General features: G+C 34.1%; 7 protein-coding genes across 24 annotated transcripts; 3 read left to right on the top strand and 4 right to left on the bottom strand.

Moving 5' to 3' along the window:
* Positions 1-33038: 33038 nt before the first annotated feature.
* LOC105340127 (uncharacterized) lies at positions 33039-33428 on the bottom strand. Its single transcript, XM_011446017.4, has one exon. The coding sequence runs from the start codon at positions 33426-33428 to the stop codon at positions 33039-33041; it is 390 nt and encodes a 129-aa protein (XP_011444319.2).
* Positions 33429-34950: 1522 nt separating this feature from the next.
* Positions 34951-43376, bottom strand: LOC105340130 (serologically defined colon cancer antigen 8 homolog). Its single transcript, XM_066087925.1, has 16 exons — positions 43164-43376; positions 42391-42599; positions 42077-42196; positions 41714-41842; positions 41363-41440; positions 41145-41209; positions 40095-40241; positions 39467-39605; positions 38356-38508; positions 37490-37624; positions 37110-37226; positions 36823-36951; positions 36244-36376; positions 35868-35985; positions 35482-35656; positions 34951-35292 (listed from the first exon to the last, which is right to left on the bottom strand). Exons 1-16 carry the CDS (start codon positions 43219-43221, stop codon positions 35032-35034), a joined length of 2166 nt encoding a protein of 721 aa, XP_065943997.1. The 5' UTR covers positions 43222-43376; the 3' UTR covers positions 34951-35031.
* Positions 43339-86673, top strand: LOC105340128 (centrosomal protein of 170 kDa protein B). 15 transcript variants are annotated; one of them, XM_066087918.1, is made up of 17 exons: positions 43339-43479; positions 52592-52708; positions 65500-65589; positions 66469-66549; positions 66962-67090; positions 67494-67544; positions 68578-69184; positions 71072-71155; positions 72400-72788; positions 73066-73201; positions 73386-74152; positions 79057-79171; positions 79685-81444; positions 81758-81934; positions 84033-84118; positions 84546-84703; positions 84935-86673. In XM_066087918.1, exons 1-17 carry the CDS (start codon positions 43477-43479, stop codon positions 85144-85146), a joined length of 4962 nt encoding a protein of 1653 aa, XP_065943990.1. In that variant the 5' UTR covers positions 43339-43476; the 3' UTR covers positions 85147-86673. The 15 variants fall into 15 exon arrangements, with proteins under 15 accessions (XP_065943990.1, XP_065943986.1, XP_065943989.1 ...); XM_066087914.1 differs by lacking the exon at positions 43339-43479 and adding an exon at positions 45486-45655; XM_066087917.1 differs by lacking the exon at positions 43339-43479 and adding an exon at positions 45762-45895.
* Positions 86674-87772: 1099 nt separating this feature from the next.
* On the bottom strand, positions 87773-93250 carry LOC105340131 (apoptosis regulatory protein Siva). Its single transcript, XM_011446033.4, has 4 exons — positions 93067-93250; positions 90201-90470; positions 89770-89905; positions 87773-89486 (listed from the first exon to the last, which is right to left on the bottom strand). Exons 1-4 carry the CDS (start codon positions 93182-93184, stop codon positions 89438-89440), a joined length of 573 nt encoding a protein of 190 aa, XP_011444335.3. The 5' UTR covers positions 93185-93250; the 3' UTR covers positions 87773-89437.
* Positions 93251-114543: 21293 nt separating this feature from the next.
* Positions 114544-119808, bottom strand: LOC105340132 (RNA-binding protein PNO1). The gene is made up of 7 exons (XM_011446034.4): positions 119591-119808; positions 118330-118479; positions 117543-117626; positions 117250-117310; positions 116140-116257; positions 115078-115148; positions 114544-114665 (listed from the first exon to the last, which is right to left on the bottom strand). Exons 1-7 carry the CDS (start codon positions 119765-119767, stop codon positions 114598-114600), a joined length of 729 nt encoding a protein of 242 aa, XP_011444336.1. The 5' UTR covers positions 119768-119808; the 3' UTR covers positions 114544-114597.
* Positions 119809-119823: 15 nt separating this feature from the next.
* On the top strand, positions 119824-125963 carry LOC105340133 (KICSTOR complex protein kaptin). Its single transcript, XM_066087690.1, has 12 exons — positions 119824-120165; positions 121300-121394; positions 121574-121673; positions 122112-122166; positions 122388-122463; positions 122678-122748; positions 123057-123166; positions 123312-123413; positions 123527-123611; positions 124329-124464; positions 124819-125229; positions 125630-125963. The coding sequence occupies exons 1-12, from the start codon at positions 119919-119921 to the stop codon at positions 125723-125725; spliced, it is 1584 nt and encodes a 527-aa protein (XP_065943762.1). The 5' UTR covers positions 119824-119918; the 3' UTR covers positions 125726-125963.
* A 4825-nt stretch (positions 125964-130788) lies between these two features.
* On the top strand, positions 130789-138787 carry LOC117689471 (uncharacterized). 4 transcript variants are annotated; one of them, XM_066087760.1, is made up of 2 exons: positions 130789-130909; positions 133963-138786. In XM_066087760.1, the coding sequence occupies exon 2, from the start codon at positions 133964-133966 to the stop codon at positions 137513-137515; it is 3552 nt and encodes a 1183-aa protein (XP_065943832.1). In that variant the 5' UTR covers positions 130789-130909; position 133963; the 3' UTR covers positions 137516-138786. The 4 variants fall into 4 exon arrangements, with proteins under 4 accessions (XP_065943832.1, XP_065943834.1, XP_034326740.2 ...); XM_066087762.1 differs by lacking the exon at positions 130789-130909 and adding an exon at positions 133384-133483; XM_034470849.2 differs by lacking the exon at positions 130789-130909 and adding an exon at positions 133395-133456 and having other exon boundaries at positions 133963-138787.
* Positions 138788-144179: the final 5392 nt, after the last annotated feature.

Raw genomic sequence — 144179 nt, 5'->3', positions numbered from 1 at the left:
CCATGTTTGCTAATTTGTCATCAACATTCTTTCCTTTTTTTATCTGACGAGAACCATTCTGGAATATCCCAATCATTATTTACTTCTTTTTCTTGTTCAAATGATTCTTTATCATTCATGAAAAAGTCAAAATCATTTTCATCATTTACACTTGAGCCTTCATTCTCATTATTATTGACATCAAGGTCAACACTCTCTTGTTCTAACTGATCTAATTTTTCTTTCTGCAGATTATAAATACACCCAAATATGTCATTAATTGCCATCATTTCTTGATTTTGTCAATATTTTCAGTGTCCATATTCAATATGGCATTGGTAATATCATTACCAGAAATGTCAGCCTTCTTATTTTTCTTTGCTTTCGTGGCATTTTTGCTGGAACTTTTACGTTTGCCACCTTTTTTACATGCTGAAGACGGCTTCGCCGTCGAAGTTGAAGGCCCATGTTCATTATCATTGTGTACTGCAGAACCTGCAGTTGACCTTATCTCATTCATGTTAGAAGCGAGTCTTTTCTCTGCCTCTCTAATGTCCTCACTATCAAAACCCTCAAAAGACTCACCAGCCCAGTCTGCCATTATTGATAAAACGTCAGAATTTTCTGTCGAGGACATGCATGTAAGTTTCAACAACAAACTCGTCTCACGTGAAAACACCCAGACCACGTCTGAGAAACAATAACACACTTTGAAAATAAAACGTGTACTAAACACCCAAAGTTTAGACATTGTCTTAACTCAAATTTTAATCAAAAAATTCTCAGATAATACCTTATAGCCCGCACAACGTGCGCCAAGAAAAATATGAGCGACTATGACTGTTATTTAAGAGGGTTTTAAATTCTTTGAATAGCGAGCCCGCATGTAATTGGTCAAGAAATATGCTATTGGTATTGAAAAGAATGTTATTTTGCATGGCAAGTGGTTTCTTCTATTTATTTGATTTACGAATATTTTTTATAACATGAATACTCGGACTTTTCCGAAAAGAATTTCGAGAAAGCCCCATATGAATCTTGTCGTGTAATATTTAAAGATACTATTAATTTTATCAACGCACGTGTCAGTAATCGAAATATTTCTAACAAATTGTATGGATCCAAGCAATATTGAACTCTAGTTTCGTTCAACCAGACGCTCAGCTGTCTCCCTTAATCTCCGACGAGCAAGAGAAATTCTCTGCTTGTCGAAGATTTGCGGAAACCACCGATCGTCTGGTTGAACGATATAAACTCTAGCGTAGGACTACATACCACTACAAAAAATGTCTATATTGTTTCCTAACATTTAAAATCTGACTATTTTCAAGGTATCAATAAATAAGTTTCCTTGAAAAACAATGCTTCAGAATCCATTACAGCGAATTTATCGATTATTTCTGAGAACTAAGTCTTGTCAGCGGTGATGATTTGTGCTTAGGTCCAAACACTGTTTCACTTTCGGTTTACCAGAGTAACTGCATAGGAGATCTAGAGCTGATTAAAATCAACTCCCAAAAAAACAGAAATATAATTCTTGATCAAAATCGTGAGCATCCCCGTTTAACATCTAGACAAACATTACGACCAGGCTTGTGGCGAATTACATTGTAAAGTAATGCATTACATTACAATTACTTCATGAATTTGGGCATTAAATTACCATTACCATTACTTGATTCTCTTGAAGTAATGCATTACATTACCATTACATTAGTAAAGTAATGCATTACCATTACCATTACTTTGTTTTAAAAAAGTAAAGATAATAAAGAGTTTTTGCAAATGTTTCAAATAAATAAACATATATATAAATAAACACTCTTTAACATATCTACAGGTTCATGCTCAGTATCAGGTTCAAATTCAATGACTATACAAGAGTCTTTCTTTATTTGCTCAATATATAATCATCTTGTGGCATTATGAACAACATATTACATAAGTAAAATGATATTTATAGACATTTGGCATGATACAGTGTAGGATACGAAATAGAGACACAGAATTACATGCATAACAAAAAACAATTTATGGCCATGGAATAATGTTGCGGTTATCAAAAGCTAAATAGAGATATTTCCCCAGATTACACAAATCTTTATAATTTTGGACACTTAATTGTATTAATTCATAAACAGATGGTTTTCCCCCAGTTATATTTCTTAAGATACTGTATTTGAATCGTATTTCTTTCTACTGAGGACACTTTAAGACAAAAGATTGCTGCTGCACTTTATGATCGAAGTTTCAAAGGGTTCATCTTTTAACTGCATCCTGTTAGTTTGAAAATCTTCCCAGCTATACTAAATAAATGTTTTACAGGAGCAGTCAAAGTTTGGACTGAAAAGTACTGTTTGACGATCTTTATCTCAGGATATATTAAGTGCAATAATAGAAAAAATACATGAATCTTGTATTTTCTATCAGTCCAAACTAATGAACAGTGTACTTAATATACAAGAGAGAGAGAAAGAGAGAGAGAGAGAATAAGTAAGTAAAATTATTTTCAAATGGGTTATAATATTGGAAGTGATATTGATTTTCATCATGGATGGACAGTGCATTCATTTTGCTTTTAAAGGTGCATGTCTGTCTCCTATTCTATTGGGATATAGCGAAGGGAAGGGGATTGGGGTGTTCAGCACTTCTTATAACAATAGATTGTTTTGATACTTAGAATCCTTGGGGCATAGTGTGTTGTTGACACATTTCTTATTGAAGTGCAAACAAATTGGAGTAAATTGTTTAAATGATTAAAAACTCTTAATATTAACACTCTTAAAAATGTTATGAAATTGTGCTGTTATATATTTAGTAATATTAACAATTCAAAAATGAATTTAAAAAAATCTTTTTTAATAATACAATTAAAACATTTTTATCTCAAGAATTATTGTTTTCTTCTTAAAAAATAAATTTAGTCAAATTCAATTTCAATTTATTCATCACATTTTTAAAAGTAAACATGCATAAATAAGCATAGTAATGCAAAGTAATGCCATATAATGCCAGCATTACACTAGATTTTGGAAAGTAATGAATTACATTACCATTACTTGTAATGCTAATTTTGTGGCATTACACATTACTAGCATTACTTTGAAAACATGTAATGCATTGCAATGCATTACCATTACATTTAGCATTACCCCAAGCCTGATTACGACTAAACACAACTCAATAGAGATAGCATAAGATCAAGTTGTACTACATCAGTCAATCTTTAGTTTATTCCAATAATTAACGTTTCATTAATGTACCAAAAAAGACAATTTTCTTCCCTGATTAGTTTATGTTAAATTTCTACGTGCTTTTTTATATTAAAGAATGTGGATTTGCATCTTTAATAACTTAGCTGAAAGTCAAGCTTTAAAATAGAGTAGAGGATGTGTGTACCTTTTACTTTGTCAAAATGTATTTGATGCTTATAAAAATATTTCTGTTTTGGGTTATGTTTTTGGATCATATCTAAATTTTTTGATTATTTTTTTCTCTGAATTAATTGTAGATATGTATTTAAATGCATGGAGAAAATCATACAAAAACAATCAACATTTTCAGTTTCTATATGGAATTTTGTGAGCTAAACAAAGAACAACGTGAATCTTTTGCATTATTCGTAAAACCAAGAACATTTTTCTATTCATCTATTAAAGTTCTCATTAAAATTTTTCTTTCTGTTAATAAATGCACTCTAGAAATATTTTTAAAGATGTTTTGTGAATTTTAAAAGGAAAATGAGAAAATAATTATCTATTTAAAATGCTTCTTCACACAATAAATAATATGCATACGCAAGGTTTTTAGAATATTCTATCTTTATCAGATGATAATTTTAAATTTTATAAAAATGCTGTTTTATATTTTACAAATATTTAGTGTTAGTGCAAAGCATTGTTTAAAATACAGAAATATAATTGTAGAATATTTCAAAAGAATTGTGTATTCACTGTACATTTTTCTCTGGTGACCTGAATTATTCAATAAAGCAATTTAAAGAGTAAGACTTCTTTCTTTAGTTTCTTTATTTCAACTCTCTTAGTCTGCTTCCAATACACAAACACACGTTTCACAGAAAGCAGCATGCTGTATTGGATCCATGCAAGTATGTACATTGTAAAAAAATATTCTGTAAGAAGCACATAAAAAGCACAAGTAGAATAAGCTCTTAATCGTTTACATAAACACAATTTACATAATAATTCACCTTTTTGTCGAAAGTGGCATTAGTCACGGGAGCTTGGAATACATTTTACACCAATGTACCAAATATAATATTCAATGACAATGAACATTGGTGTAGAGATCAAATAAAAAATCGCAGAAAACATCAACTTTATAACTCGTAAAGGAAAATGTCAAGATGAATTTAGACTTTGAACAATACTTTTACTGTGACAAAATAGAATCTCTATTTTGGAAAACAATTAACAAATGAACAAATGATCTAACATAAGAGATTTAAATGTCAATGATTTTTATGAATGAGAAAGTTGTTTAGTGGTTTTACTTTACTACCTATCTTCCTGGAAATGGACGAGTAAACGTTTTTTTGAAGCATCATATAAGAACAATGAATCTCTCAAAAAAGAAGACAATAGTTTTAGTTTAGTATGGTAGATGTGCGTAGTTCGTTCTGGATATCTGTGTTAACTGGACGTAGTCAATAATAGGTAAGAACATCTTTAACATCAGCTCAATTCAGTGGGGTTTATTTTAGATATTATGATCATAGAAGTCTACAAACAGCGGAAAGTTAGTGTGTCAGAACTAATGATAATTGGCTAGGGCAATGATATACACAATACAAATCATTAAGCTATACAGTGAACTGTCAAAACCAGGTGTTCATCACATAAACATGAAGCCGTTTATGAGTGTATTAAGGTTTGCTGTGAATTGGGAGGACAGGTAGAAACGCTATTCATTACAGCTCATTGCACGCCGTGTCAATGTTTGCTTGACTCGATTCTCAGGGATCTTGTCATTCGAAACATGATCCTTTCAAATCAAGATTCTGTGTAAGATCCACCAAACCTGTACTTTAAACAAACCAGTTGGTTTTTGCATTAAAAGTACAGATAAGTTTTAATGAAAGACATTGCACTCTGGGCATGTTTATTGCCTGGATTGATGTCATTCTAGCGCTGAACACTGCTGAATTTGTTCGTGGAATTTCATGAAACAAGCTAATTCACATTTGAATTTATCCAACACAGCAGCTCTGGAATCACAGCTTTTCCTGCAGTTATCTAGGGCGGTTAATGGATTGTTGATGCAACTTTTTAATTGTTCGATAGTTGTTGGTATCGGCTGCTGTGGCGCACTAAGTATGCCTCTTGTGGTCATCAGCATGAAAACCATGGAAACAACGTAAAACATCTGCATCTGTTAAAAAAACAGTGGTGTTAAAAAAAACCCAATCCCTAAAATCTTAATGCAGCACTATCAAAACAAAAGAAATTACTATAAATGTTGGTGTTTTATTTAAAAAACAAATAATGTTTAAAACAAGGGCTTAGACTTGAACCTTAAAATTGTTTTTTATTTTTTTTAACAAGATGAATCGAATAAAAAAAATAAAAAGATGATATTTAAATGGGTTCTATACTACTTCAAAAATAAATGTAGATGTGTCCTACCGTAGTAACTTCAGAACAGTCTTAATTGTCTATGATAAATTATTTAAATTTTAAAATTTCTCTTCAACCACTTTGCAAGATGATAGTACATTTTCTTCTTCCAAATTTCGAATTGTGTTTATTCTGCTATCATATAATGCACATTTTATTTTATTTTGATGTGAAATAATGTCAGCCTTAAATGCTTATGTTAATATTTATTACAATTCTGCTTTCACTATTAATAAATGACGTGCAAAAAACTATATTTTACAAATTGCACCAATTTTACCTGAAATTCCTAGGTATGATAATTACTGCTTTGATCTTTTCTGAATTGAATGAATATGGCAATTGATATATGGAATGTCAAATATGTTTATTTATCTGATGTCTTGCAGCAGTTTAGATTCATTTATATCTAATTAGAATACAAAAAGCATTAATGATATTTGTAGGATTAATCAATATACAAAATCTACCACTAATGATATTTAAGCTTGCAGTTTTTTCCTGTAGTTTAGTATTTATTCATAACCATCGATTACACTGCAGCGTGCACTGAAAATTAAAAGTAAACTTAAAGCAGCATAATTTAAAGCCGATCAATGAGAAATTAGCACAATTGCACCATCTTTAAAATTAACTTTACAATACATACCTTGAATTTAAACGTAACACAAAAACAGGACTTTCCTGTTCCAGTTCTTGCTATATATTAAATCACTGCTTCGCAAACTTACAACTAAGTGAAGTTTTGGAGGACTCGACAGCAATTTCATATATTAAGATCTAGAACCGGAAGTGACCTCTAGGGTCATGATCATCTGTTCCAAAAGCCAAGCAAATTCATTTATTTAAAAGACACAAAAACAGTATAAATGAAGATTATATGTTGGTTCGATGACGTTTTCTTGTAAAAGAGTCGCCCCATAAGAACGGAAACTTTGCTGAATCTACATCTATTTTGCATAATTTTGACAATATTGACAGGGAGAAAATAACCACACAACACATTTTAAGTTGTGAAGGGTATTGCAGAAAACGAAGTAGGACGTGAAAACACTTGAGGGGGTTGTACTGACGCCCTCTGTAGTATTGCATTCTTGTTTTGCGTATTCATTTGGTGTTTCGACCCAAAACCTCAACAAATTAAACAAAGAAAGGATTTTAAAACCACACATTTATATTTTTTTATCTTTTTTATATAAGCAATATTTCATTATGTAAAAATATTACATAATAAGGATTGGACAGCAGACGATTATATCTTTTTATACTATTTACTGGTGGATAAAACATGTGTGTAAGTGTTTTAGGAAACACGACACTCTTAAAAAAATTTATTAAAGAAATAAGCTTACTTTTTAAGCCGAAGGATATTAAATAATATTCGTCCTTTTTGATGTGCAGTGCATTTGTTTGTACGATATCGACCTTTCTGTCTTTTTAAAATATTTTTAAGATGCGCATTTGGTTAATTTGAAGATATGAAGAGGGTATTATTAATCTAATTTTAACTATTTAATTTAAACATGTTTTAATGATAAACCAAAGGATCGACAAAGAGGCAAGAGTTTATATTAACCCATTTCCATGGTAAAACAAAAGAATCCGTATTTTTCTATTTGTTGATAAATGAAATCAATATTTTTCAAATTTGTTTGGTTTTTTATGGTTTAAATCATCGATTGTTTTTTATTAATTTTTAAGCAATTTACAATTTTAACTTATGTTAAGATAAACATTGACGAAAAAATGCTCTTCTTTGAAAGAGCAAAACAAACAATGTAGAATATATCAAACCAGTAGGAGCCACAAAACGAATATTATTTCGTTACAGAAACGCAATATCATTATAATTCTGCATTAACATTTCTTCAGATAAATAACACTAAACCTAAGCAACCTATAGTAAGAGTTATGTATCAAGAAATGAGTAGCTCTATATCAAAAATTATTTTTTAAAGTGTTTACAACGTTATTTTGCTTCAATTAGAGTCCCAAAATAAAAATTTAGGTCTATAGAATATTGATTTGCCTACTGATTTATGTTTTTGAAAATAGTAATCAATAGGCATATATGAAAAAAAAGACAATAACAAACCGTCTCAAAATCCATAAAACGAAATACAAATTCAAAGCAGGGCAACGCGGACCTCTAAACAGATAGAGGTAGAATCAAGTGCCTAGATATATATATGAATATGTATTTCTTTTTAATAGAATATATTTGTTTGAAATGATTACTTTCAAAACTATGATTTTCGGTCTACGAGATAAGTAAATTACAATTCGACTATCAAATTGTCTGAGATGATTTCACAGTACATTTCCCTTAAAATACGCAAAAAATTAAACTTATATTATGATTATCAGAACACTTTTTTAAACGCTATCATTAAAACTTATCTGTTAAAATGTTTTTGGTTTTTTTCTACTTAATTTACCATTTAAAAATATCAAATACATTAAACTATACAGTCCTGAAATAAAATCAAGACGGCCACATCGTTCAAATGTTATCCCAGAAAATTAAATAGAACTAAAATTATGATTTGAAAACTAATTAATGTTTTGTTTTTGACATCATTTACTATTCAAAAGTGTATTTTGATAAATATTAGTTAATATTTTCCATTTAATTTCTTATACTGATGAGAAATGGATTTTGCAATGTCCTATAGATAACAATTCAATTCAAAATTGTATTTTTACATATTTTTAAATTGCCATCTTGAATAATAATATAATGATTAACATTAGTTTGATTATCACGAATTGCTTATGATAAAGCGAATCATACGAGTTTAAACTTCTCATCACAGTTTTGAAAATTTTACATAGAATATGTACTTTTCACAGTTTGATAATTTAAATTTAGAGGTTTCTCTGAAGTCATATGTAATGGTATAATGCTGAAAGAGTAGAGAGGAACAATAAATATACATAAAAAATGTTAATGATGGCTTTGAAATGATGAATTTACAAAGCATATTTTAAAACTCCTTTATGTATTTTGTATAAAGAAACAATATTTACATTATGTATCCATCAATACAATTTCTTTTTAATTATACCGGTATTTCTATTTAGGAAAAAACTATAAAAACAAGAAGAGAGTGGAATATGTGTATTATTATTTTCATTTACCACGAACATGAGTGAAATTTAAAATGTAATTGACAAAGTGAATATTAGTGAATAATTCCCTCTAATTATAACATTAGAATTAAAATCACATTGTTTATGGTCTAAAAAAACAACAATAAATTTGTCTGACATTGTCCTAGAAACTATTTTATTTGACGAGAAGTCTTTATAGATAAGATAATAATAACATGTGGTAACTATTATGAACAAAACAATTAGTGATTCGGTTGAAAAACCGCCCAATGAAACACCTTGTTGAATGTTAGCGAAAAATTGCCGGTTGCTACTTGATCCATATAAATCACTCGCCTTGCCCAAGTCAAATTCTAATACAGTGTTTGCGGGGTCTTTGGCGACCAGAGGTTGATTCGCATTTGTTTTATGATTAATCATCACATTACAATGAAATGTGTAACGTCTTATCGAAGATGGTTTGATAATATACATAACATTGACCGATTTCTCTAGTTGTCGAAAAAATATTCAGAAAACTGAACTCTTACATTGACAAAATGTTCTGTCGGACGCCCGATTTATGTTATTAGTACTACATAGAGTCATTTTAATTTTTTTAACTTTTTCTAATTATTTATTCCATGCCATTATGTTTGTATGTAATTCTAACATATTTTAAATTTATTCGTTAAAACTTATAAATCTGTATCATCTTAAGTCTCATGATACGAAGTCCCTATTTTGACCCTTTTGATCATACATCGGTGGGATTCGAAGAGTATCAAATCAATCTAATATGGCTTAGTCACATAATGGCTTTCTTTTAATTATTATTTATCTAAAGACAAAATGATAAAATTCAAAATGTTTAATTATGTTAAGTCAGCAGACTAGATATATTATAGAAAGAAGAGGCTGAGTAGAAATGATAAATGCTAGTTACAAGTGTACTGCTAAACAATTGGTTTTACGGTATGCAAATTTAAAGTTAGGGTCCATTATGAAGGTAACTGGTTTCTTCTTAACTTGGTCAAAATAATATAACGTAGTTGCCAGCATTTCTAGGTTAAAAGGTAAAGATTGTATAAATAAGAACAATTAGCCGATGGAAGTAAAACTATGACAAAGAGATGTAAAATGACAAGACTTTGATTTGATTGACACAGTATTAGGTTGTTGAAAACAAATAAATCTGAATATTCAATAAGTCCTGATGTATGATAAAGGGACCAATGTATTCAGTTCTCTACGTGTTAAACGGACAGGCCTGACCTTGTCTGCTAAGTGATTTTCTATTGTTGAAACCCAACCAATGTGGATCTCCTAATATTCAGACTTTTGTTTTGTCTGTTCCAACACTTGTATTTTAAACCTTTATTGGCTTTTGGCAACACAATATACGACTATATTACTCCCAAAGTGTAAATAGTTTTCATTCGCTGCATAAATTGGCAATTAAAATGTAGTTAACCCCATCATATTTTCTAATAATTTATTGTTTAATGATTATGAATCATATCGTGTCTTGCTTAATTTTACTTTACCAAATCTTTATCTGTAATTGTATTTGACTTTTGTGGGTTTTTTTAACATATACATTTTTGTAAAAAAGAAATTTTGTGAATGAGATTACGTGCCAAGACTTTGAATGGAAAGGCGTTTTATTCTTATTTCATTTTTTTAAATGAATTTCTTTTTTACCTACATTGTACAAAAAAATGAAGAAAAAAAACCATGCAGGTGCTTTGTCTGGAACATTTTAAAAATATCTTGTTTTGTTAATTAGCTTATAAATGAAAACAAAAAAATGTGAATTTTTGTCTCACTGTCAAGCTTCTTAGATGCTTTGTTCATTTTCACACAAAAACGTAAATTAAATTTACTTCAATTAACGGGGGCTGGTGATTTACAATTCTCTATGCAATTATATTTATAGATTTCCTTTTTATTTAAAGTTCGCATCATAAAAAAGCATTTGTATTGTGTTATGTTATTGATATTACTTTATGAAATATATAAATTAAAAGAATTATCATATTCTTATTTATAGAAAAATACTAAATTATGTGTTATAACTTTTCATGATGGTTGGAGACAAATGTTACTTTTAAACTTTTGAATTAGAGTCGTAAGTCGTATAAGTTACATTTTATTACTGAATAAGAGTATTTTTGTTAAAAAATGACAATACAATTACAGAATTCTGGATGGTTTTTTTCAAAGATTTTATTGCATAAATTAGCTAGAACATTTCGCCTACAATTATCACTATTTTAAGAAAAACAACATTTTCGTTTGTTTTGATTAAAAAAACAACGTGTTAAACATCATTTCTATTTACTAATGATGTTTCAATAAATATTACAGGTAACTTATGTCTAATGAATGTATGTATAAGGTTACAAACATTTGTTAGTTTTACGTATCGATATCTCGAAAGTCCTATTTGAACCAACGAAATATTATTTTACACAAAAAAATCAACAACCTTAACACAAATATCTTCTCTATCAGTCTGTGCTTGACGTCTAAAAACGATGATGCGATATTTTTCGTTTTCAGACTCCTACTTTATAACACTGTCACTGACCTATGATATGGAACGTATATTTATTCTTCGCGACCGAATTTTACGGTGAAAACTAAGCCATACTGATGAACTTAAGTGAATGCCTAAGAAAAGTATAGATTTACATGTTGACGGTTTTCTTTTACGATACCTGGACACAGTTGATGTCGAAGGGATAAATATGCTCGCTTTTTAATATGAACAGCTTTGAATCAATGTATTTTGTAATGAAATGCAAAATTAATTATCAAAAAGATTTACTACAATTACGTACTGTAAATACAATCAGTGTTAAGGAAGAAAAAAGCATGTTATAACTATTTCGTTATCTCTAATGTATTTTAGAGTCCTAATTTAGGTAATGACGAAATTGAATTACTAAATTAGCATTGATGTTATATGTTCTATTTGGAAAGGATTGTTTATAAAGATCCCTAAAAATGGTCAAAATATTTCATTTATATTACAATCAATGTTGGTTTTTTAGAGACAATACTGTGTTTGTGGTTTTTATGTAAAATCCCAAAATCCTTGACGCTTGGGTATTTAAAGGTCACAAAAATCTAGAACAAGTCATAAAAAGCACATCAAAATATGTGATGCCTTAACTTGCGTCATTGTGCGTTTCTTCAAAGGTTTTGCGCATTTTGACCGTAAAGAATTACTACTCATTTCATAAATTCCTATGCAAATCGAACGGTTGTGTTTTGTTTCAAATTAAACTATCCTAAAACCATAGTTTACAATCGCACATTTAATTTCATCTTTAACTTGACTTTTTTGTAAACCTTATATATAATGTTTTCTTAAAACTTTCATTCTCAATTAGATTTTAACCTTAATTATTTTTTGTCATTCAAAGTAATTTAACATTTCAATCATAACGTTTATCACAATATGTTAGTGTGAGAATGCTTTTAAAAATGAAAATTGTACTTGTAATCAAAGAGTTCAAACTGTAGGTAAAGGCTTTCCAAATAGATTCGTATATCGAAAATCTTAAATTGACGGAGATCTCTTACTGTTGTTTTGCAAAAATAGTTCAAGTATGAGAGTCTAAAACATATAATAATGATACAAAACTTTAAACATTTTTTTTTATTTGCGCGAAAAATTTCGTACCAGCTTTTGAGTCCTGTGAACAAAATACATGTAGGATACATCGTGAAAAATACTTCAAAAGCAATTTTCTCGTTTTCTTGTAGCGATCTATACAAGCGGATCAAATAATCAGGTATTGGTTCGATTGATCATGTCTACCAAAGAAATACTGGGTCTTCAGGAGAATTGCAATGTTCAACATAGGAATTTATTTAAATCATAGAACTGGATGTTTATCCAAACTCTGACTTCAGATTTAATGGTTGAGAAGCGAATCACCATTTTATTTTTATTTTTGTGTTTAGTCCTGTTGCATTTATGAATAAACAAATAAAAAGAAAAATTGTTAGTATTGATGCCAATTATACCCATTCAAGGTTATTGTGTAACTAAATAATCGACCAACAAGACTGGGATTTTGATTTTTTTTAAGGAAGCAGCCACCCTCAAAAGAGTTGGAGTGTTCTTGGTTAGAATTAACCTGAATAATCGAACATTTGTTTTGCCTAGTTTTCATAAGATTATTCTTATTTTTTCAGAAGGTGACATACATCAAACATAGTTTATTTATCATTTAGCTAAAATATCGTATAAATATAGTATAATAAAACAGGATTAATTCTGTATTCTTCGATTTAAAATACATGAGGAATTGCTAAAATTCTGTCAAAGTTAAATACATGAGATTTCCAAGCAGCTAAGTTTTATTACTAATGCCATAATCAGTGTTGGTTCTTTTTTATTTACTCATTCTTAGGAAAAATGAATGGATAGGAAGTATTTATAGCTTAACTTGAACAAGATACCTCTTTGTTAAGAATCTTGTTAAACGTGTGATACTAAACCTCAATGGCTAATGCGCATCTTTGTGCAAGCAATCCATGTTTTCGCATATATGTTTACAGTAAATGTTGAAAGTTCTGCAAACCACTTTCTGTTGTATGTCAGATGTTTTGCCCGTTTCGTCGCCATTACTATTCAGAATTTATGTAATGCTTCTATTTTAACAAAGACGACACTATGAGAATGAATTTCTTGCATGGTCGGTTCAAAACATTGCCCGTCAAAATACTGACGAAATGCAGAAGAAAGATTCACAAAACCCATTTCCCACGTTCAAATTTGCAACACAAATACAGAAGAAAAAAATATCTAATTGTTTTACTTTTTTGTCGCGTTTGTTAAAAAACAATATTGAAATAGTTGCAGGACAATCTCTTTTTCTTTTTAAATATTCCTTCTAGTATGAACTTAAATGCAAGTTAAGTTTTTACAGTTATAATGACCCTTAAGTTCATCTTGTTAACATGTTTTCTGTGTAACCTTTTTGCATTTAACAAATTAAGACAAAATTCATTAATTCCTGGTCGTGCTAGTAGAGTCTGAATAAGACAGGATGTGTAATAGACAAACGTCCTTCAGATACATGTAATTTTTATAGTTGCCAACCGAAAGATAAAGAACGAGAGGACATTAAGCAGCCAGTTTTTGCACTTCTGATTTGTAATCTTTAAAACTGTCACAAGTAAGCGATAAATCAATTTGTCACACATTCTGATGAGTTAATTACACACATACCATGCGTGTTCCCCATAATAAACTGTCGCGCGCTTAATTCATTCAAGTCGTTAGAGTCCACAGCAAGCAGTCAAATGAACAGGTGAAGATGCATGATTGCTTTCTCCGTCCCTATTAACTTTGATCAATTGCTAATTAAAAGCAATATATTCAAGAATTAAGGCCAAAACGACACGAGAACATGTTTTAAGAAAATAAAGATTAACAGAAACGTGGATGATTGGTGATTTAGGTTGAAAATTAAATTCAAACGCTAAGATTGTTTGACAGAAGGAAACAGACTAGCGGAAATGTAACGTGTTTCCTTTCTTCAACGGAAGGAAAGATGATGTCATCAAAAATGAAATAGATTGACGTCATGATATTTATAAATGATCACATAAATAGTAGTATACCAGGTATATTGAACAATAGTTTTATAATCTGTATTAATTAACGCTTGGTTTTGGTGAATATGCCAAACAAAAACTAAGGAACAAATGAGTTTCTAATACTGACATGAAAGAAATCGAACAGAATAACGTTTTATTTAACATAGAGCACAGAAAAGAATTTTTTTATTAACATCATTATACATGTAAATAACGTTCATGCTCATAGAATTAAAAATATGCTTGATATTATTATTAGTCCCGATCAAACAGGCTTCATATCAGAAAAATATATCAGTGAGAATGCTAGACTGATATTATGATTATTTGCAATATACAGAGGAAATGACATCCCTGGTGTATTATAAATGATTGATTTTTTGATACTGTTTCATGGAAATCTATTCACAAATATTAAGATTTTTGAAAATTTGGCGCATCCATTCAATCTTTGATATCTACTTGCATTGTAATAAAGAAACATTGGTCACACAAGCTTTTCAAAATTTTCAAACTTAGCAGAGGACGATTCAATCTTCCCCTATTTATTCCTACTGTTTGCAGAATTTGTGACATATAAGATAAACAGCAATAGGAACAAACAAGGAATTGTAATAGATGATACTAATTACCTGATATCTCAACGAGACTGTACTGAATTACTAGATGGCTCAGAAAATCTCTCAGAACCTCTATTGATGAGATGAGTAATTTAATACAATCTATGGACTCAATATCGATTTATCAAAAACCCAATAAGTTTGGATAGGCAGCTAGCTGAAAAATTATCTTGTGAAATGAACTTCCTTTTGACAACGCATTAATTTAAATTATCAGGCATACAAATTGACGAGATCTAGTAAATATTTCGAAACTCAATTATCATAAAAAGTTAGTTAAAATTAAAGAAGCCATCAATTAGTTCAACACAAGACGTACAATCTGTATTGGTAGGATTATTTTGATCAAATATCTTATTATATCACAAATGAATCATTTGTTTATTTCACTTCCAACACCATTACGGAAATATATTAAAGACTTAAATGAAATAATATTAAATTTCCTTTGCAAATCTAAGGTGGACAAAATAAAAAGAAAACAAATTACACAATAATACTCAAATGGTGGTCTTAAAATGATTGCAATAAAGAATTACGTATACATTCAAGGTTTAAAATCATCTTGGATTAAAAGATTGATGAATAGCCCAAATTCAAAATTGAATATTTTATAAAATAAATCAATTGAAACAATGCTTAAGACTGGGTCAGAATTCATACTCTGTATACCTAATTTAGTAAAACAAACTCCTTATGGAAGGACAAATCTATTACTTTTAAAAATATACAAGATAGAACGAAATTACTTATATGGCAAGAATTTATTACACAACCCATATGGTACAATAAAAACAGTATAATGAGGAAAAAATCACTTTTCTTTATTGAATGGTATAATAAGATTTAAACAAATGATCTGCTTGATGATAATGAGTCCTTTAAAGTTTATAGGACCTTCAGAGTAAGTTTGATTTTCAAATCAAACTTTCTTTCATATCTTGGTCTACAGAAATCTGTTTTAACTAGTTAAGATTATCACCGAATCCCCAAAAAGATGATAACCCAAAGCCTTTTATATCTTCTCACATTAAACTATTTGCTCTCCCCGAAAGGGATCCAAGATTATGTTTAACATTATAACATTCTAAACATGGAAAATGTTACATCTTTCAATAAATCAAAATGGGAATTGTTTCTATGTTGTCAAATTTACAGTGGAGAACTGAATACCATTTACCTTTTGTCAACACTAAAAGTTCCAAGTTACAATGGCTGCAACTTCCAATTAACCATCTTATCTTAACCACTGATATCTATTTTAAGTTCGAAAGGGATATAGTAAGTTATGTTAACTTTTGTAAACTACACGATGAAACAATTTTTCACGTACTATAGGAGTGTCCTAATGTTCAAGAACTCATTCAGCAATTTTTTAAACTTTGTCACACAAAGACAATCGATTTTTAAGAGATCATTTGATTTTCATATTCGGGCTACACCCTGATGTTATTTCTACAGACACTTATTCTATCTTCTTGGTTATGAAATCCTATATTTATAGAAAAAAAAAATATGTCTTAACGAAACACTAAAAAATCATGAATTACTTTTAGACATTAAAACACATATATCAAATATTAAATATATAGCAACCTGAAAATGCAGACTGGATGATTTCTATAATAGATCGGAAACTTGGCTTTTTCTTCTTAAAAGACTTGACTGAACAATTATAGCAGACTCTGAATGTATAGAGATTATTATCGTATATATCATTTATAACCAATATCCAACTCATGTTCAGCAATCTCTCTCTCTCTCCCTCTCTCTCTCTCTCTCTCTCTCTCTCTCTCTCTTTCTCTCTCTCCCGAAGGACTGGTTTTGTTTTGAAGACATTAAGCTGTAAAAAAATAATTTAAAAAATGAATGTAATTAACTGAAGAATATTACTTGATTTTGCATCGTTTCAATTAGTTTATTGTTACAATATGAATTGTTTCATCTTAAGAAGTTGTTTCTACATAACAGATACTTAAAACTTGTCTTTAATTAATGACGTTTTCGATGTGATAATCGCATTTACATGAACATGAATATATTAACGAAAGATCGAGGTTTTAAGAAAAAAATACAGGTTCCTGTACTTTGAAATACAAGTACATGACAACCTTGTTATACAGTTTTATTCATTAATGTCACATAGTTTTTACAAGAAATTTTAGAAAAGCCACTTTTTTGCTTAAAACAAACAGAGGATTAATAGAGTTGTTTAGACCCCAAAAGCAAAACTTGAATGAGTGTTAAGAAAGATGTACCACAAATGGTTAATAAATTACATTGAAAGAGTATCTAGGTTTATTGTAAAGTGCATGTATGTGAAAAAAAGTCGGATTAGGATAACTATTCAGGTCTTTAATTAAAGTCTATTCCAAGAAAGAAATAACAAATATTTTAATTACAATTACAAAAGAAATAATTTTCAGTTCCTATTTCATTCAGGTTTCAAAAATGGCAGATTCAGTCTTGCATAGCTTCAGAAGCCAATTATATTTCAAAACATGTCTGAAAACAAACTTACATAAGGACGACTGACCTGATTTCATCATCACAAAAGCTCGCCTTTCTCCGCTTATAGTGATATCGGATTGTGCAAACTTTTATATTTTTACCAAATAATGCAAATTGTGTTTTTGATCACCATGATTGATTTTCCTTCATAACTTATTAGTAACTATAAAATAAGAGTCTTGCCTTTGATAACAATGTACTCGTAATGGGCTGAAAATTGACATAGTTGGATTCTGCAATGACAGGTTTGAACATCAAGTTCTGATGATTTTCTAGAATCCTGTGCTTATAGGAACCTAGACACTATTTGAGATCAAAATTTTATTTTATATTTTTATATAGAAAATAATTTACTTTTGTATTTCGAATGATTTGCCAAAATATGAACGCTAAAAGACAAGTTATAAGCGAGAAACAGAGGTAAGACACCATTGTTATGTAAACAAAACTTGAGTCTTTTAGTTTAAGTAAAGAAATTACCATTTGTTTTTACAAAATTACTTGCGTCATACAAAATAAACTGATTTCAAGGTTTTCATTAATATCATTTTAACAAAAGAAAGCAACATTTGATTGAAATGCATATCAATACAACGCATATGTAGACAATAACAAGACTCGAGCTTTGTTTACGAGAGAATTTCAAACGTTGTATCTTGCTTATACCTTGATATTTGACTTTCAAATTTTGACATAACATGACAACTACCTATTTAAACATTATCGTCTCTTGGTCCCTTTAAAAGGAAAATCATATAAAACTTTTCCATTGTTGATAAAACTAGGTATGGCTTTAAACAATACAATGTAACGGTTTTAGAGTCACTTTATTGTTCGAATTTATATTTGTCATTGACAGTTTATATTAAGTGGATAAAAGGCATCCGAATTGCACTTGTTTTATTTATTTGTCTAGTAAAAACCCTAATCATTCAATAAGACAGCTTGATTCTTAAATGAACTGCAATTGGTTTTCAATTAGAATTAAACTTTTATGTTCCCTATTGCATTCTAGATAAACTTATAAAGCGTCCTTTATAATGCTTGAAAGATACATGAATGAACGATGGACGCCAATGTATCTCTCATCCAAATGAAACACGGGTATTGTGGATTACTTTACTAGTCACTTTAATAATGTTCATGTATGGCATTACTTCCTATCTATCAAATGATCCTGCAGTTATTTTAAAGCTGAACTTCTGACCTAATTCTTTTTTTGTCACAATTAAGACGGTGGGTGCAATGGACAAGGAGTCCCATGTCTTTAGAGCTTTTTTTTTATATGTTGCATTCTTTAAAAGGTCGAACTTTTTACTACCATTAAGTGAATAGATGTAATATGTCAATCAATTTAAGATTGGACATATTTCAAAACGGAAAGGAACTACGATTCTTGTTTTAAAATGACATTATGAATTGTTTTAGGAGTGACGTTAACTCAGGGTTGAATTTACAAAAACTTTTTTTAAGTAAAATTGTTTATTATGTAAATACAAATTGTTCTGAAAACAAAGAGATCAAAAAATTCAATTAATTTAAGTGCAATTGATTTTGGTGTTTAATTTTGTTTAATTTTAAGAGGAAAAGAATATGAAAAGACAAATGTACTTCTAAACTGATGTAGATGAATTGTGAACTAAATGATTCTTCTTCCATTTTATATTTTAATTTGGCAGCAACATAACCATAAATGTTTGAATTTTTTTCTTCTTTACATTATCATTTAACAACTTATATTAGACACAGACAGCAATTTTATTTTACTATACGTATTTCTTTAAATGACGTTTAAGATTAATGTCACTCTGTTTATAATTATTTCAAATGAACAATTATTAAAGAACTGTCTAGCTTACAATCTTAACCTGAACCATAGGAAAATACTATGAGAAAAATCGTTCTGAAAAATATATTTATAAGAGTATGTGTTGTTTTTTTTTTTTTTTTTTTTTATAATTTTGCACATTATTTCTTGCGTAAGTTGGATGTTCCGAACAGCATTTTGATTAATAATGAACTAATATGTTAACAAAAATAAATTCATACAAAAAGCATCTTTGACAAGGATTCAAGAAATAAAAAACATGAACTTCCAATTCATCAATATCAGTAATCTTGTTTTGTATGTGAGGTTCGATATATTACGATACTGTGTTTAAAAGGCGTTATACTTCTAGTCACACGGTTAACATTTTTTGAACAAAATGATATTTTCTATATCTCTTGACCAAAACAAAACTTTATTGAGTGTCACTAGGTACGGAATGTCAATTTTACTGGGGAAATTGCAATGAAAAGTGCCAAAATTTGCTGAAATGACTTCTTCTGTCTTGCATATTATTCGTTGACCAAATTTTGTAAAATTCAGTCAATACCACATAAAAATGCCTGACTCCCTCAGACGGTGCAATATGTTAATAGTGGCGACATGTTAAATATTTTTGATGGTTTTTTCCAAAGATTCTCTGCTCTTCAAATAAAAAAGAAGCTAGTTAGGCTTGTCCTAATTGAAGTATTATAATTCTAACATTTATGTAAAACCATAATCATATCACAATAGTTCTGTGCTTTGATCTCAATTTGACATTACGAAAAAATGTTCACATGTACTATTTATAGAAACAATGCACTAAAAACATATTTTTTGTCTACAATTTTAATAGTTTTCGCATATATCGGTATGCATTCAAATTTTTGTTTCATAATAAATTAGAAAAAGTATAAATTCATTGACTTAAAATTGTTCACTCCTTAAAAATGTAGCGTGCGCATCAGTTTATGTTTGAAGGATGCAATGCAATCAAGTGCATTATTTTTCAATGTTAGTTTTTCCTAATTATCAATGTTTCGTTTGATAAAAAAGGATATAAAGTATTTATTAGAGTACGCCTCTATCAAATTATTAAAGAAGTTCCTGATCAGTTTAACGGACAGTTCCTGATTGTCTCAGCATGCCTCTCACAGGTGTTCGAACAAAACTTCGGGAAGAGTTGTCGCTTCAGGTACAAAAAATGCTGATAGGAAATATTTGATGTGTTCATTAATTTAGTTTTATGGGAGGTCATTTTAGACATGCATACTTGATAGTTAAAATTTTGATGCATTCAAAATTTAACGAAATTTAATACATTGATGTCCTTTCTAACATCTAACAGTCAACCAAACTGTTTACATTTTGAATTTTGAAAAAAAAAAATCCAGGTTCAGACCTAAAAAGAATGTTGCAAACGCTAGGAATCAAACGAAATGGCAGATAGAAAATGATCTTGAAAAGAATTTTTATCGGTATCTTGTTCCAATAAAAACAAAAACATGACACGAGCTTGTTTACATAACAAAGAATTTCACGTGAGCACTCTATCTTGCTGATAACTCTAAGACTGACACTCAAACTTTGGTTGATCATTAATGAAGCATTCTTAATAAAAGTAAGTGAAAACAAATTTTGATCAAAATCGTGACCATGCTCATTTAATTTAATTTATCTAATGGCTTATGAATACTTCATATTATACAATGCCATAATACATCTACATGTATCATGCAACATGTCTCCAATACAGATTTGATGTTCGGTTTATTTAAGTATGCCCGATATATGGTTGTTTTTTTGTTACGCACCCACTCTTTCTGCAGTTGTGCAATGTCTCCATTTTGGTTGAGTGGATTAATTCATATTGCAAAAAAAACCCTGAAAAAAACAAAAAACCATAAATGCATGTTATTAAATCTGAATTTCTTTTTAAAACAATTTAACGAATCTATATACATGCACTGTATAACAAGGTTTTGGCTTAAAAAAGCACAAGAATGAAAATTCAATTTAAGAGTTATCTGGTATTGTCAAAGATTGGCCTGCTATATCATGATTGTTACAGAAATGTCAATATGTTCCATCATTAGATGGCTCTGGTGCTTAGCAGGTGTCTTCTTGTGTGGTTTTATTTCTGCAGTGTAGTTTTATTCATTACAAAACTTTCAACTTTTACAATAAGCCAATTTCTTCCAGAAAGGGTAAATTCTTAACCGATATTGACATGAAGAGTCACGGTTTGAATAAATTAGTATGCATCCCGCCTGGTTGTAATATCAAATGATTTACTTACAACTATTGGATAAAGGCCATTAAGTACTGCATTATTTGGCAAAAAGTTTGATATAGAACGTTCTATGAAACAAAATAATTTGATATTCTTCAAATTCTTAGCCAGTAAAACTCTACTGTCATCATTCATTTTCTCCTGAAGAAAATTATATCCGTTCTTGAATTTTCATTAAATCGTTACATTGAAGCAGAATTCAAACCTATGTTTGGTTTTTTCCAGTCTCAGAGTTTGGAAAGTACGCCAGGGGAAGAGCAAGTCGTCGGAGCTTGCACGAGCATATCCTGCTTTAACAACTATCAAAACTGCGACTGGTACATTTCGTACTATATGGTTATAGAATATGAAAATAGGGCTTTTAAAGTATATAAAGTTTATTTATTTCAGTAACACTGACATTTGTAGATTATTATTCTACCACAAATGTGACCAGGGATAATAAATGATTAGCGTAAGACGTAAAAAAAAAAATTAAGATTATTTTATGTCTTTTTCTAGATCGCGTAAATAGAGATTCCCCGCTGCCATGACTTAACAAATTAAGTTGCTGTGGTACAAAGCCGATAATGTGTTTCAAAGTGGTTCTCAGTTTTCAAGTAATGGGAAGGACCTTTTCAAATATTTTGAAAAATAACCCCAAAATTAATATTCATGTGTTTCCCAGAACAATAAGTTTGCTATTAATCGGATTAAAGTTTGTCTGAATTTTAAGGATTATAAGTCACTATTACAATAAAAGTCGGCAATTTTGTCTCACTTCGTACAAATTTAGACTCTCTGTGTCTAAATATCTTCATGCACATCACGCATGTTTCAATACATTGGTTTATTTTCAGTATTCAAAGCCTTTTCTTTACTAAATAAAGTTTTTTTAAGAGAAAGGGGGCGTCAGGATACAACCGTACACATCCACATAAATTACGACCGAATTATCTTGACTCATTAATTATCGTTTTAATTAAAAGTTTGCGTAAAAGTTTAATGGTTATTTACAACGTGTGATTAAAATTAAAGATCTATTATTAGAACAAATTAGTTTAAGAAATATATTATGGGACTTTATGAGCCCGTGTTAATTTTAACAATCAATAGATATTTTAATGTACATCCAAACAGTTTTTAGAGATATTAAATAACAATCTAAACTATTTTAGTAAAATATCTCCTGATAAGGCGACAAGGATGGGCCAGATGAAAAATTATTAATCTTTAGTTATTTTATCGAACTAAAAAGCTATTTGTTTGGACAAATTAGGATTTGTTCGGACAAGGTAGTTATTTGTTCGGTCGAATTAGGATTTGTTCGGACAAATACGTTATTTCTTCGGACGAATTGGCTATTAGTTCGGACGAATAAATAATATAAGTCTCATTCTTTACCGATAATTGATTGTCTAAATTGTCAACAATATTGTTTTTCAAACAGATAACTTCGTCCGAGCAAATAGCTAATTCGTACGAACAAATAACTTATCAGTCCCAACAAACAACTTATCCGTTCCAACAAATAACATACTAGTCCGAACCACTTATCCGTCCGAACAAAAATCTAATTTGTCCAATCAAATAGCTTTTTCATCCGGCCCTTCAACGCCGCCGTATTCTGGCTTTTCATTCCCAAAGTACAACTAAGAAAGAATTAACCAACTAACTATATTCTTGCATTTTCCAATATAATTTTAATTTTTCAATTATATTCTTTTAGAATTAAACCATCGCCTTACGATGAATGCATTAAAATAGGTTACAATGTCTTTCATTTTTATGAATATTACCAAAAAAATTATTCTTCGGTTAAATACTCATCCACTGATAAAAATATTTGAACACGTAAATATATTAAATAGGTCAATCTTTTTATTACACCTTATCTCTTTCTATGAAAGCTTAATATCAGTTTGGCTCATATTCAAACTATAAACTGGTTTTCCCCTTTTTTTCTTATTTTTTCATTAATTCATAAATTCTTAATTTCAATATAAAACTTCCTAAAAACTATCAAGCTAAGAGATACGATATCTAAAAGAAGTATTACATTATCATTTTCATTTTCTATGGCCACTTGTTAGGTATTTGTAAAACAAGAAAAATAATCAACGTAAAAAAAAAGTAATTGCATCATACCGGTATAATTGTTATATTTGTTTTCAAAATGTCATGACCTTTCAATGGCTACAAAAACTGAGCAACTGTATTCTGAGACTCACTCACTCTTAACTATAAAACTGTACTTTGACGAAAAGTTTGCAGCATATGCAAGAGTCTCTAAAAAAGAAGGTAATTTAAGACTTGTTAAAAAGATAGGTTACCATTCATGCAGTGAAACTAAGGAATCGAAAATCAATAACTCAGAAGTCTGCTCCGTGCATCTTAAAACAGCTGCACAAGTTACAATGCACAATTCTAAAAGAAAATCGTCAACAAGCAACGAGTCTGCTAATATGATAATGGGAAAAAAACCTGTTATGAAATCATTAATTTGGCTATAAGACATAATTCTTTAATACTTCAAATTTAATGTGTTGCATGTCTTCATGGTTACAGATATCAAGAGATGTTATATAAATAGAAAGATTTGATTTGTCATTACAATAGCCGCAGAATCCCCATATAATTTGTAAGTGGAATTGCGATTATCGTTTTTTTTTCTTATAGAGTCAAAAGTTATAATTTAAATTTCAAAATGTCAGTCGTTAATAAAATACATTAAAGAAAAAGAAGAAAAATGACTTCCCCCATTGTTTTTAAGATTGTTTCATAACAGAGAACCCAGTAATTTAAATGAAGGTGCCGGTTTGTATCAACCTGTCCGCAATAATTCACAGGTCATCACCGAAATTTGCGTATTTTGTTTTGGATTTTCCAAAAACTTCAACGGTACTTTTAAACCACAAGTAGAATAAAAGAAAGTAGTTTTTGTTTCATTCAATCAATTAACCCTTATTATAAACATTCATTTAAAAGTGAATATTTCAGCAGGGTTTTTAAGTATTAATTGAGTACATTATGTTCAAGGATAAATTGGTATTGTCCTTTACAAAAAAGATAATTGGTAATCAAAATTTGTACATTACATATACCAATGTTGATTCCCAATGATTTTTTGAATGACAGTTAGTGTACCCATTGGAATAGAACTGCCTAGCAACCAACTAATGGCGTTTTAATATTTATATGAAGTTTAAAAAGATAAAATCACGAGTGTGTTTTCCGAATCCTGTATTCCAGTGTTTTAATGCTTACAGAGAATAGATTGCTTTTTTTTTTAGAATTATCTTTATCGCTTGATGTTAATATGTAGGGTTAACTATGAGAACATTCACAAGCGCTACAAACTGAAACGTTTGCAAAATTCGGGCTTAAACATTAATTTTGATGCCAAATATTAGTTGCATGATTGTGATAATGGAAACATTATTGCTATTAAATACATCTCACGCAGATATCTCCAAATCCAATTACATGTAACAAAATTTCCAAATGAGTTAAAATCGTGCGACTTTTGGAATGCATGAAAACGTTTTCAATAAGTTCCTTAGGATACTTCTCTATTTCATGTATCACGAAACACAGTCATAGTGTTAACCACTCTACTACCCCCTCCCCCTGGTATTCGGCGACCGCAGCTCTGACCTTTCACAAAATTTCACAAATGGTAAATGTAAGCATGACTAAGAAAGGTCTATACCAATAGAGGACCTACAACATTACCACTTGTTTGTGTATTTGTTGATGTTGTTGTCAGAGACAGCTGTTTACCTGACAGGTGTTGGCGGGCGGTTATACATTACATTGTTAATTACAAGAGCCGTAACTGTACATATTTCATGATAATCAGCACCTGACTCACAAGAGCAGTTGACAGGATTGGAACATTTGTGGAAATTAGCTTCCGAATAATGCGTATTTTTGGGGAAGTTTTTTTTATTTGGCAAAAACAATCATTTTCATTGGATTAATTATTTCGCCTCTTGCTGACAATTTGTCAGATCATGGTTCCCTGTCCGTTTTATGTTTTAGGCCTAGAGTTTTTGTGATAGGTTTCACGAAGCAGTGGTACTGAACGATTCGGCACACGCCTACTTAATATGTACATGCACGATTTGATAAGAAAGAAACAACAACAACGGAAGCGGGTCGTGTAGTGGCCCAGTATAGAATGTTTCTTCTCTCTGTCAGTAATTTAATGCTATTCACGTCCTCTTATTCCTAGAATTGTCAACCATCATAGGGTTATACAATATATAAAACTATCAAACAGGTTAAAAAAGATCTGGTAGAAAATAAATTTGATTGGTACATGAAACAACGTTATTAGGCTACGCGGAATTCGATTAGGTGGCCAACTTCGTTCATATTCTGATTGCCTTTCTTGACAAATGTTTTAGCTTCTTGTATTATTTGTTTATAAGTTTAGTTTATATTCATGGTCAATACATTTAAATTAACGTTCACATTCTGTATACACGTATATTTACAGAATGAACAATTTCCAACTGGGAATTAACTTTTGTATATGTAATGTCCTATTTAAAATTCTAAGAAATAAAATTGCTTATTTGAAACAAGATTTTTTAATATTTATGACCAACCATCAAATTCTATATAAAATTAATATCAAGAACATTCAATGTTTACATTCTCCAATAATCTGAATAACGTAAACTTGGAAATCTGGAAATCATCTAACCATTTTTATGAGCGTACTTTAGTCTGTATGGTGTGAGGTTTTTCTGTAGTTCACAATTTGTGTGTGGGCTTTGAGGTATCTTGTAGAGCTTGTAAGACGTAAAATAACATTAGCAATTTTTACCAAGATATTAATAAAAATCCGGAATAAAGACATTTAATTAGCTCTCACCTGCATTGCCACCTCTTGTCTTTTTGAAAACGTATTTCGACAGCTGTACTCTGCTACATTTTTGTTAATTGCTTGACAGAATCATCTATTTCTTTTATTGCGTTAATAAATGAAAATTAAAGTACTTTTCAAAAGTGCTTGAATACGATTATTGCTACTATGAGCAGTTCAGTGGATTTTAACTAGGTGTTCGAAACATTGAACGTGTATCTCATGTCGCCCTTTATTAAATGATAGGCATATATATGTGTAGCAAGAATTGCATATATAGAATCATACTATATTGGAAATAAAATTAAAAAGTTTTATGTCACCTGTATTTATCTTATTGCATTGCAATCCATATCTTGAGAATGATTTCACAGCTACACGTTAGAATCACAACTCAAAAATACCCGTTAGAATCACACAATTTTAAATTTATATCAAGTTTTTGCAAAAAAGACAACGAAGATTTACTGGAGCGGTGCTTTACTCCAGCGTGATGCAGTTGACGAGTCGTCCATATGCCTTCTGTAGACAGTCTATTTCACACTGCAGCAGGGCAGCCCCCACCCTGGAGCAGCCAGCCTTACACACGTTGAGTTGGCCATCAACGTTCTGGAGACAGCCATACTGGATGTCGAAGTCGTTACATACGGCGCTGACTGCGACCAAGACGGCTGCCGCGACGAGGAACCATCGAAACTGAAATATGAATAAAGTATTGTTATAAACCATTTGTAATAATTATTGTTATGTAAAAAAAAAACACTACTAGTATGTATTTTGAATGCGGTATATACCAGATGAATACAATGAAAGAGGATCAATTGAAAAGCCAATGTCACACCATTCTTGATATATAGTGTAAGGACCTGTCAAACCAGATTGTGCCCTCACAGAGGTACATGTATAACGGTGTAGTTAAATTTCTGGAATAATCGTAGGATCGAAGGAAAATACAGAAAATTGTGCATTTCCATAAGATAAAGTCGCGGCGTCCTGACGGCGACCGCAGCGTTTTATTGAGCCTTTCATGGCCTGTTATTGCTTTCCCTCTTAGTTCTACACGTAACCTCCTATTGACTGCGCTGGCTGCCGCTGAGTGTTCATCACGTGTAAAACACTTCGCGACTACGGCGTGCACAGTATTGCAAAAGCGTGATAGAGAAGAATTTAAATCCGAAAGGACTTTGATAATTCACTCTACAAACGCAGTCGACCACCAATGCGTTCATGTGCGTCGATTGAATGGGCCATCGGAGCTCTTTTGACGCTGTTGGAAACTTTACCGCGCAGCTTCGGAGACTTTACATCGTGTATACTCCGTATATAGAACGTAGAGTCAGGATGCGTACTAAGTGCATGCTCAAAATGTTCGCCTTCATAGCTTTCTGTGCGGCCTGTATGTTGATGCCGCTGTAGGGTTGCGGCGCTGTTAGATGCCGCGGCGTTCTGTATTTTCCAAGGATCGCCTTGAGTACGCGGCCTTGGTGTGACAAGGGTTTGTAAAATGTGAAATGTTCAAGGATCCTCCAATCTAAGATTTAGTCAAAGTGGTTGTTTCTTTGGGAAAAAAAACAAAGAATTGAAATGAAATATCTTAATCCTATTGAATTATAACGCATCTATTAGTTAATCCCTTTAGACTCCAAGGTAAGATAAGTATCCAAAGAGACTGCGTTGTACCCTAAATATGTATGTTATTTAATATGACAATATCATTTAGTACTTTTCATTTCAAACTTACCATTCTGATTGCAGTAACCTACTCCCTCAACAGATACGTTAAAAATGGATTTAAACGGATAAATACTAAATGAAGAATTAGTCCAGTATTAGTGGCACGTGTTACGTACTCACAGATAACGATAACGACCTTATGGGCGAAATTGTGTGAAAACGCAGTTTGCAATTAATTGTAAAATCTGTAGCATATGTTGCACACAGAATATGTTCCAGTTTAGATAAAACTGGATAACTGAATGGCTATCTCAAGGCTGATTTTTTGTTAATTAATTGATTTCATTTTACGATCAGACATGATTATTACATGTATGATATTCATATTATCATTTTGATAAGAATGTTCTCGGTATAATCAGCATGACATTATAACAACTTTTTAAATCTAACATTTATTCGATTATTTTAATGTTCTCTCAGTTTTTCAAATATTACACTATCTGATTGATTCATTATCTTTCAGTAGATACCCGTGACATTTACTTAGACGCAGTGGTATTTACATGCATTGTTGGAGTAAAATAATCATGTTAATAAATTCAAAATTAAGAAGAAAAAGTAAAATAATTTTTATTCCAAAATGAAATATTTACATTTTCCAGTGTCTTTGTAATAGTACTACGAAATCGATTTTGTAATTTATACAGTAAAACACGGTTATAGCAAATATACGCTTATAATGAATTGACGCTTACAGCGAGTGGTTTTCATTCCCCGAGACTTTATTACATTTTGTAAACTTGACGGATATAACGAATTACGCTTATAACGAAGTAAAATCATCCGTCCCTGACACTGCGTTATAAGCGTGTTTCACTGTAGTCCAATACATTTCACAGATTAAAATTTTCATATTAAATCGTACAATTGTTGAAATCATGTGAATATAAGTAATAAGGAATAATTCTTTGAATATTATGAGGTGATCAATTACGGTAGGGCGTGATCAAATCTATCATGGATTTTATCACTTATCGACCTTGTTCGATCACCTTATTATCTAATTATATACAAAGAATGATTCCTTATTTAAATATATTCTATGAATGCCAAGGTGCAACTGCTGATACGGATTCTCTATTCTGGACACTGGTCAGTTTATTTGGACTGTGACAGTTGGTGAAGGATGTTGAGGAAGACAACAGCTGCTGTAACCTTTGACCCTAAACTGTCAGCTATCACATTTCAGCAACATCACAATGGTCATACGATACATGTACAAGAAACATCAATTACGACATTACACTTATTTTTCTATCGATATTTTGATCTGGAATGTATAAAATAATTATATATGCAGGTTAAATGTTTGTCTGAAAACAGTTCTACAAACTCGCTCACTGAACCAATAGTCTACATATTGACAGGTGTTACTGATCACGTGGTCATTGTTTTGGCAAACATTTTTAACTTTATGACAATAACAGGAAATAAACAGAAATGGTTGTCAAATTATGTCCAGTGGTTGTTGTATCAAAGAGTGGCATAGTTAAGAAAATGCAGACATTTTAGAATTTTTACCACCAAATAAGATCAAAACAAACTCCAGAGAAAAAGAGTAAAGAGCAAATATTAATTTTATTTCTTGAATGCAAAATATTAGTTTCAGATGGGCCTAGAAAAATCTATCCTCAAACCCCTATATTTCTGGAGGCAAACGCAAATAGATTGCATGTATTTGTGCCATTGTTTTATGCCGAGGTCATTGAAAAATGTTTCAATGCACCCTTGACACTGAACAAGTTAACCAAAATTCGGTTAATTTTTTCCAAGGTTTTTACTAAGAAATGACAGGCCTGACAGGTGAAAGGTCATTAACAATTGTCTTCCTTTGCAACCAAGCTGTGATAAAGACTGTTGTCCTCAACAAATATCTTGAATTTTTGTTATTTCAACTACGTTTTTTGCAGTGATATTTTGTCAATGTCCCGACACTAGACCTATTTTTATTGTGCAAGAACATTCTTACAGCATATGCACTGCGTGGGGTGCACTTTTTGGTCATGGATATGGCATAACTTTATGTTAGCGCGTTATATGTGAATATTGAAAACATGATGCATGGTCAGAATCATGACTATAGGAATTCTAGAAAACCGACCAAATCGATTCATCGAATGTCGATCAACCTGTACAATACATATCAAATTCACATTTCCCCCGAATAATGTTAGTCTCCTGGATGATCTGAAAACAATCTTTTTATTTTATATTTTTGCGATACTTTGATTCTTCATAAATAATTTGATTAAAAGTGTGGATATTAATCAATGATAATAATACCGGGTAATAACTTAAAAATGGGAAAATGATTTTTATATATATTTCCGTGTTAGACCTTTCATTTATTTCAATACAAGTTTATATATTGAACCTTTTGTCAAAAACTATACCTCTTGGTATTAATTCAGTAAATATCTGTGATTAACAGATATTGTCCTTTGTAGAACTTATTTGGTGTAAGTACTGTTAGGACAAAGGTAGCTCTCAAAAACATTATAAAAACATCGTACTTGGCTATCATTATCAGTTGCTCTGCGATACCTCATTTTGCATATACACATAAACCATCACATTTAATTTGCGTATTTATAAAATACTTAATTTAGATTCTATAGTATCTCCATACTGTTACATCATGCTTTCGACAACAATGACAGTCTAAGAATCACAATGATCATACATTTAAGGTTAATTATTCATATACGTTTGTTGGCCACACGGAGTAATGTTGACGAAATCAAAAATCGTTTCAAATACCTAAAATTATTATGTTCGTCCTCCTAATTTGGCATATATCAATCGGTGACCGAGTTTCGAGATTACACATGTACACGTACATATGGGTCATTCAACAAATATAGAGCTCTACTAGAAATTACCATACACTGAATAAATTTATATTTCACCAGTATAAACGAGTGCTTTTTCGTTCATTTTGCGTTTCATGTTTATAGCTCAAAACTCGTTTGTCTGCAATTCCTGAATATTTTGCAACTGATCAATCAGATCAAACGAATACATGATTTCGTACAAAAAAAAAAAAATAAAATAAATTGTGAAGCGACTACATGTACACGAAATGACAATTAAGGTCGCATCAGCTTTAGAAGTCATCACAGCGGCTTGCCTGCTCTAGATCGGTTCGAGTCCAAATCAAAATTTGATTTTAATAACAATATGCAGTAAACAAGTATTAAAGAAAGTCTTCAATAATATTCAAATTACTGTACTTCATTTCTGCGTCAGAACGGAGCTATAAACGGTCACAGCAATTTCCAACAAAAATCATGGTAGTTATTGGAAGGTTTGAAGATAATTCTCCTGCGATCTCTTCATTTCAATACTTGAAGAAAACAAATGATCTATCGAATACAGATAAACAATGAACTGATATACATCTACAACGCTTTCTGCCAAATTAACATCTATTGATTATTTTCCCACTATGTTATAAGAAAATCGAATCAAATCCGAATCACCATCTATGGTTTTTGATTTTACGCACTTCTTGCACTTTTTTTTAAAACTGCATACCTTCACAGGCATTACTTAGCATAAAATAATACTTTGAGGGAAAATGGATAGGATAGAGCAGGTCCAGTCCACAAGTACCTGTATACATTATCTCTGTTCACAAGTACCTGTATTATCTCTGTTCACGATTTCTGCATCCAATCAAAACGAACATGCGAGAATACGTACCAAGTTGCGAGAGGAAAGCGCGAAGAAACGAAATTCCGACTTTTGCTTTCGCAATTTCGCACTTTTGACTTCGTTAAGATGCAAGTGGCCCAAACGGAACACCAAAAAAATTCTATTTCTTTGAAAAAACCCATAGGAACTCGTAAATCGTTCACAGCAACTTGTACAGTAGTACATACAGTTACGTGAGCGACAAGTACGAATGTTTGTGACAACTGCAGAGTACAAGGGTCTAGAACGATAGACTGCCACACAGCACGCATGCAGCAAAAAGGGAGGTGGGTTGTGTCGTATTGTTCTCAAACATTTTTGATAAAATTACATATAGAAAGATTATCACGTATCATGGAGTTCCGCCCCCCCCCCCTTTAAAAAAATTAAATTGAAAATATAAAAATTAACATTGAAATTTCAGTATAGGTATAGACCAATCCACACTTTACAAAATTTATGTCCCTTGGCCGCCATCTTTGGGGAAAACCCATATTAGAGGGTTGTAACTTTGTCATTTGACATTAAAAAAACGTTTCCCTGTGAATTTTAATTGCCCCAAGTTGGGGCAACCCACACATCGAAGGAATAAATCAAATTCCAAAAGATCTCTTTAGAGGACGCCCAAATATTTGGTTGCTTAAAGAAGGGAAAAGTTGCTTTTTCCCTTTGAGTTGACCCCGCAAAGGGGAACAACTTTTGCAAAGTGTGGATTGGACTTATGGCACCCCAGCAATTTAAGTAAACATACATATAGAATATTCAATTATCACGTTGCCCTCTTTTAGTTTCGCTCTTGTTTTGGCCCATCAAGCTTTTGCCCCCTCCCCCCCAACACTTTCGAAACGATGCTACTTGCCTGGTTTGTATTCATCTCACGAGAAACATAATAGGCCCATACTTCCTTGGTGCAAGTTGTAACCATTCAACAATAAACAATTACTATCGTTGATAAATGTTTAATCTACGTTTTTTCTATTATCTACAAAATGGGCTATGATGATCAATCACCAAAAAATAAAAACAAAACAATTTAAAATATAGTTAAATGACAATACAAAAGTGGTCAACTCTTACAAGCTGCAAAATGATGCACTTGCTAAGCATTAAATTGCACAATAAAGGATCAGAAATATAATGTTAAGCAATTCTGTACACATCAAAGGGCACAACTGTGCCTCGGTTCCTAAATCCCGCTGGTGTACTTGGCGACAGCTTTCGTTCCCTCGGACACCGCGTGCTTGGACAGCTCCCCGGGAAGAATCAGGCGCACCGCGGTCTGTATGTCACGGCTGCTCATCGTAGCTCTGCGACCGAGTTTTGCCAGCTTGGACGCTTCAGATGCAAGTCTTTCAAATATGTCAATGACAAAAGAGTTGATTATTCCCATGGCTCGGGTAGAAACTGTAAGTTCGGGATGGACTTGCTTCATGACCCTGAAGATGAAAATTTTGAACGATTCTTTTCTTTTCTTACTTCTTGGCTTCTTCTTAGTAGCTGATTTTGCAGTAGTTTTTAGTTTTAGTGGGCCAGTGGGCAACGGGCCTTTTCTAGATTTCTTGACTTTCGCCGGCATGTTCACTTTTCGGAAGGATGTGAATAGACTGATGCGTAGCTGAGATTTGACGACTTTTCATTGGCTGATCAAAGTTACATCACTGCCAAAATTATATCAGCGCGGGAAAATGAGAGAGAGAGAGAGAGAGAGAGAGAGAGAGAGAGAGAATAACTGCTCGGATCGTAGCATTTAACGATATAACAACATTTGTTCCAAACTGAAAGGGAGGTTTTTTTTTTTAATTTCGTACATAGCCTATTAGGGGTTTTCTAAACAGGAGGGAGAGGCTAAGCTAGTGATGAAACAGAGAAAAATTTAAGTGGTACGTGGTCCTCCTTCCGTTTGAATCCGAAATAGATCTTGCTTAGAGATTACAATTCAAGATGAAAATGCAATCTTAGAGGTTGCAAAACCCCACTTTTGAACAGCCTAATTAGACTGTGTTTTATTTTAAATTAACATATAGAAAGTTGAATCTTAAAGCAATCTCCCTTTTGCGAACAAATATTTTAGAAAAATCAACAAAATTAAAATAAAAACATATTAAGTTTTAGTAAATAGTTTGAATGAGCCCCCCCCCCCCCCCACTTTCAAATTGATTTCTTGAAATGCTTTGCAAGACTAATCATGAGTGATTTCCTGCAATCATAGGCGTCGGAACCGGGGGTGGTGGGGGGTAAGAATTGAATTTTTTTTGGAACTATAGGTATAACCCCCCCCCCCCCCCCCTCTGGATTAGGATTTTCGTGATTTTGGGAATTACGTTTCTATTTTTTCTTGTCAAGATTTCTTAGGATTAGTCTAGCCCCCCCCCCCCCTTTCAATTTGCTTCCGACACAACTGTGCAATGATGATCAATAACAATTTGCAGGGCACACACGTTTCTTGAAAATGCAGCAGTGATTGTACAGTGTACTTAACAAGAAATTTAATCACAAAATTTCTTTCCTTATATCATAACAGAAAAAGCAAAGTCAGCATTTTTTCCCGCATGGACACAACAAATATCAACTAGATCCAAGATACTTCTTTTGTTGTTTCACATGGGTCTGCAACAACAAAAGAAGCAATTTTGTTTTTTATATATATATATATATATATATATATATATATATATATATATATATATATATATATATCAAAAAGGTGAAACTTGTATAGGCCAAGTTTAATTCATGAATATTTCACATGAACGGAAGAGCACACATTTGACCTCAGTGATTTAGCTTAAAGTGGGTTTCCAAAGTTGATTACACTTCCTTCATCTCTCTATCATGATGGAGAGAGAACATAAGCTTAATCAACCATCAATCTAATTTTACACAAACGCTGTAAGGAGAACGCAAGTGGATCCAACATTTAATTAGATTGATTTGAACATTGATATTTTCTTTATTTGGCCTGGTCATGTAATTGATTTTAACCTGCTTCAGCTGATCTATCCAATAAGACAAGGCATTGGTCTTGTTACAGACACATGAAAGCAATTGGATATGTGAAAATACAAGGCGCTGTAAATAAGACATGTACTTTTCTGAGGTATGATAAATATTTTTAATGAATATAAAATGTACAAAAATATCACAGTTTATAGATGTATAAACAACATTAACAACAAGCACTATGTGTCTACCAAATCCTCTCTGTCCTCATCTGTCTTGTTGTCTGAAAATATCACTGACTTCTGTTTGTACTTATTTTCCATTTCCTCAGTATTCACACTCTTAATAATATCATCTACAAGAGTTTTATTGGAAGAAAAGAATTTCTCCAAGTCTGCCTCCGTGAACTTTGTGATTTCCTTCCTGAGGAATTCTACCTCTCGAGACAGGAGTAGTCTGTCCCTTAGCAACGCACTCTGCTGGGACAGCAAATCCAAGATCTGTGGAAATAAAAGAATTTAGCATTAAGAATGATAAACCCCATTTCCATCGCATTACAGATTCAGATAAAGCAATGCAAAGTCATTTCATAGAGATTTTTACATGCCATGAGAGGTAACTCAACTGTAAACATCAGAATTGGTCTGCAAATTTCTGAAATATTTTCGAATTCAATAAACAATCATAACCTGTTGTCCCTGCTCCTGAGCATAGTCGTCCATCTTTTTTAGCCTCTCTTTCATTTTTTCGTGGACCCTGCCATGTTGATCTGACTGGTTGTCTAAGTCCTCCAGTCGAATCAAAGCTCGCTGCAGTCGAAGTCTCAGCTCCTCATTTTCTCTGCGTAGTTGACCACTTTCATTTCTTAGAAAAGGTAAAAAAATAGTGTCATGTGAAATAAAAAGGTAAAAAAACAAATATTACTATACCTTTGTTGCTTATGATATCATAAATTTTGCCAAACATTTAAAAACTAAAGAATTAACACAGGATGCATCAACTACTTTACATCAGTTATTTTGATTGCTCTTTTCTAAGAGTCAAAAACTCATATCCCTGTCTTGCTCAAACTGACCTATTTTTCTTTGTGACTTTTTCTATTTGGCCTGCCTGTCTCTTGCATTCATCACGAAGTTTTATCATCAGACGATTTTGCTTCTTTAGCATCACATCCATTTCCTGAGTTGATCTTTCTATGAATAATTCAGAAAGTATTTTTTCATTTACAATTTATTTCATTCATGTACAAGATACATGATCCTTGTACATACATAGGAAGACTCTTTTGAGACTCCTTCAAGGAAAAACTAATAAACTACACTGTTTGTTTACAAAGTAAGCATGCTGTCTTTAAAGAAAATCAGTTTTGACTGCTTTTTGGAATGAGAAAATTCATCACAATTCATAAACAATTTCCTCTGATGCTAAGGAAGTTTTTATTAGTACACTACCATGCTTGTCTCCTATGTCCTCTATGTAGCTGTTGAGTTCTTCCTCTCTCATCTGCGCTCGTTTGGTCATAGCTTTCAAATCCTCATTTCTGCTCCTCTCTATGCTCTCTTTGGCCAGTTTTGCTAGATGAAGCTGCAAGCAAACATCAGATTTCATACATACATGCATACCGGTACTTTATAAAAAATTTCTTTTGCCTCTGATCTCTGTTTGTGCTGAATTTATAAGGAATATAGAAGAGGGTTATCTTGGCAATGCAAGGATTAGAATCATTAATTGTCACCTTAGGGAGATAAAAATAAACAAATCTGACTACTGGCTATTGGTGATGGGAAGAAGGGTCCATATTACATGTAATACCTTAAGGCTTATCATTGGAAATCCAAAGGAATGACTCACCAAATGGAACACTGAACTTATTTAAACATTAAAATATTGCGGAATTACAAACCTCTCTCTCTCTCTCTGCTTGGGTATTCGTTGTTAAATGAATTAAAATTAAATGGAATTACAAACCTCTCTTTCTAATGCTTAAGTATTCGTTGTTAAACAAATTAAAATTAAATGGAATTACAAACCTCTCTCTCTAATGCTTGGGCATTCGTTGTTAAATGGATACATTCTTCTTTACTGTTGACAAGTTCTCTCTCTGCCTTGTTTAATCGACGCTTCAGACCTTCAAGCTCTATCTCCATTTTACTTTTTTCCTGTAAAATTTTCATTAAAGAACCATGATAATGATGAATTAATACTAAACTTATCAAAAGCACCACTGGAAGGAAATGTTCAAAAGAAATAATCTTTTATTCAATTTTCTTTCTTTCAGTAGATTTTGTTGATTGAATCTACCGGTACATTGACAAACCTGGTCCCTTTCTCTTTTTGTGATTTCCAAATCTTTCCTCAATCTGTTCACCTCTTGGGAAGCATGGCTTTTCTGAATGGAAGCATGAGTAGACTCTGTTCTGTATGTTTCTGCAGCCTGCATTATACAGATAATAAATTTACAAGTCTTTTATCTTATTTTTACATCCATTTATGTTAACCCCAATTGTGCTTGAACCAATACTTACGATGTAAGATTCATTCAAACTTTCAACTTTCAAAAGCATTATTAAGAAATATATTCTAATGATTTCCATGTATGTTTTTCATGGTAGTTTAACTATTATTTTAAAATCTAGATCAATAATCAGAATTAACTATCAAATGTTGTATTCCTTATGACAAAAAATGTTCTCTTACCATGGAAGCCTCTTTATCGAATCTGCGAAGCTGGATCTTCATTTCATCAATTTCGTTGATGTAGGCCACCTTTTCCCGAGATAGTTTGTCCACTTGAGCAGAAGCTGCAGCATACTTGTCTGTCATTTCCTTCAACTGTTGAAAATAAATCTTACTACTGTAGAAACATATATTTTCGTTGGGTCAAAATTTCGTTGTTTTTAAACCAAACAAGATTTCGTTGGCATTTAATTTCGTCATATCGTAATCTTTTTGTATTCATTAATACCAGGGTTAAAAATTCGTCATGGATTTAATTTCGTTGATTTATATTGCCAACGAAAATAACGAAATTAAATCCTCAACGAATATTTCTGCTTCTACAGTATATATCTAGTCTATATTGGTGTTGTTTTTTTTTAACTTCGCAGAGCTTTTTAAATTTTTTATTTTTTGCAAAATCATGGATATATATCCCACATCATCCTATGTAGTTCGGTACAAACTTTACAAAGGACAATATGAAAAATTATAAAACTGTAAAATAAAAGTAAGAGAGCATAAGAAGTACATGTAATCCGAATACCATATTGATGTTAATCCCATGGGTTTATGTTTGATGTGTGATCTGGATCTTATAGTAATTATATAAATATTGAACAATGACAGACTGACAAATACATGGTCTACAGGTAAAGATACTTGGAAAGGCAGTTACAGTTAAACATAGATACCAAATTTCATGACTTTACCTACCACAGTTACAAAAAATAAAGTTTGGATAAAACAAAAACATAAAGCTTTTAAATATTGCGTGCAACATAAATATCTTGGTCTGTGTTTAAAGGCAAATACCGGTACTGTGACCTTTGACCTCAATGACAAACCTTTTGATTGATGGTGTCAATCATCATCTGACTTTCCCTGCGTACACTCTCTCTCTCCTCTAGGAGGCGGGCCTGAGTGTCCAGGATGTACGTGTCAAACCTCTTCTTCATGTTGCTGAGCTCCTCTGCAAGCTGCTCTTTTTGCACCATTGCCTGTGAAATATCATAAAATCAAGTAATGTCTCATTATAGCCTGTGTTCCATAGAAATATCTAATGTCACTCAAGCTATGCCTCATCAGTGCTATGTATCATAAATTATTTGTACAAGAGTACATGTATATGTAAATCTATTAAAATACCTATACCATTCAGAGATGGCTAGTGGTAAGCAATTAATATACTACCGGTACTTACTTAATCAAATATACATGTTACAATTATAATTAAAATCTTGCTGCAATAAAACTTATTTGTATCCTACTTTATCAAATATTCATGAAATTCCACACATATTTGGTTACATAGTGGATTTAACATAATGTTTATACATGTATATTTACATCTACCAAGCATTATTTCCTCTATTTCTTAGGGAAACCTATAGTTAATTCATAGCTCTATAGAAACAGCCAGACTGAAATCTACAAGCCCTATTTATCGATTGGTCGAAATCTACAGCTGCTGAAAGTGACAGGACTGAAATTGACACGACCTGTTTATCGATTGGTCTGAACCTACAGCGACCTTAATAAAATCCTGGACTGCACGAAATAATCATGACGATGCCAGACTCAAAGTCTCACAGGATACAATTTAGCTGTTTCTTTTAGCTAACGTACTTTTGTACATTAACAGTAATTTAGTGAATTTTACTAACTTTTCATAATCAGTTTATTAATTAGTTAAAGAAAGATGTTAATATAAACAATAAAATGCTTTCTTTGATGATTCATGCGGGTTGTGAAGGTAGCGATCATTGCAGGAAAAATTTACATAACCCGCATTAGCGGGTTATGTATTTTTCCTGCAATGTTGCTACCTTCATATCCCGAATGAATCACCAAAGAAAGCATTTTATTGTTTAAATATAGTTGTTGGCAAAGTTGATTTAACAAGATTTATCAGAGAGAAAAAAATGAAATCAAAAACTTGGCCACAGTGAATTTTACCTGAGTTTGTTCGAGCTGAGCTTGTTCCACCATCTCAATGCCCATCTTGGTTTGCTGGTATGCTTCCTCTTCTCTTTGTGCTAGTTTCTGGACATTTGATTTTAAGCTTGTCACATGTTCCATCAGTTCATCTCTTTCTCTAACCGAAAATAAGAGACAAATTGTCCAATTTGGTTAATCCAGCAAATTAATGCAACAGATGGCATAAGTTATTATAAAGGACTGATGTTCAATACTAATTAGTATCATAGCCCCTAAGGCTGCTCATTGCTGTGAGAGTAACAGTGATTCAATATAAATGAATATTCAAATCAGGCTGATAATACATTGATTCTTTGATTTCATTTATATTCTGGAAAATGAGTCTTGTATTGATTTTATAAAATATGATTCCTATAATTTCAAATGCATGGTTAAATGTTATCAAATTATTAAACTATATCTTTTGACTTTAACATATCAATCAGAATAAAGTTATGAGGAAATGATTAAATGTACATTTCATATAAATACTACTGTACATATTTAGTGTATACGTATTTAAGAATTTTTTTTTTAATATATTAGTCAATTTATGATTAAAAACATATGTACATGTAATCATATTCAGATATAATTAAACACGAACCTTGTTAATTTATCGATTGTGATTTGGAGGTAGTTTCGTTGTTTTTCGGAGACAAACTCTCCATTTTCTCTGGTTGGTATGCTGTCGTGCATTTGCAGTTGAGATCTTAGATCCTCCACCATTTGCTCATATTTCTGAATCTCTGACCTAGAACAGCATCATGAAGTTAATATGAAAGCTCAACTCAACTAAAACCTGTACCTGTTAAAACTGTATGACTTATAACAATTGCTCTAATTCAATTTTATGAAATGCTTCTTATCACGTCATAGTATTTGACTACTGAGATGTCAAAATTCTAAAACATCATGCAGTCTCTGGTAGCAGAAACTTAGGAGGGATTCATATCATGAATCTCCACAACAAAGCTGAAAAATCCTTAATTTTTTTTTTTTGAAATCTTTAATAATTAAAACACACTACATAGTATAAAAGATTGATTCAATCACAATAAATAATCTTACAGATTCATTAACTTTAAGTTAACAGTATAATCTTTCCAGTTTTATTCCTTTCTTGTTTTATATCAAACTTGAACTCAACATTCACTCAAGCACATTATTTGAGACCAATACTGGTAGAATCATTGGCCCAAAATAAAATGATTGTTTGTTTGGAATTGCATCCTGTCTCATTGAAATACCCTCCGCTGATAAAATTTTACTAGTAAAAAATAAATATTTTTTCTCTGAAATTCGTGGTACAATCTTCACATGTGAGTTTGTTTATCAAAACATTTTCCTCAAAACTGCGTTTGATCAAAGAAACGAAATAAAGATTTTCTCTGCTTTTTGAGATCTTTTAATTTGAAAAAACCTCCTGGGTCTGAAACCCAAAAGTGGCAATTCCAAACAAACAATTCTTTAAGGATGGCCTTGAGTACCACATACATGTATATGAAGTTAATCAAGTGGATATAAACTTAAGTAAATTAAAGCATATTTACTGAAATGTAATACATGTATACAAAGTATATCAGGCGGATATAAACTTTAGTAAATTTAAGCATATATACTGAAATGTACATGTATCTGTACATTAATAAAATACCTGGAATGCTCCAGTTGAGTCTCTAGTCTACTGACTCTGGCAGAATGAAGGGAACTCAGTCTTTCCTGTAAAACAACATGACATGTTCATACACAAAGAACAACATCTTCTCTCTAGATTCAGTTAGTCATGTATCAGGATTTAATGCCACCAGTCAGACTCAACAAATTCAAATAAAATTATAACTTTACATTGAATCTGTAAAATCAAAGAATTACCAGTTCCACTTGGAGATGTTTAAGTTCTCTTGTGTGAAAAATGTGATCAGACTTATCTGCTAGGAAGAAGTTTTCAACCTGTAATGTAGAAATATAAGAATTATGACATGTAGCATACACTTTTAAGAAATATGATTCCCCCTGAGAGAAATGTGAAGTAGCCATATCCGTTAACAGTGACTCTAAAATTGTTCTTTTTCTTAGAGTTAATGGTTAGAACAAATACATATACATGTATACTGAAATACGTCCATGTAATATGATACCTAATGATTCTTTTAGTAAGAGGCCATGATTTTATCAAACAAATGCATATTCTAATCATTCATATAATAGGTGACATCTTGATACCTCAGATTTTTCTAGATCAATGTTCTCTCCAACTATTTCTTGAAGTATACTGGTTTTTAACTCCTCATGTAGTCTTTTGTTTTCCTCTATAATTTCAGAAAGTTTTGCTCTTAGATTTGCAAGCTCATCCTGAAAGAAGGAAAAAATACTTAATGTATAATATGCTATCATTCATCAAATGCATGTATCAAAGAAATAATTGCCCTGTATTTTTTCCTTGAATCTAATTAAATGTACCGGTACAAAAAATGGAACTTTTCTGAAACTGCATTCATTGCTCGATAAATATTTACTCTAGCAGCTTTTATCTGCATCTCAATCTTCAATTCAATTGAAAATAAATGGACTTAAATTTGAACCTACCTTAATGTAGCGGTTCTCTGCCTCCAGCTGCTGGCAATAACCTGTCTGGGCCTGCACTACTGCTGCCGCCTCCTCCAGGGAGGGAACACTGCTATCTGCCTGCCTCAGGGACTGGGGAATCTGCATTATAGAATTCATGAAATCTGCTATGATATTATCAGTACCTTATACATTGTAGAGCAGCATATAACATATTATGTTATTTACAAGTATGTTTCTGATGTAGGCAAAGTGAAAACATTCATGTTAAATATTTCCTTTAATACCTTTAATAATAATATCTTTATCTTTAATATCTTGATCCTTTAACTTACATGTGAGTCTTGGCCAAGCATAGCACTGAGCTTTGAGACTGCATGCTTATATTTCTGTGGACGAGCATTGTCCTCATACCACTTCAGTGTACGAGGATTAACTGTGGCCTGAAGTTGGACTTTCGCCCTTGATGTTTCCACCCTCCCTCTGCCTGATGATGTCCCCAATAAAACATCCTCCAGTTCATGTAAACTGGCATTTGCTCTCTCTGAATATGATATTAAGATTAAACACTCTGGGTTCATAAATACACTTTTAAAATAGGTCAATAATCATTGCCATTTAGCATTTGTTTAGTGTATTAATCAAAAGTGGATTACAAAATATGTCATTGTGATTTAAATGACAATTTTTTTTACAACAGAGTTTCAGATGTTTACTTTAATTGTCAAAATCATTTATTTTCAAGGGATACGCTATATGATTTATAATAGAAAGTAGTGTATCCGTATGCTAATTATAGGCTATACAATATCAATTAGCACTACAATGTATATAATGCATGTTCAGACTTGCTTAAATGCTCCTATATGGATGAATATTCAAGTTTAAGTACACTTATATGCTATTGTCAACTAAAGCACGCATAAATATTCAATTAACTGTCAATAAAAATATGGAAAATATCTTTTTGAAATTAAAATAAAGATAATTTTTAGTTTATACAGATCCATTGAAACCCCTACCCCTTTTGCATGTTTTAAAATTATCTCAAACCAACACCGGTTCAGCATTAACACGATCATAAAAAACAGTAAATGCACATTGTTACCTCTCACTGATCGTTGATATTTATCTACTGGATCCACATTTTCTTCGTACGAATACATGTTGGTCTACACAGAATACACATTTGAAACGAAAAACCTCATCACCGGAAGTTTACATTCTCCAGGAACACACGCAAACTCAAAGGCAATCAATGAACTTCCGGTAAATGATGAGCTCATCCATGCAGAGAGATAATGTTATGAATTAATAATAATAAATACTGTAAAGGAAGTTTTCTACTAAAAATGAGTTTGGATGGACTTGCAGCATCATGAGCTACAGCTAACACCACACCAGACGGCGGACAGAAGGTCATGGTAAGGAATAGCATGGTCATCTTGGGAAAAACTCGTGATATTCTGGACAATGTCCCCAAAATTCGTCTGCTCTCCAAGCATGTAATGATGATGAGAATGATACCATCAGAGTGTTGTGCTTTAATATCACTTAATGAAAGTATTTTTTTCTAAAATACAACATTTTAAGGTCAGTTTACCTTTCAAACGCATTTTGTACAATTTATTGATTAATCAATAAAATATATCATATTTTAGGGAAAGGGGCATTTGCAATTTATTATCTATTTTACAGTGAAATACCCTTAAAGTGTCAAATTCGATGTTCACTGATCAACTGATGCCAACCTTTTTTTCTAAGAAGAAAAAGTTGATCAAAGTCATAAAGATTGCATTAATCAAATGTGCCTAATTACATGTACTATATAAACAATGTTAACAAACTATGAAGAATTAATAAAAATTAACAGCTTATCAACGTACAGAGAAGACAAATTAAAGATATCAGAGATATCCGTCATACACCTAGCGCTTGAGTATTATGTTGATTTGAATGATTACTGTGGCATACTGGTGGTCAGTAATTATAATAGCTTGGAGATCTGTATGTCTACAAGAAAAGAGTTGACAAGCCATAGTGCTTCACATTTAAAACACTTTCCTTTTACAGCTCACAAAAACTTGCACTAGATTTGGACTGATTTGGTCATTTCAATACATATAAATACAAATGTTGTATTTAGATATAAGGCAATATTTGATGATCTTGATAATTGCTAACACTATTTAGACATCTTATGAACATCTTTGAGAAAGGCCTTGATGATGATGTCAGTACCTTGATTAAAAAGATTTTGACTAAAATTGTAAAAGGAATATAAAGTTGTTTTAGAGACAAACACACTGACATAACAATTTCTAATCATATTTCATTTTTGGAGGGTATATGAAATAGTACTCTTGTACTGAAAGAATAAAAAAATCACAAAGCCTTGAGATCTACATCTATATGAATTCATTTTTTGACAGAAATGTGTTGAAATTTTTGTACATTATGTATAATAACACCCTTTGGACAGCGTACATGTATACTTCATGCAATTTAACTTTTAATTTCCTATGATTTTATTTATCAGTAATGTATGGTACTTACAAGTTTCACTTTCAATGCTGAACTTGTCTTACTTCCTACAAAAGTGTTTGTTTAAAGTTAGGTTTAAGGTGTGTCATAGGTGAGACTTTAACTAGAACAAGTCTTCCTACTAACTGCTTTGACATTGTACAGACTTTGTATTAGTGATAGTCAGATACACGAATCAAGTGATTTTTAAAATAAAAACTTCAAGACATAAACTTGGATATTTATTGATGAGATTTTTTAAGACCAAGGTTTTCTATAAAAGAGGGTGTTGCCTTAATAATGATCCTTAATAGTCACCCATTATAGGAAAGTTGTGGCTTTTTTACATTCATAGAAGGTGAAATCTTAATGTAAGTGAGTGAATCTAGGATGGATGCATGTCCATTATATAAATCTGTTTTTAGGTTTTATAAAGAGGACCTCCCTCATTCATTGCTATACCTTGTTTACTTCTCTTTGGTTGTCACAAATTGTGTATCAACCCCTGTAAATGTTATAATACCAGACCTAAGAGCATAATTTATCTACAGGTAATGTTTTTACCACTACAAAAGCTCCTAAACTAAACATATTCTAATACCGGTATCCAAGATTTATATTTTTGAACAAGATAAAATCAAAGTTTACACACCTTGTACTTTAACACTGATGGTACTGTTGAGGACTGAAAGTACAAATTCTTAAAAATTAACTTTAGATCATAAGTTGATAAGACCTTGTCAAGATATATCAGTATGTTTTCAAAGGGGCTTTGGATGTCCGTTTCAAATGTTTAAAGGAATTGTATGCTTTGTTGAATGTTTGCATTGTATTTGTTTAAATACAATTTGAACAAGGTTTTTCAATGTAAACTTGGACGGTTTAAATCAAATTCAATAGGTGTAGACATAGAACCAAGAGCTGCTTTTTTTCGAGGACTCTAGCTTGTTTTAAAATGATGAGGATGTGTGCATTGGGTGGAATTCTGCACAGATCATGGACTATCGGCCTCAACAGGGGAAATTCTTTTGGCAGAATGAGGTAGACCTCCATAAGTTTCTGCTTGGCCTTGAAATGGTAAGATTGAAGGATTAGGCTAGATTGTTCTTGACGCAAGTTTGGGAAATAGTCAACATAGGTTTTTTATGTCATTCAGTCTGTAGACAGTAGATTGGGAGAGCCTTTCCTAACGACAGGACTATTTCATTTTTGTTGGTACAGCGTTCTTCTGAAACTCTTTTGTTTCAGAAAGCATGAGTAATTTGGATCTTATCTTGTACTGACAGTTCAACAGTTATGAAAGGAGTATACTTGTGTGTAAGTGGAATTTTTTTGAATTAATATATGCACCTGTGTAATTGGATCAGGTAAAAATTGTGATTGAAAATTCAATTGAAAGTTGAAAGATGGTTGGGTCAGATGTTTAAAGTGGTGGTGGGGGGGGGGGGGGGGGGGGGGTTCATGAGAGCAATATGTTGTTCTTTTTTTCATGTACTGGTATATGACTTTTAAGGCCTATTGATCATGTTGATTACAAAAACAAAGCAAGTGTTTATCATTACACATGTATCTGTATTATTATGAAATAAAACCTCTTCATTCTTGCATTCTAAAGACTATTGAGACTTTACTTGTCATAGTAAAAAAGGATAAGTTTAATGTCTTTAAGGGGTGTATGTACTACATGTGCTAATAAAACTGTGAATGTATGCTATGCAAACATACTAGTATTCAACAAATGATCACATGCTTTGAACACATATTACACAAAGAGTGGTCTTAGAACATACATGTTCACTGTAGTGTAACACTAAACTGTCTGGTATCTGAGACTTTGAGCCATTTGAAATCATTCCAAAAGGTGCACCTTGCAGGTCCTTCTGCTCCAGACTGGCTGCTTATTGAGACCCCTGTATTATCTATGTACTATTGTTGTCTTACCTGTGTACCTCTTTTGCCTTACCTGTGTATCTCTGATGTCTTTCCTGTGTACATTTGTTGTCTTTCCTGTGTAGCTTTGTTGTCTTTCCTGTGTACCTTTGTTGTCTTTCCTGTGTACCTTTGTTGTCTTAACCATGTACCTCTCTTGTCTTACCTGTGTATCTCTCTTGTCTTACATATTATGTACCTTTGTATCTTTTGTTATTTTGTCTTTCCTATGTTACCTCTTTTGTCTTACCTCTGTTGTCTTATCTCTGTTACCTATGTTGTCTTACCTGTGTATCTTTGTTGTCTTACCTGTGTATCTTTGATGCTTTCCTTGTGTTACCTCTTATGTCTTACCTTTGTACCTGTATTGTCCTACCTGTGTACCTATGCTGACTTAATTGCATACATTTGTTGCCTTACCTGTGGACAGGGATCTAGGAGTATGACCAGGGGCTTGGATCGATCCCCTCTCATCCTCCCCTATCTAATAGTTGACACATTACAGAACTAATATTCCAGGTCTATGTTGACACTGGAATTACTTGATCTAGCGAAAAATATTTCTTTAATAGAATTATGTGTTTTTGACAAGAACGGTTTAGATATGGGGTTAAGAGGGGGTTTAGGGTTTAGGTATTTCACTGCAATGGTGTAAAGCAAACAGTTTTTAATGCATTTATGATAATTCCAATTATTTCAGGTGAATGATCAAAAGCCTTGTTTTATCATAACAGTTTTGTTCCAAAGATTTAAATGAATATTTATGATGGTTGTACAGAACTTTAATTAAGGATATGTCAAGTGACTTAATTTTGTACGCAAAGATCTCTAGATGTGGCTCGTGGATTTACAGTTCTTATTCTTTGTATCTTGATAAATCTGACAGTGTTTCGTAATATGGAACCAGTGATTGGATACAAGAGTGAAAGTGACCAATATTTACCTACAATTAATATTGAACTATAGGTAAACAGTAAATAAGGCAGTGCTATCATCTCAAGAAGCCATGTCTGAGCCATTAGTTGTGCTTGATATGTCATCCAGCCAATATGTAAAGAGCTCTAAATGGACAGAGAGATAAGACTAATCCATGCACATAATTCCTTTCAATTGATAATTAGATATGGTTTAAACTTATCATATCTTGTTTTTGAGTTATTACCTGGAGTGGCAGAGAGGGTAGGAATTCTTGTATAAATCTGTGCAAACTGATTGAATGCTGCCCCAAGGAGACAGCTGAGGAGAATGAATCCAGTGTCCTGCCCCACCCCTAGGCCTGTGTGTGTCTGAGGGGTCAGTGTGCATGGAGTGTTTGGGTCATCAATTATCAGATTTGTTAGTACTTGCTTGATTGCCATAAAGCTGGCAGCCTGTGTGATCCAGTAATTAGAGGAGAGTAGCCAGTGTAACAATATTAGCTCGGTCAACATGACTCTTGAGGACTCCAGTTATTATTCCTAGTTATTTGGAAAGTATGGCTTTCCGTTCCCTTTCCTTGGTATTTACTTTTCACTGGATTGTGGATGCCAGAACCCTTTGGACATAAAAACACTGCTGTTTGCCATTGTGAGTGAGTGAATGGTGGACAAATAATTGCTTTTACATCACACTCTGAATCTGCAGTGGGATATGTATACAATATACCCCTGCCTGTAATATACATAGATAACTTCTCTATGTGTACCTTAATTCAGGTTTGATTAAAATTCTGGGAGAAGAATGTGACAATACGGTTATATGCCTGTATGGGGTAAATACATGTCTCGTATGTCTGAAAAGATCTTCATCAAATGGAAGGGAATCGTCAATGTGTTTGATTGAAATATGAGGTATGTGCTGTGGGTTTAATTATTGTGAAAGAATGAAAACACTACCATGGACAGACCTGTTTCCAAGGCTTACATACTGATAACAAAGTTACAGAAAAAGTATGGATTCAAGACCAAAGGATTCATCGTACCCTGGGAGAGGAACAACAACAGGGCAAGTAGTAGATACCAGGTGTGAGTGTTTCACCTGTCAGGGCGGAGAGCACTCACCTCATTTCTATATAAACTTGTTTATTTTTTAATTGGACTGTAAATTAGTTTAATTTTGACAGCAAGGATTATATTGATAGTACCTGTTTCTTTTGGTACTGAATTCTGTGTTTGCAATGTACATGTTTTATCTACCTGTTTTCTTTGAAGCTTTTAGGGTGGGTGGGTGGGTAGGTAGGTGTAGCTGTAATATTAGCTCATCTAATGCTAATTAGTGAAAAGGAATCAACATGAGTTAAATGTACTAAACACTGCATATTAAGAGTTAGTTTTTACAAAAGCTAAATGTAAACAAGGAAATAGGAAGCTTTATATACTAGTATATAAATATACAGCAAGGAGTAAGATGACATGGTGCATAGACAGGTCATATATTTGTTGTACTGGTATGTTGAATTTATTCTTTGAAAATGAATAAGAGAATTTTGATAAATAGCTCTGAATGAGACTTGACTGCATGAGTAGTGAGAATATAGGTTTCTGTATGCTGGCACTGTGGAGGGTGCCTCAGATTAGCATGCAGTCACCCAGCAGATGTGAAGGCTGAGTGACAACAGTCGTGATGGTAACGGGCGATGGTAACGAGGGAGAAGGCTTCCTTGTGACGAGTGTTAATAAATGTTACCTCAGCATTTATTGTTTACAGTACATCGATGCACTAAGAGCCTCAAGAGATTCCAGGGAAAACATGAGGATTAGTAGGTTTATACCTTTGTGAATGACATCTGTGACCCAGTTACCTATACGATATACCGTATATTATCAATAATGAGAGTAAGGATGATAGTAATGGTTGAATGCTATCACTCTACATGTATTTGGTTTTGCAAATCATGGGTTGTCAAAGTTTTTATTCGACAGGGAGAAAACTCTTGTAATTAGAAAGAATTTAAGACTTCTCTTGGAGCAAATACATCACACAAAATCCTGTTTTCTCTGAAGAAAACATTATGAAGAAATTTCTGTCTGTGTTCGTTGTTTCTCGGGATAATGGCCTATGTCAAAGAACTTAACAAGACTGCATGTTTTTTTATTGATGTAAAAGAAATAAAACTAAACGAAGGTAATTAGGTATTGATATAATTGAGAATACGATCTACATGGATAAAAAAGAGTCCCATATACCGTGTATAATTTGATTTTTCATTAGATGATAAGTAGATGGAGCGATAAATTTATTTTTTAGATAGCTTAGTCTGAGTCAGCTTCCAGTGTGTTAGAAAGTACATTGATCGGAGCGCATTCACTGTCTCCATTTCAGTGGGCTGCCGAGAAGTAAGCACACCTGTGTCAAATCCAGCTGTTGAGTGGCTATAGGAAGGATTAGAGTATATTTCATTCTAAGCCCAAAGTTTTCTGGAATTAAAATGGATGTGATAAAGGACTAACCCCTAAAACAATTTGACAGGATGTGTTACAATTGTCTTACACACAGAATCTATCGCATCTGTCGGTATAAGTGATCGGTATTTAAAAGTTACTGTTGGCTGCAAGTTTTGTTGTTTGGATCTGGTTGTTTATGTAGTAACATCTTGATCAATGGCCATTGTTATTTCTTATACAAGTTGTAAGCATATTTGACATTCATATATATATTGTGGAAATGTTATATGAAAGCTTTGGTCAGATTCTGAAATATCTGATTTCACTATCAGTACCTGGTTACATGTTACTGCACCTTTCCTTCTTAATGAGTAAAAACACTGTACATGTATCTTGTTAGATTGAATTAATGTTGAAAACAAAATACTTTATTTATGGGTAGGCAATTGAAATTGTACAAAGAAATTTTGCAGGGAGCAAGGGATAAAGATTTGATATTATATTTCATTAATTTATCTTTATTACATTTTATAGTGAAAATCTTTGCCAGGAGATTGATATGCATTTTGACAGTTTTTATTCTGATAATTTAGGTATGCCAAATGGATTGGCATTAGCTTCATAGTTTTTCCCTAGACTAATAAAAAATTGTATGCCGGTAGAGTGAAAGTTCAAGCAATCTGCAGGTTATGTGTATTGATCAAATTGGGTATTAGTCATAAAAAGTATGGGGCAACATGTGCAACCTATAGTATGGAATTTTTTTTTCAACCCTGCCTTATGTTCGTGTGATTGTCAGGTTTAATACACCCAAATTAAATGGTGGTGGCTTTTTCACTGCTGTCTGCAGCCTTTGTAGATATACAATATCTTATAATTATCCCACTATGAGGAAAAAACAGAGACTTGATAAATGGAGCAGTTTAAAATACTGTTATGCAATGTAATATGCCTCCTATATGAGGGAAAAAAAGGCGTGAAAACAAGCGTGAAATATGAATACCCCGAGTTCAACGGAGGACCAGAGCTTTCAAGACTTTGAGTCCACTATTATGGAAATTCAGGGACGGCTTCAGTTTAAGCTTATCACCAGAATATATTTTGGATGTGATTCCGAACAACTGGAGGTAAGGAATCTTGCAGTGTTGACCGGTTAACCACAGGTCAAAAAGCCGTCCCTTGTTGAAATTATGTGATAGTCATTTTAACGAGTAATTTAAAGGAAAGAATAGAGTATTATCATTATGTCATTGTCTATTTAAATTTTACAACGTTTGACATGTCAGTGATCATTATGTCAGAATTCTTTGTGCATGTTCTGAAGATTTGGAAATTTATACATTTGTTGTCTGAAATGACTTCAATGATTTGGCTTTTTTCATGAGTTATGCAGAGATTCGTGCAGTTCTAGCAATTCTCCCACCTTGAATTGTAAAAGTGCATACATGTGCAGATATGTTTACTGTTTAGTGTCTGGGTTGTTTACAGTGTCTCTTGTGAATTGAATCTTTTAATGGCACAATGATGCAAGAAAAGATGAATAAATCCCACCATATGTTTTAATGAGGAAAAGTATGGAGGGTTAAGAAATGGTGCTATAAGTTGTAGTTGTTTCAGGAGAAACTGGTCTTATCTATGGCTGTGTTCGCTTTCTCAGAGAAATCATTCTTTTTCTCTCTCCATGGGTGTTTATCACTCTCCTGCAAAACTGTGCATCTTAGGAGTCATAACTCAAGATTAAAAACCGGCTCCAACCATTTTGTGGCACCTAATGAACTCCTGTGTAAACGCTCCCTTATTATTTTTTTATCGGTCTTCATGCCCATTATGTTTGTGTTTGTAAACAATAAGGTTTTACCTGATATGCATATTAAATGTCTAGCCGAGTGACAAGTGCGTAACTTCGTTGTGCAGGTATTGTTGGCTTTGACATTAGTAATAAGTGATAATCCACTGATATGCAAATGAGAGCTGTGGCTGTATGGAGAAATTATTTACATATGGGATACCCAAACATTTATCATTAATAGAGGATTAAAAGCCCATTGATAAACCTCTGTCAGGTTTTTTTTCTGTGCTTTTGGTCACCATGCAAATCAGTGTTCTGAGTCATCTTGACATGATAACATGGTAGCTGTAGAAAACAAAACTTAAGGTGAATGACAGATAACGTGGGAGTTTAATTTCATTTGCAACAAACTCCATATCCTAGTGTACGCTGACTTCCGATCAGCTTATATTTTTTGTACATTGATCCTGTGTAAAAACATTTACTGATCTCAGAATATGACCCAGGGGAGAACTTGTAAGGTAAAAGGAAAATGTTTACTTCATTCCAAAGTACCTGGTTGCGTATCATTATTTGTTTGATTATGTCATAGAAATGCAGATAAAAGAGTATTTTGAAATATAAATCTTAGAGGAAAGGTAGAATGTGGAAATCTGTTTGCAGGGATAATGTAAATTCATGGCTAAAAAGTACCACACAAATAAAGATGAGATCACATGTGAGATATATTCATGGAATGGTTTTATCTTACTGCATGGAGTTCCAGTGTGAATAATTTCATGGTTAATTTTTTTCACAGAAATATCTATGTAATGTATATGTTTGTAAATGTTTACAACTTCGATCAGTATTGGAGAGAAAGAAGAGATTTGAGACTTAAAATGATAATACTCAGTTTGGTTTATGTTGAGTGTGATTACTTTTTTTTGGTAGGATCCGACCCCCTCCCACAGTGATGACTGGAGCCTGGTGGACAAGAGTGGCCATCACCACCGTCTTCCCAAGACCATGCTGTTCATGGGCCGTGAGGAGTGTGACATTGTAGTCAAGGTAAGGTCAGGCAAAGTTCAAGGTCAAACCAATATGGTTATAAGCTGTTGTTAGGGTAAATTCTAAAGTGCAAAAGACAGCAATATAATTTGTCCACTTTTTGAACTGTCCCTGTTCCACTTTTTTGCAAATAAAAGGATTTTTGGACTGAGATTGCTGTGGTTGGAAAGTGGGGGGGGGGGGGGGGGGGGGAGAGAGAGAGATTTTGATTTTTTCTGTCCTTTAACAGCAAGTTGTTCTAGACCGAAAAAATCTACCTTCATCATTAGTAGATTAAGAGAGGATAGATAATGTGATATGAGTACTGCATGAACACAGAAAACTGTTTCTTTAGTGTGTTCTGCACTTGCAAAGCATATATATGTGAAAATGTTAAAAAATGCAGTTACATACATTAGGTGTTGAATACTTTCCAAACTTATGCACTTCACAAGCCATAAGCTTGGGCATTATGCTTTGATCTGCTATCATCAAATATTTTTGAAAGTTTTATTTGACAACATATTAACAAGGTCTTTGATTGCAGTTTTATTTTCTACAACTGATTTTATTATTAAAGGTGGAGTTTATTCTGACACACAGCAGATCTCAGTCATTCTCAATCTGTTGCACACTGATTCATTGTGGAGTTACATCAGTATAACCCCGAGCCATCCATGTACAAATCTACACTACATTACAATACACAGAACTTGTATTCACATTGTATTTAAAAGTCATTATCATAAATAAATAGAACATTTATAGCTATTTGTCATGCAGTCAAATCCTTCTGTGAGAGTTATCTCTCTTGGTAGATGGTCTTGTTTTGCTTGGCTCCATTGAACTATGACTGTTTATGGTAGATACATACATAGTCCGGTGTCACCACATGGTGTGTGTAAGCTGTTTTAGCTGGGAATAACTTCACTTTGGACAATATATTCTACTGAAAAGGCTTTTTAGGGGTAAAAAGAATCAGTTTAAGGTACTGTATCCTATCATTCTGATTTGAGATATTTACGTTTGTAGATTTTGCTGTGTAAATTGGATAAGCTCATTGATGTTTGCTTAGTTCTGATCTTGTAGTATGAAGTATTATGCTTCATTTGGTAACTGCATTATTGATTCCTGAAAGGTTAGACGTGTGTGAGTATATGATATACCAGTGTGTAGATACACCACATAGTTATAGCTAATTACTCAACAGTGATGAAGGCGTATACTAGCCTAGGCTGGTGTCATTTGTAATAAATCTTGGTTGGTATTGATGTTTATATAACTTATCGGCAGGTTGTGTCAGCCGATGAACTGTCTATAGAATATCTATACTGTACATAGTACAAGTAACCATTCATTCTTTTAATGCCCTAGATAATAGTCAGAGAACAATTGCAACTATAATGTATATTGAATGACATTCATTATTTTATGTTTGTGGAAAACTAAACAAGAACAGATGGATATCTCATTGAAGTCTTTTTTGAATGGATCTAATCAGATATAAATGCATTGAAGCTTTGTCTGCAGGGGGGATGTTAACCATAGGATGATGGTAGCCATTCAATCACTGCTTTGATAATCAGCCACAGTGTACAAATGAACATGCAGAATTCATAGTGGATTAGGATTGAATGAATCTGAGGAATTCTGATATCGATTTATATTTACAAATAAGTGTCAACATTTAGCCATCATTGATTTACAAGTAAGCAATGGTCCAAATGGGTCATTTATCTTATTATCTGGTTTTCAGTAAGGATTATAAGTATCAAGTCTGAAACTCATAACTTAGTTACCTTGGTCAGGTTAAGGCAAGGTGTTTATTTCTGTCTTTAATTGAGTTCATATATGATATTTACGTTAGTGTTTTCAAATGAATTTCAGACTTGTCAATCAGAGAAACCAAGAAAAGACCAAAAGTCTCCCCCCCGTCAGTCTGTCCTTGTTTATTCCTTTGTTGTGGTTTGGGGAGAGAGCATGTGTCATTGATAGGGACCGTTTTTATTCTGTTTAATCATTTCAATACACAATTGAAGTTACTTGTGTATTTAATCTTATATGGTAAATTGTCATTTAATGATTCTCATTTGGTTATAAACCACGAATATCACTGCTACCTACTAAAATGCTAGAATTTGCTCCAGTTATAAACCTGTGCCCAGAAGCATAGTGGGAGAAATAATTGATAGGGATGATGTGTATTGGACATTAAGTTCAATGGCTAAGAAAATGTCTACCTTTTACTTGTATCCTGTGTATTCAACTATCCATTACTTAACACCCTACACCTTTATTTGGTCACACCTCAGGTAGTGAAGTTTCATTTTATTTACATGTGGTAACTTGCTTCTCTGAAAGAACTCCAATGTTTGCTGAGTTTTTAAAGGAATCAATATACACTGGGACATTCATTCATCTTTCTTTGAATGATAGATAAGGCAAGGGGCTGTGGCCATCCAATGGGGGCCTGATTTAAATCTATTTTTTTTTTTTTTTTTTTTTTTTTTTTTTTTTTTTTTTTTTTTTTTTTTTGCGCATGCTCGAGATGTAGACGGACGTTTTTTTCGGAGAGCTTAAGAATTATACCAAAAAACTGTGTTTCTAGCTATTTAAGAGAATTATGTGATACGCAGCTACAGTGATAGTGAGCAGTTAAAAGTGTTTTTGTGGACTGAATAGTTATTTCTGGTAAAAACAGTGAAGAAAACATTCCGTGTCTTAAAGTTGTGGGGGCCGGTGAACGATACTCAGAACCTGTTTTTGCACAATGGCATCCAAAAAGCGAAACACAAGACTAACAGAAGTAGATAAAGAAACGGAGAACTTCGATACCTCTGACAAAGGTGAAATCTCCCAGAGCAGGGATATCATGCAAGGTATTGCAAGTATACAAAATACTTTAGCTAACTTTTTATTACGTTTAGACGGTCAAGGTAAACATTTAGACGATCTCACACAGGAGATAAGAGCGAGAGATGGAATCACTGAAAGGCTTGAGAAGGTCCAAGACCAGACAGTTGAGACCGAGAACCTAATTTCAGAACTGCAGGAGAAAAACAAAAAGATGGAGAGAGAGATGAGCCGCTTACGCGACTATGTAATACGCTTAGAGTATTGTGTTAATGTTCAAAGAGATCAAATAATAGATCTGAAGATAAAGTATATGGAAAACAATGTAATTGTTAATGGCATAGAAGAGAAAGGCACAGCAAATGAACCTGAAAACCTTGCTGCCATTATCAGGAACATTCTTATAACAGAGATGGAAATGAAACCAGAAACGGCGGATCGCTTGCAGATCTCGAAAATGTTTCGTATGGGTGAATTTGACAAACGTAGGAAATACCCGAGACCAGTCTGCATACAATTCGCCTACCGAAACCACAAGGATCTGGTAATGAGTGGGGTCAAGGTGCTCAAAGCAAAGAAATCACCATTCCGTTTTGCACAGCAGCAACCAGAAGAAGTAAGAGAGAAAAGGAAACAACTTTTTGAAGTTCAGAAAAAATATACTGAAAAAGGCATAGAAACTAAGATGAATGGAACGAAACTCATATTCACTCAGAGCAACTCTGTCTATAGAGATAAACTCGGTTCACGACCTACTGCTGATGAGATCATTACCGACGACGAGGTCAACATAACGGTAAACCCTGGGAAGTCTGTCGAGGACAATGGAAACCGGTTTATTGGCCATGCAGTATCTGTCGAGTCTTTCAAGCAGGTCAGGAAATCTATCGTGGAAGTGATGCGCATCAATACCATTTCAAGTGCGAGTCATAACATATATGCGTACCGATTTACCAGCCCAGACGGTTCCACTCATGAGGGTTCTGATGATGATGGCGAATTTGGAGCGGGACGAGCGCTACTGAAAACCCTGATTGACAACGAAGTGACTAACGCGCTGGTTGTGGTCTCGCGCTGGTATGGTAGTAAGATCGGTCCTCGAAGATTCACCCACATTAACGATGCAGGTATGAGTGCCGTAAAGAACATGCAGGTACCTGTTATTTCGTGAACTTACCAGTCGAGTATTGTGCGTTCGTGACTATTGTCTATGCAAGTTCAAACTTTAGTATTAGAACTTCCCACTGAGTTCCCCACAATTATGCCTTATCTTTTAAAGGTAATCATGGTATAAATTACCATTTGTTTTTCATAAAAAAAAAAAAAAACCTTGTATATATGTAACGTATTATCACTACTATATATATTCTCTTTCCCCCTCTTTTTGTAAACTTGCATGTCTATCATTATACAATGGTTTTTGTTAAAAAAAAAAACCCAAAAACATGTAATTGACTATGGTTGAAAACTCGTTCGGTTAATGGATACCCGTTAGTCAAGATTTTTAACTTAAAATTTCAGCCATTTTTCTGTAAAAGTTTATCCAACCGGAACGCATGTATACGGATCCGGTTCTACCTTTTAGTTTACCATGTTACCTTCCGACTATGAGTTGGAATGTTTTTTTCCCACATGTATGTAAGTTTAACGGTTACTTTTTTTTTCTTTTGTTGTTTATCTTTTTTTTTTTTTTACTAAACAACGGAAAGATTATTTATCCATATAACACAGGGTGAAGCAGATTTTATAGTCTATTATGTCACATTTTTTTCTCTTTAAGTGACTCATTATCCCTTTCTGTTTTGTTGCAGTTTAAGACACATGTATTTTGATTTTTTAGTCGTCGATATCTATGAGTCAACTGCTCCGAAAACGCATCTCAATATCTTTTATACAATGGTTAAGACTATGGATGACCCCTTCATCACGATCGGAAAATATTAAACTTGTAATGATAAACTATTTTTTTTCCATTTAGAGCAACATATTATTTTTTGGTATATTCTGCTCTCGCAAATTCAGAACCTTATTTTTCCATGCTTCTTTTTTGGCATGCATCAATACCCTCATTTTTTTCTACATCTTTTATAAGAATAGTTTGGCTTTCTGCTCTCTTTTTTTTTGGGGTACACTGTTTATCTGCATCACTTTTTACTTATCATGGATGAAAAAACAAAGGAAAACCTTCTTAAAGTTCTTACATTAAATTGTCAAGGCCTGGGGGATAAAAATAAGCGAAAGGATGTTTTTAACAATCTTAAATCAAAGAACTGTAATATTTACATGTTACAAGATACCCATTTTACAAAAGAAGATGAAAATATAATTAAAACACAATGGGGGTATGAAGTATTTTTTAGTTCCTTTAAATCAAATGCTAGAGGAGTTGCTACTCTGGTGAATAATAATTGTGAATTTAAGTCCTTAAATGTAATTCAAGATGATTCGGGAAACTACTTGATACTAGATGTAGAAATTGAAGATATTCCATTCATACTTATAAATATATACGGTCCCAACAATGACAGACCACAATTCTATTCAGAATTGAAAAGCAAAATTGAAGACATCTATACCTCACAGCACATTATTTTAGGAGGGGATTTCAATCTTATATTAGATAAAGATCTTGATTCTATGAATTATAAAAATCTTAATAACCCTAAAGCCAGAACTGAAGTGTTAAAGCTAATTGACACATTCAACCTTAAAGATGTCTTCCGAGAACAATGTCCTTTTTTGAAAAGATACACTTGGAGGAAAAAAAACCCTATTAAGCAGGCTAGGCTTGACTTCTTCCTAATTTCGGAATCATTACAAACTATGTCACCATGTATTAAACATGAAAACAGTTATCGTTCTGATCATTCCCCAGTCTTATTCCAATGCAAATTAAATGAATTTATAAAAGGGAAAGGTTTTTGGAAATTTAATAATTCACTCCTAACCGATAAAGACTACATCAATATTATTAAAAAATTACTAAATAACATAATATGTCAATACTCATGCCATGTATATAATAAAGAAAGTATCAGTACAATTAGAAATGAAGATCTCTGCCTTACAATTAATGATCAATTATTTCTTGACACATTACTTATGGAAATTAGGGGCAAAACAATTTCTTATGCTAGTTACAAAAAGAAAAAACAAAATCAAAGAAAATTAAAACTGGAAAAAGAAATAACTGAAATTGAGCAAAACTTAACCCAAAACACAATTGACGAACTTAATGAGAAACAGAATGAATTAGAGCAAATTAGGAGTAATATATTAAAAGGACAATGTATAAGATCCAAAGCTAAATGGATTGAAGAAGGAGAAAAACCCACTAAGTATTTTTTGAGTCTAGAGTCGAGAAACTATATTAGCAAACAAATTCCAAGAATACAAAAAGATGACGGGTCAATTATTACCGACCAATTCAAAATTCTAAATGAAATTAAAATGTTTTATGAAAATCTTTATAGAAAAAGAGAGACTATTTATACAGAGGATTTTCGATTAAAATTAAACAAATTTAATGTAACAAAGTTAACAAAAGAAGAATCTGATAGTTTAGAGGGACCAATAAATAATACTGAAGTCTATAATTTTCTGAAAAAAATGAAGAATGACAAAAGTCCCGGCCCAGATGGTTTCACCTGTGAATTCTTTAAGTTTTTTTGGAAAGACATTGGTGTTTTTGTGACTAGAGCTATTAATAATTCTTATGAAATAGGTCAATTCTCAGACCATAATAAACTTGGTATAATTACTTGTATACCAAAAGCAGGAAAACCTAAACAGTATTTGAAAAATTGGCGCCCTATTACCCTTTTAAATGTTGTCTATAAAATAGCATCAGGATGTATAGCAGAACGTATTAAAGTACACTTAGATAAACTAATAAATACAGACCAAACTGGGTTCATTAAAGGAAGATTTATTGGAGAAAATATAAGACTAATCTATGACATTATACAATATACAGATTATAAACAAATTCCTGGACTGCTTATGCTAATAGATTTTGAAAAGGCTTTTGACACAATTTCCTGGGAATTTATCAATCAAACATTAGATTTTTTCAACTTTGGTAATAAGCTCAAAAAATGGATTAACTCTTTTCCCCCTGATGCCACCATATGACGCATTTGTCATTTCCCTATATGGTTTTCTTAGCTTCCCCCTGAAGCTTTTTTCACTGTTTGAGTGGTATTGTTTTACCATAGTTATTGACAAGAATTATTGTCTGACCATGCCATATGATATACCATTGTGATCGGGAAAGATTGAACTTTAACATTATAACTTTAGAGTACACAAATAAATTAACAGAAATTAATTAGGTGAGTTTATTCAGGTAATTTTACCTGTACGTTAAAAGAAATTACTGTAAACATGAAAATTAGTGAATGAAATTTTAACATATGATCAAATATTGTTCAAAAATATTTTTTCATGTTTTGAATAATTTGTTTCTTGTTTTATCTTGCGAATTGAGACCAATACACAACAAGCAAGATTTAATCAAAAGTATAGAAATTCATCCCTAGAGTAATATTTTTTCAAACTATCATGGTTCATGTATCACTGCAATCAGAATTTTTCTAAGTTTTGCATTTATAATTATTTTTTATATGAATTATATCAGATACCTGTAGTAAAGGTACAGAAATTCAGGTAAAAATACCTGTACACTTTTGTATCTATTGTCTGCACAGTTACATGTATAAAGCAATATTTATTTCAAAATAGTTATTGTAATTCAGTCAAAACATTATACTATTCAAAGGGGGATTTCAAAACATTTAGTTCAGACCCAGGTATGAGCTAATAATTTACCGACTTCGACAAGTTTCGTATTTTGGCACCCCCCCCCCCCCCCCGGCCCATGTATAGCATATACAACATTGTATATTAGTTTCTATTGGGTTTTATTTCTTAAATAATTTTATGGAACAGTATAACTACAAAATACTGGGAAAGATCCACAGTTAATGTGTTGAATTTATAAGTTAGATTATGCCCAGGCTGACGCAATGCACATGTGCCGATGTTCGGAGGCCGCCATTGTTGTTGTCATGCAGGTGTCGTGAATTAGCCCTAATTCACTGCTTATCAACCAAATTCTTGTCATAAACTTCAAAGGAAGTGGATTGGTCATGTTTATTTCCACTTGGGAGTAATTTTAAACACACAGAATCATCTAGAATATCTAAACCAATCTCTGTCATGATCGTCCGATGCCGCCATTTTTTTAAACTTCACAGGTGTGTGTATCACGTGATATCTGTCAAACCATTGCATAACCTGACTGTGTATAATCGTCTGTGTAAGGTAGACACCATTAGGTGTTATTTGCCACTCAATTTTGCTTCAGACAAGTAAAATAAACAAAGAAAATTGGGGTTCTATACGGACGCGTCATAAGTCGTCATTAGGGAAATGACCAATGCGTCATATCGTGGCATTAGGGGGTAAAGGGTAAAATGCTTCAGGGGGAATAGAGTTAATACATTTTATAAAGGAATAAAGTCATGTGTTTTACAGAATGGGCTCAGCTCAGATTACATATACCCTCAAAGAGGTTGCAGACAAGGAGACCCTATATCGCCCTATCTCTTTCTCCTATGTGCAGAAATTCTTGGAATAATAATTCGAAATAATAAAGACATAACAGGTATTAAAATTGGAAATGTAGAATATAAGCTGTCCCAATATGCAGACGATACATCCCTTATTTCTGATGGCTCTCCCCTAACACTTGATGGCATTCTAAGAGAATTAGACTTCTTTGAAAATATATCTGGTCTTAAAATTAATTTCCAAAAAACAAAAATGGTATGGATAGGTAGCAAAAAATTTTCTAAAGATGTTTTTCACCATTCTCGATGGAAGCTAGACTGGAACAACACAGCATTTGACCTTCTCGGAATTAAATTTTCAATTAACCTTGAAGAAATGTCCGAGCTAAATTATTCTCCTAAATTATCAGAAATCAATAAAATAATGAATCAATGGAAACATAGAAAGCTAACACCGATAGGGAGACTTAGAATAATAAAATCATTAATTATACCAAAATTAAATCACTTAATATTAAGTATACCCAATCCAGATACAAACTTGATAAAAAAATTGGAAAACGATTTGTACCACTTTTTATGGGGATGCAACATGCATAAAATAAAGAAAAACACTGTAATACAAGATTATAAATATGGAGGGCTAAAAATGATTGATTACCCAGCATTTATCATTGCCCTTAAATCCAGCTGGATAAAAAGATTAATTAATTCTAATGCAAAATGGGTAAAACTTTTAGAAACAACCTTAGAAATTGAAATATCAGATTTATGGAAAAGAGGATTAGATTTTACTTTTAAAATGATTAGAAAAATACCAAATCTATTTTGGAAAGAAGTGTTACTTAGCTGGGCAAAAGTAATAAAATCAACAAGTAAACAAACTGAAAAACAATTTAATAATGAACTTTTATGGGACAACCCAAACATTCTGATAGGAAATTCCTCAGTATTTTTAAAAAAATATTTTAGAGTAGGGTTTACACTAACTAGTGATCTATTTGACTGTAATGGGAATTTTCTTAGCTTAGAAATACTAAATAACATGAAAGTGAATACAAATTTTATTGAATATGCAGGTCTAAAAAAAGCTGTAAAAAAACACATAGATAATACAGATATGAGCAAAGAACATGGACCTAAAATTCCAAACTCTATTTATCTTTTTTATAGGAATACAAAAGGATGTAAGGAAATGTATAACATTTTAATTGAAAATAAAAAAGAACCGATAACATCATCAATTAGATGGAGAGATCTTGGAGAAAATTTCACCGATTTAGAATGGAATAGAATCTACTGTCTCTGTTTTAAAGCGGTCCAAGAAAGTAAACTCAACTGGCTTCAATATCAAATTTTACATAGAATTATACCTACAAATTATTATCTGCACAAGTTGAAATTAATTGATTCTCCCTTATGTAGCTTCTGTAAAACAAATATTGAAACAATTGATCATCTGTTTTATGAATGTTTCTATGTAAAAGAACTATGGTGTAATATTGAAGAATGGTTTTTAAATCAATTTGATATTTCCATAGTTTTTGATAGGAAATCTGTTTTATTTGGTAAATTTCTAAAACAAAGCATCTATAAAATGTATAATTTAATATTGATGGTTATTAAATGGTATATTTTTGCTACCAAATATAACAAAAAACCTCATCTAAGTTTTGAATTAGTAAAACAAATAATAAAAAACAGGATTCTGCTTGAAAAATATATGCTATTGAAAAACTGTAGATACTCAGATTATGAAAACCACTGGCAAACAATTTGTGAGAAATTATAACAAGTTTTATGACATCTGTGATTGCTTAAACTATTCTTTCTTTTTTTAAAATTATATTGACTTGAACAAATATATTGATAATGTACCCCCCCCCCCCCCTTTTTTTTCTTTTGTATTTTTGTATCTTCTTCTGTATCTCTCCCTTTTTCTCTTTTCATTTACTGCTATCATCTATTTATTTATTTTTTTCTTCAAAAAAACACGTTTTTACACTACACAGCTAATATGTTTTCTTTAGATTAATAAGTTATTACAATATGTAGAATCTTGAAATGTATGAAATATGTCTGAAATATGTGTGTATGTGGATTTATGTGTAAACAAAAATAAAAAAATTAAAAAAAAAAAAAAAAAAAATAAATCTATTTTTAAAATTCAAGACTTTAAAGAGGAAAAGAGGGATTCTTGACAAGAAAAAAAATTAATATGGAGAACCCCTTGAGATGTAAAGAGCTTAGTGAAAAAGGGGACAGGAAAATTTTTAGAGGTTTCAAGACTATAGAATGACAATGGGGGATCAGATTAAAGAACAGACAATTGGCTTTATTCATTTCTGTTATCCAATCTTCCCTTCCTATTCCTCGACTGACTAGTACCGGTATTAAAACTGTTTGGAAATTTTGTTGGAACACAAGGTCTATCTAGACCCTTCTCGTACCAAAGCCTAGTGTTGAACTTTCAATGCGAATACAAGGTAGACCAACAATGGGTTCCAGCAATGAATTTAGAAAAAAGGTGGCAACCCCACAGCTTGTGTAAATTTACTGGAAACATACTTGTGAACCCGGTAGATTGACTACCTGTGTGTATTGGCACATGTCATTTCCATGTATTGTACATTTGATAACACTGATATGATTATAGATAGACCAGATATATGTTTAGTATATGAATTTAGTACATGAATTTTAAGTGTCTGAGTTTACGAAATTTTTTAACATTATATTACACAATTTGATAGAGATAACTTTCAAAGCAGCATGGTCATACTGCCTAGTTGACCCATATTTATGCACCATTTAAGTATAATGCAGTATATAACTAAGAATCCAGACTTTGTTGGTAGTGTGAGAAGTACAGTGCTTGACCTGATATATGTGTCAATTTAACTGCATATACATTTTGTTCTGCAGTCGTTTTGTCAGATTCATTATTGTTTATGTGACAAAACCTTCACTATAAGATGTAGGTATAGGGATATACATGTACACTGATTTATATGTACAACTTGTCACTTGTCAGTGTGAAAAGTAAAGGTCATTTTTCAGCAGTCTTTATTTGGTGCATCTTCTCTTGATGCATCTGCTGACGTCAAGGCAAAAATTTCTTTGAAGTGTCCAGAATTTCATTCATATCATCTCAGCTGAGGCTGTTCTTTACAGCAAAGTCCCATGGTAAGGCCTTCAAATGTTCTTTGTAGCCAAGTCCCAATGGTAAGGTCTTAAAATGTTTGTACACAAATGTTTATGTAGAGCTCAGGAATCTATGCGAGCATTTTGAATAAGACATATATGTATCTTGATTAAATGGATGTATGTAAATTTGCCTCCTTGTCAAAATTTAAATAGACCAGGTTTGATAAAAGAAAATAGCTCTGAGACCTGATTGATATTCAGACTATGGGTCGTGTGGTGATCAGACTTTAGCTTCTGCTCATGGTCAATACACACCTGATAATGTCCAGGGAACTTGTAATAATGAACAGCTGAAAATGATGGTAATTGGAGAAACTTTATGTTAAGAATCTTCAAGTGTTCCCAGGTAACAAGTTTGAATCGGTTCCAATGGTTATTCTTTGTATTGAAGGGCTGTAATGTATAATTTGATGTCATAAACATTTAACAGGTGATTTTTTTGTACCTGATGGTTGCGTTCAAATTGAAAAGATATGTGGTGATTAAGAGTACTTCATATAGACCAGGAAAGATTTTTACAGATTTATTTTGTAACATGACTTTAATATTTTCACGGACCAAGTGATCTAGAAATTTTGCACAAAGAGAGAGACATCATATCAAGATGGATTAATCATTCCACATTATGGATAAGAAAGTATGTGTGCTGACTTTTAAATCCCCTAAATAATCAGGGTTTTAAGGGAGATTAATGCATTTTATGTCCGATTTCAAGGCTTCCTGAAAATGTTATTGGGGCCACAAGAATCTAGGCAGCATAGCCGGTCCTTCATTGATCCTGGATCTGTCATGTCCCTGGTATAGAACTGACATAACCAGTGAATTCAATTAGACTCTAGCAAGCCAGATCAGTAGGATATTCACAAGTTACAGGCAAAGGGAAGGTCTTTTTCAGTTTTTCTGACTTGTCAGAATCAAATGGCCAGGGAATTCACTAGGTTTGGACATCGATCCAGACAGACAGATTAGAGACACTTCAAGGTTCTTATTTTTCCCAAACAAACGTTGACTTCACATAGCTGTTGGGGATTTATAAGTTCGGAGACTCTTTTACTATTTTTCATTTTGCTGACATAAAACAAACTGCCTTTGAATTTATTTAGACTCGACGAACTGGTATGTCCATGGGATATTTTGCTAGCTGAAGTAATCTTCACAGCTTTCTATTTGTGATTGTAGACATCGACTGTTGACAAAAGGCATGCTGTGATCACCTTTGACCATTACCTGGACAAATTCAAAATCAAGGACCTCAGCACCAGTCATGGGGTAAGTCTGTTCCCTTTTTTTTCTATCTTTCTTCAATCCTTCTTCTTACCACTCCTTCCAACTTTGATAATTCTCATAAGATTACTACCCCATTATGAAGGAGAACGTGCGATGCAAGTCTAAGGTTTTCTTGGCAAGGAGGAAGTTAATCATTACAAGTATTTGTGTATGTGATACAATATGGAGTAATAATGCAAGATGACATGCTTGTTAAATCAAGTGGGTCATTTTAGCTACTGTGTATCAGCAGAAAAAATAGGGCTCTTAGGGAGAAAAAAAAATGATAATTGTATTTTTAAAATGTTTTGCATGGGAAATTTCATTGTTAAGCTGTGCAATCTTCCATGCAGCATGGTAAATAAACATTAAATGGAACTAAGGGAATTGTTTCCATAGTATAGGCAATAAGCATTAATGCTTTTTGGGAGTACAGGTAACATCACTTTTATAGCATTGATTTGTTTAGTATATAAATTTGGAATTGGCAACTGTGCTCTTGAAATTTTTACATTGCGTTGAATAGAAATTTTTTAAAGGATAAGAATCTCATCTTGTCCAGCAACCAGAATGCCAAGCATTGTGCAAACCTCCACATTTTCTGCCACTTCACCTCTTCAATACCTTCTGTTAAATTTGTAGTTTAGGCATCTGTCATTCACTGATCTTTAACGACTATAAATAATTCACACTGAAAAAGACTTGGGCACCCTGCATCATTGGCCCAATGCACTGTGACTTAGCTACCTGTTCCTCATTTGATTTCTGTGGTTTCCTTCTGATGCTTATCGCATCATTAGCCATATGGATACATGTATTGAACAGTGTCCAACTTCAATAAGACTTGTATATATAAGCTAATTGTTGTTCCTGTTGTTTCAGACGTATGTGAACGACAAGAAGATCCACGACCAGGAATACGTCACGCTGGATCACATGGACACCGTCAGGCTCGGCAATGATATCCTTCTGTAGATTACATGTACTGGCAGTCTGTTACTGTGTGGGGGATTATGTATTGATCAAACCTTCATTAACAGACTTGATCACATTATAGTTGACTCGAACTTTGTGGGATACTGTTAGTGTCTTAGGGTTTACTAGCTGGGGTGAATAGTGCAATCTTTTTTCCTTGGAAAAGATGTAATATGTCTTAAACTTGCTAAAAAGAAGAGCAATGTACCAGTAAATTATATATAAGTTTGATTATTTCCAAAGAAATTTTGGGATGGAATTTGTAATTTTGGTATATTTTCTATTGAAAAATAAAAATGGGAACATTGGAAGAATATATGCCAGGTATATGATTGATTTGTAACTTTAAAAGAAGAAAAACCAAGAAATGGATTGTGATTTTCCTTGACTAAGAGCAAATTCCACAGTATACCATGTGGAGAGGGTACCAGACTCGGGCGTGTTGTCAGGGGACATACAGATAGAGAAGGCGCCCCATTCAATGCCCAACTGGGCGTCCCGGGAACTCCCCCACATGATGGAATGCCAGGTAAGCTTGTTTGAGACAGTTGAAGACAGGTGTAGATGTGTTGGTTTCTCTTTTCAGTATATGCTACAAATTTCTAAACTCTCTCTCCCGTTCTGTATGGGTCAGCAATAAGATTTCTGATTTTATTACTTTTAGACAAGACTGTTTGTAGTTTGTCTAATCTTGACTATATTGTCGATAGAGGTCCATGAAATACTGAATTGATGGTTTTCTGTAATTTCAAAGTCTCAGCATAATAAGACTTCTTTTTTAAAAAAAAAATGATGCATACAGAGCTTACAAAAAGATGAATTAGATATTGTATAGTAGTTTTTGACTAGTGCACATGCAGGGTACATATTAGTATATACCCTGCAGGATCTTTACCAAAGTCTCTGACAAATAGCTACCTTTATTTTGCCAGCCAGTTCCATATCGAGGACTTGTATTTACTTACCCAATCATGTCCTGTTTGGTACGTTAGATCAATGTTGTCATCAGTTATCTTAGTCAAATTTAATTTTTCTTTTATTACTCTCTTTATATCCTTAATTATATTGTGTATTCTCATTTCTCATTGTTGTGAATGTTGATAAAAATAAAAACATATTTTATAAAAACCTCATTTCATAAATTGATTCACAGAACAATGGAAAAAGTTAATGTACTCTGTAAATATTCATTTAAAAATATATTAATATGCAGTTTTCAATATATTAATGCATGGGTTATAAGAAATTGGAAAGATTATGAAGGAGTTGTCTTCCTTGGATTAAGTGTAGATTCTTTGTATAATGAAGAACACTTGTTAACTCAGACACTGCATATAGAACAAAACATTGCCCAATCATTGCCAATTACTGAGCTACATAATCTCAATCAGGGCCGGTGACTGTCTGCATCAATACATGCACTAAGACCTGCCTTTACTACTGGGACTAAAATAAGTCAAGTGATGGTGTCTATGATATAAATTGCCTGATTGTTGTATTATATCTGTGTTATACTGTGCTTCTACTTATATTTGTTGGTAAGTTTATTCCTGTATTACTATTTTTAGCCAAATATTTCAAATTGTTATTATAGTAAAATTGCCAAATATTTAGGGTGGGGCTTTTGAAATAATTCAATTTATATGTTTAGGTTTATATTTGTTTGATTATAATTGGTTTAATAATACAATGAACTAAATATAGATAATGAAAGGAGGAACTATTTTCTGCATTTTTTTCATGCTATCCAACAGGTTTTTCCCTATATATGTATGCTTATTATTATAAATGATATAGGTAAAAAAGAAATCATGCAATATTTCATAATCATGTATTTTTAAACCAATAATTGGAGAATTTATTAAATGTGAACATATTGTCATCTTTGTAAGAAATGAGTACCAGTATTTGTTTACACAGCAAGAAGAAACCTGTTTGCAATAAAAAAAAAATGTAGTATTTACACAGCACTAAAAAGCCATAGGAGTTAAATTGTAAAGAATTTTGTTATTGTAGGGCTGTATAGCAGAGCAGAGAATCGCGCACACTTGTGGAAATCATACATTAGACAATGTCATTAGTCAAAGAGAACAGATGCATATGGCTGCAGATATGCAGCAGCAGCACGTGCACCACTCGCACAACGTGCCTCACAGACCTCATGTGCACTCGCATCCACATCCGCAGGAATACTCAGGGCACCAGATTAAACATTTAGGTGATTATCCTCCTCAGGAGGGGGAGTATCCGAGAGGAAGTGACTATCCTCATACTAGTGAATATCCACAAACTAGTGACCATCCACACACAAGTGAATATCCACCAGTTAATGAGTATGTGAGGAGTAGTGAATATCAGGATAGTGGACAGGATACACGAGAGAGAAGAGGACTGATGATGACCACCCATCAGGAGGATCAGAGTAAGAGCAATCAATCGGGGCTGGGTTCTAACACCTGGCCACGCAAACGAATTCGAGTCCGCAACACCGCCAATATCAGCACGTTTTTCCATGTTTTTGATGAGGACACTAGTGGTTCTAGAATGAGTATTGATGACAATAGCTATGCATGCAGTAGAGTCCTGAGGGGCGAAGGCGGTCACCCCGACAACCTCCCCCCAGGTACGTTGTCTTAACATGTATCAAAGGTCAAGCACATCAGGGTATGGTGCCCAGTATCAATTGTAAAAAAAACTGTTAATGTGATACACTTTGAAGTAAGCTCTACTAGCTTTGCCTTACGAGGATAATGAATACGCGTAAATATATTACATTAATGTTTCATTAATTGTGAAACTTTCAAGGAACTTTATTTCGTCCCTCACTAAATGCTGACATGATGAAAAGTTTGTTTTGCAGCATGACCTCTTTTTGTAAGTAATTAAAGTGAAAGATTCTCATTATACACAGGGCTGACCTTTGATACATATTTTATGTTGTTTTCTCCTACGTTTCGTATATTTGCATGAATATGTTGTGGTTCACTGAGTATGGTGGAGTGTTAGTCATATATTATGATGCAAGTTGTGATGATAGCTTTTTATTCCTTCGTTTGATGATGTCCTTGCATTTTGTGTTTGTTCACTGCGTGCAACATTAAGCACTGTTAGAAGAGACACCTACGGCAGGGCATTTGCATGATCCCAAAGCTATTATTTTCCCCTTATATAGAGAATATTGTTTACTTTGATATCCAGTGATTTTTATTCATTATCTGTAGATGATTTCAAAACCTTCCTTTAGATAGTATTGAAGATATTTCTTTGAACCCTTGAACTCTTTAAAATTCAAATTTTGCAAAATCTTTAAAGTATTCCATGTAGAATGACTAGACCTTGTGTCTGATAAAAATATGAAGGGAGGTTCATTATTGGTATCTTGATAGCAATTTAGGAATGGGATTTTTTTTAAAACTTTTGATAAACGCCCAATTTATTGCCTCTGAAGTTTACATGAATATAAATGAAAAAAGCAATTTTTCCAAAATTAAGATATATTCATAAATGTGTAGTGACAGTATATTTGAATTTTGGGGCTGGTAACTTTTAATGAAAGATACAGTGAAGTGACTACAATATTGTTATCAAAATTGTGCTGAATTTGATATATCCATATTTACTTTACAAGATAAGTAATCATTCAGAATTGATATTTTCCTCAATTACCAATGAAATACCTTGATATGCAGATCGGTACTTAAAATTTAAAACACAATTTTTTTAAGTTTGCATTTTATAACATTTAGTTTTAATCACTTTTTAGCTTTGGAGTATGTCATTGAGATGATTACTTTTCACACATTGCCTATTATATGCACATGCCCACATTTTTGGTTGCATTGATTAATTATATGTTTTGCATGAGCAATTAGCAGATTATTATAATGGTATAAGAATAGTATAAGTACTTAACTTTGCGTATGTGTCTAAATGTTATGGAAGGAAATATATTCTTGAAATTACTTCAGTTAAAAAAAAAAAAACTATAGAGGAAACAGAAGAATGTCTGAGTTCTTACTGTTAGAAATGTACAGAACAATTAGCAGTACAATGAGATATTAAGTGTTCTGTGTGAGAGTAGTACAACGACTCGAGATTCCCTCGTATAATTACGTCAGGAGTACGATGAAAGGGACATTCTCCTTCCTCCCCATGTTTTCTTTCTTCATTGTTTATAATCTCCAGACGTGTGTCTTCTCCTGTACTGAAGCTAATGTAGGTGGCTCATTTCGGAGATTATAAAGATTAACCCCTAAATCTCAGAGTTTAACAGAACACTAGACTGCCTCTCTGTACAGTGATCAATATAATCTCTGGTCATACAGTTGTAGCGTTTTAATTGTTCCTGACCAGGAGCATTTAGACTGGAGGATTAAAACTACTAAAGGTTTAAATTGACTAGTTGTGATAGTGGAGTGTGATAGGAACAGAAGGGAACCCATTGTGTGTCTGTGTGTGTGTGTATCTCCTACCTGTTGTAACGAAATGTTGTCTTGGACTTTTTGAACAGAGTTGGAAACGGTGAAGAAAGGCACCCCCCTGTACGGTCAGCCTGATTGGTGGGGCGAGGAAGAGGTCAATGGAAATGTTACAGGTAAGCTATTGTGTTCATATATATACCTGGTGTCAAAATCTGATCACATTTGTTACAAAGTCAGATTCACTTCATCTCAATACCTGGTGAATCTGATAACTAACGTTATCTATTACAAATTCAGATGCACTTGATATCTGCTGAACAGGCAAACTTCATAAAATCTCAAAAACTGTGTACATAATTATTTCGTATGTTCCTGTATATTTGTAAAATATGAGTGAACTAGTTCCGAGCATTAAAAGTGTAACCATATGTAACCACCTGTGTGCTCTTGTAATCTGTAGGGCGGCAAAGGGAGGAAAATGGGTTGTGAAAGCTTGCCTTATGGCACGGTGCCATTGGTGATCTAATTTTTTTCCTCTCGTTTCACTTTCAACATAATATTCAAGAGGCAAATGAATGGCGAAGCCTGTCAAAATCACTGATATTGTAATTAATCTTCCTTGGAAAAATCAGGTGTTCTGGATAAGTTTATCTGCTGGGAAATGGTTTAAAGAACAAAACTTATATTTCATGTATGTTGAGAAGTGAAAATCTGATGCTGCAAACAAAAAATAAAATGATTCTGGTTCAAGGTTTTTAACATTTGTAGTACCGGTACATGTAGTTGGCACCTGATTATCTGTAGTAAATCAAACAAGTTGTGTAAACTTATTGTAGTTTGTAATAAAGTATTGAGTAACTGTGAGGGCTATGTTAGAATCTCTTTGTGAAGTTGGACATTGTATCTTGTAAATCAATCAACAATGCAGGGCTCTTGAAATTCCTGAGCATTATCAGCTGGATAATGACCTACCTTGTGTTAGAAGATACCGTGGATTAACCCCCTCTATCTACCCTTGGAATAGAGTTGTTAAGAAGTGTATCTAATATGTACAAATACATATGTGGGTATTTATTTATTGGAAATGTTGACTGATTATAAGTGGTTTGGAAATGTTCAGGTGCTGGAATAGTCTTAATTGCATGTGACACAGTTATGCTGTGTGAAGTTTAAATCAACATTGGCTGGTGAAATAAATTCAAACCAATAATGCTATTCAGATTGCTAGTGAGAATAATGCAGACTTACCGGTGCTTTAAATTTCAGTCATTGATTTTTGTCAAGTAAATCTAATATATTTAGTCAATACACTTTTTCTCAGCCTTGTGTTGATCTGCAGCAAGTGAAATTCTATTAGAATATTTCAAAATTTGGTTCAAGGTCAAATCATTAACTATGAATAATTTATTTATTACAGAAACCCCCAAACCACCAAAGGATTTGCCGTTGAGCAACACCTACCCCCCTCCCACTGATAATACAACCACACCCTCTGCAGACTTGTATAGCATGTCTTCTAACTCCTCTGTCTCCAAAGACAGTCTCCTGAATCCATCCTCCCCAGAGAAATCCACGTCAGAGGGGGTCCAACCCCCACCCTCCAAGATGCCTGAAGGAGGTGCATGCACAGCATTCACTGTGGACTTTGGTGAAGAATCCCCAAAGAAACCCATGGCTGGGAAATCCCTTAGTGAGTTCATGCCCTCCAAGATCCGGAAGAGCTTCAAGGACCGGAAAGAAAAGGTTCTTGGTACCAAGACTGGTAAAGAAGCAACTGGGAAAGACTCCTCACCGGGGAGTGAAAAGGTGAGAATACTTGTCACTTATTTGCATTCTTCAAAGTATGTATATGTAATGTTTTACATACATTAATTCAAAGAGTTTTTGTCTCTTCTCGATTTAACACTTAGTATGCAGGAGCTCTGAATAGTTGATGGATGAACTCTGCCAATTGTTTACGTGTAAGATTCGTGTGAGAAAGAAAATGAAGCACAGGTTCTCAAGGAAAGAAACTTGTGCCTCCTGTGCAGAGAATCTGAAAATGCAGGCTGGTGTTAAGAAAGTGAATAAATGTGTGTTGCAGGGCTCTGATATAATGTCCCCTGTACAGCAGAAGAAGATTGAGGACATCTGGTCCTCACCCACAAGGAAGGCCAGGGATTTAAAGAGGCCAGCCAAATCCACAGAGCAGGAACCAAAACCTGACACCACTCCAAAGAGTAAGTCATCCGTGTTGATGATAGGACATATAGTATATACATGTAATACTGTATGGTGTCAATTAAAATATTAAAGTGCCCCGTAACTTGGATTTTCTTCTGTATTTTTATACTGTTTGATGATATCAATTATGATTATTAGTGGCCTGTACCTTTGATTTTCCTCTTGATTTTATGTCAATAGAATCTGTTGTAGAGCCAGCACAGAAGACAGGCTTGCATAGAAGAAGTTTATCAACAGGCAGACCTATACCAGCCAAACTGTCCAGACCTAAAGAGAATGGAGAGGTAGCTACTCCTAAGTCCCCAAAACAACCCAAAGGAAAGGAACTCACTACTAGTGACAGTGCCTTCTTTCTGATTGACAAAATGTTTGCCAGTGATACCAAGTCTCCTGCTAAAGGCAGACGTACCCCTAGATCTCTAAAAGCTGACAAACCTACAGCAAGTGAGCATTCCACTCACCCAGAGGCAAAAATGCACGAGTCTTCAGTGTCAAAGACACAAAGTGCAAAGGTTGGTAGAAAGCCAATCATTATGAGGAAGGATTCCAATAAGGCTGTTCCACAATCCAAGAAGTCTCCATCGGAGAAAAAGGGGAAAGTCATACCTTCCTCTGCTGCTCCTGTTGATAATACAGACAATGTGAGTGAGACAGGAACTTATACTATAGATGGTGAGTTACCGTCCAAGGAGGAAGAATCTGCTCGTAAGGACATAGAAACTGTGTTTGGAATTAAGGATACTCAATCCACTGTCTCAGATTCTGTGGAGGGGCTCTCTACAGATAGAAAACCGTCCTCCGAGGACTTGATCCTTGAGAACTTGGAGGATGAGGAGGACTTGAGGAGCTTGGAGAGAAAGAGAAGTCGAGGACCAGAGGGCAGTAGTCTGGAGATGGAGGTCGGGAGTTCAGAGGTCACTGACCTCAGGATTACAGAGGATGAACAGGTAAGGGCTTGGTAGAGTTTGTAAATACATAGCTGTATTGAATGCTTCTGTAGTAATGACTGCCAGAAATAACTCATAGCTTCTTGGATGTTTCCAACTTTCTTTCTGCATGTTATACAGTTTATATTGTGCTTTATTTTGGGGTTAGAAAGAATTTCAAGGAAGAAAGTTAATGATTGAAGTAAATGGAAATGAATTGTCATAAAAAGTGATAAGACAGATAGCTATGAAATTGTCATTGGAAAATATGAGTTGCAATTTTAGAATGTATTTAATTTGCATATTGTTTTATTCCAAAATGATTGTTGCTAGGGTTTCAGTAGCAGGATTAGGAAATTTATTCAAAGCTTTGAGATTTCTATTATAAATACAGTCCATAATGAAAACAAGAATAGGTCTTGTCCTGTGGATGATTTATTTTTTATTTGATTGTTCAATAAATTTTGCATGCATTACATAAATGGACAAACAGTGTATGCAAGTGTGTCAGATGGCTTGGCCATGAATGATTTATGTTGGCTAGATATGGCTCATTTCCCAGCACTGTGTATTGCATTGGATTATATGTGAACATTGAACACACAAAACAGCCATGCTGGACAATAATGTTTTGTTGGTGACATCTTTATTGTGGACTGAAGAAATGTACATGGGGTGTAATTGGGCATTGATTATGCCCCCTGTCTAGGTAGCAGAGCCTCTTAATCAGCTTATAAAGGTGTGTCCCAACACGTTTTTTTCCTTCACAAGGCCGGTGACTATTGACACAGTCCGATTAAAAGTACTGTAATTGCCCAAGGTTTTGTGGTATTCTATGAATGTATGTACACATTTTCCCCTCTCTATGTTTAGCAGTCTGGTGTTACATTGATCAGGTAGAGAGCTTCTCTTTTCCCCCTGTGGCCCTGCATGCACTTCTGAGGCCCTCTAAGGGTATTTTAGGACACTGCCATATGTAATATCATTAATGGATGGGTCACTCATTTACATAGCAGATGTATGTGTAAAACTTGTGACAAGGAAATTAACACCTCAGAGAAAGGACCTAATGTTATGTGGATAGGAACACTAATTAATTTGGTTCAGGCAGATTACCTTAGTGGGATTCTTGTATAAATTTTAGATAATTATGAAATTTGGAGAGGATCTTAATTTCCTAAAGGTAAGTGAAGGGTTATGTAAATGAGACTTAAGAAATAATGTTGACAGAGGAAATATCATGAGCGCTGTAATTAACTTGTTTAAAACTTTTTAGGTTACTTAATTGATTCATGAAGTTCATATTAAATGTGTTATAGAAAATTTACCTATTGTGATAGGAGGCTTTGGATTAATGCTTATAATCTTTGTAATTGTTGTGAATTTAAATCTTAAATTTTAATCATGAACAAAATTCATTCAGGTTATAGGTCAAAAGATTACAGTATATTAAAACAATAGAAAGAAATTGAACTATAATTATGGAATTTTTAAGCAGTTGTTTTTGATGTTGCAGTTTTTAATTGAAGGCATAGTTTGGAACTGACCTGTATTGAAAGATATATGAGGCTGTAATGAGCTGTAAAGATTTGATACAGTGATTTAACACCTTGAGGCAGTACACACTGATAGTTACCACAGTTTGAATAACACTGAGTAATGCCCTGCCATGCTGTCATTAAACTGCAGGTTTATTATACCTGTAATACATACACATTTACAGGTACATGAAATACAAAACCTACCTGAACACCTCTTGAAGTTGATGCAACAACATTTTTTTTATTAAATTTGTAGAATATCAGAGTAGAATTTGAAATGCAAGTAAGAATGTTACTGTAATCCCTGCATCAACTATAACTATAGAGTTTCTCCACAGGTTTGTGTACTTTTCAAAATTTAAATCAGAGGATCTGAATTTGTGACTTCTTTTTCTATGTGGTCAGCTAAAAACTCAATGTTTATTCTAGCTATTAATTGTAGAAGATTACATAGTTTTTAAAAGTCTTGAGTGTTTGATTTTCTCTTGTCTAAACAAATAGTGGATCTTTGCCTAGTAACACAAAACAGTGCATTGTAAACAATGACACATGGCTCAGGTAAATGGGTTTTTTTCCTTGTTTAACAGTAAAAAGATTGATTTAATGAATAGTCCAGTCTATTTAAATTTCACCCCCACATTGCACATATTTTAGGGTAATTTAAGTCGACATCTTTAAAAAAAATTGGCGAGTCACGCTTGGCTGAATACAGGAAATTGTCGTAGAAATCTGGTAATGTTCATGTTTGTTGAAGGAAGGTGTTAGTGAACAAGCGCTTCTCCCTCGGAGGCTCTCAAAGCTTTGTGAGCTTGGCGTTCGTACTCTGATAACTGTAACTGTTAGCTGATCCTCTCTGACTGGTACTCTCAGGTTGGGAATGTGGAGACAGGTCGGTGATAGGGATCTAGCTCGATTTTAGTCAGACACGGGCCCAGTGACAGAGGGTATTTGTTTACTGTCAGAGTCTTTGACTACAAGGCATAACGCTCTCTCTGCCTCACTCTCTCGGTCAGTACTAAAGTGCTCTGAAAATGGCGAGTGATCTATGGATGAATTATCCCATTCACCCTATTCAGGTCAGTGTATATTGCTCTTAATTTTGGTCATCTCTCTTTTAAAACTCTATATTTATTCACAAAATCATTTAATATTAATATGCTTTATGCTTAGTATAGATCTTTACAGTGGAATTCACATTCATGGACTCATATTTCCTGTTGTGTTTGATATGTCATTTAATTTTTGATGTGGACATAAAATGCCTGGCATGTATGAAATGGAACATGATTGTATTAGGAACGTGTCATGTCATTTTGAGAATTGAGTTTTACCTGTCAGAGAGTTTTTCTAATCAAATCTGCAGTCCACTGGACAGGTATTTGGCACACTTAATAGGCCACTAAAACCCCCATAGGCCAGATTTTTTTTTTCAAACATTTCTCTCTATTTTGGGTCTATAATCTCGTACACACTGATACGTGAGAGGATAAGTCTCTGATTGTACCTACATTCCTGGGCTGTATGTTCACCGGTCGGTTTGGGATATTTGATTCTGTGTGTGTCAGATGTTGCACCCTGTGCTCGATTTCATCAGCTTGGAGATAAATACTGAAAGGTATTTGTAGCAACTTCATCTCGTCAGGTTTTTGTGGTGGGACATTAACATGTACTAGTGTGTACCTGGTATGTATGAATAGCATGAAAGTGTGATTTACCTTGTTCCTTATTGATATTAAGAAATTGATAAGAAGTGATAGATTATACTTGTAGTAAATCATGGATTTTTTTGTAAGAAAGGAAAGTGATAGTGAGTTATTGACAGGGACTAAAATTTATGTCTCCAGGAAAAAATACGGCGACATGTCTGGGAATATACATATACTGTAGGGCTATGTTTGCATGATTACTGCATTGAACAGCATTGATAATTATAGTTTTGCTAAACGGGCAGGGAATTTGCATATTGTCAAAACATGGCAGATTAACTGCACTATCTAAGCCTTTGAGGCCTAATGGAACAAGTTGAAATGTATTGGGGAAACATTTTGTAGTGTAGTATGCGACTTGTTTGATCCTTGTGGTCAATTTGAGCTAGTCGATAGGGTTGTTTACCTGTATAATGGAATGTCCACAGGCTAATGAGGGGGGCTGCTCCCAGATATTACACGAAACATGTCGTCTTCTTCCTGAAAATGTGAATTAATGCTTAAAATGAGGCAGAGTTTGGACCATTTACATTTGTCACCCCCAGAAATTTACACTGGGAGGAACTCTTGACTTTATTAAGTCAAAAGACAAGAACCTGGCCTGTTGTGTATTGTTATTAGTGTACATACTTTTATTCTATAGCTCAAAGAACTCTTCCAAAACTTTGACAAAAGAAAAATTCAGGTCTTTAAAACTGGAACATTTGGAAATTGTTTTTTAAATGGAGGGCTTTTATAGAAGTTTCATTCTAGCTCTAATTTGAAATGTACACAAAGGTAGGTGCTGATCAGAAAATTGCCAGAACCTGTATTCAGATTAGATCGCCAGCCCTGATAAGCAGTGAATGGGGTTTTGGTTGATTTTGATATGTTTTATGCTGTAATGACCATACATTTTATGCTATAAATGCTACTTGCCAAAGTCCTGTTTTGTTGTGTTCTGACAAATGATCAGGAATTGACCGTAATGTGCAGATTTGCGGGTCATCACCAATACAGGTGACCCCTCTGGAGGACATATGATGACAGGTTTATAGGGGGGTCTGTCCACTAGTAATTTATTGTGTCTCTATGTAACAAAGCTTTTGTTACATATCCTTGGCCCCTGAAGTAAATATTTTGGTGATTGAAGGGCCTAGAATGGTAGAAACATATCTCTTATTGACTGTGGAAGCTGTTCACGCATGTCAAAACTTTAAAGACTTGGTTATATATTTATGGAATAATGAAATTTAAAAAAAAATGTGTGGGTTTTTCTTTATTGAATTTAACCATTGTATACCTGTTCTGAAGTGTTTGAATGTTTGTTGAGAAAGCAATCATAGATTCAACATGTGTGTTATTCAGCCAGCATTTGCAATTGATAGAAAAGCTGCTTTGAAAAGTCTGTAAGGTGTTCTCAGCTGGGAGGTTGTTGTCATGTACCTGTAAATGTCGGTCAACTGAAGGGTATAATCTCAAAAATATAATGATGAAGTATGACCTGTGCTCCTAAATAGCGACAGCATTCTTTATTCTTTTTTTATTCTCAGGTAACAGGTAAAATCTAACATAGGTGCTGTCTCTACCTCAATATTAACGCCTGATGAGGATATACCTGAATGATGAGTGTATAGGTTTACTTAGTTACGATTAGAGGTGAAAGACGTCGTTTCATGTGCCTATTTTAACATTACAGGAGAACCCCTCAGATGCAAACACTGCTCCCACTTGGGTGACCCAATGGGCGGCCTTGACCAATAAAAGCAAGACTTCCGAACCTAGCAGTCCCAGTAGTAGCGTCTCTGATAAAGGTTAGTATATACTGGTATAGTATCTCTCTCTCTCTCTCTCTCTCTCTCTCTCTCTCTCTCTCTCTCTCTTTCATGATTTGGGTTCTCAGGAAGGTTATATCACCTGTATCGTTAACCTTAAAAGTTGGTGCACAGTTAATCAAGAGATCCACCTCAGTGCACCCACAGGTGAGGTGCTGAGTGGATGACTCAGGCTTTTATGTCATAAAATTATTTTGTCTATTATTGTACAGGTAGTATTATTAGGGTTTGAAGAGATTACGCATAAAAGATTCACATTGAATAATGTTGTGAAATTAGAGAATTCATCTGCACTGTCAAAATTGTCTTACTAGATTAATTAAAGTTTAATATTCATTTATGTACATGAGACATTTGTAATATAATGCTAGTGTGGGATATACTGAGAAGGTTTATAAGGTTGTTGATAAAGGGGGAAAATTATTCTCTTTAACGCTTGAGTTGTCATATAATTGACAAGTTAGTGAAATATTATTTATTTGTTGATTACAGATACCATGCTGTCACCTGACTCAAAAAAGCCTTCAAAAGGCTTGAGTCGGAAACGTCCTGGAACAGGTAGAAAATTACCCACAATCCCTGGTAAAAGCCCAGACGGGAGCAACTGCAGTTCACGACTGAGTCAGAGTACAGACAGCCAGAGTCCTAGGTGTCCCTCCACGCCGAGATACGGCGAGAACAACAACATCGCAGACAAGCAGAAGTCTGTCACAATATCTAGTCATGTAGTCAAACGTTATGAAGGCACAGACACTGAATCTATTTCCCAAACAAAATTTGAAAGTGAATCAGAAGTGACATCTGTGTCAAAGGAAGAGGACTTATCATCCCCAAAAGGTTCAGCACGAAGTTCAGCCAGTGTTGAGACTGAGGTCCTGCTAAAGGACACAGAAACTGTCATGGCAGCCATGGAGGCACGCATGGATTCCAAGTCCAGTGGATTACAAAATGGACACATGCTGGATGATGTGGATAACTTATCTGACAATGAGAGCACAGCAGCCCTTGTGAATGGACATGAAGGATTCTTAAAATCCAGTTCCTATACTAGTCCTCGTGAATCTCTAGCAAAGTCTAGGGGTTTACAGCAACACAAGTCTGTGACAAGAGGGGGCTCTGCTAGTGAAAGACTTCAAGCATTCCGTGAAAGAAACTACAAAAATGCAACACCCCCTGAAAACTCAGTGGTATCTGATGTGTTAAGTGAAAATTGTGATCTCAATCAATCAACAGACAGGACCAGTGAATGCAGTGATTCAAGTGCTAGTTTTAATAGATCTGGCTCAAAGGGAAAAGGTACAATAAGCATGACCCGACCCAACAGGGCTTTCCAGTTGAGGAGGGCTCTGGCAGACGGAGATGCACCAGACACTCCTAGTTCAGGAGTCTCGGAGGCTGTGTCGCTGACCAATGTGTCCGCCGTCAGTTCTACACGGTCTTTCAAAAGTTCCACTCCCACCCGATCCATGAAGGCCAGTAACAGACTCAGCTATCCATACACCAAGCAGGACTCCGCCAGAAGCAAGGAGAGCCTAGGAGCTGCCATCGTTCAGAAGAGCAGGGAGGGGGGTGGTTCCTCGTCCAGGAGTAACGCTAGTCTAGGTGCTCAAATAGCTAACAAAGCATCTCGCAATAATCAATCCTCAGGAAATTTGGCCAACTCCTTCAACAGAAGCGATGGCGGTCGGTTCAGTCTGAAACTGAACAGGTCTCTAAGTTCTCAAGACTCTATTCATATGGACAGTAGCAATTCCTCTACACGCAAACCTGACTTGAAAAATGTGAAATCAAAGTTAAAGTGTACCCCCACTTATGGTCTTTCAGTGACTGGAATTCACAGTAGTAGGAGTAGTGTAACTTCTGCTTCCAGTCGATCCAATTCCCCAAAATCTGCTGAAAAAGCAGCATGGAAGAGAAGAAAGGAGTATGACCCAAGAAGAGCTGTGGCAGAGGCCAAGGCTAAAGCGAAAGATGTCAAGGTCAAATTGGACAACCAGGGTAAACCAAAAATGATTAGGTCAGCATCTTTCACCAACTCGGCTGAGCTTCAAAAATACAGGAGACAGGCTCTCCAGCAGAAAGACTCGGTATCAAGTCCGGACGATTTGAGCTGTGCCAGTGAGGGAGCGGACACTGTGTGTAGCAGTGTGTATCAGCGGAGCTTCATTCCATACTCCGGCCGGTCCCAGTCAAGTCGAATCTTTCCGAGTTCTGAGGATGAAGAAAGTAGCCTAATTGTCAAGTCAACTCAGGTAAATGCTTGTTTTACATGTGTTTCTGTGTATGTGTGATTGTGTAACTTGTATTCATTAAGTTAGAAAGAATCAAATATGGAAAATTAGGTCGATCACTTTTGTTTAATGTTGTGGATACAAGTGTATCAGTGTTCTGTATATCCTATAAACATACGCTGGTATGGTGTAATTTATTTATTAACAATTCATGATATTGCTTATATTGATTGTGGGGGCCATTATTCAATGTTGGGTAGAGGTTTTAGCTTGATTAAGAGGACTGTTCTCTAATTACATTAGCAGTCTAATAACTCAATATGTTATGTTTTAGGATCTAACCAGTGGCCTTTGCGGACGCTTTAAATCAGCATTCACCCCACCTCCCCAGAATGCTGCCCCCTCTCCCCCTCTTATGCCCCTGTCAGTATTTAAAAAGCGAAACTCGTTTGAGAGTCACGAGACTCGTCACGGAGTGGCCAGACACAGAGCTTCACTCGAGCCTCAGCAGGTTTGTCCCCCACGACTCACACCCCCTGAGTGTATATACTCAGTACATTGTACTACCAGCTTGTTTGAACTTGTCTATGTATATATAGACTTCTTCTTCTACATGTAGCTTTACTTTCTTTGATTTTTGAATTTGCATTGGTGTCAGGGAGTTTGAGCATGATTTTCGGGGAATGTTTTTATTTTTATTTTATGAATTTTTTTTTGGCATCTCAAAATTTAAAAAAAGAAATGAGTCAGAAATGTGGAGCTCATTAACCTGGCATCAGAAGTACGCCAAAACTAGTGTAGAATGGCATATACCTCCAGGATCCACATCATTAATTACTTCTGTAACCATTAATCTGTAGTGTTCATTGCCATTGGCGGCTAACCTCAGCTTTTACATATAGTGGCCGACGACCTCAGTTTTGTGAATCTCGCTCTTCCCTGTGCTTCATAATTTCATTCCTGCTGAACTAATGAAAGGTGCAATATTAGAAGCATACATTTGACAATACACTGTATATTGATTTTTAATCCTTATTAGTACACATTCACCTATAACAAAATATAATAGCAGTTTGGTATGTTTAATATATTGAGACTTCTTTCGGGGGAGGGTAATATATCACCAATGATCAAACAAATTTATTTCATATTCAATATACAGGTACTTAATATTCAAATTTAGAGATCTCATCTCTCATGCAGATTTCATTTTTTTATATGAAATATTAAAATTTTAATGCTTGAATGAATTATATTTTAAAAAACCAAATGGTTTGGTGTTGAATGGCAGTATTCACAAGGAAAACACAGTATGTTTTAGCTAAAAATCATTCAAGTTCTATCAATAACAATATACTTGTTTTATCATTGATGGGCACTGAAAATGTATTTGAGTAATTTTATTAAGAAATTTTAAAACATGTTCGACAAAATCACATATAATATACCGGTACTCATCCCATTCTTCCACACTGTATACTTAATTGATAGTGAAGAAGAGTCAAGCAATGAAATATCTTGCAAGCTGAAGAAGCATCCTGTAAGTCATAGTACATAGTGATTTAATTTTATTGAATAAGTTTTTTTTTTTTTAAAGTGTCTTAAGAATTCAAAGGAGGGAGGGGGGAGGTGTTACAACAGATGTATGAATGGTCCCAACGTTGGTCATAGGTTATATAGACATGCCAGCAAGCTACTGCATTAATTGGTAGCATTTTACAACAAATTTTAGGATGGAGGGCCAGGGAATTACACAGGATGACTACACTATTAATAATTACATGTATTTATTTGTAGACTTTCACATAGAAGACAGTAACCTGTTTATATGTAGATCATTAGATACATGTATATTGTGTATCGAACACCATGATATATTTTGTTTGTTATCACATATATATACACATATATATTTACAAACTGTATGTGTGTAGTGTAAACATGTATAAGCCTGTTGAACTTGTATGTTGTTTTTAATATAGCAACTTTTGTTGTACAAGATGCTCATTTCAAACATTTATATATAGATGCAAGGAATCAGAAAACTGATTCTAAAGATCTGATTAAATCTATTTACCGGTACTAATGATAGAATCTGGTTGGGATAATAAAGAAACATTTGGTGGTGGTGGCCAATTTTTGGTTTCTTGTTAAACAGTACTTTGGTGCTGGTATCAAGTATCGTGCCATAACAAAATTTATGACTATCTTTTCAAAAGATGTATTTAAATTTCTGTAAAAAAAATATCAGTTTGTATTTGATTAACCACTCTGAATATATATACCTGCTCTTTGGTATGTTGTCTGTTCTTCTATATATAGCCAGTATTACCAAAAGCAATTTAATCAACATAAATTATCTTTTTAATGCCACTTTGCTTTTTTGTGTGGAAATATATTTTTGGCATTTTAAAAGAGAACATGTATTTACAATTTTGAAAGGAATGTATTAAATAATAAACCAAAGGTATTCTCAAACACAAAGATATGTTGTAGGATTAAGTAAAGACAAAGCACAAAAACAGCTGGATGCTGTCAATAACAACGCTCAGATTCGGTTGTAATTGTTGTATGATGTCTCTTACAGTTGTTTTGTTGTTTGTTTACAGTCCTATGACAACATCTTGGTGTCCTCCATTTATCAGCTGTCACTCAAACTCAAAACCAACACGGAGAAAACCCTCACAAAGCTCAAGTAAGAGGCTCCTATGTTATTGAAAAATTTGTACCATTTATAATGTTCTTGTAATGAATACATTTAGTTAATTAATAAATTTAAAAGCTTGATAAAGTTAATTTTTATACTGAGATATTTTCTACTGTTTACACTATTTAGTTATGTTATTAGAATTAGTATGAGAAAAGTACATGACAAGAACTCATTTTCAAAGTAGATATATACAAAAGTTGTAAAATACATGTATAATTTTGTAAACTATTGAGTATTGTTAGAAACCCAGGATTGATCTCACTTCTCTTAATAGAGATACAAAAGAGAGTCCAGCCCTGAGTTTCTGATGAGAACAATTGATATGTTCACAATTAAGTTTTTTGGTGCTATTGTGACGAGTGTGTATTCTCTAGATGAGTTGCCAGTAATTGACAGTACATTGTTGTTGTAGAGAGGACCAGAGAATTGAGGACATGTCCTCCCCCTCGCCTATTGATGACATTCTGAACCAATCGTCTTCCAATAGCGATATTCCTGGATGGAAGACAGCCAATCAGGAGCTAGCTGCCATCCTATCAAATCTGAGGAAAACGGAACACAGGATACACAGTACGGGTTAACTGATAAAATTATAAGAAATGCAAGGTTTTTTTTAGCTTAATGATGGAAAATTAGATTTATGATAGAAACATCAATTTGATTATATAAAACTTCCCTGAACATTAAAGAAATGGTGAAACAATTAAGGGAAAAGTTTAATTGGATAAATTAAGATGGTTTTGTCAATTACATTGTAAAACTGGAATGTTGAATATATTAAAAGTCTCTTTTTTTTCGTAGTGATGCAGAAAGCACTGTATCCAGATGATGACAGCTGCTCAGACTCCCCGGGATTGTCTGGTCGAGAGAAGAGGGAATACCTCCAGGAAATTGAGAGAATCCGCAGCGAACTTGCAGGATTCCAGCCAATTGCAAAACCCCAAATCAAGGACGACCAAGCTTCCATTGAATCGGACTGTGAAGAATTGGGGACTGCTGATGAGTTCTTTTGATAATGTCTTCAGACATTTCAAATTGTTTTTCGAATTTTCTCCAGCCAATTGTATTCTAGTCTCAACATGGATGGGAGCACAGAGGAGATTTGCTTCAGTTTGGAAGCACATTTCTTTGAAACATTTAGAATTCCATTGGTTTTTTATGTAAATGGCAAAATATCATAGATGCATATTAAAGTAGAAAATATGCTTGTAGCGAAAATGATTACAGGATGTTGTTGATGGGTGTTCATAAGCTTAAGCAAGGCAGTGCATCTTCTGCTTCCAAAAAACTGACATTCTGCTCTTCATTTTGGAAGACTGACTTGTGTGTTATGAGTTGTACTGCTGATTGGTAGAATGTGGAGGGTTTGAATGTCTTTTGGTGGATGTGTGGAGATGTGGTGGATGAACGGCCCCCTGGATAAGACTGTTACAATGTGGACTCTGTGATAAATGTGGTAGTGCTTTTTCTGGCTGTGATCCTGCATTAGTGGCATTTTACAGTGTTTAATGGATATTAACCAAGATATTATGCAACATCTTACTGGGGACCAGTTCAATGGTGAAACTGCTTTGAGTGTTGCGAATTTTCCTAGATATATTAATGTATGATTGTCAATAGAGTGACTTACTTTTTATCGATAAGATTTATGATGAATTATCTGAATTTTTAAAAATTTTATAGTTTTACTAGGTGGCTACCTTGGTAGCCTTGAGAAAAAATATACTCATTTTTGCCAGAAATTCTTTATGTTTATTGAACAATATTTGTTCTTCTGTGTTAAAATTGTGTGTCAGATCAGTAAATGTTTCTTTTTTTAGTTTTGACTTTTTAATTAATACCTGGTATTTTTTTATCAGTCGAATTCACTGTTATCACAATACATGCAGGTGCATGTTTGTTTGTTTTCTGTTTTGTTTGTTTTGGAATTTTGAAGAAACAAGGGAGATAACTTTATTTATATAAGAAAAGTTAAATTGATAAAGTTTCAATGTGTTGTTAAGTTATGTGAACTTTACCACACGTACAATATATATAAAACAGCGTTTATAAACTAAGTATACACAGCTCGTGTTTATTATTCAATTGTTGTAATTTGTGACTGAGTCACATTTTTTGGTTGATAAAATTGTCTGGGATATCAAATGGTTGTTCAAAGTTGCTCTTTTTTGACATATGAAGTTTTGATATCTTTTTTTTAATTTTTTGTTTATAACAACAGAAAAATGTGTTGTTGAGTTTAGAGATTTCAATATTTCATACTGCTTTTGAGTGTTGCTAGAATTCAGATTTATTGAATGCATTCCATTGAGATGAAATGGATCTTTACGTGCCTGTAATTGTTTATGTTGTCATGGTTTCCTCTTTTACTTTTAGTTATGCTTCAAGCATATTGTGGTTGTCGGACAGACTTCAAGCAAAAATTGCAGTCTGGTTGCAATATATTTTGTATAAATTCCCATTTATTTACAATGCCTTAGTTGCCATGAACAAATTGTTTTATATACTAGATAATTTAATAAATTGATGCCGTAACGTGATGGTTTTTTGTTTTTACTTTCATTTGCATGTGTTTATTTCCTGCAGTACACTTCTGCCTTTGTGAGAAATCATTATATCGTACTATTATCAAATGATAATTTTATAAATCATATTAATTATCAAACCATTTGATTTCTATAGTTACTGGAGAGAGTAATAGCAAGAACCACAACTCTTTATCACCAAACACTAGAAATAATTCAAGGTGTCAGAACCAAGCATTGTAATCATTGAATACACCAGCAAGATGTTTCCCTTGGATTAAGCAATAATAAAGTTTAAAGCTTTAAATTATATGAAGGATGTGTGTTTGACTGACTGTTGAACTATGTATATTGGGCAGGGGGTACTTAGGTGTACACAAACATGCATGTAGTTTCACTTCATTTCCAAAACTATCAAGCTGATTTTTGCAATATCAAAGGAAAAGTGAGAAGGCTCACATACCCCATAACTTTACAATGCTACACACATAATGAATGGCAGCTAGGGTACGCATTAAATATACAAAATAAATTATATGCAAATCTATACTTTTGTGTTTAGCAGCAACAAAATTCTGAATTCAAAAGTGCCATATTTCCTGTAATAATCATGGAGCTGAAATTTCCTGGTAATATGCACATCAACACATTGTGTGCTAATTCCCTACAATTTAGGAAGATTCTGTGCAGCAGTTCAAGAGGAGTTGCCCTTAACAACTGTTTATTACTACATGTACATGTACACTCAATAAATGGCCAAAGGTCCGAGTGAAATTTCCTTCAAAAAATGGATCAGGACTATATCCTGGTATTAGGCACAAATACATGTATATACATTTTTTCCCCAATTCCCTAAGGCATTTCAGGAAACTCTGTGCAGGGGTTTAAAAGGAGTTGTGCTTACAAAAAGAATGACAGACCAGAGACCTACATGTACCATGTACAAAAAGTGTGTGGTAAAATTACTTTAACATTAAATTTTAAAAAGCCAGCAAATGAAAACATGGGATTCAGATAAGAGGTCAGGGATGGAGAAAAGATTGACTGATATTACCGGTAATTAAGCAAACCACTGTCTTTTAGTGATACATTGGGAGTTAGTTCAATAAACACATTGTAAAACTTCTATCATGTTTATTAATATATTTAAGATAACATGGTACAAAATGGCATTCACAATGTAAACAACTTGCTAGTACCCTTCACTGTAACAAGATATTACAATATAATGGTACAAATTAGACTTGACTTTGCTGTGATTTTCATACATAAATCTTTTATATTGTTGATTATCATCATAATTTAAGTTTTCAGTAATTCATTTATGAAACAAATCATGGAAACGCATCTTAAATCAACTGCATGATTACCGCTTTAATTTGTAAACATAGCACTTTGTAATGTATACCCTATAATTACCATACTTATTGTTCATTTTCCTTATTTCTATAAACTCTTTCTCCCTACAGTTCAACTAAACAAATTCAATATACAAAAAACACAAGTACATCTCTGGGCAAACAAACAACTTCTAGTACATGTACAATTTAGAGGTAAAGAAATGCACATTACCAGGTACTAAATGTCTGCTATGACCAAATGTTGTGGACAATATGGCGTTACTTGTGACCTGGTTTAGTCAAACCTCACATCTCACTTATATCAACCATAGCAAGGTTTATAGGATAAATGCAGGAAAACTTTGAACAATCTGAACATAGCCTTCAACACAAATCAAAAGGTTGCATCAATACAAATCAAAGGTTTCATCAATAAAGTTTGTGTTTCAAATTAATCTACATTTTTCATAATGTGACTAATTACGTTTTCACATTTATTTAATTGTAAAATTTGTAACTTTACAATTATCACAATACAAGTGTGTCTGCTATTCTATAAACGCAGTTTATTAATTTTTTTTTCTTATAAAAAAATCAAATGAAAGAAAAACAGAATGAACCTCATGGTTCCAATTTTGCCCTTTTTCAATGCAGGTCTACATACATGATTTTTATTTGTTTTAAGCTATTTGTGGGTTACTACTGGTACATATACATGTACACCCATAATTTCCAAGTTTCTATCAAATTAAATTGTATGTCAGGTATACAGTATATTATACTAAACAAATATCCAAGGAACAATATACTAACATTAAGAGCAGTGATAAATACACTTTGTTTTTTGCTGTTCTGTTTCATATCAAAACCATTCTATTTTATTTACACATCAAGTGTTACCAGACCTTAATAGATGTGGCTACAACAAATTTTATATTAAAAAATCTATGTTGTATGTGTGCCAAAATAAGGTAACTGCTGGATACTTTACTTTACAATATTTTGATTTATCATCATGACTTAGTACTAGCATTTCCAAGTACAATGTATTCAAAATACCACACAAAATATTATACACTGTCACGTAGTTTGACTACCGCTAAACGGATTCCAACTCAATAACAATGTCAATGCATCAATCATTTTATAAACAATGTATATAAACAATTTACAAACAAAATATATATGTATGAACAGGTATATAAAAATTTCATGTCAATAAATTCCATTTTATCACAAAATATGCTTCATGATACATAACTACATTACAGCACTTCACAAATCTCATACAAATTTTTCTTCATATTGTGTAATAGGAATCTAATCAACTCCAGGATTTCAGAAGTACAGTCACAAATGAAAATGTTTGCATACATCCATGCTAAACGTGGAAGAACTATGAGGTACAGAGATCTAATGGAATTCTGGTCAAGTTTGTCTTAAGCTGAGCAACCCAGGCAGAAAACCCTCTCAGAACTTTCATCATAACTGAAAAACAGAATATTGTTTACGTTGTAGTATATCAAAGACCCACTTTTAAGCCACCTCCCCTAAAGTTTACCTTGAATGAGATCAAAAACATATCGAATGTCAATCACACAAGAAGCAATTATGAATAGCCTGAGCCGCAATTAAATTTCATTTCAGCCTTGACATATTGAAAATGGATCTCACTCTATATATATACTTCATGTTGTTGAATACACTGATAGTGGTATTTTTAGAATCTTGGCAAAATTGTTTACGATATTTAAGATAACTAGCTACTCACTTAATAACGGAACAAAACTGACAGTAATTTCGCTGACAGTTGCAGCACTGAAGTGTTCGGTCTCTCTCCAAGGCCTTCTCACAGAAATTACAGCGTTCATTTGATGGCAATCGTCTTCTATCGACAGATTTCTTACCTGTTTAATTATATGTAAAATGAACTGATATTTCATCAATATTCCTATAATAATAATTTTTGTGATTTCACTAATGAATTGATCCACAAATTTTAATGTTCACAATGTGCAACATTATTGAATTGATAGAATTTAAGAATCCTATGACTGTCACAAAATGGAAGAGAATTGGTGCCAAAAGAAATAACACTTCATCAGTGTACAGTCATTACAATTTTTTTTTTATTTCTTGAACATTACTTAAAATAACAAGTGTTTTGGTGAGTAAAAACATTGGACCACTTTTTCCTCTTACCCTTAGAAAAATCAAATGAACTGGAATTACTGCTCAACCCAAAAGGGGTGGGGTTGCCTGTCTCCATTTCCTCGCTGTTGGCTTTGTTTAAAGCTGAGGGAACTGTCAGCTGACCCTCATAATCGATGACCAGTTGACCGGGGACCTGTGATGCATTATCGACGGTGTTGTAGTTTGCGATGAATGGCAGGTTACAATTGGCATCAGCAGTGACTGTCTCGGAACTATACAAGGATTGCACACCATTAAACAGCATATTCTTTGTCCTCTCTACAAAACCAAACACGTCATGCAGGGGTTAAAAATAAGCAGAAATACTCACTAAATGCAAGTTAACAATTTAAATTGCAAGAATAAAAGAGACCTGTGGTCACTAACTTTAACAAGTAACAAAATAACCGGGTTTTTTTTGGATTTTGCAGCTTAAACTGGTACTCTAAAAATACTGTAAATGTAAAAACATAGGTTCGGGTGTTTTTAATTTTACTTTGTTTGCAATCAGATAATTTCCCTGTAACCATCAAGCCACTATGAATAATGAATTTTGAGCTGTGTATTCAACATCTCTGTGTAGGTTGCCTTTACAGTACTAGTCTAGATGTTATCAATAAATGTGTGCATGATCTGGCCCTTGGTTTCCACTAGCTTATCATAATCATAATGTTCTTATCAAATGATAAGCATGAATATTATGTTATATGATTTAATACATTTAATGTTAATTAAACAACTAATTATAACAGAATTTGTTTCCCCTTTATCTTTAAACATATCCCTCTCCAGCCCTACCAAAGCCATTGAACATGTGAACACATGCGCTAATTGTCACTCCTTTAGGTAAAATACATTTTGAAACGTCTTTTATACTAATGTTGTCTGTGACTAGAATTCAGATTGAGCAGTTTACTTTAAAGATTAATTGATAAATAAAGTTGTGAGAGTTTTAAAGGGGCATGGTCACGATCTTGGTCAAATTCTATTTTTATGTTTTTATTATTTACAATGCTTTAGAAATGCATTTCTAATGATCAAATAGAATTTGTGAGCAATTCGTAGAGTTATAAGCAAGATACAGGGCTCACAATTCTTTGTCATGTAAACAAGGCTTGTGCCCTGTTTTTGTTTACATAGGTTCAATATACCAGTAAAGAATCTTTTTCCAGCTTAATTGTCTATTGTTTTTTATTCATTCTAAGCATAAATAACAGTTCCTAACATTTAAAAAATTCGTTTTAGGTTTAAAACTGAAATTTTTACTTCAACGTTCAAATGTAAACAAACGCTTTGTTTACACAGCGAAGAATTTCAAGCCCTGTAACTCGCTTATAACTCAACAAATGACACTCAAATTTCTGTTACCCATTAAAAATGCCTTTCTGCAGCATTGCAAATATTAAAATCGGAAAAATAATTTTTGACCTAAATCGTGACCATGCCCCTATAAAACAAAATAAAGGGTTTTAACACAGACACTAGCAAGACATGTGGAATTATTGATTTTTATGTAAAGAGTATTTACAACACAAAGTTATTTTTTCATGCAAATTATAATTATGACAAGATAAAATGGAAGAGAAAGTTTAATTTTGCGAGTAAAACAAAATTCCTTTGGCTAAAATTTGTGAGTTGTCAAAAAAGTTACTTTCAATCCCTGACTGTAATGATTAACAACTATCAGATGAAAAATCAAATGATACATATTCAATCAACTTTGGTATAAGTATCTAAAACTGGAATTGAACATTTATAGAAAGTGAAGTTAAACTTTAAGGTATTTATAACCAATTACAGATTAAAGATTTACAAAGATTTATGCAGCTGTCAAAAAGCTAGCAAGGAGACATCAAAACTCAGAGTAATAGATTTTCCTCTTTTGACACAGTGACTGTGCTAATGCAGAATACACAGTTTTATATATATATTTTTTAGCATTTGGAAATAAATTTCAACTTTGAAAAACAGACGAAAATATTGAAGAACTCATTGCACAGAAGATAAAGACATCAACAAAAAACTGAAATCCTGGACAGCCGGGACTTCAGATTACTAGATTTACCACTTGCCTTTAGATTGAAACGCCGAAAGATTTCCTCAATAACAAAGATATAGAAAAGGTTATCACGTCAAGAATTTCGTCAGAAGTATATTGTATCGGGATGGGAGAAATAATGACGGACCAGACCGGGTTTCGAACCCGCGCCCCCTGAATCTCTAGTCAGGTGCTCTACCAACTGAGCCATCTGGCGCCGGAATTCGAACCGGTCTGACCGTCACATTCCTCCCCCCTTAAATGATCTTCGTCCCTGAAGATCGCCCCAGGCTCTACCCCTGGAAGGAGTTCACCCGTCAGTTCCAGGGGTTGGTCACGGCACCAAATGTAACGGGATGGGAGAAATAATGATGGACCAGACCGGGTTTCGAACCTGCGCCCCCTGAATCTCTAGTCAGGTGCTCTACCAACTGAGCCATCTGGCGCCGGTATGCGAACCGGTCTGACCGTCACAATATCATTAAAACCACACGAAAACGAATGAACAATGAAACTGTTAGTGAAATGGGAAATTCAAAAAATGCCCCTCCCCCTTTGGTTTACTGGTAATAGACCCACAATTAAATTCTCACACTGAAAAGTGAGTCCCAACAAAGTCAACAAAGCCCTAACAGCATCCGAATACTGTTAATAATCCTGCTTTTTTCGTATGGTTATGCATCAAATGTAATGCAACGGCACAGGACGGTAGGAACAAAACGTAAAATCGTAGTGGAAGTGAAATGAGCTTAATCATTAAACTGTTATCATGATTATATGTCAGAGCGACCATCATGTACACTGTATAAACAAACGAATACATAAACAAATGATTACCATAAACAGCTTTAAGATTCTGTTCTCCACTGACACCAGTGTTTAATTCTTTGGTGCCAATGTGCGTTTTTAGCTGGAGAGGTGACCCGTCACCAAAAGGATTCCTTCTTTTGGGCATTTTAACGTTTTTTGTTTACCTTCTGGAGAGTTTCGCGGGGTACTATTTAACTTCCGGTTACTATAATTTTAAAATCTACAACGTTAACTAGGTCCGGATTACCTTGCACAAAATGTTCAGATATAAAAAGAATTTTAACGATGATTATGTCTTTAAAGAATATTGATTTGTTTTAACTTTTATAACTTTCAACTTTGAGCATGGGCCAACTTTTACACAGTCATGAATAAAGCATAAAACTAACAAGTAATAGCTTTCCAAAAAGCTTGCCTGACTAAACAAAATTATTCAATGGAAGCATGCATGTATCAATTAGGCTATTTTATTAGATGCTGATCATAAATTCATAAATGGAACGTGCAAATTTAAGGCGAAATGTCAGTCTTTTTTGAACATGCACATATATATCACTTGAAATTCATTTATTTTATTGATTCAATTTTTTTAGGAATGTACACATATATCATATTTATAAGTGCATGTAAGCTTAAAAGCTGGAGAGTAAATAGTCTTTTTTTTTTAAATTGCATTTGTTATATTAAGACCCAAAATCAACTGAAAGGCATTTTTAAAAATTTCCAACCATATGAAATATGAAAGAGTATACAAACACGCATTGTTTTTGAATGTGTATGGGCAGCTTCATCAAAATCATCTTGATAAGCGATTGAAAAAGGATGAATTCTCAAATTCATGGAAAAAACCCTAACTGTAAATTCAATTCAATTAGAATTCCTTATTTGCAGTTTCGTTTATTGCATGCTGCTACAATTAAAAGTGGAGGGGGGGGGGGCATTCCATGATATTTCCATTTATCATATAAAGTTAGGAAAGTCCCAGCTGCTAAAAAAGTGGGGAGGGGGAAGCAGCCCCCCCCCCCCCCCTTCACCCCAACCCCCGATGCTACGTGTCTGTGATGTAAACACATTGTGTGCTCTGGGGTATTCGCATGATCGACTCGTCAACTAATCGGTGTGCTAAAAGTATGAATGAGACATTATGGCGAGGTATAGAATAGGGTACTTTTTTGCGTGGACCCTGAGGTCCACGCAGAAAATATATAAGCGAGGTTAAACCGGATGCTATGGGGAAAATTCAGCCTGCGCATGAGCTAGCCTGGTTCCTGTGCGTAATGGGTAGCTCAGGGAACCAGGCTAACACACGTTTATCTGAATCGGGATCGGGACACATATGCACACATAAGTTCAAAGGCGCTGTAAAGTTGTCGGTAAACAGTACAGAAACAAAGTATTCCTTTTAAAGAAATGATTGGCATGTGATATGAACTATCAGAATTACGAAATAAGCCGAAACTACAACATGCATCAAATAGCATAATTAGCAATGTTTTGTTGTTTTTCCGAATACACATGCAACTTTTATAGAAGGCGAAGCTAGGGTACTTCCCAATTAAATTTTTTTAAGCATTAAAGTATGATTGAATAATTATGTCCCTGTATAAAAGTTAAAATCTCAAGAAAAATGCATCAAAATATGAAATTTTTAATTTACAAAAAGCTGTCTCTGCATAGTTAACAAAGTAGTGCGAATCATAATGTGTGCGCAAATACTAAAATTCACCGAATGCCTGATACTATACATGCAAACTTCATTCATAGATAGATCATAATTATTTTTAGTAGTATGAACACTTAAAATTCTGAGATAAAAAGTCAGGGCTATAAATATATGTATACGTAATACAACGTACAAATTTAGTGATTAAAAGCAGAGGGCTAGAGTCGGTGGAATCTCTGATAGTCTTAAGGCTTTCACGTTTTCGTTGGAAACACATGCAAATGGTCCACGTATTGTAGTCCTTTTTTAAAGGACAACAACTTGTATATCCTATAACCAGGCACTATAACCAGGATGTGCGCATGCGTGAACCAACTTTCAATCGGGATCGGTAAACGATTGGGAGGAAATTCGAAAGCTATTTGGAGGAACTTCGAACTGATATATGTGCAATTTAAAAATGCGATTTTTATATGAAAAATATGATCAGAAGTGATAAAAATGTTATGTACATTAGATTTTACACCAAAAAATTAAATAAATAATTGAGAGAACAATCAAAATCAATGTTACAGGAAAACAACACGCACTTACCATCGGAGGGGGGGGGGGGGGGTGTGTTGGAATGGGGGCAGGGACACGGGACTGCCCCCCTCCAGCACACGTTTTCTCGCAGCAAATATTTTTCTTGAATTTACTTATAAAAAAGTAAATTAACATACAGTTGCTATCCCCCCCCACAATGTTTTTGGGACCATGTAAAATTTGAAATGAAAGAGAGGAAATAAACTGTGAAATTGAAGTTAAAGGTACACTAAGCCCCCTACCCCCACGGATTAGGATTTTCAATTATTTAAAAAGTATTTTTGAGTTGGTTTTTTTTTTCAAGGCAAGATTGGATGAGTCTGCCCTCAACCCACTTTGCTACGATGCTAGGTGCCTGAACAAAATATCATGGTTTCATTACATACATGTATGCTAGTATAAAGACTTTATGTAAACTAATATTATCTCGTGCATTGTTCCATTCACCAGGTTCTACAAACACCTTAGTCCAAAATAAATAAAAAATGTAAGACTAGGAGGGGAAGAAAGAAGAAATCTATTTTCCTTCTTTTTTTACTCAGGAGCTATTTTGTTGGGGGGGGGGGGTATTAGGGGTGAACATGTCACTGACCCCTTGTAGATCTACCCATGACCTATCACCAGGGTCTGTATACACAAAACCAGGGTCAGTATACCCATCATCATGGTCTCCAGGGTCAGAGTACGTATCACCAGAGTCTGTGTGCCCATCACCAGAGTCTGTAACCCATAACCAGGGCTAGTATACCCATCACCAGGGTCTCCATACCTATCACCAGGGTCAGAGTACGTATCACCAGAGTTTGTGTGTCCATCACCAGGGTCTGTACACCCATAACCAGGGCCAGTATACCCATCACAGGGTCTCCATACCTATAACCAGGGTCAGAGTACGTATCACCAGAGTCTGTGTGCCCTTCACCAGAGTCTGTACACCCATAACCAGGGCCAGTATACCCATCACCGGGGTCTTCATACCTATCACCAGGGTCAGAGTACGTATCACCAGAATCTGTGTGCCCTTCACCAGAGTCTGTACACCCATAACCAGGGCCAGTATACCCATCACCAGGGTCTCCATACCTATCACCAGGGTCAGAGTACGTGTCACCAGAGTTTGTGTGCCCATCACCAGGGTCTGTACGCCAATAACCAGGGCCAGTATACCCATCTCCAGGGTCTCCATACCTATCACCAGGGTCAGAGTACGTATCACCAGAGTCTGTGTGCCCATCACCAGGGTCTGTATACCCATAACCAGGGCCAGTATACCCATCACCAGGGTCTCCATACCTATCACCAGGGTCAGAGTACGTGTCACCAGAGTCTGTGTGCCCTTCACCAGAGTCTGTACACCCATAACCAGGGCCAGTATACCCATCACCAGGGTCTCCATACCTATCACCAGGGTCAGAGTACGTGTCACCAGAGTTTGTGTGCCCATCACCAGGGTCTGTATACCCATAACCAGGGTCAGTATACCCATCACCAGGGTCTTCATACTATCACCAGGGTCAGAGTACGTATCACCAGAGTCTGTGAGCCCTTCACCAGAGTCTGTACACCCATGACCAAGGCCAGTATACCCATCACCAGGGTCTTCATACCTATCACCAGGGTCAGAGTACGTATCACCAGAGTCTGTGTGCCCATCACCAGGGTCTGTACACCCATAACAGGGCCAGTATACCCATCACCAGGGTCTCCATACCTATCACCAGGGTCAGAGTACGTATCACCAGAGTCTGTGTGCCCATCACCAGAGTCTGTACACCCATAACCAGGGCCAGTATACCAATCACCAGGGTCTCCATACCTATCACCAGGGTCAGAGTACGTGTCACCAGAGTTTGTGTGCCCATCACCAGGGTCTGGATACCCATAACCAGGGTCAGTATAGCCATCACCAGGGTCTCCATACCTATCACCAGGGTCAGAGTACGTATCACCAGAGTCTGTGTGCCCATCACCAGGGTCTGTATACCCATAACCAGGGCAAGTATACCCATCACCAGGGTCTCCATACCTTTCACCAGGGTCAGAGTACGTATCACCAGAGTCTGTGTGCCCTTCACCAGAGTCTGTACACCCATTACCAGGGCCAGTATACCAATCACCAGGGTCTCCATACCTATCACCAGGGTCAGAGTACGTGTCATCAGAGTTTGTGTGCCCATCACCAGGGTCTGTATACCCATAACCAGGGCCAGTATACCCATCACCAGGGTCATCATACCAATCACCAGGGTCAGAGTACGTATCACCAGAGTCTGTGTGCCCATCACCAGAGTCTGTACACCCATAACCAGGGCCAGTATGCCCATCACCAGGGTCTAAATACTTATCACCAGGAATAGTTTACGAATCAATAGGGTCTGTGTGCCCATCATTAGGGTCAGTATATCTATCACAACAGTCAGTGCACTTATCATCAGGGTTTGTACATCCATTACTTTGATCAGTAGATTTTCACCAGGATAACTGTACCTATTACCTATCACCAGAGTTAGTTTACCTAACGGCCGTGTCAGTGTACGCATCCGTGGGTCTGAGGGCCCATCTCCAAGGTCAGTATACCTATCACAAGAGTCAGTACATTTATCACCAGTATATCTATCACATTCTCTATCACCAGGGTCAGTATACCTAGCGACAGAGTCAGTGTACGTATCACAAGGGTCTGTAGCCAATCACAGGGGTCAGTATGTATCCATCACCAGAGTCGGTATACACAAAAGTGTAGATATTATAAGGTCAGCATACGTAACACCAGAATCTCGAAATCTATAACCAGGGTAAGTATAACCATCACCTGAGTCAGTATACCTATCACAAGGGTCATAAGTGTACGTATCACCAAGGTATGTGTAATCTTCACCAGGATCAGTATACCTATCACCAGGGTCACTCTACTTATCAACAGGGTCAGTATTACCTGACTCAGGTAATGGATATACAAACCCTAATGATAAGTGCACTGACTGTTGTGTTAGGTATACTGACCCTGGTGATGGGCACACAGACCCTTTTGATGCGTACACTATCCTGGTGAAAAGTATTAAGACCCTGGTGAAGGGTAAACTGACATTTGTTATGAATATACAGACCATGATGATGGGCACACAGACCCTAGTACTACGAACACTGACCCTACTAAAAGATATAATGACCCAGGTGATATGTTTACAGTTCTGGTGATACGTACTCTGACTCTGGTGATAAGCATTATGACCCTGGTGATAGGTATTGAGACCCTGGTGATGGGTATACTGGCCCTGGTTATGGGTGTACAGACTCTGGTGATGAGCACGCTGATTCTGGTGATACGTACTCTGACCCTGGTGATAGGTATGGCGACCCTGGTGATGGGTATACTGACCCTGGTTATGGGTGTACAGACTCTGGTGATGGGCACTGTTGCGGGCTGGCCGACAGGCTTCAAAACACCCCCAGAATTTATAAAATAAAACACCAAAAGTAACGTTTTCACAATTTATATTACACGAAATTTCAAACAAATTCATGGACTGATAGTCGTCGTCAGGACACTGGTACACTGAACTTCACAGGTCACTCCATTCCTGTACACAACACTACTCAGTGTTCGATATTCGGGACCTGCGTACACAGAACATACACATTAAGTTACACATACACATAAAGTTCCATACAAGTAATGACCCACATGACCCACCGTACATAACAGTGAGACAACGTGGTACACGTGGCAGCGCTGCATTACATTTACTTGCATTTCACGATACATAATACTAAACCAAATTACTTTACACGTAACTTAAAATACTGTAACGACATTTACTTGCCAATTACACTGTTAGAGTCACTAAACACGACATACACATTACTACTCAAATTACGGCAGCCCTATGAATATACTCTACTCACGACAATAGATAACTAAAGAAATACTAGTAATGAACTATATAACGAACATAACAAACGAATAACTTACGAAAGGGACATTCAAACAATACAAATTACAAATAAAACACATTGAAACAACAAAGTTATCCCAGGACCATTTAATAAACAAATAGAAAGAGAATTGAATAAGTAAAATGGTTTACTCGCCTCAGAAGCCGTGTCTGTATAATAAAATTAGACTATTGAACTAACGAAACTGATAATATCAGGAAGAACGTGCAGGTGATTTTACCCGGTCCAAAGAGAGCCAAAAACCTAAACTCAGGTGGGTATATACAGGTATCGAGGGGTACCAGAAAGGGTTATAGAATAAGAGGTCCAGTACAGGATAACTAAAAATAGAAAACAAATTAAAACAGCATCGTAAATGTAACAATACCTCCCCCTTTACAAGAAGTATACTTATACTTCCGAACATACATTTACGAACACTTAAAACCAACAGTTTATATGTACACAAGATAACACACATTCATTGTCTACTGAGATAATCTGCACCCTGATTATCCTTGCCTCTAATTGCAATGACTCGGTATCTATATGATTGAAGACCAAGTGCCCATCTCATGATTCTGGCGTTGATCACCTTAGCCCTATTCAAATACATCAACGACTGATGATCGGTTTCAATTAGAAATTCACGACCATAGAGATACAGTTGAAATTTGTTGACCGCCCAAACAATTGCTAAGCATTCCTTCTCGATCGTGGAATACCTGCATTCACTATCCTTCAGTTTCCTGCTGGCATATGCTACCGGAAGTTTCAATCCGCTTTCATCGTCAAACTGCATCAGGACTGCACCAATTCCTCTCTCAGAAGCATCCGTCTGAAGAATGAACTGCTTTGATAAATCTGGAAGTTTGAGAATAGGTGATTGTAAAAGCATGGATTTCAATGATTGAAAAGATTTCTCCTGAGGCTGATTCCAAACCAGCTTGTTTGGCGATCCTTTCTTTGTTAAATCTGTAAGGGGTAACGCAATTGATGAAAAGTTTGGAATAAACTTCCTGTAAAAACTGAGAAGTCCAAGAAAAGATCTTAATTGACGTTTTGTGCTTGGTGCCACCGCTTCTTGGATTGCCGTTACCTTGTCTGGGTGTGGTTGCAATTTGTTCTCACCTACGATGTGGCCTAGACATTCTATGCTCTTGTACCCTATTGCACATTTTCCTGGTTTTGCTGTCAGGTTTGCGTTTCTCAATCGTGTGAGGAGCTCACGAAGTACTGCTATATGCTGATCCACGTCTGTTGTAAAAATAATGATGTCATCAATGAAATTGTCAATATTTGTCATTCCATACAACAACTTACGCATCAATCTGGAAAACGTCGCTGGAGCTGTCACCAATCCAAACGGCATGACCCGGAATTGGAAGAGTCCTCTGGAAGTCTGAAATGCCGTTTTGGGTTTAGACGATGTTGTCAGTGGAACCTGCCAATATCCCTTGGATAGGTCTATTCTAGAGAATACCTTATAATTAGCAAATTTTATGAAAATGTCATCTGCATTAGGCATTGGTTCTGCATCAAATTGAGAACATGAATTTAAAGCTCTAAAGTCCACACAAAATCGGTAAGAATCATCTTTTTTCTTCACGAGCACTACTGGCGAGCTGTAGGGACTATCTGACGGTTCGATCACGTTCAGATCTAGCATTTTCTCAACTTCCCTATCTACTGTGGCTCTCATTGAAAATGGAACTGCATATGCTTTTACTCTGATAGGTTGATTTGAGTTTGTTTTAATATCATGTTCAATCAAATGCGTGTATCCTGGATCGTCAGATAACACATCATCAAACTGGTTCAAAAGAGAAGTTACCTTCTGCCTATCTTGAGGGCTCAGCTCTTGGTTGATGTCCACACTTGATAACTCCTCCTTGTCCCCGACACTCGGTAATCCATATTCTTCGACGTCTTCATCTTCAGGGCAGTCAATCACAGCAGAGCTGACTATAGCTTCATCGTCTTGACTCCTTTTTTCTGAATCAGCATTCCTGTCAATATACTTTTTCAACATATTTACATGAAACGTTTTCAATTTACCTTTCATGTCGATCTGGTAATCTACTTTGTTGATCTTCTTCGTTACACTGAACGGACCTTTCCACTGCATCAACAACTTATTGGAGTCTGTGGGCAGCAAAACTAAAACTTTGTCTCCTACCTTCATATTCCTTACTCTCGTTGATTTGTTGAAGAACTTTGCCTGTCTTTGAGACGCCTTTTCTAAGTTTTCTCTCGCCAACTCTGCAGTTGTTTCAAGCCTCTCTCTTAAATCCAAGACGTACTGGTAAGTAGACTTCACCTGGGGGTCTTCTATTTCCTTGGTCCATAGTTCTTTCAATATCCCCATCGGTCCTCTTACATGTCTACCGTAAACAAGATCTAAAGGTGAAAAACGTAAAGATTCTTGTGGAACTTCTCTGTAAGCAAACAATACTGGATTGATATACTTATCCCAATCACGTGGACGATCAGCACACATACGTTTTAACATTTGCTTGAGGGTGCCGTTGAACCTTTCGACCATTCCGTTAGTCATAGGGTGGTAAGGAGTGGTAGTTAGTTGATTCAATGAAAGCATAATGGATGATGTAAACTGTGAACCCATGTCACTCAACATTTCCACTGGAACTCCAACCCTTGAGAAAATGTCTATGAGCGCCTCTGCAACCCTTTCTGTTTCAATAGAAGGCATTGGTATGGCTTCTGGGTATCTAGTTGCAAAATCGACCAAAGTTAATATATACCTGTTTCCTTTATCAGTGACGGGATGAATAGGCCCCACGATGTCCACAGCAACTCTCTTGAATGGAACATCAATAAGTGGCATTTTCTGAAGCGGGTACTTTGAAACCTTACCCTTTTGAATGGTTCTTTGGCATATGTCACAAGAACGGCAAAATCTTTTGACGTCAGATTGTATTCCCGGCCAATAGAATTCTGAAAGTATTCTTGATGTTGTGCGAGATGTAGCTAGATGTCCAGACATAATAGACTCATGAGCCAACTTCGTAACAATTTCTCTGAATTTCTTTGGAACAACTAGTTGAGTAAAAGTCTTACTTGTTTCGGTTTTGGCCTGGTATTCGCGGTATAAAAATCCATTCTGTACAAACCATCGTATTTTCGCTGTTCGCTGGTCTACTACTTGACTTGAATCCGCCCATTGACGAATTCTCTGCAAAGAGTCATCAGTTTGCTGTTCCGTTTTGATATCCTCTGGAGTGATGTTCTCTTTTAAAATTTCCGGAACTCTGAGCTGATGATAAGGTTTGAGTTTTGCTTTGGCTTGTCTTCGGGTTTCAACAGCATGAGCCTCTGACCATTTCGGATCTGGATTTCCAGGTGGTCTCACTTTCTCCACATTACCAATGATGAGGTCGTAAACTGGCTTCTCCATACACCATGCTTCAAATGTACCTGTAATATAGGGCGTGTCAATGAAAATAGAAGCAACAGGTACTCTAAAAGATGAACCGTCTGCCAAAATGCATGTTTGAAACTTGTTTTTAATCACATTTTGCTTGTCAATCTTACTTGTCCGTACAACTATGCCACTGCATCCTGTGTCTCGCAGTACTGTAACGGGCTTACCCTCAACATATCCTGCTGACAATGGCATATTGTGCTGCTGCTGAAGATAGCATGATGGAGACACTGTTGTCGGAGAATCGAGTACAAATGTATTAGTACCAGTGTCTGTAGGTATTGTATTTACAAAAGATACCTGCGCTGGAAATTCAGCCTCTACTGGTGAAGTTTCCTGTGTGTCCGGTGATTCCTGGGTAGTAACCATGCCAACCTTTGGTTTTGGTCTGCACTCCGAAGCAATATGACCCACTCGGTTGCATTTGTAACAACGTCTGTCTGATTTTGGAACAAAAGGTTTGTTTGTGTTTTGATGTCTATTCTCACCTGGATTGTCTTTAGAGTTTCCAGGAACGCTTAATGTTGAAGATTGAAATCCCTGGCCTTGAATCTTGATTAAGTTTGCCGCATTGGTCATTCTTGCTTCCCGATACTGATCTGCCAACTGTGCCATGTCATGAATACTCTTTGGCGTTCTCTCTTTCAAAAACAGAATTAGATCTCTATTACAAACATTAAGAAACTGATCACGTAAAACTAAATCAAACAATGCTTCATAAGTTTCTGCTATGTGTGCCATTTTCAACCATCTCTGCAAATAACTACTCATTCTGACAGAATACTGAACAAAAGTTTCGCCAACGTCAGGCTTAGCTGATCTAAACTTTCGTTTAAAGCCATCTTCTGTAAGTTCATAACGCTGTAGGAGAGCTAACTTCAACTTATCATAATCTAAAGCATCCTCTTTGGTTAACAATGCATAAACATCTAATGCCCTACCTTTCAAAAGTGCACTTAGACTCATAGCCCACGACGTTTTTGGCCACTGCTGTAATTCTGCATATCTCTCAAATCTACGTAAGTAACTATCCATTTCATCTTTGCCATCTTCAAAAGCCGGGATCTTTGGTCCCTTAAACTTGACACTCACCTCATCAACACCTGCAGCTTTTAACTTTTCTTTCTCGTGCATCATCTCCATTTGCTGCTGATGAGTGATTTGCTGTATCTGTAGTTCTTTGTCATGTTTTTCCATCAATCTCTTAAAATCTAGCTCCTCCTTTACTCGTTCTCTTTCCGCCTTCCGCTCTTCACGTTCTATTTCTTGTTGGAGCTTAACAAAGTCTCTAAGAGTTTCCTCCTTGTAACCCAATGACGCTCCATAATCAATGATCGATTTTAAAGATTGTGACATGATGAAAACTCAAGCGACAATAACTCATACAGACAACACACTATGTGACAACTGAAAAAATGGAAACTTCCAACATACCTGTCGATACACACCTGAGTTTGATAGGACACCAATACACGATATATATTATATTTCAAACGTGATGTGAAAACGTTAACAACTTACAGACACACAACTTACTGAGGTGATGTATCTACGACGTAATTTCAGTGTCAACAGCTGACCTCTAGGTCCCGAATAACTCTGTCAAACACTTTCCTACAAAAATTTCAAAAACAAATATTAGTACATACAAAAAGTTTTTAAAAAATAACAACAAAGAATTTTGTCCAAAATAAAAAAAAATTCTAAATCACACAATAAACAAATAAATATAATTTTGATCAATTTTATCAGTAGATCAAGAAATTCAAATTTCAAATGTTAATGTTATGCTCAAAACGAAAACAAGAAACTGTCCTTCCGCCTGGTCAATGGATGGATTTCAAACTCGACTGGATGATCCGTCTAGATGCATTTCCCTCAAAACATCGAATTTCATCATCGCTGGTAGAATGATACACTTTGAGATAATGTTCTGGTCACAGGGTGCTGACTTTCCTGAATCCCATGAAGTCGATGAGGGTCTTTAACAAATCTGTTGGTACAACGGACCACTCGATGATCCAATGAAGATTGATCCGTGCATTGAGGTGGTCTGCGCCAAAACTGTCGTTATCATGTTGAAGTGGAGGTTTGTCTCTGTCGACTGGATTTGAATCCCACTTCTGACACCATTTGTTGCGGGCTGGCCGACAGGCTTCAAAACACCCCCAGAATTTATAAAATAAAACACCAAAAGTAACGTTTTCACAATTTATATTACACGAAATTTCAAACAAATTCATGGACTGATAGTCGTCGTCAGGACACTGGTACACTGAACTTCACAGGTCACTCCATTCCTGTACACAACACTACTCAGTGTTCGATATTCGGGACCTGCGTACACAGAACATACACATTAAGTTACACATACACATAAAGTTCCATACAAGTAATGACCCACATGACCCACCGTACATAACAGTGAGACAACGTGGTACACGTGGCAGCGCTGCATTACATTTACTTGCATTTCACGATACATAATACTAAACCAAATTACTTTACACGTAACTTAAAATACTGTAACGACATTTACTTGCCAATTACACTGTTAGAGTCACTAAACACGACATACACATTACTACTCAAATTACGGCAGCCCTATGAATATACTCTACTCACGACAATAGATAACTAAAGAAATACTAGTAATGAACTATATAACGAACATAACAAACGAATAACTTACGAAAGGGACATTCAAACAATACAAATTACAAATAAAACACATTGAAACAACAAAGTTATCCCAGGACCATTTAATAAACAAATAGAAAGAGAATTGAATAAGTAAAATGGTTTACTCGCCTCAGAAGCCGTGTCTGTATAATAAAATTAGACTATTGAACTAACGAAACTGATAATATCAGGAAGAACGTGCAGGTGATTTTACCCGGTCCAAAGAGAGCCAAAAACCTAAACTCAGGTGGGTATATACAGGTATCGAGGGGTACCAGAAAGGGTTATAGAATAAGAGGTCCAGTACAGGATAACTAAAAATAGAAAACAAATTAAAACAGCATCGTAAATGTAACAGGCACACAGACTCTGGTGATACGTACTCTGACCCTGGTGATAGGTATTGAGACCCTGGTGATGGGTATACTGGCCCTGGTTATGGGTGTACAGACTCTGGTGATGGACACGCTGATTCTGGTGATACGTACTCTGACCCTGGTGATAGGTATGGAGACCCTGGTGATGGGTATACTGGCCCTGGTTATGGGTGTACAGACTCTGGTGATGGGCACACAGACTCTGGTGATACGTACTCTGACCCTGGTGATAGGTATGGAGACCCTGGTGATGGGTATACTGGCATTGATTATGAGTATACAGACCCTGGTGATGGGCACACAAACTCTGGTGATACGTACTCTGACCCTGGTGATAGGTATGGAGACCCTGGTGATGGGTGAACTGACCCTGGTTATGGGTGTACAGACTCTGGTGATGGGCACACAGATTCTGGTGATACGTACTCTGACCCTGGTGATAGGTATGGAGACCCTGGTGATGGGTATACTGACCCTTGTTATTGGTGTACAGACTCTGGTGATGGGTACACAGATTCTGGTGAGACGTACTCTGACCCTGGTGATAGGTATGGAGACCCTGGTGATGGGCATACTGGCCCTGGTTATGGGTGTACAGACTCTGGTGATGGGCACACAGATTCTGGTGATACGTACTCTGACCCTGGTGATAGGTATGGAGACCCTGGTGATGGGTAAACTGGCCCTGGTTATGGGTAAACAGACAATGGTGATGGGCACACAAACTCTGGTGATACGTACTCTGACCCTGGTGATAGGTATGAAGACCCTGGTGATGGGTATACTGACCCTGGTTATGGGTGTACAGACTCTGGTGATGGGCACACAGACTCTGGTGATACGTACTCTGACCCTGGAGACCATGGTGATGGGTATACTGACCCTGGTTATGTGTATACAGACCCTGGTGGTAGGTCATAGGTAGATCTACAAGGGGTCAGTGACCTGTTCACCCCAACCCCCCCCCCCCCAACAAAATAGCTCCTGAGAAAAAAAAAAGAAAATAAATTTCTCCTTTCTTCCCCTCCTAGTCTTGGATTTTTTTATTTATTTTGGACTAAGGTGTTTGTAGAACCTGGTGAAAGGAACAATGCACGAGATAATATTGGTTTACATAAAGTCTTTATACTAGCATACATGTATGTAATGAAACCATGATATTTTGTTCAGGCACGTAGCATCGTAGCAAAGTGGGTTGAGGGCAGACTCATCCAATCTTGCCTTGAAAAAAACCCCAACTCAAAAATACTTTTTAAATAATTGAAAATTCTAATCCATGGGGGTAGGGGGCTAAGTGTACCTTTAACTTCAATTTCACAGTTTATTTCCTCTCTTTCATTTCAAATTTTACATGGTCCCAAAAACATTGTGGGGGGGGGGGTGCAACTGTATGTTAATTTACTTTTTTATAAGTAAATTCAAGAAAAATATTTGCTGCGAGAAAACGTGTGCTGGAGGGGGGCAGTCCCGTCCCCCTGTCCCTGCCCCCATTCCACCCCCCCCCCCCCTCCGATGGTAAGTGCCTGTTGTTTTCCTGTAACATTGATTTTGATTGTTCTCTCAATTATTTATTTAATTTTTTGGTGTAAAATCTAATGTACATAAAATTTTTATCACTTCTGATCATATTTTTCATACAAAAATCGCATTTTTAAATTGCACATATATCAGTTCGAAGTTCCTTCAAATAGCTTTCGAATTTCCTCCCAATCGTTTACCGATCCCGATGGAAAGTTGGTTCACGCATGCGCACATCCTGGTTATAGTGCCTGGTTATAGGATATAAAAAGTACCCTATTCTATACCTCTTATGGCGCAAAACCCTGCTATTACCGTTCACGCAACGAATGAACTCATCCATTGGCAGAAGATCCATGGGGAGGGGGTCAGATGGGTTTTTTTAACAGCTACATACATGTATATTATACTTTGGATCGGATGTTTTTTAAGAAATCTAACAAATTAAGAAACACACCTGATAAGTAAATTGTTCAATTTAGTAAGACACGCGAGTTATGACCCCTTTTCAAGATTAATGAAATCGCCCAGCTGAACGAAAATCGGGTCACACCCCGCTTCGGCGATTTAGTTCCTCCAGTAATCATTCCAGCTGTATAATCAAAGTACTGAAAGTACTGTTAGACGGTGGCGCCGTTTGAAAGTGGCATATTACATGTATGTAAATTATTGTTGTCGAAAATCCACAGCCAGCGCCTCATAGCCTCATACATGTACTAGCACAACTGGTCGTGAGTTACTTACATGGATAATTCTGTGGAAGTCGTAGTTGTGTTCACAATCCACATTTTACAAATGTTGTGTCTCTTTATCGTCATCTTTTGGGGAAAATCCATAGATTTATATCAGTAGCCTTTGTAGTATAGAAGTTTGCATCTATATGCTTGTATCTATATGTTTGTATCTACATGTATAGCAGTTGATATTAAATACATGTACTACACAAATGTATTTTGATTGCCCCAGAATGACTTATTAAATATGTGGGTTGCCACCACATATTGAATGAATAAATCAAATCCAAAGCGATTTAATCACGGTACGCCAAACTATTTGATTGTATAAAGAAGGGGAATTTTGGTTATTTCCCTTTTGACCTTTGGGTTGACCCTGCAAAGGGGAACAACTTTTGAAAAGTGTGGATTGGACTTTTGTGCTTTAAAGATATTGTAGATTTCTCAAAGTAACGAGAACAAATAAAGCTTTAGTATGATAAAATACTTATCAGGTTTTTACTAACTATTTGGGCATACATGTAGTTGTTTATTTTCCCTCTCGACAGCATTTTCCCTCAATTTCCTCTCAAGTTGCATCATCACACTTGCTTGTGGATCATCACACTTGCTTTTGTCCTCATAGTCAGTTATAAATTTAGGTGTACAGAAAACGGAATGGTTTTCAAGAACCTGTTTGATAAAACTGGTTTTGCTTTTGGAATGCACGTCATCATGAAACAGAAAAGTCAATCAATATTTTATCTTCGACTGTAGTGGATTATTTCCATTTCCTCACAACGAAAGTGAATAAAAATTTGAGAAAAAAATATCAAACAATTAATATTCAGTCGCGGCAGTTTCATTAATCAACGTTTTAAATTACATTTGTCTAATTGTATTTAGCTATAGATTTATTCAAATTAATTGAATGAATTTGGGAAAGTCACATGTATATTTTATCGCTTCTCAGTACACTTTAACACGCATAATTTACTTGCAACATTAAACTTTTCTAGTAAACTTACAAGAAATATAGATTAATTATTCAAAATAAGTTTTTAAAAACATCAAACAAAAAAATCCAAGTTAAACGCTTGTTTTTCTGATCGTACAGCTGTGTATATAAATTTCATTTTATTCTTTGCATGTACTATAGTCTTTACAATAGATCTACGGTCCGCAAATCCCGGCAATATTTCCGGAAAGATATAGTTCTGTAGCTCAGCAGAATAATACAGTCATCTTTTACCTTCATGTTTCATTATTTATCGCAAATATAGCATGGATGTATACGCTACGGCCGATGTAGCATTTCGTTGAGTGATGACACTTATTTCGATTGCGAATCGCAACAAACTGGCGCATTTATATAGGCCCGCCTATTTGTAAATGGAAACAAATGTCGAAGAAAGCTCATAATAGAGTTGTACTCGCGAGTTAAAAATTATTTGAGAACAAAAGGGTTGATATTTACGTACATGTGAAATAAATGTTATCTGTTTGCGAAAAAATCCCCCCAAACCAAAGAAAAGGTTCTCTAATAGCAGATGGATTAAAGTCACAGATTGTACTTCGCTCGTCAAATTGCGTTATTTCAGTTTAGTGTTAAAAATTCGTCAGAATATGTTAAGTGAACAAAATTATTATATCTTACATTACCGTTAACAATGTATCATAAATGTATATGGAATATTGCATGACATGAACCGATTGTGTTTTCTCACAAAAAAAGCTAGCGTTTGCTGCAAATTAGAGATACACGAGCTGATACGCCGTGAAATCCATAAGACGTTTTACAGCATGTCTTTAATCCCTTATTTTACAAAAAATCTGAACTGAAAATCTTTGAAACATCGTAAACTGTTGTTTGTTTATACATGTACATGTAAAATGGCGACTTGATTTGCACGTGAATTTTACAATCCGAGGTCGATCGATCGATTAGCGTGTTTGAGAGAAAGTCAACAGCAAGTAAAGCGTCAACATCAGTAGTAAATATTGTCTGATGAATATTGAGGTGCCTGTAATAATATTAATGTTCCTACAGACTGAGTGGGTTACAAAATTAGGCAAATCACAGGATAGTCCAAAATTAAACACATTTGTATCGTAAATTTCAAGTTTTTTGTTTGTTAAAAGAACACATGAACACTTGTAGAAGAAAGTGTGCCATTGATCGGTTGAAGTTCAATAAAATGTATTTTATCTAATATTCATTATCAGTATCTCTTGTGAATTCTTCAGAAAAGCTACAAAAAAATAAATATTCTTTCTCAACTAAAACCAATGCGTTGAAAATGAATGAATTTATCGATGAAGCAAGTATGTAATATGAAATGGCAAACCTTTTTAAATTGTGTGTGTTTCTGACAATTGTTTTCATCATAAAAAAACCAAGAAGCGATTATTGAGAGATCTCTTAGCCAATTATCGCAGAGATATAGTTTATGCAGTCCTGATACAGAGTTTAACGTCACAACTAGCAGTTGGTGCATAAATTATCGATACTGCGTAAGCAGACAGGGTAACGGCTCATTTAAAATAAAACACAATTTCATAAATTATTTACATCCTTATATTTAGGTGGATTTCACCTTATTTTAGAGCGGAATCTTGCGTATTCCACCTTATATTAAGGCGGATTCCAATTTATCATAAGGTGGATTCCACCTAAGATTAAGGCTGATTCCCTTTTGTTTTAAGGCGGATTTTTATAACCCGGAATATGCTTAATCTCATTTAATTATTTTAAGCCATATACCGAACGGACTCCACCCTGAATATGTGATATTAGTTATACATTCACAGGAATTCGAAAAAAAAAAAAATCTTTAAAGTTTTGGTGCTATCGAACCCACAACCTAAAAACCCAAGTTCTATAAAGTTTCCTTATGGCTGGTGCTCTAACCACTGAGCCATTTCATTCACAACAAAGCGAGTTGTTTAAATGCTATATGAGACTATGACCACGAAATTACGGACCTGTATTATATTTCTAAAACTTTTAATTGTTGAGCTACAAAATGACATATTTGAACTGTAGTGGGTCATCTCTCCACATTTTTGTTGAGTAAAATCAGTTTAAAATCCATTAAACCACATTTAAACTGTAAAAAAAAATATTGAGCTCAGACCCACTCTATGAAAGAAAATGCATTGAAGTTATAAAAATTACACTATTAGGAGGTTTTGACACTCATATGCCAGTTTAAATCTATATATTGCAAGTATTTAAAATATTTAAAGATTACAACCCGATGTTACGTTAAATATACATTGTTTTTAATTATTTTTTTAGAAAGTGTCAGATTTAATGATATTTTAATTTTGCCGTATCTAATCATTCCTCAAATGGGCATTTTACACGCCTTATTCTCTCATCTTCTTTGATTTTATTCTTTGCATGTACTAGACAATAGATCTAGGGTTCGCAAATCCCGGCAATATTTTCGGAAAGCTATAGTTCTGTAGCTAAGCAGAATTCTACAGTCATCTATGAAGCAAATTTTTTTGCCTGCATGTTTCATTATTTATCGCTAATATAGCATGGATGTATACGCTACGGCCGATGTAGCATTGCATTAAGTGATCACACTTTCTAACCGGTGTGTATTTCAATTGCGAGTAGCAACAAACTGGCGCATTTATATAGGCCCACCTATTTGTAAATGCATGTGTACAAAATGATGCTAACACTTGGAAACAAATGTCGAAGAAAGTTCATAATAGAGTTGTACTCGCGAGTTAAAAATTATTTGAGAACAAACGGGGCGATGTTTACGTACAAGTGTAAATAATGTTATCTGTTAGTGAAAAAATGGCCCCAAACCAAGGAGAAGATTCTCTAATACATTTAGAAGGGACGGACGCATATGAATTAAAGTCAATATTTGTACTTCGCTCATCGAATTGCGTTATTCAGTTCATTGTGAAAGAATTCGACAGAAACTGTTTAGTTAGCAAAATTATTATATCTTATGGAAAATTCGCATGTTTTTTCTCACAAAAAAGCTAGCGTTTGCTACAAATTAGAGATACACGAGCTGACACGCCGTGAAATCCATTAGACGCATATGTAAAAAAAAATCTGAACTAAAAATCTTTGAAAACATCGTAAAATGTAGTTTATATACATTTAAAATGGCGACCCGATTTGCACGTTAATTTTACAATTTAAAATGATGCTAACACTTGGAAACAAATGTCGAAGAAAGTTCATAATAGAGTTGTACTCGCGAGTTAAAAATTATTTGAGAACAAACGGGGCGATGTTTACGTACAAGTGTAAATAATGTTATCTGTTAGTGAAAAAATGGCCCCAAACCAAGGAGAAGATTCTCTAATACATTTAGAAGGGACGGACGCATATGAATTAAAGTCAATATTTGTACTTCGCTCATCGAATTGCGTTATTCAGTTCATTGTGAAAGAATTCGACAGAAACTGTTTAGTTAGCAAAATTATTATATCTTATGGAAAATTCGCATGTTTTTTCTCACAAAAAAGCTAGCGTTTGCTACAAATTAGAGATACACGAGCTGACACGCCGTGAAATCCATTAGACGCATATGTAAAAAAAAATCTGAACTAAAAATCTTTGAAAACATCGTAAAATGTAGTTTATATACATTTAAAATGGCGACCCGATTTGCACGTTAATTTTACAATCCGACGTCGATTAGCGTGTTTGAGAGAAAGTCAGCAGCAAGTGAAGCGTCAACATCTGCAGTAAATATTGTCTGATGAATATCGAGGTGCCTGTAATAAAATTAATGTTTCTACAGACTGAGTGAGGTACAAAATAAGGTACATTGTAAATCACAGGTCAGTCAAAAATTAAACACATTTGTATCGTAAATTTAAAGTTTTTTGTGTATTGTGTATTGTGCTAAAATATGAAATGGCAAACCAGTTTAAATAGTGTGTTTCTGACAATTATTTATATCATAAAAAAGACAAGAAGCAATTATTGTGACCAATTATCGCAGTGATATAGTTTATGCAGTCCTGATACAGTTAAACGTCAAAACTGGCAGTTGGTGCTTAAATTATTAATACCGCGTAAGCAGCGAGGGTAACGGCTCATTTAAAATAAAACACAATTTCAAACATTATTTAAATGTATGTACAAAATAATTAGCAGCTATAATGCTTAAAATATCTGATAAGATTAAAATTAGTTCTCCTACTGAAATCGACACGTTGATAAAACATTGTCTGTATAACACTGCATACATGTACCTAACAGAGTTATCGTTCGTTATCCGCTAGGGTCCCCGTGAGAAATACTCTTCCGGTCAGGACCGTAGCAATTTTAATCCAAACTGATGACTCTCTTGTAATAATGATAATCCAACACCAATTATTACTTACATTATACCGTAATAGACAATAGGTTACAACTTGTTGTGATTACACCTTCTCCCTATTTCACCGTTAAAATATAGTGAAATGCTGATCTATTTTTAAATCAGGATTAGCACTGCATGGTGAACGTTCCTTTTACTTGAAAACTCTTGCTCGCTGTTGTTATTACATGACATATAACATTTTCATCAATTGTGAATGTAAATGCTGACATCTTAAACATGCATTGGTTAATTTTTTTTGTGAAATTTAATGATATTGTTTGTCCCATTGTCTGCACTGTTTCGGAGATCGTGTAGATATGCCTGACGTCACGACGTCAGGCAATAACTCCAATACTGCTCATTGGCCCCCCCCCCCCTTCCCATGCATTATTAAAGACAAACGTAAGTGCTCTGGCCAGTCCTCTTGGGTTTTCATAACAACCCATCCCATTTTTAATTAATATAATAATGTTTTGTAAATTATACAATATTTATTTGATAAAGTGATAAGATCTGCAATCCTAAATGAATCTTCTTTATAAGCAGGAACACTAATGAGGTAATGCCCACAAATATGTTTCTTTAAGTATATTAAATGCAATTCTATGGATTCATTGCCAGTCTGTCATATACCGTATATCCGGTAATTTTCGCGATGGTCTAATTTTCGCCAGTTTCAAGAATACGCAGAAATTATATCCAGTATCATTTTCTATAAGAAACTTTTTAAATCACAAAAAATTACTGATGCAAATCTTAAAAATGTTACATATTTTCTCCATTTTCACATATTTTGTGACACGCAAAAAAAAAAAATAGATATACGGTATTCGGGTGGCTGTTAAATCTCACTGACTTCTTGTTGGTTTACTAAAACTTAGTTTTCATTGCTGAGTTCTGACACTCCAATTCGCATTTTAAAGATCTCAAATCATTGTCTGTATGCTCATCATATTAAAAAATTTTCATTCAGGGTGATTCAATTTATGTCAATCTTTCAAACATTTAAAAATTTAAATCAGAACTGCACATGTAATGGTTAACAATTTAGTAACTTCAGTCCAATTATTACAGCCCATTTTTCTCAATGAATATGTCACTTACATCAAGTGGAAAGTACCAAATACAGAATTATTTTGAATTCCACTTCAGAATCAAATTTTACAGTAAGACTACATCATAGATTTTTGTATAAAAACCTGATAATGAAAATTCAACAGAAATATACACATTGCTGGCAACACAAAAGTTTTTATTTTTTGTAATAAAACAACATCAACAACGATCAGAATCTCTCCGCGGACCGGGACGCCACACTCCTCATGTTTCCGTACACTTTTGATGGCGGACTTCCTGCAAAGAGAAATGATTACAAAAATTAACAGAATGTTCTAATAGGTTTGCTGCTGATCTTAATCTTGTACATTTATTAACAGTCTAAAAATCAATAGGGGTATCTACTCCTTAATAAAAGGAACCTGTATACATGTATCAAGATTGATGTCTGTCAAAAAAAAAAATGTTCTCTATATATTAAGTGAGTAACATGAAGTTGAGCTGAAAATGTTTAGTAACTGTTGGTTTGAATCTTAATTTTGAGATTTTTGATCAAGTATGTGTATTGCTGGGTTGCCCCAAAACCAAAACACTCACTGAAACTGGGGGGAGGGGGGTTAAATAAAATGATGATGATACTGAGAATCTGTCTGCGTATTGTGAATTACTGTTTATCTCATAAAGTACACAGTGTTGTTGTAATACGTACCTAATATGAGATTACAAATTGCCGTCCTGGCAATCTTTATGTTGGAAAAAGATCCCAGTATGTGAATTTTTCTAAAAATAAAAGTGACATATACATAAGTCTGTTAAAGTTATAACTACTGTGAAATCATTTAAAATTTTAGGGGCCAATTTTCTTGGAGTATCAATATTTCACAAGTCCATTGTCATATTTTTGCATATGTAGTAATTTGTATATATTAAAATCATAAGACTGTGTTTCATAATGTGTTGAGGATGTAAATTTTTCTGTGATAAAATCCATGACAAGTGAAAAGCTGTCAATGTGACAGCAAACCGGGTTTTCTTTTATGTAAACTGTATCCATAATCCATGTCAACCCGTATCCAGTGAAATGGAGTACCTTACATGTTTATGCAACATTTTGCCAAAAAATGACTAAGTTCAAAAGCTAGTATTTTTTTCATAAATAATCGGAAATCAAAATCCTAGCAATATGCACACCTCTGATATATGTACAATTGATCTGCATAAGAACAACTTCCTATCTTGAGAACTGTAGAAGGAGTTATCCGTACAATGAGGGTACCCTATATGCAATATTTTGCCAAAAAATGACTAAGTTCAAAAGTTGGTATTTTTTTCATAAATTATCGGAAATCAAAATCCTTAGCAATATGCACACCTCTGATATATGTACAATTGATCTGCAAAAGAACAACTTCCTATCTTGAGAACTGTAGGAGGAGTTATCCGTACAATGAGGGTACCCTATATGCAACATTTTGTTAAAAAATGACGAAGTTCAAAAGCTGGTATTTTTTCGATAAATATGCACACCTCTGATATATGTACAATTGATCTGCAAAAGAACAACTTCCTATCTTGAGAACTGTAGGAGGAGTTATCCGTACAATGAGGGTACCCTTTTGGCAGCCGCCCGCCCGCCCGCCATTTTCACCATTTTAATTACCGGATTTTTCCGTTGGAAAACCCAGTTAAAAATTGAGCCACCACATATTCATCCGTTTCCAATTTAATCACAGTTGGCAATTAAATAGTTGGCGATGAAATGTGTACTTACGAATCTGCCAGCACAATCCTAGTTTTGGTGACATTTTCTATCGTAAACTTTGTTTTTCCATTTTTACCCGCTATTCTTCCAATTGCTCTTGATAAATGGTCACCTTTCAATGGTTTCACTAGTAAAAGAGAGATAGGCTTCTAATTTTAGTTAAGATTATTAAAGTTTTTATTATTGACTGAACACCCAAACATCAAAATCATTCTGTATTTTTATCTGTTAGTTTACTGGAATTACACTTGGCCTTTATTTGCACTTTATTACCAAGAAATCAAAATTAATTTAAACAAGATATCTGTGAGCCAATGCTCACTAGTGATACCCCCGCTCTGATGTGAATATGCAAAATAAGCAAAGTCGACATTTAACAGAAAGCTGGCATCCGATTGGTACAGAAATATATCCCACAATATAGCATGCCTAAACAAACACTGTGTAAAAATTTCAAGCATCTCCGATAAATAGCTGCTGAGAAATCTTTGACGAAAATTTGTTTGAAAATGTTGGCTAAAAATAAACAAAGTCGTCATTTAACAGGAAGTTGACACCCGATTGGTACAAAAATATATACCACGATATGGCATGCCTATACAAATATTGTGTTAAAATTTCAAGCATCTGCAATAAACAGTTGCTGAGAAATCTTTGACGAAAATTTGTTTGAAAATTTTGGCTAAAAAATAAGCAAAGTCGTCATTTAACAGGAAGTTGACGTCTGATTGGTACAAAAATATATCCCACGATATGGCATGCCTTAACAAACACTGTGTTAAAATTTCAAGCATCTGCAATAAATAGTTGCTGAGAAATCTCTTACGAAAATTTGTTTGAAAATTTTGGTTAAAAAATAAGCAAAGTCGTCATTTAACAGGAAGTTGACGTCCGATTGGTACAAAAATATATCCCATGATATTGCATGCCTTAACAAACACTGTGTTAAAATTTCAAGCATCTGCGATAAATAGTTGCTGAGATAAATGTGACAGAAATTTTTGTTACGGACGGACAGACGGACAGACAGACACACAAGGGTAAAACAGCAAAATAGTTGCAGTATACCCCCTCTTCGGAGCATAACAAAGTAGATTGTTATATCTTTCGGTTACTTACCATCTGTTACATCAAAGGATTCCAAAAACAGATCATCCAGCCTCACCAGAGCTAAACCATCCTACAAGATAATGCATTTTTCAATAAAAATTTTAAAATAAAAATTGAAGTAGTTTGAGAGTAGAAAGAGTTTTGTTTTTTTAACATTCAATGTTTAACCATTTTCTACAAAATAATTAAACTGTAATCATTATGCACTTGGTGAAATCTATGAACATTACCTATATTGTGTTACTAAATGTAATATACATGTAGTTTCTAGTAAGATGATATTTGTCTCTCACTATACGTACATCAACTTCAAACCCAAGAGTAAATGCTCTAACAAAATCAGCAGCTTTCTGTAATGACCCGATGTCTTTTGTATCTTTACAGGTCTGAAAAGAGAAGTAAACTAATACCCTTAATTTGTTATAACATACATGTATATTTTTAATCACCTCATCATTCATTTAATATACCGGTACTCATGGCCAAAATTCCCAGAAAAAAAATGGAATCATCTACAAATTGTGTTCTACATACCTAGAAAGTTGTATTGATTAATTGTTCATTAATGTATTCAATATTTGGCCAAAATTTTAACTATAAATCAGCATAAATTCCCAGAGAAAAAATGGAATCACAAATTTCTGGTAATATTCACATCTATGCACTGTGTCCTAAATACCTACAAAGCTGTACAAAATTTTATGCAACGGTTAAATAGGTGTTGAGCTGACAAACTGATGATTACTATATTCAATCTAAGTTCAAAGGGGCAGAACTTGACAGAAAAATAATGAACATACATAATGTGTCCTAAATACCTAGAAAGTTAAAAAAAATTCTGTGCAGGGCTTTAAGAGGAGTTGTGCTGACAAGTACTGAAGAAACGGGAAAGACAAACTTACAGAAACTGTTAGACAGTCAAAAACATTACCCTAGCAATTTTTTGCGTGGAGAATAAAAAAATATCATATACTGTGGATATTGTTTAATATGGGATCTAAAAAAATATCATATACTGCGGATATTGTTTAATATGGGATCTACATATTCACAATTTTTTATAGATCTATACTTTATACATGTACTTACTTTGATCTCAACATTTCTTGTTTTAAGGTTGAATCTGATCTGTAAATGCAGTTTTTCTACTATAGGTGTAAATATCTTCATCCAATTTTCCTTTAAAGGTGTGTATCTGTGACTAGGTATTGGGATTTTCCTGAACTCTGACTTTCCTCCCTAGTAACAAAATATGTTTGATATTCATAAAACCATTTTAACAAGAGCTTGGACTTTGTGTAATTGTGTCAAACAGCAATGTGACATAAATCTGTCTATTTCATTGCTAGCCACTCAGCCATGGCTCTTTGAAATCAAATTATCAACAAGATTTGTCTGACTTTGGAGCAAAGACTATGCAGCATCAATTTTAACTTGTTTTGACACAAGAAATAGTTACCGTAGTTACATCCTACTAAAAGTCTAAGGTCTTCTTAAAATGGTTCAAAATGCCTCAGGGTTCAAGTTATGTTCATTCAATATAAGTATGAAAAATTCCCAAGATTTCTCTTGTGAACCCCTGCTCCCCCTCCTCTAGCTTGTCAGGTTTCAATACAAAGCTAAAATATCCAAGATATCTTAATTTGCACCAATCTGATTAAAATAAGATCTTTGATCAGCTCCGAAAAATTTGATGTCCCTACTTTGTGTAGCAACATAATCTGTCGGAGCAGATCAAAGATCTTATTTTAATCCAAATGAATACCCCAAATTATCATTTTTCACTCAAAAAAGTTCACGGTAATGAAAACAGATTTCTTACGTAGATTTATAATAGAAAATGTTGACATCTTTTTGCCATTCAGAGGTTACTCGGAGTACCTCAAACAGTTTTTTTTTTAAATGTTATCATTCTGGTACTTTTATCTCACTTCAATGCAAAATCCTTTTATAACTTTTTATTTTTAGCCGTGTGCTGAAACCTGGCAAGTTAAAGGGAGCGTTTTAAAAGAAATCTTGGGATTTTTCATACTATCGAATGAAATCATTTGAACTCTGAGGTATTTATAAATATCGAACAATTTAAGAAAATGTGCTGCATAATTTATTAAATATCTTTAGACAGACTATAACGGTACCAGAGGCATAAAAATGTACGTCTCTGCTATAACCTGATAACGAGGACAGATCAGCAGGATCAGATTCATAAATCAGTGTATTGAAAAACCTTCAATCATATAAATCTTTCCAGTTGTAACAAAACGCATGATATTATGGCATGACATCAATTATTTCGCTATGCCAACTTTTAAGATATCAAAATACTAAGAAAATAATGAAATATTCTTACTGTTAATTTGTCACCACTTATCGGGGGAAAATGTGGCTTTTTAGGTGGAGCTGCTGTGTCCATTGACGACTCTGTTACATCTGTCTCCGGTTTTAGTTTTCTTTTTCTTGACTTGACGACTTTAAATTCTGTATCGCCCGCATTTTGCTCCATCCCGTCAACTGTTTGTGTTGCCATTTTTAACGTGGTGGCGTAAGAGAACGAGAAAGGGAGATAATTAGTAAACATCATATCGTGCTCACCTAAGCGTTTGTTCAATAACAATTATTTCAAGAAATGTGTAAGCATTTTATTCACATTAAATTATCCACACTTTCGGAGAAAAATAATGACAAGAAACAACTGGAAGTGGAGCGATGCAAATTTTTCGAGTTTACCGTCAACAGAAAATATTTTTGGAATAACAACAACTCCGCAAACAAATATATATCTACATTCAAAAGTTCTAGATCCAGACGGGTCGAACAAAGTCATTATTGCATCTTTGGCAGGCAAAATTGTGGTTGCTGAATATCTCAGAAGCTTTGATAATTTAATCCCTTCAACCAAAGAGATCCATTTTACTTATATACCTGGTATGTTCTACGCAATGATGGTTTTAAAAACAAGTAAATTTGGAGGGGATGTCTGAACAGTGTCTGCAGTCCAAAGTTCCTTACAGTTACACTAGAAATAATTTCTTAGATAAAGAGATCTGTTGGACTTTGGGTTTGGTCGTTTTATAAACAATAAAATGCTTTATTTGATGATTCATATGGGCTATGAAGGTAGCAATCATTGCAGAAATAATACAGAACCTGCGTAAGCAGTCATCAAATGTAGCATTTTATTATTTATATTTACATCTTTCTTTTAACAAATTACGGTAATTATAATTGTACATCAGTATGTTAGATAGGTGTCATATATTGGAATTAAAGTCTGACATCATTCTGATTATTTTGTGCAGTCGTTGATTTTTCCTAAGTTGCTGAAGGTTTCGAGTCGATAAACTGAAGGTTAGAACTAGACCGTGTAAATTTCAGCCCTGTCAGTTTTTATAGTGCTGTGAATCACAATCAGTTTTCTTAAGAAATAGAGGAGAAATTACTTGGAAGATGTAAATATAGTTTGAAAGTTGCTGTTGATTAATACTATAGTAATACTGATGATTTTATGCTTTGCATTAATGAATATCAGAAAGTTGAACCTTATCATCAGAAATTGATGATGCCAGAAATAATTAAGATATACCGGTATGAGGATTCAAAATAAAAATCCCCATTAAATACAGATGTATAGAAATACTGATATGGACTTCCAGATTATTTCTGTTATATTAATTATACATGGTATTAAAGATATCAGTGTTCAGAATATTGAAGTTCAACTGTATAACAGGGGTGAAAATTCTGAAACTTTTCTGAAAGCATTCTTACACAAACGTAAGTTTTATTAAGGGAATCATCTTTGATAAACTATAAGATGAATGAACTGATGCACTATTTAGATTTTAAATAGAGAATTAAAGAATTAAAAATTTATTGCAGTTCAGTCAAAACTGTTATTTTCAATAGATTAATATATCAATTTGAAATAAGCTTAATTATAACAGAAATTTTGGAATTAACAATACATGAACTTGCATCAATATTATTAAGGTGTCTAAGATTTATTTAGCATTAGCTAACAATTAAGCCATGTTTTACTTATAAATTTGTGCATTGTAGGTGATGCAGAACTTATCTCACTGGATGTTATAAGTAAATTCAACCAGGGCAATGGCATTGTTGTTGGCATCACATTCATTAAACAGAAACAAGAGGCAAGTTCTTTCTGTCCTTTGTTTATTCTTCTTTTTTTAATCACGCTTTAAGATTTTTAAAAGATATTCACTTTGATTTGTCTCTTTTTACTGTTTTTCGAATGCTGAGGTAAGGTTGATTATTATCTAGTTTACTTTAGACAACAATAACTAAGTTTAATTCCACCTCATTCACACAGATCCATTTGGAGGATGGAGACAGAGGGTGTACACAGCAGTACCTAAATATCTACTCTTCTTGTGAACCTGGCGAAGAATCACAATTAGAAAGCATAGCACGTAAGTTTACTTTGAACAGTGAAAGTTTGAATTAGAACATAACAATTTTAAGTTACTTTCAGAGAATGGAAAAATAAAGTATACTACCTAATTTATTTAGAGGAGTGAATGGTTTAAAGTAATTAAACAGCATTTAAGTTGACCATTGGGAAATGAATAGAGTAAAGTATATAGCACGTATGTACATACAGAGAGTGGATAAAAGAAAGCAAAGAACTTGATAGCATAAAGCATTTCATGTGAGTTTATATAGTCAGATAATGGATTCAATGAAGAAAGAAAATCAACATATACAAGTATGAAAATCAAAACATATGCACAAATTTTGATATGAATGTATGTTAAGTTATTGGGACCAAATATCTCGTTTTACACTTGTTTTGGAGCTTGTGAAGTGAAATGATTGCTAGTAAATGTTTTTATTGTATTATGTTCCAGAGGGATGTCTAACAATAGACTTGGACTTTGTTCCTTATCAGCTTACCCATTCCCAGTAAGAGTGTGACATCATTAATAATGAGCTTTTTTTAATGGATGTTTAATCAATGCTGACAAATTTTATGAAACTGCTGCTAATATCACTACTAGCATGTTAAAGAAAGCAGTGGGATGATCAGATTCAAAAGATTTTTATAAGATGTTTGTGAGAAATGTTTAAACAAAACTCACATTTTATTGAACTAAAAAATAAGTCTTTATTGCTGTGTTTTGTAGAATTATATCAGAGGGGCATAAACAAGATGTGTTCTTACTTGGAGGTAGTGATAACAAAGTTCACCTGTACAAAGAGGTAGGATGTTATCCTTCTTACAATATAAATAAAATAGGATATTATTATTCATCAACACATAATATACACTTATAATGTACCATATTACTTTGCATGCATTATATATATGTAATGAAAAATTACTTTAAAAGATTGAATGTATGTCATTGATTAAAATCAGGAAATTAGTTAAATAATTTTATTAGAACATCACAGAAAGCTTTTATCTATTTAGGGACTTCAGCACAGATTCAGAGAAGAAGACTCGGATGAGTTTTTTCCTGAATTTCAGGACCTTGACAGTTGGTGATTAATTTTTTTCTCTTTTAACTTAAAAAGAAGTTTGTATTTTACATTAAAAAGATCATCAACAAAAGGAGTCTTACTATGTTCAGAAAGATCTTTTAATCTTTAGTGCTTTCACTGGATCTAAAATGGATTACCCTTCATGATATTGGGGTTGAATAATGAATTTGGTCTTGTTTTCATTATTTTGGATATTTTATATGTTATAATGATGACATTCAGAGTTGTTGAGATTTTGTCCAACAGTCTGAATGAATGTTGCAACTATCTCAGTGTTGTCAGTGAATGTCATCAATTTCTACCTCCAGCGTTCAGTGGTTGGATATTGAGTATTATGAGTCAGACACCAGGCGACTGACCGCTATGGGGCACCAGACAGGACTAGTCAAACTGGCCATTGTGGATGCTGTCAAAACAGGTTTGTTTAAACAAAAAAATATGAACCCCTGTCAAACAATTGACCCATATTTACATGTACATTATAGTAATTTCACATGTACTAATAAAAAAAATTAAACTATTTTTTTGAAGACTAAAATCCAGTATTTTTCAATATTTTTCAGAAATTCTTCAAACCTATGTGACTGCACATGACAGTCCCATTACAAGTGTAAGGTTATTTTATCCAGTCACAAACTTTTCACCACCGCCATTTGTCAAATCAGGTAAAATACTTGTAATGTGTGCAATGCATGCAACTTTGTTTAACATATGGAGGACAGTTTTGCCATAATTTATTTGATAATTATAATCATAATAACATTTATTACTTTGGTAGACAAAATTCCTCCTTCCAATGTGAATAAAGTTCCAATATTTCATTTACTGGTGGTCAGTGCATTATCACCTGCCGTGGTACACAGGTAAGTAAGTGGTCAACTAATTCAATTAAATTTAAAAACTAAAATTATGTAACCTTCTACTTCATTTTTGGGAGTTGATTTTAATCAACTTAGATATTTTTGTAGTCTCATATATTCCTACGCCAGAGTTAATACAGTATCGTTCAACCAGACGCTTTGCTGTCTCCGTAAATCTGCGACAAGCAGAGAGGGGGCTCTCTTGCTTGTCGGATATTAACGGAGACAGCTGAGCGTCTAGTTAAACGAGACTAAAATTCAATATCAATAGTGCTTTGATCCATACAATTTTTAGAATTGTGCTTCGATAACTAATACACACTAGTGGTTGAAATCTATCTTTAAATATTACACAACATGATTCATATGGGGTTTCTCGAAGTTCTTGTCGGAAAAGTCTAAAAATTCATATTATGAAAAAGTGCGTAATTCAAATATTAACTAGAAACTAATTGCCATGTAAGATACATTGATTTGAAAATAAATGATAATCGATAAAATCAACTCCCGTCAGTACTTCAGTACTTTGATTTTGTTTAGGTCTGGAATTATTTACAACTAGAGCATTTTTTTTCATGAATAAATTTGATTCTGAGGTACATGTTTTACATTGTGCTAAAGCTGTTTTACATACAGAATAAGAAACTACAAATACTGTTCAGTAATTTTGTTTAATTGGAGATGACCTACACAAGTTACTGTTGATTTTGTTTTTATTAGAGATGTCCTTCACAAACAATTGAATGACAGCCTGATCTTGCCTGGAAGCAATGCTTATGATATTCCACTCTGTGTCTGTGTAATGGATGTAGATTTTGATGGACAGAATGAACTTCTTGTGGGTACATATGGGCAGGTGAGTTGACATCCTTTAGTAACAACTATTTTGAAACAAAACATCCTGTGTTACCCTCAGGCTATTACCCTGTACCCTGAAAACTTAACTTTGATATTAAACCTCAATTCCTGGGAGTCATGTGAAGAGAAGATAGTAACGCCATCATCTTTTTCATAAATTACTGACAGAGTCAAATTTACTTAATGGCAAAATCTACTGTTGGAAACTATGGAAGACAATATTAGTCATAACAGCAAATGTGTAATCATAGTAAAACTATAAACTAAGAACCATTTATCATACTATACTACTCTCTAGGATTGAATTGAAACACTGTATATTTCTGTGAATTAATAGTATGGATTATTTTAGGAACTTTTGGCCTACAAGTTTGTTGATTCATCAGAAAACATCAAGCAAGCTGAAGAAAACAGTGATGAGATCTCCAAATCCACGAATTCAACAGATGACACTCGGAATCGACACAAGTCGAACGAATGCAAGCATTCTTACAACTTTGACGAGGACCTGACGAGATCTAATCTATCCAGGAAGACTAAGTCTCAGGAGAACGTGTCTGTGGAGTGCCCGAGCTGTGAGAGCACCTGTCTGGTCCACATGTATGACAACGCCTGCCCCTCCGGCCCCCATCAGGCCCATTACAGCCTGCTGTGGCAGAGGAGCTTCTCTTGTCCAGTGATGGGGGTGGACAGACTTGACATTGTGGGGGACGGTCTAGATGACCTCATTGTGGTCACCCAGAAAGGAGTCCATATCGTACAGGTTTGTGATTTTACTGGAAAAAATCAAAGCACAAATATCATATGATGCATTGTAATTTGTTGTAGAAAACAATTTTTTTTAGATTTCATTGTTGAGTTGACCGCCATAATCAAATATTCATCAACAAAGCAATGATAACTAATTATTAACTTCTAATAGGTAGGACATTTGATTAGTCAATTCACATCTACATGTAGGTATATATTTCTCACTGTAAACATGTATGTATACTATGTTATTACTGATTAGATGTAAATTTTCAGTTTCTTCAGCAAACAATTTTCTGTTATTTCAGCAAATTGAATCATATCATCAAATACATTTGTAACAGCTAGTATTTGAACATGTTTGATACACAATAAGTGTTAATGCCTATTCTATAAAACTGTTGTCATTTCAGCCTGACATGTTTGATGTGGCTCAAGTGTGCTCAGAGAGACTACAGATGTTAGCTCAAGTGATTCAGGCCAGTAAGCCAGGAGAGGAGGAGACATGATGCAATAAATCTAGTGGTCAAACCAGTGCTGTGCATGGATGGCATTAATCTTTTGTCAAATAGAATTACTGTATTTTAAAACAGGAAGACTATTTGCTTTGTCTAAATTGTCATTGCGCTAATAAAGAATAGGGCTATTTTGAAAGTTAGTTACTAGAACTCAACTCTGTTCATGTCAATTTATAAAACACATCTTTGAAAAGTGTGCTTTGGCAAAATAAAAAGAACCTTGCATTCAGTATAGTTACAGTTATAATAACATTTAGAAAGATATGTTGCCGTAAATGTTCACAATACTCTTAGCCATTGGGTTGTTATTCAACACAAATCTAATCACACACACACACACACACAAATTTGTATTGTTTTTATATTTCTGCTTTAGACAAACACATTGATACATTTTACACAGTCAATGAGGATGTCTAAAGGTCAAAGGTCACATGACAATATCAATGCTCAAGGTTATAACTGAATGTAAATTTTTGTGATATAGATGGAAAACTGTAACAAAATTTTTAAATTTTTGTTTTGTCCTCAAAATTTAATTCTATATGTTTATTAGACAATTCAGTCTATTTCCTGGCTAAACATGTCAAATTATATATAAAAGACAATTAAATATATGAAATATACTTGTAATTTAATTTGCCCCCCCCCCCCCCAAGCAAACACAGATATCCCTCGACCCCCCCCCCCCCTTTGTAATTTAATTTGCCCCCCCCCCCCCAAGCAAACACAGATATCCCTCGACCCCCCCCCCCCCCCCCCCCCCCCGAAAAATATCTTGGATTCACGCATGAACTGTGCACATAAACATTTCTTGGATTCACGCATGAACTGTGCACATAAACATTTCTTGGATTCACGCATGAACTGTGCACATAAACATTTCTTGGATTCACGCATGAACTGTGCACATAAACATTACCCACATATTATCGAGAGGGAGGGCAGCCGGAAAAAATCAAAGTACTGAAAAACTCACGGGAGTTGATTTTGTCGATGTTTGTTTATCTTAAAATCAATGATATGTTATTTTGCATGACAAGTACATGTAATTTCTAATTTGTATTTGAATTACGCACATTTTATAATATGAAATTTTTGGACTTTTTCGACAAGAATGTTGAGAAACCCCCATATGAATCATGGTAAATAATATTTAGAGTAAGATTAATTCAATCAAACTATGTATCAGTAATACAAAATATTTCTCAAAAATTGTATGGATCCAAGCAATATTGAACTCTAGCATTCATTACATCGAATTCATCAATCATTTTCAAGAACTAAGTCTTGTCAGCAGCAATGATTTGTGCTGAGGTCCAAACACTGTTTCACTTTCGGTTTGTCTGAGTACCTGCATAGGAGAGTTGATTAAAATCAACTCCCAAAAATCAATAAAAGATAAAAACAATTTTTGACCAAAACCGTGACAATGCCCCTTTAAGACCCTTTCAAAATGTTTTACATAAATGTTATTATGTATTTTTTTTTCTACTTCTGCAATGCATTTTAAGAATATTAAAGTTTGCTACCACTATTGGGATATACACGTACAAGACACTATCAGAACACTATCAAACAACTTTACATGGTTAAGTATCATGAAATATTTTTATTGTATTTTTTAGCCAAAGTAGCTGTTAAACAAAATTTTTGAGAAACTTCCATTAATTAGACATTTTTTTTAATGAATTTTTTTTTGCAAGGATGTGTGCAGATTTTTAAATATTTTCTTTAAAAAAACTGTTTAAAAAATCAATTTAAGTAAATATCTCTGAAGCTTTGTATGAATAACCTAAAACAATGCAGTTACTTTTACCATTTTATTCAAACATGTGAGCATTCATCTATGTGTCAAAATTATTTGGGCTGTTGAATTTTTGGAGTGATTGCTGTAAAACGCATTATATGGGTAAATCTACGGACAGGTTTGTAAAAAGAGGTTATTTGGTTTAATTAATTTAAAAATTTATAAAAGGCTGATAAAACCCAAAAGCTAGACGTGAATTCAAAAATACGCATTACTCCCCTTTAATCTCTGTCTACCATCATAACTGCTGCACAACCGCTAAGGGTGAGCTAGAGCATTATTCATGCTCTACAAGTAATAGCTTCTCAAAAAGCTTGCCTGACTAAACAAATTATTCAGTAGAAGCATGCATATATCAATTAGGCTATCTCATCAGAAATGAATTTTAATTTTTGCTGCTGATCATAAATTTAAAAATGTAACGTGCAAATTTAAGACGAAATGTCAGTCTTTTCTTCGATCTAGAACATGTACATTATACTAGTATCACTTGAAATTATTCAATTATTTTATTAATCAATTCTTATTAGGAATTTACACATATCATAAAGGTGCATGTAAGCTTGAAAGCTGGAGATTAAATAGTCATTTTTTTAAAAATTGTATTTGTTATATTAAGATGCAAAATCAACTGAAAGGCGTTTTTTAAAATATCCAACCATATAAAATATGAAAGGGTATACAAACACGTTTTGTTTTTGAATGTGTGTTGGGCAGCTTCATCAAAATCATCTTGACAAGCAATTAAAATTAAAGAGTGAATTCACAAATTCATGAAAAAACCCTAACTGTAACTTTAATTCAATTAAAATTCCTTATTTGCAGTTTCATTTATGACATGCTCCGACAAAAGTGGAGGGGGCAGATCCATGATATTTCAATTTATTATATAAAGTTAAGAAAAGTGCCTGCTGCAAAAAAAGTGGTGAGGGGGCAGCAGCCCCCCCCCCCAACCCCTGATGGTACATTCCTGTGATAAAAACACCATGTGCTCTGGGGTATTCGCATTATCCAAACGGACTCGTCCACTAATCGGCGCGTAAAAAACTATGAATGAAACATTATGGAACGAAGTCCTGCTTTACCATTCACGCAACGGCTGAGATCTTGATCCAATTTTTGAATGAACTCACCCATTGGCAGAGAATGCTAGAGATCCATGGGGAGGGGGTCAGATGATTTTTTTGACATTGTTTTGTAACAGATACATACATGTATATATTATATTTTGGATCGGATGTTCTGGAAGGATTCTATCCGATTAACAAACACACTTGATTAGTAGTTGTTAAATGTACAATACTACATTTAACAACTACTAATCAAGTGTGTTTGTTACAACAACTACAATATCCACTTCAACATTTGAAAAAAGCCCATGGCCAGACTTTACAAAACCTACAATATCCAACTCAACAGCAGAAACAACTATAGACTTTACAACAACTGCTATATCCAACTCAACCGTTGAGACAGCCCCAGACTTTACAGCATCTAAAATATCTAATTCAACGATTGGAACACCTCCATCATTTAAAACAACTACAACACAAAAATCAACAACTGTAACAACCCCCGACTTTACAAAATCTACTAAATATAACATAACAACTGAAACTACACAAGACGATACAACAACTACATTATCCAACCCAACCATTGGAACTACCTCTGACTTAACAGCAACTACAACACTCAACTCAACCATTGAAACAACCCCTGACTTTACAACAACTACAATAACTAACTTAACAACTGAAACTACCCAAAACGATACAACAATTACAATATCCAAACCAACCATTGGAACTACCCCTGTCAGCAACTACAACACTGAACTCAACCATTGAAACAACGTATATATATACGTATCCTATCCACTGCCTTTTTCTCTTACTTTATTTTTCAAAGATAGAATGGTGCTTTTACGTCAGTTTATATATATACGTCAGTTTATATATATATATATATATATATATATATATATATATATATATATATATATATATATATATATATATATATATATATATGATATTTAGCCAGAGAATGCATATTATTCTGCAAAGATAACGGTTCTGGGTGGTATATCTCTTGTTTGAAATCATTTATGGCTTTTGTCACTTTCCAACATTCAGCACAATAAAGGAGGATCATCTCAATGACATTAGTCTTAAAAATCTTTATTTTGGAGTTTGTGCTGATTTTTGCTGACCTCTAGGTACATTTTCACAGAGCAGCATATACTCCTATGACTGTACAAATCAAAGCTAGTACATCTTCCAACGTCTCCATTTGTGATGATGCGACATCTTCAATAATTGCGCAATGGTTTTGCGGTTTTCATATCCACTCGAATAGGTTTCGGGTCACGTGATCAGGTAATATAAATGTATAGAAGGACCATGCGTTGGCGTGTCGCATCACGCACATAATTTTAAGTAAACTGATATGCGATGGATTAAAATGCGTAAAACCTTCCGTATGATGAAATTTCGTATACTTCTTATAGCCGTTTTCATAATAAAAAATATTTTTTTAAATCATAGTGCCTGGTTTGTCGTTGTCAGGTACTTTCCGTTTTTTGCCTCGATTTGTAGTTCACAGGTCTACAGAGGATGTCAGAGATACAGTATTCTTTTGCATCTCTTTCATCATGGCGATGATGTTGGTTTTGCCATTTGCATATTCTACTCCTTTTCCCCTTTATCAACGTTACTAGTACTCATACTGAAGCATTGTTGTACAGTTTTAGATGTTGCGTCTATACGAAAAAACAGCGTATATTTTTTCACACTTACATGTACGTCTGCAGCAGAACCACGTACGCTACAGAACCAATTTATCTATGAACTACGCAGTAACGTTATTACATGTATTTGAGACGGAGGTCCCAATATGGAAGAACATGCATGACACGTCTCGGTTTCACTTGGAATTCAAAATCATTTAAGTTTGTTGCTACTTGAATATTTCTGTTTTTTTCATTTTGGATAAATTTTATTGATGGGGGATTTGTTACAGATGTTTTGTTGTAAAAACAATCTAACTCCCCTTTCGATATTTCACCAAAACGGTGTTTTAAACTCAGTCACAAGCCTTACATTTTCTTTATGATTATTTTTTTTAAAAACCCTATGCATAAAAATGATATCGCATTCCTCTAGTAATTTTGACAAAATAAAGTCCCGAATGTCCCTCACGCTATGGAGGGAACTAAAACGTAACATGAGATTCCATACTGACAAAACGTCTACACACCTAGATGTGTCATCCGTCATTTAAAAAATGTTTATTAAGGATGGGTGTTAAGGATGTGTAAAAAAAAAATCGGTAAAAGAACAGTTATCTTAAAATAAAACCAGGTAAGTTTTGACTTGAGAAGGGTCATATAAAGGATTGACCTAGGCGAAATCAAATGACATTGAAGTTCTTAAAGGGGCATGGTCACGATTTTAGTCAAATTCTATTTTTCTGTTTTTATTATTTACAATGCTTTAGGAATGCATTTACGAAAGCCCATTGAGCTCATTTTCGTAGGTAAAAAAATATTTTTTTCGCGAATAAACGCGTAACTTTCGCGAATAATAGCGTAACTTTCGCGAATAAACGCGTTACTTTCGCGAATAAACGCGAAACTTTAGCGATATTACGCGTTACTTTCGCAAATAAACGCGAAACTTTCGCGAATTAACGCGAAACTTTCGCGATTAAACGCGAAACTTAAATATAAATATTGTTATTTCATAGAAAAACCCCTATGAAGAATAATTACTGAAAACAAATATATCAACTTAAATAAAACAAAATAATATTTTATAAAGATGTAAATGAATTAAATTTAACCTTATACAAATTAACATAAGTTCAAACGTAAGAAATCTTTAAAATCTTAGTACTGATTTTCAAAGGACATAATGCATTGTGCTTCTCACATTCTAATGGGCGCTGTATTATTGAAAATGAGGCAGCAACATATTTTAATTATAACAATTTTAATTCGAATAAAACGTTTTATTAAGTATCATTTTAGAATTTAAAGGATATCATTGTTTAAAACGTTACAATATATTGTATATCGCTGCGACATAACTTAACGTCTTATGTCTAGTTTAATATCAGAAAGATAAGTCAAGCTGTGAATAGAAATTTTCAAGCTTTTGTTCAAATCTAGATGACGTAAATTCGTCCTCCAAATTTATCACATATGTCATTTGAAAATTAATCTAAGATTTTAAAGGTTTCCGACGGTTGAATTTATATCAATTTTATAAGAAAAGGATTATCAATGAATGCCTGTTCGAACAGAGGGTCGGCGAACAACTGAACATCGTAATATGATGCCCAAACTTATTATCTACTTTGGACATATAACATATAAAAATGTTATAAAGTTTAATCAGATTTATTAATACCTATATGCAAAAAAGATAATTTTGTCTTCATAAATCAACCTAACACGGATATTAGAATAATAATGAATAATAAGTATTTTATGGTATAAAACTTCAAATGTGTTTGTTTTCAATCGTTTTTCATCATAAGGGTTCTGTATGAAATGGCAATATTTATATAATGGTCTCGCTTTTATTCGCGAAACTAACGCGTTATATCGCGAAAGTTTCGCGTTTATTCGCGAAAGTTACGCGTTATATCGCGAAAGTTTCGCGTTTATTCGCAAAAATAACGCGTTATATCGCGAAACTAACGCGTTTATTTGCAAAAGTTACGCGTTATATCGCGAAACTAACGCGTTATATTGCGAAAGTTTCGCGTTTATTCGCGAAAAGAACGCGTTATATCGCGAAAGTTTCGCGTTTATTCGCGAAAGTTACGCGTTTATTAGCGATAAAAATATTTTTTTACCTACGAAAATGAGCTCAATGGGCTTTCGTATGCATTTCCAATGACCAAATGAAATTGGAGAGTCAGTAGTAAAGTTATAAGCAAGATACAGGGCTCGAAATTCTTTGTCATGTAAACAAGGCTCGTGCCCTGTTTTTGTTTACATTAGTTCAATATACCGGTAAAAGTTTTTTTTCTAGCTGATTTGTACATCTTCTTATTCATTCTAAGCATAATTAAACAAATGTTAACGTTTACCACATTCATTTTCGGTCTAAAACTGGAGTTTTCACTTCTACGTTCAAAATGCAAAACAAAAGCTTTGTTTACATAGCAAAGAATTGTAAGCTCTGTAACTCGCTTATAACTTAACAAACAACACTTACATTTTGGTTGCCTGATAAAAATACCTTACGGAAGCATTATAAACATTAAAATCGGGAAAATAATTTTTGACAAAATCGTGACCATGCTCCTTTAAGTCCAGACTAATTATTCTTAGTCGATAACATAAAACAAAATGAAGTCTTAGTTCAGTGGTACGTACCTATGATAACAAATATTGTCTTATTTGATTTTATCTTATTTTAGGAATAACGATGACGAGACGAATAATTATTCATGCAGATGTTAATTTATGTTTAAATATATTGCATTTATTGTATGATTTCAACCGAAATGACGATATCTAACATTTATTTTATACGCGAATTACATCATTTATTCCGAAAAATTTAAAAACCAAGTATATACCTCTAGAACATTTGAAATGCACTACACTTTGGTAGAAACTCATTAAGTATAATAGAATTAGATATGCAAGAATTATCTTTAGATGACAAACATGTAACGTTTAACAGGTTATTTCAGTACTCAAACTGGAAGTGATCTAGAATATATGTATTTTCATATCGACATTCGAAAAAATGATCAATTTTGTAAATAGAAAAAGTTTGCACATTACGTGTTTCGTACATTTAAATTAACATTGACACTTCAAACTTTAGCTGTGTGATTCGGAATACCCCAAATTTTTATCTTTCAGTTTCGGGTAAAATGGCGAAGGGGTAAGGAAATCTAGATATTATACTTAGGTAGGTTCATTGTAAGTTAACAAGGGACAGTGCATCAACATCGCTAGTATAATGAATATACGATAAAATAGGTGTGCCTGCAATTTAATACCACAGATTCCTCTTATCCTAGATACTGAAACACTGAAATGTTTTTGGTATTTAACAAGGAGCCAAATTTCACATCATCCTTTGTGGAAAAAGATCAACAAATTGATATTCTTTTCTTATAATGATTGCTAAACACCGGAAACAAAGGGAGACGTAGTCAAGTTCTTTTCCCCTTTGCTCTCTCCATCGCAGGACAAATATTCTGAGAGTCATTTATCGAAGTACAAGTGATATATAGCGATACATGGACTGCTTTTTATTAGAATTGTAATATTCTTGGCTTCTTGGCTCCAAACTGTTACAAGGTAAAAACATAAATATCTTATATTATAAAACTGTGAAACATTTGAGTTTTTTCTCTTTACAGGATAAGTTTTTTCTCTTTACAGGATGAAACCCTTAGTGTTGGTGACTATAGTTCTACTACATGTTGGCTACTCCTTATCACAGTGCCCCAGCACGGTGCCAGCATGTACTTGTGAGATTGTAACCGGCCAGAGCAGGAGAAACATCAAGTGTGTTGGTCTGTCCCAGATCCCATCCTTCACTTCCTCTCCAGAAATTTTCCAGAAATTGGACATGGATAATCCAAACAATAATATACAAGTTATTCAAGCCAATGCATTCAGTGGAATAAAAGTGGAAGAAATTGATATGAGTGGCCAAAATATCAAACTACAAAGCATTCACCCAATGGCCTTTTCTGGATTTGAGCAACATCTGACAATAGTGAAACTCCAGGGTGATACTGTACTTGCCCCTCCCTTTGAACAACTTAAAAACATCACCAATCTTCAAGAGCTTGTGTTACAATTTTTTAACATGCCTACCATTGAAGAGAGCACAAAATTCAATTATTTTCCTTATTTGAGAATTTTAAGGTTAAGAAATATGAACACAAACTTTGTTTCATCTGAATCTTTCAAAAATCAGTTACAGGAACTGACTGTTTTTGAATTTGCAAACAACCAAGTGCCAACTTTTCCAAAGCCTGCTATAAACAGACTTCGTAAGCTACAACACCTTTCTTGGGTACACAATGGAATGACAACCATTTCCTACAGCTCGTTTGATTCTCTGAGTTCTCTTACTGAACTGGATCTGAGGGGTAATGATATTGGGGAGATGCTCAATGGGAGTTTCATAGGTATCACCGATAGGCTTGAGTTTTTGAGTCTTCAACTGAACAGAATTACAAAAGAAGCAATTATACCATTAGGCAATCATAATTGGCCTGAACTGGAACAGCTTAATTTAGGTCATATGGTGGCTGATTTTACAGACATTCCCAATGGTTTATTCAGAAACATGCCAAAGCTAGCTAACCTTATGATGCCTGGTAATAAATTGAAAGTGATAAAAAGCAACGATTTTCAAGGCCTTGGAAGTATGCATTCTTTGGACTTGTCTGAAAATTCGATCCACACAATTCAAAGAGGAGCACTGTCTCCCATGACTAGGCTGGATACATTAGATCTACGAAGTCAGTATGACTCAAATGTTAACAACCCACTGAATTTTAGCCTAGATGCCTTAAAAGGAGCAGAGCTTGCCCTGAAAACCCTACATATACAGGACAACCATTTAATTGATCAGTATGCTTGGGAGGTTATTGGTGCTATGAAAAATCTTGTCAATCTAGACATATCTGGAACTGGACTTTCTGACATTCCATCCTTGCTTTTCTATAGTCACAACAATCTGGGGAGTCTTACTATGAGAAACAACGACATTACAGTTCTGAGACAAGAATCTCTTTATGGGTTAAAACATTCACTGAATGTCATTGATATCTCTAACAACCAAATATATACTATTGAAAAATGTGTTTTTGAAGGATTTAACAAACTCAATTTCATTTTTGCCTCGCAAAACTCTTTTGTGTGTGATTGTAATCTTTATGGACTTCACCAGTTTTTGAAAACAATACCTTCTTCAGGTTTAATTATTTTGACATGTAAAAATCCAGCAAATTTAGCAGGCAAGCCTTTACTTACTTTGGAAACTGGTCAGTTCTGCTCCAATCCGCCGATCTCTTCTACTTGTTTAGTCTTTACAACAACTACAACATCCACCTCAACAACTGAAACAACTTCTGGTTTAACAACAACGACAATATCGAACTCAACAGATGAAACAACCCGAGACCAAATAACAACTGCGATATCCAACTCGACTTTTGAAAAAAAACCAGACTTTTCAAAACCTACCATATCTAACTCAACAACAGAAACAACTCCAGATTTTACAACAACAGCAATATCCAACTCAACCATTGAAACAACCCCAGACTTAACAACAACTACAATAACTAACTCAACAACTGAAACTACCCAAGACGATACAACAACTACAATATCCAACCCAACCATTGGAACTACCCCTGACTTAACAACTACAACACTCAACTCAACCACTGAAACACCCCCTGACTTAACAACAATTACAATAACTAACTCAGCAAGTGAAACTACCCAAGACAATACAACAACTACAATATCCACTTCAACATTTGAAAAAAGCCCAGACTTTACAAAATCTATAATATCCAACTCAACAGCAGAAACAACTTTAGACTTTACAACAACTACTATATCAAACTCAACTGTTGAAACAACCCCAGACTTTACAGCACCTAAAATATCTAATTCAACGATTGGAACACCTCCAGCATTTAAAACAACTACAACACCTAACTTAACAACTGTGACAACCCCCAACTTTACAAAATCTACTGAATTTAACTTAACAACTGAAACTACCCAAGACGATACAATAGCTACAATATCCAACCAAACCATTGGAACATCCCCTGACTTAACAACAACTACAACACTCAACTCAGCCATTGAAACAACCTCTGACTTAACAACAACTAAAATAACTAACTCAGCAACTGAAACTACCCAAGACGATACAACAACTACAAAATCCAAGCCAACCATTGGAACTACACCATACCTAACAACAACTACAACACTCAACTCAACCATTGAAACATCCCCTGACTTAACAACAACTACATTAACTAACTCAGCAACTGAAATTACCAAAGACAATACAACAACGACAATATCAAACTCAACATTTGAAACAATCTTAGACTCCACAACAACTGCAATATTCAACCCAACAATTGGAGCAACCCCAATCTTAACAACAACTTCAACATCCTACCAAACAACTGAAACAACGTCAGTCTTCACAACAACTACAATATCCAACTCAACAATTGCATTAACACCAATTTTAACCCAAACTGCAACATCAAACTCAACTATTAGAACAACCCCAGTCTTTACAACAACATCCACCTCAACCAATGATACAATCCTGGGCTTTACACCAACTCCAACATTCAACCCAACAACTGAAACTACATCATTCTTTATAACAACCACAACATCAAATTCAACATTTGGAATAACCCCAGTCTTAACACCTACTCCAACATCCACTCCAACCATTCGAACAACCGCAGTTTTTACAACAACTACAATAACTACTTCAACAGTTGAAACAACTTCTGTTGTCCCCTTACCAGATATTCTGTTTGGAATTTCAAATGAAACGACCAATACAATAGTGATATCTTGGACAGTCAGTGGAGATGTGATTTATCTGAAGAACTTTCTGGTGCAATATCAACAGTTAGAAAAAAACAATCCCCAGAAGAGAAGTTTTCGTTTGGACAAAACCAAAAGGGATCATCCAATAACTGGGCTTAACCCTGTGTCTCGCTATGAGATTTGTTTCCTTGTTGAACTTACGGAATCATCAAAACAAATCCCGGTATCATGTCTCACAGGCACTACAAAAGGTACACCAACAGAGGTTACAACAAATCCAGCCATTAGTGGTTCAGATAGAACCGTTGCAATGGCAGGGGGAGTTCTTGGAGTTGTGATGTGCGCATGGTGTCATTTGGTGATTTTATCTTAGTTCTCCTAATCAGGCCAGTGACGTTATAACGATAACATTCCAGTGCGAAGGAACCTCGACACCCCGTGACGTTTACTTTTTATGACAGTGTGGCACAACAAGCGATTTTAACCCTCTAGCTGTGAAACTGTTAACATTGCCGACATATTGCGATAATCTCTGTAGTGCGGTGGGTATGGCTTTTCTATTGACCCGGAGTCACCAAGTTTGAATACAGCAGGACTCGCCACATATACTTATCATATAGTCACATTATTATCTGGCCGCCGCCAGAAAATTAAATACTGACAGCCAAAAAATTTTGTGTCTTACGTATTTCAGATGATTATTAGTGAATCGCAATTTTATTCTTAGGACTAAAGTCTGTTCCAAGATATTTTTGCGGCATATTTTCTTAAATCATTCGATATTTACAAATACCTCTTGATTCAGATGATGTTCAATCAATAGTATGAAAAAATCCCCTTTTGAAACGCCTCCTCTAGCTTGTCAGGTTTCAATAAACGGCTAAATATAGAAAGTCTACGGGGATTTTGCATTGCATCAGCCATAATTAAGCCCGGATGATAACGTTGAAAAATTGTGCGAGATATTCCTAATGACTTCCAAATGGAGAAATGATGTAAACATTCCCCATTGAATCTCAGTAGGAAATCTGTTATCGTTCCCGTGAATTTTTACGAGGGAAGAATGATAATAAGCGAATGAAGTTATGTTGGAAATTTTCCCTTTGTTCGATTTCAATTGCACTTCTTTCACAGGTATATGTATTTTTAAGAAAAAGTCGTCCAAATATGCAGCAAAAATATCTTGGGACAGACTTGAAATAACATTAAGGATTCAAAAGGCAAAAAAGCTGTATTAAATTACCGTCGGGCAATTTAAGTGATAAGTCCTTTATTATAAAAAGAAACTGTGTTTGGAAACAATAAGCCGTTTTCACTTACTGTAAACGTGGAAATTTTGACGATGTGTTAATTTTGACTATGTTGGCGATTTTTATTTTCTCGTCAAAATTTCCACTCGCCAAACTTCACATCATATATATAGCGTATTAATACCAGAATTTTTTATCGGCATTATCCCGTTAGGACTAGATCAAAGTTAATGATTCATTTATGTAAATAGCTATAAAAACACGTAATTAGCATTGAAAAAAACCATTAAATCTCAACATGCATGCTTTAAATGCAATTATCACTCAATCGTCACAACATTCTATAATAACTTTGCGTGCGTAATTATCATGCCGTGTTTGACCTACTTTATTATCTCAGGCAATATCGTATAGTGAATAAAAACGAAATACAAAGAACAATTTTATTCCATTAAATCTGTACAGACTTTTTTTTCAATCAAAGTTAAATTTTATTAATACCAACGCTTGTAAAAGAGTTCGCAAGAAAGATAACTCTAACCCTGGCATTATAAGAAATCAAAGATAGATAACTCTTACTCTTATTCAAGAATTCGTCAAAATTAAAACTCGCCAATTGTCTCTTACTAAAAAATCGTTTACAGTAACTGCGGGCCAGAAAATCACGGTAACGGCGGAACTGCTCTTTTGCAGGGCAAAATGACATGGTTTGGTGAAATATGACGTAACGTCAATTGTTTCATTTACGTAATTTAATTATCTACCTACTAAAATTTCGGCAAAGTATATCATTTTGCCCTGCAAGAGAACAGTACTGCAATTATCGTGAAAGGGGTCTATAGCAAGTTTCAATCTTTGTTGAATTCTCAATACATTTTTAGCAGCCACAAGTTTCTTGCAGACTCCAGATAATTATTTTGCGGCCATTTGGCAGCCGCTTGATAACATATTTTTTCACATAGCACTAAATGGCATCCGAACCAACGGGCTTCCGTAAAAATGCAAAGTAACACTGAAAGAATTAAGCTTGGTCTTTAATGACACTATTGAAAAATTTGTTTTTATATGAAAAATTATACAGCATAAAAGCATAGACGTTTTCATCTACGCGATCCAGCGCACGTGCGGTATATTGGATTTTCTTGCCCCCAAATTTAAAGTTTTATATAGAGCTTTGAAATAAAGTGAAAGATAGTTGAACTCAAATTGAAAATAAATGTGTAAAAGGTTTTCACTACAGCGACGTCGTAATGTATATATGACGTCATGAAGATTGTCTAACTTTATAAAATTGATGGTTTGTAGCAAAATATGGGTGTTTTCCGACGGTTTTTCGACTGGGAAACATCGAGCGCAGGCTTGCTCAAGTACCATTTTTTAATATGATGTGTATAATTATATGAATAAAAACATATGTTAAATTCGTACTTGACCAGAGCAAAATATAAAGTAAAATGACAATATTTTCATTAGTTTGCAAATTTGCGGGAATTTGGTCATTTATGTGACGTCATAGATCAATAGCGAATGAGCAATGGTGACTAAAATCAAGATTAAAATACCGAATATAGTCTTTTCCCACCTTGTTTCAAAATTTAAATAACTATCATCTCTCAAAACTATATATCACGATCGTTAACTTGATGTTTGTTATATATATATATATATATATCATGAATAAAAATGACAATTCACCAAAGTTTTCAGCTGAAAATCGTTAGTTAACAAATGTGAAAAATAGTTTATCTAATACAATTTAATATACCCGAACAATATTTATTAAATTATGTTTTTCCAATGTGATTTAAAAGGTCTGTACCAGTTTAGCACACATTTAAAAACCTGCGGGCATGTTCACGAAACTTTCCTAAGATATTATCTAAGTGTGTTCCTTAGGTAGGCTTGGGGCGATTTACATTGTAAAGTAATGCATTACATTACCATTACTTCATGAATTTGGGCATTAGATTACCATTACTTAATTCTATTGAAGTAATGCATTACATTACCATTACATGAGTAAAGTAATGCATCACCATTACCATTACTTTGTAAAAAGTCGACAATAAGTTTTGAAAAAAAAATTTAACAGCTGATTAAAAAGTTTTTGCAAATGTTTTATATATGAAACCCGCTAAAACATTTTAGTGGTTCATGTTTACTATCAGGCTCAAATTTAATGACTTGAATAAGATTGCTGTTGAACTTTATGATCAGCAAAGTTTCAAAGGTTTAATTTTTGAACTGCATCATGTCGGGTTTGAAAATCTAAGATATAAGTGTCCAGACAATAATAGAAAAAAACACACGAATCTTGTATTCTCTATCAGTCCAAACTATTGTACTTAATATACAACAGAGAGAGAGAGAGAGAGAGAGAGAGAGAGAGAGAGAGAGAGAGAGAGAGAGAGAGAGAGAGAGAGAGACTGGAAGTTATTTTTAAGCTTTCAGATAGCATGGTTGGGCAGTGCATTCTTTTTAATGCATTCTTTTTTTTGCTTTTAAGGGTGTAGGTGTGTTCTCTATTCTAATGGAACACAATGAAGAGAAGGGCGGAGATCAGGGTGTTTAGTAGCACCCTTTAAAACAACAGAATATTTTGATACTACCTAGATTGTCCTGGGGGCATTGTATGTTGTTGACACAATCTTCACAGAAAAGAATTCATTGAATGCACAACTGTTTGGAGTAAATTTTTCAAATAATATAAAATTCTTAATAACAACACTCTTAAAATGTTATGAAATCGTGTTGTTACAGCTAGATATTGACAATCTAAGAATGGATTTTAATTTTCTTTTAATTATATAACCAAAATATCTTTATCTCAAGAATGACTTTTTTTTCTTTAAAACAATTCTTAATCAAATTTCAATTATTCAATTCATCACAATTTTAAAAATGAACATGCATAGAAAATCATAGTAATGCAAAGTAATGCCATGTAATGCCAGCATTGCACTAGATTTTGGAAAGTAATCCATTACATTAGCATTATTTGTAATGCTTAATTAATGGCATTAAACATTACTAGCATTACTTTGAAAACATATAATACATTGCAATGCATTACCATTACATTTAACATTACCCAAAGCCTGTCCTCGGGTATTACTTAGGAAAAAAGTTAGGAACATCCTAAGATCAACTTACGTTTAGCTCGACGATGACTTATGAAATCTTAAGTAAGGATATCCTAATCTACGAAAATCATTCATATTTTTCGCATTAATTTATTAAGGTAGACTTTAAGAGACAGAGATAAATTATTAAAAATTTCGACAGGGAAAATTATACATGCATTTAACACGACAGGCCTAAAATATGACTTCATAAAGTTGATTTTATTATAGCTATTGTTGCTCAGGTGAGCTATGTAGCTCATGGGCCTTTTGTTGTGTTGATCTATGGAAAGCCACTTCGATTAACTTGGCGTAAAAAAACTAGTTTAGCAATGTTGCAAGTGTATGTACGATAGTATTTTTATTTAGATAATAAATAAATAAACCCTTTTCTAGGACAAGAAAACGCCTTTTTCATTACAAAAAAGTGAAACAGTATCAAAAATTCACTCATACAATGGAAAAAATAAGAAAAAACAATGGAAGCTTGGCGGAATATTACTTTTCCGTTGAAGTTAAAGTGGAAAACAAAGCGACTAATAATAAAGTTACAGGGTGATTTCAGAGGAAGTCGTATCGCGGAGTAAGACACAAAACTATAATGTTTTCCTCTGACATTTCAGAGACAAGTATATTTTTTAAATGTGCACACACAGTGCTATAGTATTTTTATTGAGATAATTAACAAATAAATAAACCCTTTTGGGAATAGAAAACGCCTTTTTTATTACAATAAAGTGACACAGAATATTTTTAAATGTGCACAACCAGTTTAATTAAAATTCAGCACAGAAATATGGTGATTAATTTTATTTTGTTCTTGACTTTTCGGAAATACTGGATAGATATGCAAATGTATTCTGATAGATATATAAAAAAAAATGTTCAAAACATGTTTTGAGAACAAAATTAAGATGTTCCATTTTACAAAATATATGGAAGTTTAGCTTGTACTGAAGATTAGGAAGCTAAAGTTATTGATAAGAAAAATGGGGTTTTTTTCTTAACTTCTGCCACAAAATATAGTTCTAACTTAAATCTTTTGATAAAGAATTTTCCCTTATTTATTTTATTGATTTAACTATTTGTTTGCATTGTTAATTAAATGAATAAATGAGTTAATACATAATTTTTAGACTAGGGGTATTTAGGTTTGCCTGGGGTGTGAGGGTGGTGGTAGGGGTCCGAGCCATATATTCGGAAACTGTTTTATCTATTGTAAATATAGGGATTTTGATTTTTCCAGGGGTGGAGTGAGATCCGGCTTATCTATATAAGGTTCAGCTTATCTATATAAAAAGTCTTTTAAACTCTGTATTTCGTTTGTAACTTGACGTTTACTTTTACAGTCAAATCAATAATATAAAGTACTTGATTATGTATAGGCAAGTAACACTGGGTGGTTGGGGGCACTTTTTTTTCACAACAACCAATTTTCTTAAATATACATGTAATAAAGTTAATGAATATGAAGTTGGTCCGTCCACAATAAGAAATAAACGTGAGAGGAAGGAAATTAACCGTGAAATTGAAGTTCTAGGTACATGTGTAAAGTATGCTGCCCCCCTCCCAACCACCACTACCACCACCACGGATTAGGGTTTTACGACTTTGAGAAGTTGTACATGTAATTTTCCCCGGCTTTTTTTTACCCGCCCCTTTCAAAAACGATGCGATGTGCCTGATGTAAACAATGATACAAGCAAAAATGTACAAATGGTTATTGAACTAAATACGATTTCTTTTTTAAATAATACCATATATAATCGATACAATTTCAGAACCCCCCCCTTTCAGATAATGTATTAAAATCCCTTATTACATATAACAGTAAAACACGTTTAGTATGAACACTGATATAGCGAATTCTTGGATAAAGCAATTTTTTTTAGTTTCTAGTAAAATTCTCATCAAATCTTTGCAAAATGTTTTGGTTATAACGAATTCTGATAAAACGAATTTACGGATATAGCGAACTGATTTTAAGCCTTGTAAAGTGAAAAGTAACGAAACTTAACACTTTTAAAACGAATTTCTTTAGAAATTAAAAAGTTTGCATCACTATTTAACCATATAGTTTGATATAGTTGTATTCATTTTCATATAAATTTTTCAATTCGCAATCCGATTAATAAAGGTATCAAAGCAATGTGTTCTATTTTAAGCCTCAATTAGCAAAATTCATAGTCTGGTGGAATAAAACATGTATACAGTGAATTCGCTTTAGTTATTATTACGGATTCGTTTCACGGATATAACGGAATACGGAAATAACGAAGTAAATCCATTGGTCCCACTAGACTTTGCTATAACCCAGTTTAACTGTAAATGGGTATGGCAATAAGTTTTACAGATAGATATTGATACGATCAACAAGTTTGCATCTTTAATGCATTACAAAATCTTTATTATTTTTGAAATATTTGTAATAGACTTTACGAGTCTCTTGGCCCCTGAAAAAGGGACCAGCTCCTTTTTCGTGATTTCATTCGAAAAATCTTACGAATACTAAAAGTTTTGGTTTTACACTCATCTTAAAATGTTGTTTATTTTTGAGATACGAATGATTGAATATTTTTGGGGCCAGCCCTGTAGTTTCATAATGGGAACAAGCACTGTCGTTGTGGTTAGTGGAATCGATGAAAATTATTATAAGAAATATTAT

Source organism: Magallana gigas, chromosome 6 (genome assembly GCF_963853765.1).
Source record: "Magallana gigas chromosome 6, xbMagGiga1.1, whole genome shotgun sequence".
In the NCBI taxonomy this organism is placed as follows: domain Eukaryota; kingdom Metazoa; phylum Mollusca; class Bivalvia; order Ostreida; family Ostreidae; genus Magallana; species Magallana gigas.
Note: the sequence above shows the minus strand (reverse complement) of the source record. Positions and strands in the feature narration are given on the sequence as shown.

Bases quoted from the DNA above. Each gene is read 5' to 3' on its own strand.
- LOC105340133 (XM_066087690.1), top strand. From the start codon at position 119,919: ATGACAAGAAACAACTGGAAGTGGAGCGATGCAAATTTTTCGAGTTTA. The intron at 122,749-123,056 runs GTGATTAATTTT...TTCTACCTCCAG, and splicing joins TTTCAGGACCTTGACAGTTG to CGTTCAGTGGTTGGATATTG. The intron at 123,414-123,526 runs GTAAAATACTTG...TTACTTTGGTAG, and splicing joins ACCGCCATTTGTCAAATCAG to ACAAAATTCCTCCTTCCAAT.
- LOC105340127 (XM_011446017.4), bottom strand. From the start codon at position 33,428: ATGCCGGCGAAAGTCAAGAAATCTAGAAAAGGCCCGTTGCCCACTGGC.
- LOC105340131 (XM_011446033.4), bottom strand. From the start codon at position 93,184: ATGCCCAAAAGAAGGAATCCTTTTGGTGACGGGTCACCTCTCCAGCTA. The intron at 89,906-90,200 runs GTAAGAGGAAAA...ATAATTAAACAG, and splicing joins TTCATTTGATTTTTCTAAGG to GTAAGAAATCTGTCGATAGA. The intron at 89,487-89,769 runs GTGAGTAGCTAG...TCTGTTTTTCAG, and splicing joins CAGTTTTGTTCCGTTATTAA to TTATGATGAAAGTTCTGAGA.
- LOC105340130 (XM_066087925.1), bottom strand. From the start codon at position 43,221: ATGTATTCGTACGAAGAAAATGTGGATCCAGTAGATAAATATCAACGA. The intron at 37,227-37,489 runs GTAAGAGAACAT...TGTATAATGCAG, and splicing joins TCGATAAAGAGGCTTCCATG to GCTGCAGAAACATACAGAAC. The intron at 36,952-37,109 runs GTTTGTCAATGT...AAAATTTTACAG, and splicing joins CAAAAAGAGAAAGGGACCAG to GAAAAAAGTAAAATGGAGAT.
- LOC105340128 (XM_066087910.1), top strand. From the start codon at position 50,865: ATGAATACCCCGAGTTCAACGGAGGACCAGAGCTTTCAAGACTTTGAG. The intron at 52,709-65,499 runs GTAAGGTCAGGC...TTGTGATTGTAG, and splicing joins AGTGTGACATTGTAGTCAAG to ACATCGACTGTTGACAAAAG. The intron at 72,789-73,065 runs GTGAGAATACTT...TGTGTGTTGCAG, and splicing joins CCTCACCGGGGAGTGAAAAG to GGCTCTGATATAATGTCCCC.
- LOC105340132 (XM_011446034.4), bottom strand. From the start codon at position 119,767: ATGGCAACACAAACAGTTGACGGGATGGAGCAAAATGCGGGCGATACA. The intron at 117,311-117,542 runs GTACGTATAGTG...ATTATCTTGTAG, and splicing joins CTCTTGGGTTTGAAGTTGAT to GATGGTTTAGCTCTGGTGAG. The intron at 114,666-115,077 runs GTACGTATTACA...TTCTCTTTGCAG, and splicing joins AATTTGTAATCTCATATTAG to GAAGTCCGCCATCAAAAGTG.